Here is a 137,592-nt window from a genome sequence, read left to right on the forward strand (position 1 = left end):
TACCTAAAACAATGTGAAAACACTCATAAGCTTCCCATTATAGATATTTAGAAAAGGATAAAGGCAATCAGTTTTGAATAACATGAATATCAACATAAAATGCTGCTCTGGACTGATTTGACCAAGTGACCATTGCTGGGCCAGTTAGACATGAAAATACTGGGGACCAGTCTTGTGCACAAGGAGAGGATGCAATTAATTTCAATGTGTTGCAAGTCCAAGTGAGGAAGGTTATGTACAGAGGATCTCTAAAGTTCAAAAGGAGGACAAAATGATGACAGTCTCCACCTTGCCAGAGTAAAAAAGGAAAGTAGGACATTCAAAGGCAGAGAACTGGCTCCCACTATTAATCAGAAAAATCATCTCATACTTTAAAGATTATTGGTAACCAAGCAGGAAAAGTAGAAAGATAAAAGTCCATAGATTGTTGCACATGGATTATGAATTGTCTTTACACAGGAAAGAATTACAGTGGCGTATGCTAACTTCACCTTTTGTGAAACAAGCCCAAGTTGTAACTTTTTATATGCATCTGGTTTTAACCATGAGCTGGGACCTAATTGGTACATCGAGCCTCTAAACGTAAGAACAAGCTGCGAGCAAGTTTTACTTCCCTTCCTATGGGGAAACAAAGCAAATGAAGTACGGTTTTCCATCATCACGTGCAATATGTGTTCATTGCCAGTCAAGCTAATACAGTTCATTATCAGTTTGCAGGATAAGATGAACGTGACTAACAAGAAGAGGGGAAGATCATAGACTTACGCTGTTCCTGCGACACGTGTGCTCACATGAGTCATGTTTGGAGGGAAAAGCTTAGCAAGACCAAAATCCGAAATCTTGGGCTTGAGGTATCTATCAAGGAGGACATTACTTGCTTTAATATCTCTGTGGACAATATGGGTTGAACTTCCTCGTGAAGGTATGCGAGCCCTTTTGCAATGCCAACACAAATTTCACGTCTTGCATGCCAATTGAATTGGATGCTACTGTGGCCTCCACTAAATGTGTAGAATGACCGATCATTTACTGGGAAGACTCAGGTTAACTTAACATTTTTAACGAATAGAAGTCAACTGACCTAAAAGTGTTTGTGCAAGGCTGTTATTCTCAAGATACCCATATACCAAAATTCTCTGCTTTCCATCCATAACAGCCATATAACTTGACCAAATTGTCGTGTTCTATGTCTGCGATTACTTTATCTCATTCAAGAACTCCCACTCCCTGTCGTGACTCAGAGGACAATACCTTTATAGCAACTAAGGTACCGTCTTTAAGAGTTCCCTGTGTGTTTAAACAAAATTACGGCAAGGAATCAGCATCTCAACTCTCAATGTTGGGAATAAGTGACAGACAAATACTCCACCGAAAGATCGAATCCAAATGAGCAATCACCTTGTAAACAGATCCAAAACCTCCCTCTCCAACTTTATTGTCTGGACTAAAGCCTTCAGTTGCCACACCAACTCTTTATATGTGTACATTTTAATGTTTTGGATGGATGAAACATCTGGACATTCAAATAATTCAAATTCGGAGAGGTCAGACATGCAAATAATACGCAGGAACCAAATAAGCTGAAATGCTGACTCCATCATTCTCACGAGCCGACAATCCACCAAATTCAGAATAGACAGAGTTTTAGTTACCATACAGAAAAAATTGTCAAATAGATGTTCACTAGGAGAAACAAATCTTAGTAACCAAAGGACAGAGCAACCACTGATAACATCTCATTATTTCACTTGGACTGTCTAAAATATTAAGAGGCTTCTACACAACTCAATCAAAAGAGAGAGCTTTGAGGTACTGATGTACCGATTGTCAATTTGAAAGCTGCAAACAGAGAGTAACGCATGGAGTCATTACCTTCATCGAGTTCTACATTACTTTGATCTGGTCTTCTAGCTGGGGTAGCGTTCCTCTTTTGAAAAATGAAGAAAAGCACTTCATAACCAGATAGCTGTGGCACCAAACTTAGCGAGGTCTATCCACAACAGCAAGATGAAATTAGCCACTACAATGGAGAGAAGAAAAAACCAATCCCCAGAGAGAAATAAGCATGTTTACAACTAAACAACAATGAAGAAATTCCCAACATTATAATAATGATCACCACTGAACTTTAACTTTATCTACGTATAGGTTTTACTTACATGATTTGTTTCCTTCCATCACTTGCCCAACTAGAATAGATAGACAGCTAAAGGCAAGAAAGCTACTTTTGTGGGAATAATTTCAACCGCAGTTTCGCTAGGGAAAACCGATGCCCTACTAATTCTTTGTGGAATATACGGACGTTTGTGGATATCGAATGGTAAATTGTACCTTAGGTGAGAATCTAGATATTTAAACACCGTTTTCAACTCAAAATGCCAAACGCTTTGCACCTTTATCATAGCCCTCTTTCTCAAAAAAGGGACGAAAACAGGGCGTCTCAGCAGCAAACTGGCACTTCACCATTGAATTGCATTCACAAAATGATCTAATAATATCCAGATCATTCCAGCGGCTTTGGCAGAACTTTAGGCATTAGCTCTTCAAGTTCAAACACAAACAGAAGATGGAAAAGACTAGACGGCCAAGAAAGATCCATATATCCTGGTCCCCAAAAGCAAACGAAAAGAAAGTTCCTTGTACGTAATACACCACGCGCAAATCAAGTTCATCCGAACAAATGAGTATCATTCCCATTTTTGTTTCATTCACTCCATAGCTTATTGCCCTTATCGTTAAATTGCTTCAAGCTGGATACCAGAAATGTTCTGGGCCCGAGCGAACAAATCCCAGAGCCGGCAGCCCAGAACCCATCCAAGTTTCCGTTTTCCAATCATCACTCGTCCCCGCTCCGGACGAACCAATCGAATCACATGACACACGACCACAACACAAGCGACTGATCTTCCCCCGAAACGCACGAGAGCCCCAAACCAACTGCTTCCCCAGCAAAACAACGACGCCGCCCCAACTGGGTAAAACCAAAACCAAAACCAACCCCATCGCGCAAACGCCAACTTCCCTTTCACACGGTCGCGAATTACGTTAAAACCAAGACGGACAAGCGATGCGCAAGCGAAGAGACTCACCCGGGTCAACGCAGGAAGCAAGAACGGAGCTCGTTTCAGAGAAAAACAGAGAGAGAGAGAGAGAGAGAGAGAGCAGGCGGCGGATAGGAAGTGACGAGATCTTTGCTCCCAGCTAAAAGGACCCTTCTCGGTATTGGATGGAGCGGCAAAGTCAGTCCCACCTACGGCTTTTTGGAAGAAGAAGAAGAAAGACGGAGGAGGGGAGGAGAGGCAATCATTCAAACTCGCCTGCCATGCCTTCGAAGAGATGAGGGACTTCCCGGTTTGAAAAGTCAACCGTTTTGACACTACCGAGGCTGAGGTGAGGGCCGCGCTCGGAACTTGACCAGGACCGAACGAGAGCTCCTCGGTCTTCTTCGTTCCGGCCCCCGTTGCGGAACCCTGCTTCGACCGCGTTTTGTCTGAACGACACATCTGGCCGACTTTCCATAATAACACATAAAAAATCACCGGAAAAAGCAACTTTTGTTTTTCTATAGCATTCGCCATTGACTATTCTCGTTCTCCCAGGCAAATCAACGTTAAAATAGTAGGGATTCCAAGCAATCGGGGCAGTGAATGACGTTAAGGCTCTGTTTAAGCCATAATTTTCAAGTTAAAGTCATTCATTTTTTTTTTGTAAAGTACACGAAACTCTTGAGTGGATGAAATTTGAGAAACCAAATATAGTTTATTTTCTGCACGTTTTCTTTTATATGTGCATTTTTGTGAAGCATGAGTTATCGTTTTAATATTATAAAAGAACTTTCGAAGAAGAAGAAGTGAGACTCTTATCTTGTAAAGTCTCAAATTATGACTCTACTTGTTTTTCAAAAAATAAATAATTTAAAATATATATTCTAAAATTGATTAGTTATGTCAGTTGAAACAATGATTCGATAAATTTCTATTTTCAATGGTTTATATCTAAATATTTTTATTAATAATCAAGAAAATTGTTTTTATATTTTTTTAAGTAATTTGAGTGATCGTCGTTAAATAATTTTTTTTTATTAATTTTTTGGGGAGAATAAATGCATTGGACAGTACACCCTTGTGGATATCTAGTGGCACAGGAATCGTTGACGGAGTCAATTGTTATGTAATTCACACGTGGCGGAATGAGGGAACCAACGATCAGGAATCAAAGGCCACGTTTGACTCTCAAAGATGGCCCACACCGGATTTGTCCAGACGGTGCGGCTTGAAAACCGGGCATTAAAAAGAGCAGCATTATGTCATCTAATCCATCTGAAATCCGACTTTAGGATCTGCTTTCCCACTCGCAATCCCATATATATTATAATCAAGCAATTGGAATTAGTTTAATGATCGAACTCAAGTTGAATAATTAGGCAGTATTTGGTATCCCTCCTTTGAATTTCAGTCAAATGTTTGGCAATATTCTTGGGACTAGATATATCTATACAAAATAAATTCGAGTTAAAGAAATCGTGATTCTCACCATCGAAGCAACTAAATTTCCTCCACAAGGGTGCCAAATCCTTCGATGTCATTGTCATGGTACATCCATCTTCGAATACCTTGGAACCGTCCACCGGTGGTTTTGTCCACTTCCTTCTTGCCTCACCAACCCGACCAATCATCGATTTTGTCATTAAGCGGCACCCAAGGTTCGCGGTGTCCACCAAATCAGTCGTTGGTACCTCATCGACCAAATCGATCATGCTCACTGCATCTGTGTCGCTCCGCGGCTCCCTCGACAACTCGAGACTTGTCTTCACCGAATTCCGAATCACCTCTGATGCTATAAAACTAAGCAAGGACTACGGCCTGAGGTGGAGATGCAAAAAATGGTGACAAGGGAGACAAATTGAAGGGAGCTTGAAGGTAGCAAGTGACCACACTAGTGAGGGCTCATGGCTTGAATTGGGGGCAAAGTGAGATTAAAAAATAAAATAAAATCGGTTTTGGATTGCAAACATGCAATGACATTTTCTACAATTTAGAAACTTTTCGAAATTTATAATTTCACTTTACCTTATTATATCACAATCTTAATACGGATAACTATATGTAATCTTAATTGATACATAGACAATACATACATTTTTGAAAAATGAAATTTTAGCTATGCTTGTCTTCAATTTGTTGAGTGATTGTTGTATATTCACTTATTAAATATCATCGTAAAACTTTATCTTAGATAATCTCACTTTAGTTCTTATTATTACGGTTCAATTCCTGATTTGAAAAAGTGAAACAGGTATCATGTGATTCAATTCTCAATTCCTAGGTAAAATCCGCACCAGAACCATGAATCCGATCTGAATTAACCATAAATTCTCTTTTTCTTTTGCTAACAATAACAAAACCTGTCTCTCAAGTCTGTCACCTCTCATCTTTCGATTTTGCCCCGTATTATATTAATAACAAACCAGCACCCACCGACTCAACATTTTATATTGTTTTCTGTTCTCTATATCTAGCTTCTCACACTTTCGTTGAAATAGTCCCTTTCCTATTGGGAGTCAAGATCCGCATCTTTAGTTGAATGCTCTGAAGGGTCGTGTGGGGCAGAAATTGTTAAAATTAGGCTATTGGAGAATAATATAAGGACTATAGTTAGTATTTTTTTTTTTAACAAATATAAATTTCCAAAGTACATACCAAGCACGACGATGTCTTCATCATTTGGCTCAGGAAAGGCTTGACCAAGAAGTATGACTATTGTATCATGAACTGCAGCTCGCATCTAATAATTGTAAGCATGTCGCCAAAGAGATCCTTTCTTATTGGTACAAATTTGTTTCATTGTTATGTCCTTTATTTTGAACTTTTTATTTTTTATTTATTTTTGTTCATCTTTTTATGAATTATTGCTATTGATAAATTGAAATTTTTGTCATTGTGTTCATTTTCATTTTGCTATACTAAAAATGAAACAAAAAAAAAGAAGAAAGAAATGAAACCAGAAAAAGAAATTAGTTGATTTCTGAGTAGACCCTAGAGCCAATTGGCATGATAGGTTCATATTCCTTTAAAAGAATGTAAAAGAGGTTTCAAGTTCCAAAATTAAATGATGAACTCTAACATGATAGATTTAAGGTTGCCTGATCAATCCTAGAACTGCTTACCTGATTATCTCATGCATACTTTGCAAAGAAACTGCCCAACCGATTTCTTCATTGAATGGATTAGTTTAATTTTTTCTATTTTCAACTTGGAGTTCCTATTTTCCTTTCCAAATCATAAGAACAAACACTGCTTTTGCCAACGTATCTCAATGGACAAGGAAGTATTGAAAAAGTTAAATCGATTGTGTTGGTACCTATTCAATCATAAATATTTCAATTAAGTTAATTTACTTATAAACATTTTACATTTGTGTCAATTAAATCTATCCATATTATTTTGACCATAAATCAACAATGTTAAAATTAGTAGTCTTACATGATGCGATTAGCGTTGACGGACATTATATTAATAATTTTTATTTTTAATTTTAAATGGTGAGGTCACTAGTAAAAAATGCAAGAAAAAAAGAAAAAATTTAAAATTTAATTTTAAAAATTAGTAAAAATTATTAACATTAGCAATTTCTTTAACAAAATTGGCTGATTAGACTTAATTGACATAAGCAAAAATATTTAAGACTAAATTAATTCAATCCGAAAGATTAGCACTAAATCGGTACCAATAGAATAAATTTAGAATTTTTTTGGTACTTTTTCTCTCTATGAAAAAAATTAAAACACAAAATTAAAACAAAGAGGCCTTTTCCTGTCGATAATTGCCGCGTCGTCAATAGTCATCTCCTTATTCTTCATAAAATCATCGTTCAGCGCTTGAAACTGGAAAGCCGCCAGACTCCGAAATTTTCCCTCCCACGTTCAAACGACGGACCGATTGAATTAATCGAAAATGCGAGACATGTCGGGTTTCATACTGCCATAATCATGATGACGAGTCGTTAATTTCCATTTATCGAGAAAAAAAAGAGGACATGCGGAGGGAACCGGCCTAGTGTAGAATGTCGCGCAAAATGTAAACGGTCGTCCTTTTCGGCGGCGCTCTCGCATTCTCCCCGTCATCATCCTCCCATAAGGATGACCTCTTCCAAAGCCCGCTCTCATATTTTACCCCATCATCACCCTCCCATGAGAATTGACCTATTCCAAAGCCCTTGCTTTGACATTTTCCGGTCATCCTCCCGTGAGAATGACCTCTTCCAAAACCATTTTACTTCGACATTCAAACCCGCAGACCCGCGGCTACTCCACTCACAAAGAGACAGCACTCGATCGCCGGCCCAAGAGCATAGCATGGATGTGACGTCGCTTCACCACACGGCGTCCATGCAATCACATCAATCGAAGTTATTACGGTCGAAATTACCCTCAACTATTGCGAGGACTCGGCGACCAAGTCGTAGTGTGCGCCTCGGCTGACATGCGAGAAAGGTACAATTGTCCCAAACCATAAGCACCCAAGGTTAATAATCTTCACAACCCCAAGATCCGCGATAACATCCCGAGGTAATTACATCGATACAAAAGGAGTTGCACACAGCAAGTTACTCAGACTCACTTCGCGCCTTATTCGTACATACACACGTGGCTGGCGAAATTAACTCCTTACCTGAACATGAGTTCAGGCATTTTCACAGCTGGCTCACGAGAAGCATGAGCAGTCAAAAAGGGCTCTAGGGATGAGTAAAACCAGGGCCTTGGCGAGATCTAATGCCTTCTTGCGGCCAAAGAACTTTTCCACTATCGCCACGCAAATTCCATGGTAGTTCCAGGGCCTCTGCTTGTTATGAGGTTGCCATCCACCACCACTCTGTTTTCAGCTTCGCTTGCATCTGACAACTTATTGCACAGTGCAGGGAAAAGCTGTGGCCTTTTTCCCTGGAAAGACGCCAGGCAAGAAATCAATGAATAATCACTTCCCCCAAAGGAAAGATATTGCTTACCCATTAATATTTACCCGTTTTAATTCCCAAACCAAATGTTGTTCATAAGTATCAGAAGAAGTGCAATATCAATTCTTGGCTAAACACACCGAGAGGCATTTCCAAGGTCATGTAGCAGATTTACCAACCAAAAAAAAAGGCTGGATTTCACTTGAAAGCCACCTTGAAACGAAAGCAACATTTCATTTGGTTTGCTGCCATCTCATGCCTATTTAGGTCAAATTCTTAACTATCCTGTATGTGTCAGACATGGAATGGCCTCCTAATCAAACTTTTAACACAAGGTAATATTTGCAAGTCCAATAGAGCAATGTTTTCTCCATGTGAACAAGCTCTTTAGTCCACAGTTCTGTCTCAACAAATAATCCCAGAAATAGAAGAACATATTTATGAAGTGAATAAGTTCAACTGTCATTTTGGTTTCATATTTGGAAAACTGCAATACAAAGACAAAAAATGCAGCAATGAAACAACCTTCAACAAACCATGAGGCTCAGAACTAAAGCTGGGGACGCACATATCGCTCCATATGGTCTATTTGATTCCTTCTGCTTTTTCAGTAAATTGACTAATTTGTCACATCTTAGCAAATGCCTGAGCTCCACCAATCCTCCCTGTAATATTAATATATTGTGAGCAATTGTCAACTAATTAAAAGACACAAAACAGCTTTGGATAGCCCTACTTACAGGCAACACAATTAGATCATATGAGAGTTTAGAAGCCTCATCTGAGCATGTCTGCCCAGCTAGTTTCACTTTCTTTTGAGATGCTTTAATCTCAACTTTATCCTCAACAGAGGCTATGACAACATTTGCTTTGATCGCAGGAACATCAATGATGATAACAGCTTCCATTTCCTCTGAGCCATTGGCAATAGGCACCAGAATCTGAAAAGGACATTAAACCAAAACATCTTTACCACAAATCATTTTTTTTTCATTACAACAAAATGATCAAACAATCTGGCAAACTCTTTCTTCTTTTCTTTTCTTTTTTTTTTTCTTTTTTTTTTTTTTTTTGAAGTGAAAAGAAAGAATTACACTATTACTCTCCTCATAAAACTTGATCCTGTCTGAACTCAATCAACAAAGGAGGCAAACCTCTCAGTGGCCTATCTAATACCAGAATGTCATTTACATCGCATGAATGAAGTATCAAAATTTGCTAACCAATCTGCACAAGTTTCCTTCGCTAAAAGTACACAATGGGATAAGATTCATGCAAACAAACGGAAGCCAACTATTTACGTTTACAATTTGTGTGCACCCTCACACAGAGATCATTATAAAAAGAAAAAGTGTCAAACACCAATGAATTACCCATAGAAGATCATGGCAAAGGACTAAGACTTTTGAAAAGTCCAATCAGTTATGCACCTCTTATGCTCTGTTCATGGTTTTTCCAATTCCACATCACATTTACACATTAAATCCCCGCTCGACTTTCTCGTGGTTATACAAAACTCAAAGCGGTCAATAATTTGCATGCTAAAGTGTCACCCTATTTATCTTCTTCTTACAAGTGCACAAACTGAGATGATTATATGCATCAATGAAATGGACCTGGGATTGCATTGATCGGTCTTCAGCACACTAGAGAACTAGTGCTTTTGCCAGGATCTTCAGTTTAGAGGTTTGCTCTTTATTAGCGCATAGACTGAGAAGACAGTGCCAACCCGATAAACCTCAATGAGAATCAGTCTTAAGCCACACTGAAAGGTGAAGTTATTCGTCAAGCCAACAATAAGTCCATTTCCAAGCTAACTTGGACTAAATAAGCATCAACTCTATGAGAAATTGAGTTTGAAATTCCACTACCAGCTATTGATTCTATCTAGATGGAGCCTCATCTTTAATCTTGCTAAGTCAATGAGTTACTCGGCCAATTCTAAAGCCTAGCCTCAGTTTGATTAACAAGATTGAGTTCACTTAATCACTCCAAGCAAACATGACCACATCGGAATTAATGAAACCAAGACCGACTCATCAATCAGTGCTGCACATGTAAGAATAGGTAATTTGGAGGTTTATCTTATATAAGCCAAAAGAAATAAGCAATCAAAGAAAATATACCTCACTTGCTCCTTGCAGATCATGGACTTAACTAAGAAATTTATCTGAGGCTGAGGGCCTTTATCAAAAAGTCCAGTCCATTGGATTCAGTTCCAACATATGATATTCTTCGCCATGATTGGAGCGCATCACCCGTGTAGAGGAAAAAGAGCCAAGTAAATATTTTAGACAATTCCAAAATGATATGATAAAGCAATTATGTGACGTCATGGCAGAATAGGCGCAACACAATACATGGTGCTTGCAGTGAAATTTGCTTCCATAAAATTAAGATGGGAAAAATTATCACCTATTAAAGATTTTCACCATGTCATCAGTCCCCAAAAAAATTTATGAGCTACCTGCTCCAAATGATATTGAACCCTTCACGACACATTTTTTGCACCACCAAGAAAGCAGCCTTAACACCTTCTTGACATTATTTATATATGAAATATATCTATTAAGCTAGTTCCCTTGTTTAGATCTTTTAGCAGGAGTGCAACTGCAACAAGCTAGATAATGAAGCTTCAAAATGGTTCCTTCCACCAACATTTGTGCTTAGAATTTTCCCTTTAAACACATTTTATCTCAAATGATTCATTGAGCATCACTGGGCCAGCCACAGCCATCTTAACACCTTCTTTGGCATTGTTTGCATGGATTAACTGCTGTAACCTAATTGTTTTCTGTATTCTATACCAGACCTTTCCTATACCTATAGAGGATACTAAGATTGTTTCTTGCACTATACTTTGTTACTGAGGAATAAGAAAGATAAATATCTGCATGATGGGGGTGATTCACTCTGATGAAGGAACCAAATGGACTTAACTAAATACAGAAGTAAATTTTGCTAAACTTCTACATTAAAGATTAAGTATTAAACCGGGATGGTGCTATTGCTCATGCAAAGCCTGTTTACATTCTCTAGAGAGCACAATAGAGTAAAGGTTCCAACAAGACCACATTAGCATAAAGAAGTTCACAGAGGAGACACATACCCAGTGGCCCGCCAACTTCTTCTGCCTTCTCTTTTCCAAACAATTGCTCGACTAAGGTAACAGCATTACTCCATAGTGGTACCAGGCCCGACTGGTAAACCGTTTTGCCATCTACCTGCCCCTGGATTCGACAGCTGTAGCAAATGATGATAACTGCTCCATTAAAGATGGATGACAAGTTGCCTGTCAAAACCAGCATCCTCACATTTTAAATCTGTTTGTCATCATCATAATTATCGTGATTAACGACATATGAAAAGTGAGGGCCTACTTTCAATCCCTCTCAGCAAGCCCCATGATCCTAAAGCACTACTGCAGGCGTGCGCAGATAGCAGCATACAGCCGACCATCTGCAGCTTGTTTCTTCACCAGGTCTTCCAAAAACCTTACAGTCTCTGAGGCTAGAAGCACCAGGCATTCCTCCCTGAAGAATAGAATGTGAACCAAATATATTAACACCAATTGATCAATACTGCACACGCTGCAATATCCACAGCAGACAAAAACGCACGTGCATAAATGCTTATCAATGAGCAAGTAGTGCACAGTAAGAACAATCAATCTCACATAGACAACGAATCGATAGTCCTATGCAAGCTTCAGCTAGCTATCATCATCTATCAAAGGAATTCCTACTCTGGTTAAATACGTACAGCCTCCAAATTTCACTGAAAGTAATTAAAAGCAACGGAAGTTCACAGCGGCTTCGCACTCAGTCAACCACCAAACAGGAGTCACTAATCCGCTGGTACCGGTAAGCGACCGGTGCCTACAGGCAGCGATCGCCACGTACACTAACGCAGAGAAGCAGGAGAAAGCACAGGCGCATACGTACAGGTAGCGAGACCAGATCGAAGGCCGCGTCGGCGCAGTCGGAGATCAGAGCGTCGGCGACGATCTTCGCGCCGTGGCACACGTCGACGCGGAGCTGCTCCTCCGCCGAGGCCACGGTGACCTCGGCCCCGGCCCTCCGCAGCACGTCGATCGTCACCCACCCGCCTCGAGCGGCTCCGTCCCGCCGGGCCACCGGACCAAAAACCTAGCAAAAAGACACGCGGACAGAACGCACTCCGTAAGTACGCGCGTCCAGTGAAGCAACCGGAAGGAGAAGGAGAAGAAGAAGAGGCCGATGCATTGCCTTCATGGGAGAAGAAGCCATCGACGAAGCGAGACGGAGAAGGAGAGGCGAGTGATGGTCGTTTTCTTCTTCAGAGGAGGAGCGATTCTGGTAGTGGTAGGTAAAGTGGTAGGCGAGAGACGGGGTTTAAGGCGAAGAGAAGACGGCGCGGAGCGACGTGACGCGACGCCATTGGGTCGAATCGTAGGGCGTGCTTTTATATGCCGATTTCTCTAGGGGCGTCTGGCATGGTTTCTTCTGTGAGCTGGAGCGAGCGTACGGAGATAATGGCGGACGCTGGAGTTTCTCTGGAGTGGACATTTGTCCGGTGGTCAGTACGTGATGGGCCGGGCCGGGGTGGGCCGGGGTGTGCTGGGCTTGGTGGACCATGGGCCTGATGCAATCGAGGATACACGGGCCGGGCATGCGTGGCGTCTTGTCTGTGTGTTTTAAGCCCAGAGACATCCCAACTCCGTCACGAAAGTGGTTGGTGGGGTCCGTACGACAAACTTCCTGACCCCGAATTTCCTATTCTTCTTCCCGTAACAAAAAGAATAAAAACCCATGATAACTATGCAAGTTAATTTTTTCGTTCTAACAAAATAATAGAATGGTTTTGGAATAAATGAAGTAAAAAAGTTGCTTTTGTTCCTGAACAAGTTTAAGAAATAAGTTAATTTTTATTTTTATTCTTCTCTTGCTGACCCGTACATTGACGTTGACCGCCGGCCGCGCCCGCCGCCGCCGCTTGGGAGGCCGACGACCGCCGATCGCAGCCGTCATGGCCATAACGCCCAGAGCCGACCGCCGTCGCCAGGCCGTAAGCATTCACCCCACCGCGCCGTCGCCTTGCAGTCGCAGCTGCGGACGCCGCCGCGGCGCCTCAGCCGCCGCCGCGATCGCCGCCAATGGCTGCCCGCCTTGTGCCGTCCTCACCGCCGCATACATCCCAGCAAGCCCGACCAGCCAGTGCATTCTTGTGGAATTGCGTTGCTTGCAGGCGCGCGAGAGTGGCGGTGATAGGCGTGCGGCGCATCCAGTCGGCCGCCGGTGGTCGGCCGGCGGAAGCGTCTTGACGACGGCGAGCGGCTCCGGCGGTCTACTGGCAAAAATAAAAAAACAAATAAATATAACAAAGCTGTTTTTTACCAAACGCATTTCTATTCTTTTTCTATTTCTACGGTAAAATTTTGTGTAGTTATCAAACGGGTTTTCGTACATAGAAATTGTTCCAGAATAGAAATAGAAAAGAACTATTTAGAAAGAAATTGTTAAGTAGAAACGTTCACGCGCACCCTAAGTAGTCCAAGTGTAATAAGTATTTGCACTTACATTTGATTCTAGCCCACTAACACTTTAGTGAGGCGGCGCAACGAGCTCATTCAAACAAGTAATTGTTATATCTCAAACCGAATACCCGTATTCCTAGGGTAGTTGATACGGTTGCTCATTCCCACCCCCCGTCTTCCTAAATAGAAATTCCATGTGAAAGGGAGGCACCGATTAATCGTGTTATGAAAAATGGAAGCTAAATTCATGAAAATGGTTAGTTAACCTAAGTTTTTCTTTTCGTCTTTATTAGTCGATCTAAGTTTTTTTAATCGAAAAAATTGTCGTAGTCTTTTAAATAGATACAAAAAAACTACTTTTATTTTGTAGCAAAGCCTAAACATATTGTAGGACAAATACCAAATCCAAAAATAAAGAGGATTAACAAGACACTAGCGAGGTTAAGTACACAATTGTTCTATAGGAACAAATACATTGGGCAAAGTAATTAGTGGTTTATTACTAGATTTTATATCTTCGTTAGTGATGAGCACACTTCTGAATATTTTTCTTTGGTATTTAAGGTGTTGACAATTGGTGCTATATGCCTAGATTTAGCTTCCTCTACACAATGATTGTACATAGACAATTAGGTTGAGCAAATGCAAACTAACATATGAAAGAACAAATTTTTGTGGTTCAATGAGACATTAGAGCTCCTATGATCACCATTGAAATTGAAATACATGGATAGAGGATAGAGTATTGAATTCTGCATGTTACTAAACTCCGCAGCTTAGGTTGGGAGAAAATGGCTCATAGATCTAAACAAGATCGAGAGTTCAAACTCTTAATATAAAAACTAGATTAAAAGAAAACGGCTCACAAATTTAAATTGTGAGAGAAGAGAAAATTAACAAGGGATGGAGCCACACTTGAGAAAGTTGAAGAAGAGAGGAGGACTGTGGATTTGATTTACTAATGGCAGTCAACTAAGGTTTTTTTTTTTTTTTTTTTTTTTTTTTTTGAAGCAGTCCAGCCCTAAATTAAAAGTAAAAATATTATGAAGTTTAATCTATATATCTTAAGAAATTATAGGTTGAAAATTATTTTCATTCCAACATTCAGCATTTAGCTATGTATTATTCTTAACGGTTGCGATTGAATTCTTAAATAGGTCAAAGATTAAAACTACTGCGCCAAGCCTCGACAAAAAATTTTTCTTTTCGGACATCATAATTAGTTGCTAATGCATTCTCATCGAAGATACGGCTGTCAAATGTCAAGAAAGAAGGGCACCGGTTACATAGATTCTCGCGTAACGGCAATCTTTTCTAAGTCGAGTAACAAGCGGTAATTAGTTGGATCCGAAAGGATGCCAACGCATACTTTCAATTCCAAACAAATGCCTACCATCAATGTCAAGTGAAAGATTTAACCAAGCAAACCCAAATCCCAAGTGCGGCAAAAAAATGCATGTAATAATGTAGCAACAAGATAGCGAAAGTCTAACACTTTAGAGTGGGGATTATTAAGATAATTTAAATAATAAACTGTGCATTCATCTAACAACTTAAACATTTAACAACAATCAGTAATGGTTCCATAAAATCGCGTTTGCCCTTTTCTTTTTTTGACAATATTGCGTTGGTAGCAAGACAAAAAAATCCATTGACATAGTTAGTTTGATAGGTAGAGGCTTACTCCTGGTTGAGCGGTCATGAGTTCGAAAAAATCTGAGTTGCTCCTCAACCTTAAGAAGCCCCGTTTCATTTGCGGCATGGGTTAGACTATGCTAAGGCATAGGGATTACCTTAACTCTAGCCCACCGATTACTTTGGTGAGGTGGCACAACAAACTCACTTAAATAAGTAATAGTTATATTCCAAAATCGAATATTTTATTGTATACATAAACTCTTATGCTACCGCCCACGGGGTCACTGGCTCAAGACAAACAGAATGACACGTGAAAGTAGAGACACCATTAACATGTGTTACAAATGTTGGAAGCTATATTAGATATAGATGATTAGTCAACTTAAGTTTTTTTTTTGTCATATTAGTCAATATAATTTTGTTTATTGGAAGAAAAATTGTATTCATTACTAAAAAAGATACATAAAGAACTATACATATTTCATAACAAAGCGAATCGTAGTGAGAAAGCAAAGTCTAAAATCATTGTAGAGCAAAGCCAAATCTAGAAAGATAAGGAGGATTAACATAGCAATAGCAAGGTTAAGCATGCACTTGTTCTGCAAGAATAAATTTGTCAACTAAAATAATTGGTGGCCAAACGCTAAAAATCCCATTTTTTGTCAAAGTTTTATTCTCCATTCTCTATGGCGTTGCCAGTGACGATGCACGTTTAGATTTGGCTTCCTTTTTGCACCATGGCCATATGGAGATAATAAAACATGTTGAACAAGCACATATCTAACATTTTGGAAAAGCAAATTGTGGTAGTTCAATAATACATACATTTCTATAATAATTACAATTGAAGGAAATTTGGTAGAGGACTTGTAAATAGACAAAGCCTTTGGGCATTGAATTCACAGGAGAGCATTATTAAGCTCCTAACCTAGATTGTAAGAGAATGGCTCCCAAAATCTAAAACTAAATCAAGCTAGTTCAAACTCTTAAAATGTGAAACTAAGCTAGGAGAAGAGAAGAGAGCTTCTATGTCCAAACTAGAATAAAAGACAAAATGAGAAGAAAAAAATGCAGACAAAATCAACATGAGATGGAGGAGAGGCGAGACTAAACTCAAACCCTCCCCCCCCATGTTGGAGATTGAAGAGAGAGGAGGGACTAAAGATTTGATTTACTAATGGTGATCAACTGGGCGATTCAACCTAAGTTAAAAAAGTAATTATAAGGTTTATCTTGTATATCTCAAAAATTTTAAAGGGAGAATTATTTTCAATTTCTAAATTATCAATTCCAACATTCCAGCATTTTAGCTATGTATTAAAATGCACGACAATGGTCATGATTAAAAGAACGACTGACACGCACTTAGCAATTGCAGTCGGATTCTTAAAGAAGGTCAAAGATTGAGTTTACCATAATTATGTCTCGCGACAAAAAATAAATAATTTAAAAAAAATACATTTCTAAATTGATTGGTTGTATCGGTTAAAACAATGATTCAATAAAAAAACATTATTCTATTATCAATCATTTATATCTAAATAATTTTATTGATAATTAAAAAACCTTTTTTATATTCTTTTAAGTAATTTGAGTGATCAATTTTTTGGGGGAATAAATGCATTGGACAGTACACCGTGTGTGGATATCTAGTGGCACAGGAATCGTTGACGAGTCAATTTTATGTAATTCACACGTGGCGGAATGGGGAACCAACGATCAGGAATCAAAGGCCGCGTTTGACTCTCAAAAATGGCCCACAACGGATTTGTCCAAACGGTGCGGCTTGAAAAGCGGGCATTAAAAACAGCAGCATTGTGTCATCTAATCCATCTTAAATCGACTTTGGGACCTGCTTTCCCACTCGCAATCCCATAAATATTATAATCAAGCAATTGGAATTAGTTTAATGATCGAACTCAAGTTGAATAATTAGTCGGTATTTGGTATCACTCATTTTGAGTTTTAGTCAAATGTTTGGCAATATTCTTGGATTAGATATATTTACATAGGATCATTCGAGTCAGGAAAAGAGATAAACGCAGATTTAATAATTTTTTCCTTTTAAATAATGTAACGGTCTTCTCGAAGATGGAGTGTCATATAGACTTCTTAATCACTGTGCAAGACCTTCTCCGGCAGTTAATCATTATTGCTTTTGATCACCATCCAGTCGTTGTTGCCTCAAATAACTGCCAATCATCATTGCTGGCCGACCGATCATGTACAGACGATGAAGGATGAAAAGGACAAATCGTGATTCTCACCATCGACACTAAGATTTCCTCCACAAGTGCGCCAAATCCTTCGATGTCATTGTCGTGAGGTACATCTATCTTCAATACCTTGGCACCGTCCACCGGTGGATTTTTTGTCCACTTCCTCTTGGCCCTCATCAACCCGAAAATCATCGATTTCGTCAGTAAGTGGCACCCAAGATTCGTGGTGTCCACACCCAATCGCCACCATTCACCTCTAAATCAGTCGTCAGTACCTCATCGGCCAAATCGATCATGCTCGCTACCTCTCTGCTAGGGGTCATCAAACCGAACCGAACTGAAAAATTGATTTTTGGGTTCGGTTTTTCGTCATCGAAATTTTCGGTTCGATTCGATTTTTATCGATGGGCGGAGCAGGCAAATAAACCATTAAAATGAGAAATTTGAGTTTTACAGAAGAAAAAAATAAAAACTTAAGGTTAAAAACTAAAAACCAAAAAATCAGGCAAGGCAGAGCCAGAAATTTCGGTTCGGTTGATTCCAAGATTTTTAACGGTTTGGTCGGTTGGTTTTCAAAAAAAACCAGCAGGCAAGATCGTTGCGCCCTACTCTCTGTTGCTCAGCGACTCCTCGACAACTCGAGACTTGTCTTCACCGAATTCGAATCACCGCTGATGCTATAAAATTAAGCAAGGACTACGGCCTACGGTGGAGATGCAAAAAATGGTGACAAGGGAGACAAATTGAACGGAGCTTAAAGGTAGCAGTGACCGCAATAGTGAGGGCTCAGAGTCATGAATTGCCGGGCAAAAGTGAGAAAAAAAAAAAAATCGGATTTTGAATTACACCAAACATGCAATGACATTTTCTATAGTTTAGAAACTTTCTGAAGAATTTATAATTTCACTTTACCTTATTATATCACAATCTTAATACATACAACTAAACACAATGTTAATTGATACATAGACAGTATACCTGTACATTTTTCAAAAAATAAATAATAAATAAATAAATACATTTTCATACTTTTTTGAAGGCTATGCTTATATTCAATTTGTTGAGTGATTGTTGTATATTCGCTTATTGAATATCGCCGTAAAATTTTATCTCAGACCATCTCGCCTTGATTCTTACCATTTCCAATTCAATTCTTGATTTGAAAAAGTGAAACGGGTATCGTGTGATTTGATTCTCGATTCCCTAGGTAAAATCCACACCAAGCATCGAGAATCGATGAATCCGATCTGAATTAATTATAAATTCTCCTTTTTCTTTTGCTAACAATAACAAAGCCTGTCTCTCAAAGTCTCGTCACCTCTCGTCTTTCGATTTTGCCACGTATTAATGACAAGCCAGCACCCACTGACTCAACATTTTATATTGTTTTCTGTTCTCTATATCTAGTTTCCCACACTTTCGTTGAAATAGTCCCTTTCCCATTGGGAGTCAAGATCCGCATCTTTAGTTGAATGCTCCTAAAAGGGTCGTGTAGGGAAAATTGTTAAAAAAATTAGGCTATTGGAGAATAATATAAGGACTATAGTTAGTATTTTTTATTTTTTAACAAATATAAATTTCCAAAGTACATACCAAGCACGACGATGTCTACATCATTTTGGCTCGGGGAAAAGGAGGCTTGACTAGAAGTATGACTATTGTATCATGAACTGCAGCTCGCATCTAATAATTGTAACAATGTCGCCAAAGAGATCCTTTCTTATTGGTACAAATTTGTTTCATTGTTAATGTTACATGTTCCTGAACTTTTTATTTTTTATATTATTTTATGTGTTCATATTTTTATGAATTGTTGTTATTGATAAATTGAAATTTTGTCACTGTGTTCATTTTCATTTTTGCTATACTAAAAATGAAACCAAAAAAAAAAAAAATGAAAAATGAAAATGAAACTAGAAAAAAAGAAATTAGTTGATTTCAGGAGTAGACCCTAAAGCCGATTGTTATGATAGGTTCATATTCCCGATTTAAAAGAATGTAAAATAGGTTTCAAGTTCCAAAAATTAAATGATGAATTGACATGATAGATTTTAGGTTGCTGATCAATCCTAGAATTGCTTATTTGATTATCTCATGCATCCTTTGCAAAGAAACTGCCCATGGAATTTCTTCATTGAATGGATTCTATTTTCAACTTGGAGTTCTATTTTCCTTTCCAAATCATAAGAACAAACATTGCTTTTGCCAATGTATCTCGATGGACAAAGGAAAGTATTAAAAAGTTTTAAATCGGTGTGTTTGGTATCTATTCAATCATAAATCTTTCAATTAAGTTATTTTACTTATAAATATTTTACATTTGTGCCACTTGAATCCATCCAAATTATTTTAGCCGTAAATCAATTATGTTAACATTAGTAGTCTTACATGATGCGATTAGTGTTACCATGAGACATTATATTAATAATTTTTATTTTTTATTTTTTTTTTATTTTTTTGTTTTTTTAATTTTGAATGGTGAGGGTTACTAGTGAAAAGTGCAAGAACAAAAAAGAAAAAGAATTAAAATTTTAATTTTAAAAATTAGTAAAAATTATTCACGTTAGCAATTTCTTATCAAAATTGGTTAATTAGACTTAATTGACATAAAACGCAAATTTAAAACTAAATTAATCAAATCCGAAAAGTTAGCACTAAATTGGTCAATAGAATAAATTTAGAATTTTTGGTACTTTTTTCTCTATATGAAAATAATAAAAACACAAATTAAAACAAAGAGGCCTTTTCCTATCGGTAATTGCCGCGCCGTCAATAGTCACCTCTTTATTCTTCATAAAATCATCGTTCAGCGCTTGGAAACTGGAAAGCCGCCAGACAAGAAATTTTTCCTCCACGTTCAAACGATGGACCGATTGAATTAATCGAAAATGCGAGACAGGTCGGGTTTCCATACTGCTATAATCATGATGACGAGTCGTTAATTTCCATTTATCGAGAAAAAAAGCGCGCACGGAAAAGCAGAATAGTCGTCCTTTTCGGCGCACGAGCTCTCACCTCTCCCCGTCATCATCCTCCCATAAGGATGACCTCTTCCAAAGCCCGCTCTCATATTTTCCCCATCATCATCCTCCCATGAGAATGACCTATTCCAAAGCCCTTGCTTTGACATTTTCCGATCATCCTCCCATGAGAATGACCTCTTCCAAAACCCTTTACGTCACATTCAAACCGCAGACCCACGGCAACTCCACTCACAAAGAGACAGCACTTGATCGCCGGCCCAAGAAAGCATAGCATGGATGCGACGTCCTTCACCACACGGCGTCCATGCAATCACAATCAGTCAGTTGTTACGGTCAAGAATTACCTCCAACTATTGCGAGGACTCAGCGACCAGTCGTAGTGTACGCATCACGGCTGACGCGTAAGGGAAAGTTACAATTTGTCCAAACCATAAGCACCCAAGGTTAATAATCTTCACAACCCCAAGATCACGAGTAACATCCCGAGGTGATTACATCGATACAAGGGTTGCACACAGCAAGTTACTCAGACTCACTTCGCGCCTTATTCGTACATACACACGTGGCTGGCGAAACTAACTCATACCTGAACATGAGTTCAGGCATTTCACAACTGGCTCCACAAGGAAGCATGAAAGCAGTCAGAAAGGGCTCTAGGGATGAGTAAAACCAGGGCCTTGGCGAGATCTAATGCCTTCTTGCGGCCAAAGAACTTTTCCACTATCGCCAATGCAAATTCCATGGTAGTTCCAGGGCCTCTGCTTGTTATGAGGTTGCCATCACCACCACTCTGTTTTCAGCTTCGCTTGCATCTGACAACTTATTGCACAGTGCAGGGAAAGCTGTAGCCTTTCCCTGGAAAGACGCCAGGCAAAAGAAATCAATGAATAATCACTTCCCCCAAAGGAAAGATATCGCATACCCATTTATATTTGCCCGTTTTAATTCCCCAAACTAAATGTTGTTCATAATTATCAGAAGAAGTGCAATATCAATCCATGGCTAAACACACTGAGGCATTTCCAAGGTCACGTAGCAGATTTACCAACCAACTGGATTTCACTTGAAAGCCACCTTGAAACAAAAGCAACATTTCATTTGGTTTTGCTGCCATCTCATGCCATTTAGGTCAAATTCTTAACTATCCTGTATGTGTCAGACATGGAATGGCCTCTAATCAAACTTTTAACACAAGGTAATATTTGCAAGTCCAATAGAGCAATGTTTCTCTTCCATGTGAACAAGCTCTTTAGTCCACAGTTCTGTCTCAACAAATAATCCGAAATAGAAGAACGTATTTATGAAGTGAATAAGTTCAGCCGTCATTTTGGTTTCATATTTGAAAAACTGCAAAACAAAAGGCGAAAAATGCAGCAATGAACCAACCTTCAACAAACCATGAGGCTCCAGAACTAAAATGGGACGCACATATCGCTCCATATGGTCTATTTGATTCCTTCTGCTTTTTCAGTAAATTGACTAATTTGTCACACTTAGCAAATGCCTGAGCTCACCCAATCCTCCTGTAATATTAATATATTGTGAGCAATCATCAACTAATTAAAAGACACAAAACAGCTTTGAATAGCCCTACTTACAGGCAACACAATTAGATCATATGAGAGTTTAGAAGCCTCATCTAAGAGCATGTCTGCAACTAGTTTCACTGCGAGATGCCTCAATCTCAACTTTATCCTCAACAGAGGCTACTACAACATTGCTTTTGATCGCCGGAGAACATCAATGACGATAACAGCTTCCATTTCCTCTGAGCCATTGGCAATAGGCACCAGAATCTGAAAAGGACATTAAAACAAAACATCTTTACCACAAATCATTTTTCATGCAACAAAATGATCAACAATCTAGCTAACTCTTTCTTCTTTTCTTTTTTTTTTTTTTTTTTTGGGTAAGAAAAGAAATTACACTATTACTCTCCTAATAAAACTTGATCCTGTCTGACCTCCAATCAACAAAGGAGGCAAACCTCTCGGTGGCCTATCTAATCCTAGAATGTCATTTACATCGCATGAATGAAGTATCAAATTTGCTAACCAATCTGCACAAGTTTCCTTCGCTAAAAGTACACAATGGGATAAGATTCATGCAAACAAACAGAAAGCCAACTATTTACGTTTACAATTTGTGTGTGCACCCTCACATAGAGATCATTATAAAAAGAAAAAAAGTGTCAAACACCAATGAATTACCCATAGAAGATCATGGCAAAGGACTAAGACTTTTTAAAAGTCAATCAGTTATGCCTCTTATGCTCTGTTCATGGTTTTCCAATTCCATCATATTTACACATTAAACTCGCTCGACTTCTCATGGTTATACAAAACTCAAAGTGGTCAATAATTTGCATGCTAAAGTGTCACCATATTTATCTTCTTCTTACAAGTGCACAAACTGAGATGACTATATGTGTCAATGAAATGGACCTGGATTGCATTGATCAGTCTTCAGCACACTAGAGAACTAGCGCTTGCCAGGATCTTCAGTTTTAGAGGTTTTACTCTTTTATGAGGCATAAACTGAAGACAGTGCCAACCAGATAAACCTCAGTGAGAATCAGCCTTAAACACACTGAGAATTGAAGTCCGTCGTCAAGCCAACCATAAGTCCATTTTCAAGCTAACTTGGCCTAAATAACTCTGAGAAGTTGAGTTTGAAATTCATTACCAGCTATGCGATTCTATCTAGATGGAGCTTCATCTTTAATCTTGCCAAGTCAATGAGCTGCTCGACCAATTCTAAACCTTGCCCCAGTTTGATAAACAAAGATTGAGTTCCTTAAACACTCAAGCTCGACATGACCACATCAGAATTAATGAAACAAGACCGACTCATCAATCAGTGCAGCTTCTCTAAGAATAGGTGATTTGAGTTTGTCTTGAATAAACCAAAAGAAATAAGCAATAAAAGAAAATATAACTCACTTGCCTTGCAGATCATGGACTTAACTACAATATTTACCTGAGGCTGAGGGCCTTTGTCGAAGTCAGTCCATCAGTTCAGTTCCAACATATGATATTCATCACCATGATTGGAGCGCATCACCTGTATAGAGGAAAAAAGAGCCAAGTAGATATCTTAGACAGATCCAAAACGATGTGAAAGCAATGACTGATGTTTTTATGTGACGTCATGGCAGAATAGGCGCAAAACAATACATGATGCTTGCAGCAAAATTTACCTCCATAAAATTAAGATGGGAAAAATTATCACTATTAAAGATTTTCACCACGTGATCAGTCCCCCAAAAAATTTATGAGCTACCTGCTCCAAAAGATATTGAACCCTTCACGACATGTTTTTGCACCACCAAAAGCAGCCTTAACACCTTCTTGACATTATTTATACATTACATATCTCTAAGCTAGTTCCCTTGTTTAGATATTTTTAGCAGGAGTGCAACCGTGGCGAGCTAGATAATGAAGCTTCAAATGGTTTCTTCCACCCAGATTTGTGCTTAGGAATTTTTTCCCTCTAAACACATTTATCTCAAATGATTCATTGAGCATCATTGGGCCAGCCACAGCCATCTTAACACCTTCCTGGCATTGTTTGCATCGATTAATTGCTGTAACCTAATTATTTTCTCTGTATTCTATACCAGACCTTTCCTATACCTATAGAGGATACTAATATTGTTTCTTAATATACTTTGTTACTGAGGAATAAGAAAGATAAATATCTGCATCATGGGGGTGATTCACTCTGATGAAGGAACCAAAATGGACTTAACTACTTAGAGAAGTAAATTTTGCTAAACTTCTACATTAAAGATTAAGTATTAAAACCGGGACGCTGCTATTGCTCATGCAAAGCATGTTTACATTCTCTAGGAGAGCACAATAGAGTAAAGGTTCCGACAAGACCACATTAGCAAAAAAGAAGTTCACAGAGGAGACACATACCAGTGGCCCGCCAACTTCTTCTGCCTTCTCTTTTCCAAACAATTGCTCGACTAAGGTAACAGCATACTCCATAGTGGTACCAGGCCCGCGACTGGTAACCGTTTTGCCTTCTACCTGCACCCTGGATTCGACAGCTGTATAAAAATAGAATAACTGCTCCATGATAGCTGCCTGTCAAAACCAGCATCCTCACATTTTAAATCTGTTTGTCATCATCATAATTATCGTGATTAACGACATATGAAAAGTGAGGGCCTACTTTCAATCCCTTCAACAAGCCCCATGATCCTAGTTCAGGAAATGTGCAGCTAGCAGCATACAGCCGACCATCTGCACCTTGTTTCTTCACCAGGTCTTCCAAAACCTTACAGTCTCTGAGGCTAGAAGCACCAGGCATTCCTCCCTGAAGAATAGAATGTGAACCAAACACATTAACACCAACTGATCATTACTTCGGTACTTGCTGCAATATCCAAAGCAGACAAACCGCACACATGCATAAGTGCTTATCAATGAGCAAGTAGTGCACAGTCTTATGCAAGCTTCGGCTAGCTATCATCATCTATCAAAGGAATTCCTACTCTGATTAAATACGTACAGCCTCCAAATTTCACTGAAAGTAATTAAAGCAACAGAAGTTCACAGTGGCTTCGCACTCAGTCAACCACCAAACAGAGTCACTAATCCGCTAGTACCGGTAAGCGAACGGTGCCTACAGGCAGCGATCGCCACGTACACTAACGCAGAGAAGCAGGAGAAAGCACAGCGCATACGTACAGGAAACGAGACCAGATCGAAGGCCGCGTCGGCGCAGTCGGAGATCAGAGCGTCGGCGACGATCTTCACGCCATGGCACGCGTCGACGCGGAGCTGCTCCTCCGCCGAGGCCACGGTGACCTCGGCCCCGGCCCTCCGCAGCACGTCGATCGTCACCACCGCCTCGAGCGGCTCCGCCCCGTTGGCCACCGGGACCAAAACCTAGCAAAAAAAAACACGCGGACAGAACGCACTCCGTAAGTACGCACGTCCAATGAAGCGATCGAAGAAAAAGAAGAGGCCGATGCATTACCTTCTTGGGAGAAGAAGCCATCGACGAAGCGGAGACGGAGAAGGAGAGGCGAGTGATGGTCGTTTTCTTGTTCAGAGGAGGAGCGATTCTGGTAGCGAAAGTGGGAGGCGAGCCGGGGTTTAAAGGCGAAGAGAAGACGGTGCGGAGCGACGACGTGACGCGACGCCATTGGGTCGAATCGCAGGGCGTGCCTTTTATAGGCCGATTTCTCTAGAGGCGTCGGCATGGTTTTCTTCGTGAGCTGGAGCGAGCGTAGAGCGTAGAGATAATGGCGGACGCTGGAGTTTCTCTCTGGAGTGGACATTTGTCCGGTAGTCAGTACGTGATATAATGGGCCGGGCCGGGGGTGGGCCGGGGTTCCCTGGGCTGGGCTTGGTGGACCGTGGGCCTGATGCGATTGAGGATACACGGGCCAGGCATGCGTGGCGTCTTGTCTGTGTGTTTTAAGCCCAAGAGACATCCCGACTCCCGTCACGAAGCGGTTAAAATGAGTAGTCCAAGTGTAATAGTATTTGCACTTACATTAATTCTAGCCCACTAGCACTTTAGTGATACGGCGGCAACGGGCTCATTCAAACAAGTAATTGTTATAACTCAAACCGAATACCTATATTCCTAGGGTAGTTGATATCGCTTGCTCATTCCCACCCTGTCTTCCTAAATAGAAATTCCATGTGGAAGTGGAGGCACCATTAATACGTGTTATGAAAAATGGAAGCTAAATTCGATGAAAATGGTTAGTTAACCTAAGTTTTCTTTTCTGTCTTTATAGTCGATCTAAATTTTTTTAATTGAAAAAATTGTCGTGTTCTTGAAAAAGATACAAAAAAAAAAACTACATTTATTTTGTACCAAAGCCTAAAAATATTGTAGGACAATGCCAAATCCAAAAATAAGGAGGATTAACAAGACACTAGCAATGTTAAGTACACAATTGTTCTGCAAGAACAAATCCATTGAGCAAAGTAATTAGTGGTTTATTACTAGATTTTATATCTTTGTTAGTGATGAGCACACTTCATAATTTTTCTTTGGTATTTAAGGAGTTGACAATTGGTGCTATATGCCTAGATTTATCTTCCTCTACACAATGATTGTACGTAGACAATCTGGTTGAGCAAATGCAAAACTAACATATGAAAGAACAAATTTCTGTGGTTCAATGAGACATTAGAGCTCCTATGATCACCATTGAAATTGAAATACATGGATAGAGGATAGAGTATTGAATTCTAGAAAGCATGTTAGGCCCTGTTTGGCAACAACTCAGTCTTGCAGGATTACGATTTTTGTTACGAGAATCGGTTTGGGACCCGAGAATCGCGTTTGGTAAATTTTTGTTCTCGGGAACGATTTTGGACAAGATTTGAGAATAAAAAAAAAATTGATTATACGTCAGAGAATCGGAAAAAAGAATCAAAATGTAAAACCCTTGGTTGCCATCCGCCATCGCTCGCCGCCGTCCGCCACCACACTGCCACGCCCGCCGGTCGCCCGGTTCGCCGCCCGGTCGCCTGGTTCGCCGCCGATCGCCGGAGGCAAGCCCGGCCACCGGCGAGGCTGAGCCTCGCCCGGATCACGGCGAGTGCGCGGCGAGCCTCGCCGGTGGCCCGGGCGAGCCTCGCCATGGTGGGCTGGGCGAGCCTCGCCCGGAGTGCCGGTGAGGCTCGCAGCCACGGCGGCCAGGGCCTCGGCGGGGCTGGGCGAGCCTCGCTCGAGGTGCCCCGGCGAGGCTTGGCGCGCGAAGGCCGACCTCGCCCAGGGTCGGTGACGCTCCGGTGAGCGTCGCCGGCCCTCGTGCGGCCGTCGCCGGTCAGGCGGCCCGGCCAAATGAAGAAGAAGAAGAAGAATAGAAAAAAAAAAGAAAAAAAAAAAAAAAAAGAAAAAGGAAAAAGTAAAAAAGTAAAGAAATTATTTAAAAATCAAAAGAAATTAATTTGGAACGGAATCAATTAATACGGTACCAAACGCAATTCTATTCCATAATCAAAAATTTTAAACGATTCTACCAAACGCTTTTACTCGGGAATCGGTTCAGGAACATAATAAAAAATAATCATTTCTAGTCGAATCGGTTCAGGGAACGCAGAATCGTTGCCAAACGCGCCCTTACTAAACTCAGTAGCTTAGGTTGGGAGAAAATAGCTCATAGATCTAAAACAAGATCGGGAGAGTTCAAACTCTTAATATAAAACTTGATTAGAAGAAAATGGCTCACAAATTTAAATTGCGAGAGAAGAGAAAATTAACAAGGGATGGAGCCATGCCGAAAGTTGAAGAAGAGAGAGGGCTTTAATGATTTGATTTACTAATGGCAGTCAACCGAAGGTTTTTTTTTTTTGAAGCAGTCAACCTAGATATTGTAAGGTTTAATCTATATATCTTGAGAAACTATAGAGTTATGAAAATTATTTTCGATTTCCAGCATTCCAGCATTTCGCTATGTATTTAATGCACGACAATGTTCACAACCGCAAGAACAACGGCACACGTGCACTTAACGGTTGCGGTTGAATTCTTAAATAGGTCAAAAGACTAAGTATACTGCATCCAAGCCTCACAACAAAATTTTTCTTTTTCGGACATCATCAATTAGTTGCTAAAAATGCATTCTCATCGAAGATACGGCTGTCAAATGTCAAAGAAAGAAAGGGCACCGGTTACATAGATTCTCGCGTAACGGCAACCTTTTCTAAGTCGAGTAACAGAGCGGGTAATTAGTTGGATCCCGAAGGATGCCAATGCATACTTTTCAATTCCAAACAAATGCCTACCATCAATGTCAAGTGAAACATATAACCAAGCAAACCCAAATCCCAAGTGCGGCAAAAAATGTATGTAATAATGATAGCAACAAGATAGCAAAAAGTCTAACACTTTAGAGTGGGGATTATTGAGATAATTCAAATAATAAACTGTACATTCATCTAACAACTTAAACATTTAACAACAATCGGTAATGGTCCCATAAAATCGTGCTTGCCCTTTTCTTTTTTTTTGACAATATTACGTTGAGTAGCAAGACAAAAAAAATCCATTGACATGGTTAGTTTGATAGGGTAGGGCTTACTCCTGAGTTGTGTGGTCATGAGTTCGAAAAATCTAAGTTTCTCATCAACCTTAAGAAGCCCCGTTTCATTTGCGGCATGGGTTAGACTATGTTAAGGCATAGGATTACCTTAACTCTAGCCCACCGACACTTTGGTGAGGTGGCAATAACAAGCTCACTTAAATAAGTAATAGTTATATTCCAAATCGAATGTTTTATTGTATACATAAAACTCTTATGCTACCGCCCACGGGGTCACTGGCTCAATTCCGCCCTTCTTTCCTATCAAAATTAAGACAAACAGAATGGCACGTGAAAGTAGAGACACCATTAACATGTTTTACAACAGTTGGAAGCTATATTAGATATAAATGATTAGTCAACTTAAGTTTTTTTTTTTTTTTTTTTTCGTACTAGTCAATATAATTTTGTTTATGGAAAGAAAAATTGTATTCATTACTAAAAAGATACATAAGAATTGTACATATTTCATAACAAAGCAAATCGAAATAGAGCAAAGTCTAAAATCATTGTAGAGCAAAGCCAAATCTAGAAAAATAAGGAGGATTAAAATAGCAATAGCGAGGTTAAGCATGCACTTGTTGTTCTGCAAGAATAAATTTGTCAGTAAAATAATTGGTGGCCAAACACTAAAAATCCCATTTTTTGTCAAAGTTTTATTCTCCATCTATGGCAATGCCAATTGACGATGCATGTTTAGATTTGGCTTCCTTTACACCATGGCCATATGGAGGTAATAAAACACGTTGAACAAGCACGTATCTAACATTTGGAAGAGCAAATTGTCGTGGTTCAATAATACATCACCATTTCTATAATTACAATTGAAGCTGGAGGTAGATGAATTGTAAACAGACAAAGCATAGAGCATTGAATTCTGAGAGCATTATTAAGCTCCTAACCTAGATGGTAAGAGAATAGCTCCCAAATCTAAAACTAAATCAAGCGAGTTCAAGCTCTTAAATATAAAACTAAACTAGGAGAAGAGAGAAGAGAGCTTCTATGTCCAAACTAGAATAAAAGACAAAATGAGAAGAAAAAAATACAAACAAAATCAACATGAGATGGAGGAGAGGGTGAGACTAGCTCAAACCCTCCCCATGCTGGAGATTGAAGAAGAGAGGGAGGACTTTAAAGATTTGATTTACTAATGGCGATCAACCTAAGTCGGAAAAAGTAATTGCAAGGTTTACCTTATATATTCAAGAAATTTTAAAGATAGGAAATTATTTTCAATTTCTAGATTATCAATTCCAACATTACAGCATTTCGTTATGTATTAAATGCACGACAATGGTCATGATTAAAAGAATGACGGCACGCACTTAGCAACTGTGGTCAGATTCTTAAAGAGGTCAAAGATTGAGTTTACCATAATTACGTCTCGCGACAAAAGTTTTCTTTTCGGGACATCATCAATTAGTTGCTAAAACCGCATTTTCATCAAATAGACCGCTGTCAAATCTCCAAGAAATAAGGGCACTAGTTATATAGATTCTCACGTAACGACAGTCTTTCTAAGTCGAGTAACAAAGTGGTTGATGAAGCTGGATCCAATGCTTTCCATTTTCGAACAAGTACCTCCCATCAACGTCAAGCCAAAGATCACCACATGCATAACGAACCTAACCCAACCTAACAAGCAACCCAAATCCCAAAATCCCTGGCGCGGCGAAAATTGCACGTCACAAGACAACAGCAACGAGATAGCGAAAAGTCCAACGCTTTAAGATCGGCAGGCGGGAAAAAAAAACCCGTCTTCAAGCCTCGGTCGCAACGGAGCGCGACCCGTTCGGTCGCAATCGCATGCAGAGAAATCGACGGAAAGCAAACGAAAAGGCGGAATTCAACGCCAAACCTCGTCTCCGTGTCCGTTCAAACGCTGGAGCTCGCGACCGCAGCGACCGTCCCGCGTCGCGAACCGAAACCGACCTCCACGGAAAACGCGAACCCCCGCGTCACACCCTTATCTCGCCTTCCCTCCCACCCACCCTACCCCCCAAAAAAAGTACAAAATCTTTTCGTAATTAAATTCGGAGAGGAGGCGCCCGTCCCGCTTTGCGCCTCACGGTTTCGAGCGCCGTGTCCTGCGTGACGCGAGCAATTTGATCGAAAACGGTAAAAAAAAATGAAAAGGAAAGAAGGGAAAGTGAAACGCAAAGAGACAAGCAGAAAGAGAGAGAAAGATAGTGGGATGGGATAGTACAATCAGGGCTATCGGCATACGCATGAACCAAGCGTAGAAGGGGGAGTGTAGAGGGAAAGATGGGGAGAGAGAGAAAAATGGTAAATGCCATCTGTTGCTCGTGAGCAGGATTCGGGTTTCCCGAAGTAGTGCTGCTGCCGCTGCCGCTGCCGCTGCTGCTGCTGGTGCTGCTCTTCTCGGTTCGCGCACGTTGCGATGACGGGGGAGTAATGAGGCCGAGAGCGCACGCGAAAACCCACTCCGCCTTTCATCCTTTTTGCCCTTCTTCCTTCGGCGGCTCCTCCTCCTCTCGATCGTCTCCGCGAAAATTCGCCCTCCCCCCGCCTCCTCCGTCCCAAAACCCTAGCCCGAGATTCCGCCTCCGCCGGTCCTGCATGCGGATCGGGAGCTGCATTGCCCAGGTGAGCTCCTGCCTGCTCCGTCTAATCTGGGTTCTCGGTCCTCTCCAGCGCGGTAATGCGGTTTTCGCCGCCGGTTTCGAGCTCCGGCGCCCGTCATTTCCGCGGCGGAGACGCTGACTTCGTGGGGTTTTTCGGGGGCGGATTCGAGCGAGGATTTGGCTTTTTTGGGAGTGTCGTCGTTCTGGAGATGGCTTTACTTTGTTCTGGGAATGGGCTTTGTTTCGGTGATGACGGGTGTTTGCGTATTGCTCGTGTGGCTTCTTGCTCTCAATGACTTTGATGTTCTTGATCTTTTCTTTGCGACGATGATCGTAATTGTCGCCTCTCTCCCTCTCCCTCCCGTCCACAATTCGTTGCCGAGCCTTTGCGACCTGAGCAATTCGGCAGGACGGAATGCTGAGATTGACGATAATGGTGGCTTGTCTAAATATGAACGAGAGGCGGTGACGTGCAGACTCTCTCTCTCACTCTCTCTCATGACTATAAGACATCATGCAGACCCCAGAAAACCCAGCTGCAGAGCAATAGATGAGAGTTTTTATCCAAAGATTCCAGCTTTAGGTGAATTACCACACGAATGTGTAGCCTCGGCTGTTATCTATGAGCATCATTGCATGTTTGGGCACGTGCCTGAATGAGGACCGGAGACCCTCAATTTGATTGAACGATCCTAAATCTTGGACCTTTTAGCAGACCGTAGAGGGCCTGGTCCACCTCATTTTCCCTCTGTATTTGCTACCGGTCGCTGCAGGTTTCCGTTGGTTTAGGAAGGATAGTCCATCTCCTTTTTTTTCGTTAGTTATGCCAATTAAGGTGCACTCACCGTCATCTCCTGCATGAAATCCCATATAATGCGCTCACTACTAAGTAGTGAGCTGTGAATGGTCATGGAGATGTGGAGAAACATTCGCAGTCTAGTAATTCCGCCGGAGCTGACCCTAACATATCCACTTTACGGCTATCTCTATTTGCTTTGAGACTTGACTGTTAGCTTCTGTTTTTCAACAAACACGTGTCCCGTGTTCCATATGGAATTGCAAGGGCTGCATAAGAGACGTTTCTTTCTCTATATGCATTTGCACTTTGCTTGTTTGGATGTAAACGAACTCGCTGAGATTATGGTCTCTATTGGTTGATTAAATTGCTTAGTAATCAGATGCGGATTTTGGATCAAAGTTAGCATTCAATTATAGGAGAACTGTTCTCCATGTTATTTGATGACATGGCATGGTGATGTGATAGAGACCCGTTATTTATTCTCATGTCGCTTTTGCAGATAATTCTCCTGGCCACAATTGGCACTATGAAGTAAATCTAGCGGTTTAACTTACTTTAATAACCAACGCCGTTCCATCATTAAAATAGATTTGAACTTGTTATTCCAATGTGGTGAGATCATCTACGTGATTGCGTGTTTTTAACTTGTCTAAAAGAAAGAAAAGTCTAGGTAAATATGTTAAAATTACAACATTTATATGCGTAAACCTCATTTTTTGGCTGAGGTAGTGCATGTATTATAATGCTATGTGGTTTCTATCAATCACCACCTCACAGAACCTGTTTTCCGAGTGGTTTCTTAGCCAAACTGACTTGATTTGATAATGGATAAATCCTTAAAAGGAAGTTACACTACATCGGGAATGATTGGTCCGGTGGGACCCTATAAAAACTACAATACCACTCTTAGGTTTCCAAGGCAATAATGGGAAGTTAGATTACGCTAAGTGGTGGAGTCAATATCTCTCTATGAATGGGAATGGTTCAAATGGAAAGCATAGATATTGCATATATGGCTGTATGAGATCCCCGTTGATTTGTCTTCTTCCTTGATTTGCAAACTGATTTAACTGTATGGAGTAATTTACCCATATTCTAAGTAGTCCAGCAGCATCTTCATTCAGAAGTAACAATTCAAAGCAGCAGGTCTGTGCTTTATTTTCCATTTGCTGCGGATGTTCTTTCTAGCTCAGACTCCAGTTTCTCGTTTGCTTGAGAAATCATCACAAAGAGTAGATGACTTAGTTGTTATTGAAATAAACAACACCTCGGAAGAACAATATTCTATTAGTTAGGAAACCTTCTGCGAACATATTTATAGATATTAGCTCAATTCTATAGGTACTTCCGGCATGTGGAGACCACTGACTCCTAAGTTTTTCTCTGTTCTAAATTTGAATACTTACCTTTACATTCCCTTTCTTAACCAATTTTACCTGGGACTTGGATCAACTAGGTAAGTGGAAACATGTTCTGAGGGTATTATCCTTTTGCCAATTTAGTTGGGACAAGATTAGACTGGTTGAGTTCAGGACCATATATCTAAACTATGCCAGATGCATGCCTATGGAACCATGTTAAATGATGAATTCATGACTGCAATTTCAGATTTAAATAACATCACAATTAGAATTATTAATGGTTTCCATGGACCAAAACGAAAGTTCTGTTTCAGCATTCCCGATTCATATCCTATGCTTTAATTGTATGCAGATTATTGGTGATTGGTTAGTATGATGCTATGAAATTTGTGAGTGCTTAAGTTGGATTGGTTGTCGAAGACAACGGAAACAATTTGTTGCTGAGTTACTCGTGTTTTTACTCCCATGTTATTGTATTATCTCTGAATCTTATCTTTTAGATTCTTCTTGTTTTATATGACATTCTTTAGGGATTCCTGCTGATCTAGACTTATGGTTGTACTGTATGGAAGACAACTTTTACCAAAGCACTGTTGCTTTATGAAAGTTCTGAGAGAGGCGTTCCAGGTGAAACTTTAACCGGGGTTGCATTCTGCCTCTTCAAAATAATGATGATCCTTAATGGAGCAAGGGACTGAAGAGGCTGGGGACAAATTGTAATTTTTCCATGTTGCGGGCATTGTGCTGACTAACAACATGGAGGACCCCTGTGATGATGGTTTTGAGGGTTCAAATGATGAGCTTAGTATTTTTAGAGAGGTGCTTTTTGGAAATTACACCAGTGACAGAAAGAAAATGTCACCATCCGTTGGACCTATTGACTTTGAGTCTGAATCTTGTAAAAACATGGATCTCTCAGTCTGTTCTAATGGTGAAAGTTCTGCTCTGACCAGTCTCTCTGCTTCTAAAATTACTTCCTGCGAGAAATCTTTTGTTGTAGAAGAAGATCCCGGAAAGATTTCCAGTTTCACAGATAAGAATGACCAAGTATCTTGTGTAAAGGGGATTGAATTTCCAGCAGATCAGCTTGCTAGTCCTGTGCCTGACTTGAAGAGAGGTTTCAGTCCATCATGCTGCTCTAACAAGAATATTTGTGGCATGTCTGGTCAAGAGAAATTCATTGTGGCAGAATCTTCCAGTAAGGGGGTTGCATACAACTCCTATGTGCTAAAAGAGCTCATGCAAGTGGACAGAGAAGCTTGTGTGGGAAATACCAGTACTTCAAACTGTCGAGCTATAGGTTCATATTGTAATGGTAGTATGGAATTTGCTGTAAAGAAAGCTATTGCTTCACCTGCTTCACAGGAGAGCATCGCAAACAGAATAGTTGCAGCAAGCCCATCTGCTAATGCTGCTGACAAGTCTAGTCCCCTGCTTGCTGACGAAAGGCCAATTGCTTATGATTTTCCTCCACTTGGTGTATCCGATAGTTCTTCCATTGCCAAGGAACCTCGCCGTCTTCTCCATCTCCATGCTTTTCACTTACTTATGGCAGCGGGATGGCTTATCACCATGCATCAAAGACCTAGTAGGCGTTATACAGAGTACAAATTTCGATCACCTGCAGGGAGGTCATTCCGTGAATTCTCTAAAGCATGGATATCATGTGGACAAATGTTACTGGCCAATCGATGTGCTTTGGTGCGGGAAGATGAGAGTACAGAATGGAATGATTTCAGTTTATTCCTGTCAGATTTGACAAAGTTGTTGTTGAGTATTGAGAAAGAACTAAATCAGTCAGAATTGTCTAACTCATTGGCTCATCGCTGGAATCTCTTAGATCCCTTTGTGGCAGTAGTGTTCATTGATAAGAAAATTGGTATACTAAGAAAAGGTGAAGTAGTAAAAGTAAGACCGAGTTTGCTCACTGACATGAACAGGAAAAGAAATGCTGCTTTGGCTGTGAAGAAAAATGATATCTGTGGAGACTTCTTCTCTGCGAGCCAAATTTCAGGCTTCCTTGGCGATTCATCTCAGGCCTGTGGAAGCGAGTTGGCGGATGTTGATGGGAACTGCTTTGCCTCTGCAAAGCTATCTTGCACTGGCCGTTCCTCAGGATATGGCATACAAAGAACTGATGGGAGTCATGGGACTTTTTTGACTGGGATGTCTTTCCGTACGGGTGATAGTGGCATCACTCCTTTTATCCAAACTGCTGATGTGACCGCAAATTACTCTCAGGGGGACAAACTCTGCAACCCAGATCCCCTACCATTACCACCTCCTGGTCCTGATGGTGGCACTTCATCTGGCCATACCCTGTATTATTGTCCTGCTTATTCGGAAAGTGTAAGTGTTCCGCTTGAAGGATTTAGAACAGTGTCCCATCTGGGTGTGGATGGCAAGTCGAATTGCTTGGGCTGCAATGAAGGGGGTTCCGAGCATGACATGGAGAGACATAAGCAGGTTTTGGAAGATGTATCATTGGTGACCTGTGAAGATAAAGGAGAGTCATTTAAGGACCAAGATGCTATTAAGATGAGAATAAATCCGGCAGCCTTCCCTTGTCAATGTTCCAGGTATTTTGCTTCTTGTTTTCCAGACAGTTGCAAATCATGCGAACCTTTGTCTGATATGAATAATTTGGTTTATTCGGAAGATAAATCTAAATGTCATCCACCTTATTCACTTCACAGAGTTGAACCAGGTGTAGCCATCTTATTGAATTCTGGAGCTGTCGAGCAGTCTGGGCATGGCAAAGAAGTGGACTGTAGTGATGTTCCGGCAGATGTTAGTTTGAGAAAGAAAATGAGAAGGAAGTCAAAGAAGATATCTGAAATAAAGTCAGCAACATCAGACCAGGATGATATAATGGGTGTGACTTTGCCGACCAAGGCTGAGTCTCCAGGTATTGGTACAGACAGCCCTCACTTGGAGTTTAATGAGATTCAGGATCTTTTGGCAACAGAAGGAAGATTTAAAGGAGGTTGCAAGTCCTCATGTTTCAGCCTTCCCGGGTTCCAGAGTGAGAAGAGAAAGCTGAAATATAAGAAGATTAGCCGAGAATGTGATACTTCGAAAAATAGATCAAAGAAAAGAAAGTGTGATATTGAAGATGATGAGCTGCTTGTCTCAGCAATAATGAAAAACCAAGAAGTCAGTGGAAGTGCTTCCAAATCCATGCCTAAAACCAAGTGTCGCAGAATAAAGGCCCGGAGGATGCTGAAGAGGCAGAAGGGTGCGTGCAAGTTGCGTCCAAGGAATTTCGGGAAGGGGGGCAAACTCTCAATGGATGGGAGTTCCTTACTTGGTGCTAGAACTGTTTTGTCATGGTTGATAAATTCTGGAGTAATTTCTCATAATGATGTTATCCAATACCGTGATCTTAAAGACAATACTGTGAAGAAGGATGGTCGGGTCACTTGGAATGGCATCATTTGCCAGTGCTGTACTATGGTGCTATCAATTTCTCAATTCAAGATTCATGCGGGGTTCAAGAAGAATCGTCCATGCATGAACCTTTTTATGGAATCAGGTGAGCCATTTGTCTTGTGTGTTCTTGAGGCCTGGTCATCTGAATATAAGTTGAGGAAAAGTGGAAAGCCAAGTGTACAAGTTGACAACAATGATCCAAATGATGATTCTTGTGGAATCTGTGGTGATGGGGGTGAATTGATTTGCTGTGACAACTGTCCCTCTACTTTCCATCAAGCTTGCTTGCTGAAGGAGGTATGTCATGTGTCTGTTTCACATTTGCTTTGTTGGTTCACTTCCTTAAGTACTGCCCTTTAAAACTACGGTTAAGACATAAAAGTGGACAACCTCATAACGAATCCTCTTTTTTTGGCCAAGCAAACATCTATTGGGATCAGGAACTTTCCTTATATTAAAGTAGGTTTACAAGCAAGTTCCGGCTATAAAGGCGAGGAGTTTGAATCTAAGTTAACATGTCTCAAAATATGTAGCTTGTAGTTTATTTCTCTTCATATTCATTAGGTTGTGTATCTTGTTTCCTATGGGATGAGGAGAAGTACCAAGTCAATTGAGTCACATCATTTTCTTTTACCATTGTAGGACCTGCCTGAGGGCAAATGGTATTGTCCCAACTGCACATGTCGAATATGTGGATGCCTAGTTGATGACAAGAAGGCAAGCTCTAATGGCGCACTGAAGTGTTTGCAGTGTGAACACAAATGTAATACACATTTCTTCTCTCTTATTTATGGTCTTCATGATGTGCCTGGTTGTAAAAATATTATACATACATAGAATCCTATACTGGTTTGGGATTCAAATGTTGAGCCAAAGCCTCAATTCCTCGAGAAACGTCGAATAGCTGTTGAATGTTTGACTCTGGATGAATGAACTTTAGTATCATGTGAATTCTAAGCTGGGGTTTGTCACTGATAATTTGTTGATAAATTAATCATTGCAAACTATTGTTGTCAGATGTCTTGTTCTTTGTTTATTTGGAAACAACTGGAACATTGATGGATGATTTAAAGATTCAGTTCGATTATGAAATAAGCATATTAGCTTAGCCCGTGGAGTAAGGCTTGTCTAGCAGGACTGGTTTACATATTAAAAGAGAATAGTATCATCTTCAGGGATGGTTGTATTTTAATTTTTCAAGAAAATTCACTTAAATGCAGTTCTGTCCGTCCTTAGGAACTTGGCTGCTACATTAAATAGTATTTAGGTCAAGATAATGATAATTCTGCTGATGGTTTTATGATTTTCAAATGACTGTGTACTGTCTTTTGCATTAAGTCTGGTGCTCACACAAAATAATCTCTAGGTGATGAAGATATACATAGTTAGTGTTGTTTGGTTTGCGCATTTTCTTCATTTGTCTTTGTGAAGACTCAGATATGCTTGAATCTTTCATTTGATTATCAATCCACGCAGCAATAATTATAAATGTCTAATTTACATTTTTATTAAAAAGTTTATTGTGGACTGGTATATTTATTCAATCCATGATGCCTCTACTGGCAAATTTTAAGTATATTTTAAGCACTTCATTTGATAAGGATGATGTATGAACAGATCACGAGTCATGCATGAAGGAAAAGAATGTAGACTTGGAGATAACTGATGGGTGGTTTTGTGGTGAAGGCTGTCAAGAGGTAACAAGACCCTGTCTTCTATGTACTGTGTGTGCTCCTATGCAACTGCTCATTTTGTTTTGTTGGATCAGCATATGAAAATTTTGAGGAAAAATTACTGCAGCTCTTAAACCATGCTTGATGTTTGATTTAGCCAAATCTTGGATAGATCAACTGTTATTACTTCCAGAAAAGCAAGCACTGATACATCCGAGCCTTGCATTAGAGAAAAGTAAGTTGTCTGTGGAACTCATGGAATGTAGATAATGACTGAGGGAACTTGTAGGACCTGTAGCCTCATTGGCCACCGTCTTCCAGAACCAAGTTCAGCAATGAAATCAAACTTTACAGCCTTCTGGCTCTATGTTTCATGAACCCTCTAAACCCTCAAAGAATTGTATCTTAAGCATCGCTGTTCATTCCAGGTGTTATGCTATTGGGTATTGAATGCGATGTTTTGTCGGCATATTTTTTACCCTCGTCCTTTTCTTTTCAATGTAGCGCCTCTTTGGAACATGGCTTATCCTTCAAACATGACTTTGTTTGAACTTAAAGAGATGTGCTAACTTACCCATTTGGCTGTGTTACTAGATTTTATGAGGTTGCCTAATTTGCTGAAAAGGGTTTGGAAATGCTGCGTCTTCCAATTTCTGTTTGTTTTGACTGATACATATGTCAACTCTGTGGGTAGGTTTACTCTGGGCTTCATTCTCGTATTGGTCTCATCAACCATATTGAAGATGGGTTCACTTGGACTCTGCTTAGATGCATTCACGATGACCAGAAGGTTCCTTCTGCCCAAGGGTTTGCTCTTAAGGCAGAATGCAACTCGAAACTGGCTGTTGCTCTGACTATAATGGAGGAATGTTTTGTCTCCATGCTGGATCCAAGAACGGGAATAGATATGATACCTCATGTTCTATATAATTGGGGGTAAGTTTGCTTGTCTCGCTCTTCCTATTCTTTTACTTGCAACACTCAATTGTCTTCAACTTTCTGGCTTTACTTTGTGTGACTTCTTGTCATGCATCATTTCTTTCTTCTTCCCCTGTTTGTTTGCAACTTCAGTTTGGCATTGTCCACCCCATTGAGGTATCTCATTATTTGCTCCATACCTTTCTAATTAATTCTTATTCCTTTTCTTGGTGATATTTAGGTCAGATTTTGCACGGCTGAACTTCCGTGGCTTTTATACCATGGTCCTGGAGAAAGATGATGTGTTAATATCTGCTGCATGTGTCAGGTTTGAATACTTCATTGCAATGTCCTGAATAGTTTACCCTAGAGGATTAAGAATCCTTTGCAACATCTTGTGATGCTGCCAGATATGATTATTGAAGAGTTTATTGGTCTCAGGAATGATATTTTTAGTTGCTGAGGATTGACTATAAGCATTGGCGATTCTTCTTACATACAACTCGCTTTTGAGCAAAAATCTCTAATTTCTAACCGAGTTTGATGTTGTGGGGCGTTTTGCCTGATAATGATTGTAACCCTGTTCACCACTCGTTTTTGTGTGCTTTTGAACTGTGAAACGTGCATCATCTAAACTTACAGGAGTACTCTTGACATTTGTATCTCTATTACATTTGTCCTAAACAAGGTAGGGTTGCCTGAGGAACCTATGTTAACACAGATGGTGGAAGTCCAGAAACGGCCTTCAGGTGTACATATTCTCATCATGCCTTTGGTTTGCAGGATTCATGGAATAGCAGTTGCAGAGATGCCCCTAATTGCAACTTGTAGCAAATACAGGCGGCAGGGAATGTGTCGACGCCTTATGACTGCTATAGAGAAGGTGAGCTCTAATGTTGCTCTATGACTAGACACATACATTTCAGACTAATCAACCGAAGTGATTGCTGGTGCCATAAATGTGGCAATTGTCTAGACCTGAGGGACACTGATGGGATTGTTTTGTGCTATGAGCTAACTATTGAAACAAACTTGTTTCTTTTGGAGTACTAGGGGACTGCCCTGATGAGAACAAGAATCTCTTTCCTTAACCATCTAAAGATAAGTCCATAGACTACTCCATGTATGGGCGTTAGATTAGTTTTTTCTTCCCTTTGATGATTTAGAATTGGAGCTCTCAAGAATGATGCATGGAGCATGTACTTCCTTTATATTTTACCCTTAAAACCACATGGATATATCTTCAATCTGAGCCTATATGGATAAACTAGTCTCATTGTTCTTCACCTTTGTTAAAATACGTCTCTTCCTAATATTATCTTATTTATATACTTTCCACTGAAGACCTGATTGTACTACCGGTCACTTCTAAACATTTGCTTATTTAGGAATGCCTCTGTGTGTGCGCACGCGCGCGCGGTGTCATCCATACCATATGCAGTGGCAATGGTCGAAACATAAACTAAAGATAACTTTGCTATGGCATGGTGGTTAAATGATTATTATGTAGAAGCATCTTGAGTTTTTGGGTTTTATTAATTCGTAACAATTCATCATTGAAATGGTTAAATGTGTAATCACTCTTCCTATGTCTTCCTATGTGATTTATCCAGCTACTGGTGTCTTTTGGAGTGGAAAAACTTGTGATAGCTGCCATCCCAGATTTGGTGCAGACATGGACTGAAGGTTTTGGCTTCAAGAATGTGGAAAAGGATGAAAAGGAAGCACTTAACAAGATCAACTTGATGGTTTTTCCTGGAACAGTACTGCTAAAAAAGAGCCTATACACAAATCAGAAAGCTGAGGCACTATCAGGTGATTGTCGCGCCTCTTCAAGTTGATGTGCTGGCTTTTTTGTTACTTTTAACATCGCAGGCCAAAAGAGTTCAATGTATCTTATCGCACTTTGCTAGGAGATCAGACTTAGGAATGAATGTATCAACTGTGTCTTTTTCCAGAATGTGAGCTCACGACCAAGTCAGTACAATCTGCTGAGACCTGCTATGCAAACGACGAAGAAGCTGATGCTAGGGAAGTCAGCCCCAACGAAGGAGAGCTTTTGCAAGGAACTGAACTAACTAACGGGATAGGACAAGGAGTTTGCGATGCCACACAGAATTTTGCATTGGCAGATGAAACTTCTCACCTTCCTATAACAGCAGGAATCTCTTCCAAAGAAGAGCCTGCTGTCAACTGTGTGCATCCTTCTGAAGAAAACTGTCACAAGGATGAGCCAAAGGGCGCGGAAGAACCGTCCGAATTTTGCCAGACAGAAACCGCCGAGTCAATACAGGTATCAGAAAGCACCTGTTGTGCTAGCTTAGTTAGTCGTATGGATACCGAGGATTTGCTAGTAGTTATAGGACAAGAAACTAGCTCGTGGGACCAATTTTCGAAGCCATCCTGCGATGGCCCCCTTGTGTCCCCGGGGGAGAAGGAAAAGCAAACCAGCGGAAGGCGTTGTAATGTCGATACCATGATGGTGTATGACCAGACACAGCTCTCCTGTGGGGAAGAAGCCCGGAAAGCTTGTGAATTGTATGGGAAGTGATAAAATTATAAGCAAATGTAAATATGGTAATCTAGTTTTTTGGGTTTGGATTTGTAAGTGAATAAACACTGCTCAATCCTCAGGATGCAATACCCAATCTGGATTTTGATGTAGGGGAAATAAGCAATGTCCTTTTTTAGTTAATTCAGTCCAAAATAGAACTTTTCATGGGTATTTTCCCTTAATTAATAAGAAAATACGAGAAAACAATAAAGATCGATGTGAAATTAGATCGGATGTTGTCTATTTATCTTAATTAATGTGATCCCTAGAAGCGTGATTATATTAAAAGGAATGGTTTGAATTTAGTGAGTTATTCAGTATCAGGACCATGCTACAAATGTTGGAACATTCTCTAGCCGCGACATCATTTGGTTAAATGCATGTTCTAATACTGAATAATTTCAAATAAATGCCAAATGACTTATAAACTTTGTGGCAACTAAACTTAGTCGCCTTTATTTTTAACTAGATATGGGTATGGCAACAAATCGTGAACTTTGTCGCCTTTATTTTTAACTAGATCGATGTTAACAATTACACTCGAATACATTATTCGCATATGATCAATTCAAAGATTTTTCTAGTCCGTTTGATGGAGTTACTAAAATCACTCGCATTTCGTCAATTATGTAGAAAATAAAATTTTCGTTAGCTCTCACCAAAAATATATAAACTCCGAGCTGCTTTTATTAAATACCGGCACTTCTCTAAAGCTTGAACCCTTAATGCGATGCACTAACCACGATATAAGACCATTTAAGAAAGTCCTCCTTGTAAGCAAAAAAAAGATAAGAATATCACAGAGTTTTTTTTTTTCAATTATTTTCACGGATCCAGCCGGCCGGTGCTCTCAGAACATTCTTAAGAATATTCAAGAAAAGGAATTTCGATTCGAAAAGTATTCATGACGCAAAACGCAACACTTTTGTCGTATTTTTCTATACAAAAACGACGTCGTTTCTCATAAATTGTTTGGAGATTCCGGAGGATGATCGGCCTTTTCCCGTCCGCGCGGGAGGAATCACCGTCGTCGAAGTTAAAACGACAGCTCCGCCAATGACCGAAGCTTGTTCAGCTCTCAAGTCACTCTCCTGAGCAAAGCAATTCCTCACCAAACTCTCTCTCTCTCTCTCTCTCTCTTTCGATCTCTCTCGCCGATCTCAACGAACTCTCTCCCTCCCTCCCTCTCTCTCTCTCTCTCTCTCTCTCTCTACATGCCTTTGATCTCTCCGACCCCGCCGCCGCCGTCGCCGTCGCCGCCGCCGCCATGCCGTCGTCTCCCAAGCCCCACCACCACTACGGCCGGCCCTCCCCGCCCTCGCCTCGCCGCTCCACCATGCTCATCGTCTCCTGCTGCCTCCTCGTCGGCTTCTCCGGCTTCGTCCTCGGGTTCATCGCCATCCTCGGGCCGGGCCGGGGCTCCCGGTGCTCCGGCGCCGAGCCTCGGTTGCTCCGCGTCTCGTGGAGCGGGGAAGCGAGGGACGGCGGTGGCGGTTTGTTGGTCAGGGATGGCGGGAAGGTTCTGAGGAGGCGCAAGGTGAAGGGGTTTGTGGGGATCCAGACCGGGTTCGGATCTGTCGGCCGCCGGAGATCTGTCCGGCGGACGTGGATGCCGTCGGATCGGGAGAAATTGCAACGGTATGCCGCGTTTTCTTTTGCTGTATCTGACCGAGTGCTCGTGCTCGTGCTCGTGCTCGTCGAATTGTCTGATCTCACGGTGTGGAATTGATCTGCTGATGCTGATTTATTGCATTTAATTTTTTAAGTCTCTTGTTGTCAATGACTTGGGAATAAGAATGCAATTCCAGCTGTTTGTTATGTATGAGAATTTGCAGCGAATCGCAAGTGGCTGCTTTGGTCCATTGCCACTGTTGAATTTTGCAGTGTGCAGCTCATTGGAAGAACGCACTCATTTTTGCGAATGCTGAGTGGCATACATAGTGTTTACGCTAGAAAGCTTACTTCTTGTTAACTATGAACCCAACGAAATTACTATGTAGTATCCGCTAGAGAGATTACTTCTTATTCTTCGGCTGATGAAGATCACTTCATATTGACCATGTATCCGTTGAAGTTGTTTTTCAGGTTTCAGGGTCTAAAACTATAATGTAGCTCGCTTACCAAAAAAAAAAAAAACTATAATGTAGCTCAAATTGTGGTATTCCAGGAAATTATCATCTGGAGCATATTATTGAAAGAAGCAGAAATGTTGAAACTAATATTTCTTTGGTAGCAGTGTAAAGAAGCAAAGTTTCGAATCACTGATGGAGCTGAGGAACATAGGGAACGGTTATATGGCTATACATGAATATTTGTTATGGTTGAACATGGTAGAGATTGAGATTAGTTTGTTTAGATGACTCTTTCAGTAGTCATCAATCATCAGGAGATTAGCTCTTTTGGTTGGTGAGTATTGGCTTTGGTTGTTAGGTGTCTTTTCTTAACAGCTGTTTATATGGTTATATCATCGTTTTATCTTGCATTTTGACCTGCTAAGTTCCAACTACTGCATACAAGCAGTTCAATTAGCTAAAATCCGAGATTTTTTTCTTGTGCTCTTCATGTATAGCTATAGGAAACTCTATTGATTTTGACTTTATGGACTAAATTGCAGCTTGGAGGAAGACACTGGATTAGTTTTTAGATTTGTCATTGGTAGGACTAATGATAGGACGAAGATGATGGAATTGAAAAAGGAAGTGGCACAGTATGATGACTTCTTACTGTTGGATGTAGAAGAGGAGTACAGCAAGCTCCCCTACAAAACGTAATCACCATTCTCTCTCTCTCTCTCTCTCTCTCTCTCTCTCTCTCTCTTTTTTCCCGTCATAATCTGCTTTAAACTGCAGGTTAGCTTTCTTCAAAGCTGCCTATGCACTTTATGATGCTGAGTTCTACGTTAAAGCGGATGATGACATCTATCTCAGGCCAGGTAACTTGAATTGCGGTCTTCTATTGCATTTTCATCACACTATGGACTCGCACCAGTTGTCTTATGATCTTGCAATCACATCTCATTAACTGTTAGATCGGCTTTCCCTGCTCTTGACAAAGGAACGAAGTCATTCCCAAACTTATATTGGATGCATGAAAAAGGGCCCAGTTTTCACCGACCCGAAACTTAAATGGTTAGTTCCATGTTTTTGTTTGAATTTCTCCTTCAAGAGGACCATTATATTGTGCTTGTAGGAATGCTTTGCCTTGTATCTTCTTTCAGAGAACTCTCATATTGTCTTGGAATCCTTTGCCTCTTCATTAATTTATGTTCACTTTTAATTCCTGTCATGGCATGTAGTGAAAAAGAGCTACACATCTTGAAGTTTTTAACATATAGCAATTATATCTTTCAGAAAGTTAATATCAATGATTTTCCGCATTTTCTCTGTATTCAAATTTCTTAAGCTTCCTTTGAAGTTCGATCTATCTGGATAACTTCATCTTTGAGCTGAAACCTTCACAAGTTTTCTCTCTAGAGCGAAACTGATGGAGTGGTCATGTAGTTTGGCAGAAAATTACTCAAGAAAGTTGGGAAGTAGCTCAGGTAGAGATGTTTGAGGGTGCTTGCTTATGACCAGTAATCAGTGTCCCTTCTCATATTTTGTCTTTCTTTTTGTTTATGTGGTTGGACCATTCTCCATGTGCAGGTATGAGCCATTAGCCTATTTGCTAGGGAAAGAATACTTCTTCCATGCTTATGGTCCAATCTATGCCCTTTCAGCAGAAGTAGTTGCAAGTTTGGTGGCTCTCAGAAACAACAGGCACGTTTTCTGATCAATGTCTTCTGACTAGCTTAAATAGCCTTATAGAAATATTGGCATATGGCTATTTCATTTCTGGGGGTAATTAAGGAAGTCTCCAACTTTTTCCCAATGCTGTGAGTGCTTATCCTTTGTCACATCAGACTTCTACTGGAATTCGTGATTACGAAGATCTGATTTTAGTTGGATCAATCTAATTCGCTTAGCTACACCAAATTATGCTTTAGTTCTTATACTGCTTAATCATGCGGTTCCTAATTTAAGAAGAGAGAACAGACTAGCTAAGCAAATTGTGTTCTGCATATATGGATTCCTCATCAATAGCCAACATTCACATCCAGCAATTTGACCCATAATGGCTGCTGCACTCATGCAGTGTGGCATGTGCTTGTGTTCATTTCATCATAGGATAGATACTTGGGGTGAAAAATCGTGCTCTCGTGGTAGATTCAGCCAATGATATCTTGCTCCTTAGGTGGCCGTGACTGAGACCTTTGCTTAAAGAGCTATACATTTATTAAAATAGCGTATCTTATATAATTACATGCAAATTAAGGTGAGATGTGGAGCATTTAGACCTTATAGAAGACTCAATACAGAATTTGGTGCTATGGTCTAAAAGAATTCATATATAGCCGGACCGAGCCAGTGGCATGAGGCTTAATTTATTGTTGTGTATATTGCTTTGAACCTTCCATGTCTAATTCATTGTTGAGAAGTCGATTGAGTCTAATGTAATGCTCAAGCACTTGCGCAACTTAAACACTTTGTTTTAGGTCATCAAAAGCCTAATAATTTACATTTGCCATCGAATGCTGGACCAGTCATATCTTTTACTGATCTACGGCTTGTATCATGATGAAATCTTGCAAACCTAGACTGTTCTTTATGTGATTTAACCCGAGTTTTGAAAGAACAATGGAATCAAGTGAGCCAACACTTCTCTCAATTAGTCATTTTATCAGATGTTTATTCTGTTTGAATGACAGTGTCCGGATGTTCAGCAATGAGGACGTCACAATTGGTGCATGGATGCTTGCAATGAATGTCCACCATGAGAATAACAAAGAGCTATGTCAACCAGAGTGTACATCCTCATCCATAGCTGTGTGGGATATACCGAAGTGTTCAGGTTGGTCTCAGTACTCAAAAAAGATCTGCTTTTGATAGACAAGACTCTATAAAGACCCAATCATCATTACGCACAAAAAATTGGTAACGGCATGATCGAATTTTCCAGTGGTTTGGCACAGTTATTTGTCAAAAGTAGTTGATTTTTCTGTTTGGTGCTCATCAAAGTATCTGGTCGGTCCAGAATGACATTCTAAAGCTTCACCAAACCTAACGAAAATGTTGACCATCTTTCACTAGTGGTTGTCAATCTATTAGCCCTGAAAAATTGCTAATAGAAATCGTCACAAAATTACTTGACATGCAGGGTTATGTAGTCCAGAAAAGAAGTTACTTGAACTTCATCAAAAGGAGATCTGCTCGGACAGCCCTGCTGTGGCATCTGATGATTAGTTCTTTCTGTCAATTTGTTCTGCTCGGAAGGCCAGTTATATGGAAAAATTTTGAAGAATGAAGAATTTACTTTGCTGATGAGTTGGTGCTACTACTGAAACTATTGATTTAACAAGCGAAGGTCCTTTTCATTATTCTGTAGCGATACACCCCTTGTATTTTTTATTCTTGATACACCCATCTCACATGAGAAATCAGATGTAGGTCTTTCATAGTTTTTTTATACTCCCCTATTTTATTTTTTTTGTTAGGTCTATGTTGGAATTACTTCATCGATAATTCTTAGGAATGTAATTAGTCTCATTAATATTCACTTTTTTCAATGACCACCCTTGCATATACATCATAGACTGTTCTTCACTAGATCTATATGAGGAGGGTAGTTTCGCAGGGTTATGCTAGTCTTCTTGCAACTTCAGTAGTTTTCCACTTTTTGTGACTGAAAGAGAAGCACAAGATTGTCTCTCCCCTCATTTCCCTCATCAATAACTATAGTTCGTTCAAGAACCGAACAGGTAGATTTTTCCTTAAGAATGAACATGTATAAAATCCATGTTAGCTTACCTAATTGTGTATGACAATTATTTAATCAACTAGGATTCGATGTGTTGGGTGTCGACTTCTCCACAGGAGGAAAGACATAGGCTTCTTTCTTTTCCTTATTTTTGTGGTCATCGTGGAAGAAAGATTGGTTTAAGATTCATAAATTATCATTGCAGTCTACATTTGCTGGGCCTAGAGTTATTTTTCCAATGTCGCTGCTACAAGAGACACTGGATAAATGTGACTTTTGTGATTGCCTGAGCTTAAGTTTGTGCTTGGACCGCAAGGGGTTGGGCCTTTGGTTAACCCTGACCTGCTTGCTTGTTCCTGTAGACCATGTCAAGCAATTAGCATAACTTGATCGCCTGTGGAAGTTCTTCCTTTGGGCTTATACGGCTGCAGAAAAATCTCCCTTGGTTTTCTGTTGGCTTAACCAATGAGCGGTCCTATTCTCTTGATTCGTGTTTTATTTAGTGTGAATATGATTTCTCATCTCATTATGTATAATTTACCTTGAGCAGTTATGATATCGGAAAGCCTTGGCTTTGGATGCTCGCTGTATGCACCTATGCTCAGAACATATAGATGCCAAATAGAAAGGTCAATTGGTCATCGCCGAGTTGGCTTGAGGGTCTTTGGCTCCGACCAATATGATAGGTGGGCCGAATTCACTGCTTCGAGTTGATTGCAAATGAAATGTACGCGAACTATTGGATTTTATACTTTTAGGACATGATATCGTTACGTCATGCAATGGAACCTTGGACTCACGCCATTGATCTCGGTTCTTGCTAAAATGTACTTGCATTTTAAATGTCTCTGTGCTCTGTGTACACTGTTTTAAATGGCCACAACCCTTTTTAGATGATCCTCCATAGCTACGGCAAAGATCAGTCTGTTTTTTCAGCATTTCAAGGAGGATTGCCCAGATGAAGATGAGACTACACGATGCTGCTTGTCCTCATTGAAGGTCGAGCTCTGTCCTCCCCAGTTTTACTTACCAAAATCTGTCTCTATGTAGCATGAGACATTACGAGACCCATAGATTCATGATTCCATTTTTTCCAGAGAGAGAGAGAGAGAGATCATGGGGGTTACTGGTCTTTTGCAGTGCAAAGCTCCAAGAAAATGAAGATAAAAGGACTATATATGATGGGGTTTGCACACTGCAAAACTACAAAAAGTCACCAATATGATTGTTTATCCGACTTTATCTTTTTCTCTCTTCCCCAATGGCCATCACGTGCTCTTCCACCTCTCTTCCTCAGTCCCACCCCCGCCACCCTAAACCCCTCTCTCTGTAGAGAGAGAGAGTGAGAGATGCGAGTTCCATCAATTCTATGAAGTTTGCAGGTCCAATGATAACTGTTGCTCCTGCTCTGCTTACCTCACTCCCTGACACCTTTTTCCCCCCATTAATTTCCCCGATTCCCATTATTTTCTCCCTCTTGTTTTTTGGCCTCTACACTACCCAAAGCTTTCCACACCTTAGTTCTCTCTCTCTCTCTCGCTCGAACGCACCCCGTATTTCTACAGAGTAACGACAACGAAAGACCCATTTAAAGTGGCTGTCACCCCTGCGAAGAAGAAACACTAAAGACTGCCGAAAATTGGAGATCAACAGAAGAAAGAAAGCAATCGGAGCGTTCAAAGTTGAGGCTTTGCGAGGACGATGCCAACAACCCAAACAGGCCACGAGGAAGAGTTCCCCTCTCTGTTCTTAAATTTCTTAATTTCTATTTTTGTCCCCTGTCTGTTTCAAGAAGGTATCCGAGGCGAAGGACCGAAAATAAAATTAAAGAAAAATAAGGGGGGTCTGACAGAAGAAAAAGAAGAAGAGAGAAAAAAGAAATTAAACAGAAGTTTGTCTGCCAGCCTGGCAATTGTGTGTGCATACATGTGGTCTTGTGCCATTTATCATTAGGGAAGTGCTAGGGGAATAGGTGGGCCCCACTCAAACGAGGCTGCCCTCCAATGATAGCCTCTCATCTTTACCCTTTTTCCCCTTTTCCTTTTATGTTTTTTGTTATTTTCCTTTTTCTTTTTTTATCAATTGTCAGCAAAAAAAGAAAAAAAAAAAAGGAAGCTATCAATGAGATAGAACAGTATACACAAATAAGGTTAGGGATGTGTCATGTCATCATGCCCACCTTTTTCTTTTCAGTTTTACCATGCAAGGAGAGAGTGTGGTTTATACATAGGGCAATCTTTGATGCGCTGATGAATAATTTGCAAGACTATGATGCAAGAATGCATCAAGCTAAAATCTCGCCTTCTTTGCCGGCCACTGAAGACGAATTCCCGTCCTGTTATTGGCTTGGCCTAGCGTGCTTGCTAGAAAAATGAGAATTGTCCCTCTTTTTGTTGGCATTCTATTTTCATGATGGAGGTGAATCAACAATGAATCAAGATGGAACAATCATACTCAGATGATCGTCACTTATTTTCACAGTGAGGGGGCCTTAATCTAGGAGATCACAGGCCATACATGGTTGGTGGCGTTGAGTCTCAGCCAATATCTCAAGATAGTGTTCATTCATCTACGTTCGAACTTTTCCATACACCTTTAAGACAGAAATCATTGAAGTTTCAAAATATCATATGATTGTGGGACTTGCAGATTTTTACATGCTGTGAAAGTTTTGATTGTTTCGAGTTTAAAAATAGGGTCAAATTACATGCACCGTGAGATTCAAATAAAGTGAAGAGTAAAAGTCAGTCCGTGCACGTTTCTTGAAAAATTTATGTCTGGTCAATGAATAATACAAGGGTTTTAGATGATGCCAAAATTACATGATACTGATATAATAACGAGTAGGAATATATTAAACAGTGCCTGGAGTAAATATCATTTCCACATTTAGTGAAACAAGACCCTAATAATTAAACTTAGGTTGCAAAAGAAAAGGAAAAGAGATGGACTGAAGAAGGCCTGATCGAGTGGGCCAAAAACGCGAGGGGGTAGGGTCCAAACGACAGGTTCCTCAGAAAACGACACAACATGAAAGCCCAAAAAGGCGCCAATGTCTCAAATACAGCACTCAATCGAGTGACCCTTCGAACGGGAGCTCGGACACACCATGATCATCTTGTCTCAAATTCTGCCTTTCTTTTGCATTTATTTTATTTTATTGCTGTCCTTAGATTAGTATAATCCGTACATATGAACTTGGAAACACTCTGGGTTCTTATCAACCTTTGGGAATCCACCACATGGTGGTTCCACATTCTGTTCCTCAGGCCTCACCCTATTAGACTAATCAAAATATGACGACCCTACAGCCTACATAATTTCCCAAATACAGTGCTTTTTAGGATCGACAATTTGGCATATTTAGGTAGAGTATATGTTTAGCAAAATCAATCCACAATCGGATGATCTATTTCGATGGAAAGTGAAAAAAAAAAAAAAATTTCAAATTTGAACTTTGATTACTATAATTCAGTTGTATAATCACCTTCCCCTTAGGATTAAAAAGAGCGATGGAATATTCCTTGAAATCAATATTGTTAAGCAAGTGACGGAAGCAACCATTTCAATTGGGGGAGCATCCCGACTCTCAAAATCATAATTGCTCGGAATTATCTTCGTAAGCGACCAATACAATTGTCAAAGTGTCCCTCTTGAAATCTTACTTTTCTCGGATTTATCTTCGAGCCCAAATTTTCCGCCTATATTTCTTGGAGTTTTCCCTTATATTGATATCCCTCTCTTTCTCTCTCTTCTAGAATTTCATCTTTATCCGCAAAATAGGCCCCGGGTTTGCCAGTTCACCAAGGCCCGATCATCTTTCCGATTGCTCCCATCTCCAGGAAACAAGACAAAACAGTGTCCAAGAGCAAGTGACCACATTTCTCCCTAAAGCATGAAAACCTACTAAACAACTTTAGAAAAGGATTCCACACGGCAACAGTCTCTCTCCCCCTAAAAATCATTGCGTGCCTCTCTACACCCCCCACGTGGCCATCACGTGACCTCCTCATGACCGACGGAAAAAAGAAGAAGAAAAAAAAGCTTGCCCTAAAAATCAATTTCTCCTCCTCTTTCACCCCCAACGAAAGATGGAACTCTCCATCTTTGCTAAATTCTTGGAAGAAGGAAAGAGGGGAGAGCACATTCAGTCAAGGGGACCTGTACCAAACTGCCCTTTCGGTGAAAAAATTTCTGATCTCCAAAATCCGCAACTCCGCCAGTCTCTTCTCCGCATGAGAATTTTCACAAGAATGATAGAATAATGGGAAAATTACCAAAATTTCAATTTCCTTTCTGAGCGACCCAACTTTGTTATGCACAAAGTTAGAAGCTTTTCGAGGCCGAACAGTAATAGCAAAAGAACAAAAGTTATCAAGGAACATTGATGCGTACAGATTCTTGGAAAGTTTTAAAAAAAAAAAAAAAAAACTGCTCCTGCAAACATTTACCTTACCACTTAGGTCAAAATCCATATAATAAAAAACTAAATACCAAACACTCCCCACGACGAGGAAAATTCATGGCCCCTTCCCTTCTTGAAAAGCCCAACAAGGTTAAAAAGAAAAGAAAATATATGTTTTCTCTCTCTCTCCATTTCATGTGATGAACATGCAAGTTCTGACCCAATCGCTAATTGCGTGTTCAGAGAAATCCTTAGTTTTAATGCGCTCCGTACTCTTTAAGCACTGAGGTTTGGGATTTCGAGACATTCTAAGTTTTGAAGTCTGCCTACCTCTCCCCTCTCCTTCAAGTCTCTCACAAGTCACATGGCAGGGTCAGACCTTTGGAAATTGCAAAAAAAATTAAAGAAGGCAACGAAAAAAAAAAGAAAAAAAAAACCCAGCACAACCCTCCCTTAATCGAGATTAATTGCGCTAATTAATTCGGTTCTTGGGTTTTGGGATTTCGTAATCTGTGGGCAACAGGATTGAAAGGGGGGTTCCTGATCTGGTCTTGGAAGGACATGAATCGAAATCGATTGGGTGCAGAAATAGTGGCGGGGACAGACTTTGTTGCAATCTTCCTTGACCTAGAGTGGGCAAAATTTAAAGTACGTTTAAATTCGTGGTTAAAGCCAAAGCGATTCCTTAAACATTCGACTGGACAAAAGGCCAAAAAAAGGGGGAGTGATCAAAGTTGGCAGACTTTAAGGACGTACGTTTTGTATTTTCGTCAAAAAGGTCCATACATCTCCTTGTTTCATGAGGCTTTGAAAAAGAGTGATCAAATTTGACAGCAATCTGGAGCAGAGGGATTGGAATCGAGGGGCGCATTTTGTTATTTCCTGAAAACCCTTTTTTTTTTTTTTGCATCATATTGAAAAAGAAATGACTCAAAGACTAATTTGTTATTCGCCTTGACAGCATAATATAAGGTAGTATCATTTTAAGGTCGTTATAATAAATCAATTAGATTGCAGTATTTAAATAGCAATACTTGAAATCAAATCTTGAAAGTGGATCGGGTCATTTTATTTGCATTTCATGGAGCGAATCAATCAAGATTTTCTATAATGCAATACCATGCCATTCGCAATATCTACGTGTCGATGTAACTAAGCACAAAGACGTTATGGCCAGTTCTAGTCAAGTGCAAAGGCGTTGTAATATGCAAAATATACGGTAAGATGTCAAGCGGTGCAAAAGTTCAATTTTTTTTCTTGCCGCTGTATCGGGAGAGAGCCGTTACTTTGGCTAGGCCATATAGAGGGGCTATTGACTTATTGGCAAGTAGCCATGATTTGGTCTAAAAAGAGAAACGAAATTAACTATCAAAACCGTGAGTTTGACAAAGAGGCCCACGGGCATCAAATAACGCCAAAACTAACGCGATCCATCAAGACATCCCTTAATTAATTCCCCAATCTTTGCTCCTTATCAAAGACTAAACACCAATAATTGGTTTGTAGACCTTGCATTTTTTGGACATATTCCACTCGGTCCGTTTTTCAGACAAGTATCAATTAGGTTTCTTGAGAGTATCCTATTCGAAAATTGATTTGGGATCTGATTTCGCATCATGTGATGAATTAGTGCGTAATTAAGAATCTTAAACTTTTCGAATAGCGCAAATGATTTCAAGTAATTATAGCAAAGATCCAGGACTAAATCGATAAAATCGAATAGTTTAATACTGAATTAGCATTCGTATAATAACTTTATGACTGATTAGGTAATTTCCCATCAATTTTATGACGTAAATATGACGGTCTTAAAGTCCTGCCAAATTTGTTGATATCGTTAGTGGCTTCCATTGTCGAGTTCCTAAATTTTCAACCTGAACAGAGTAAAGGGCACGGGGCGGTACAATCGAACATCCGATCCCTCTTGTCTAGTAATGTCTTCAGCACATGATTTTCCCTTTTGAACGCTAATTAGGGTTTCTTGCTTAGTTAGTGGAACAATGACGGGGTCAACTCTCGGCGGAATGATTAGGCTTCCCGAAGATAGAAACTTAAGGCGGAATTTGAAAACTAGGCACCCGTGAGTATCCTTCCTTGTTACGCACAGATTTTAATCATGCAATCGATTACAGCTCAATAATGGAGTGGAGGGTCAGGCCCAAAGTCTATGTGGGAGTGACTTTCCAGATGGTGCTTGTCTTCTATCCGTCAACTTCCATTATATCCTCATTATTTCCCCCCCTCCCCCTCCAAAGATTCTAGCACAAGTCTCTTAGATCATCACACACTCAATGGGGTCCGATCGAAGAAGAAAATGGGGGGCATGTTCCTGTTGATTTCTGCAGTCCTTTTTGCCCACCGAAAGACAATAATTTAGTTGTACGGTATCTTAACATATAATTTGTAGAGAGATTTCACCTGATGTATAACGTCGTTGTAAGGTATAAAGTCTACATGCGGATGATGAAATTAAACCACATGGAATGATTATTTGAGTAGTGGGGTGATATCTTAGGTACTTATCGATCCAAAAGCGGAAGAATTAGATAAGGAAAGACCGTATGTATATGATGTTATTGTATATTCCGTATATAAATGATGTATTTCTTTTTTTTTTCTTTTGTTTTTGGAGTACTTTGGCTTGGTTGGGCATAAGAACAAAAGGTAAGTAGATGGAAATTTCAATGATAGGAAGTGATGGCACACGTAATCCTGGAAATTGATTGCCAAAAAAAAAATCCTGGAAACTAAGAATTCAAGACTAGGTGCTAACGCTGGAGGAATGGCTTGAGGTCAACAGAGACTGGTTCAATGATCCGAATATCTTATTGGATGATTCCATATGTGAAATACACGCAAGAAATATGTATTGTGGACAAAAAGGATCTCTATAGAATTTGGCCTAATCAAGAGGCATCGACTATATAATGATTTCAAAATTGATGCAATCCCAATGGTTGCCAAAAAAAAAATGAATATAGTGGCCAACCTAACCCACCTAGTAAATGTGTCTAATTCCCAAGTGGGATGCTCTTATAATATGATTAGAGACAAGATTAGATTTGTTTATACTAGGGATTGGTTAGACTACAAAGCATTAAGCCCCACATTGTCCCGTGTAGTTGGTTGACGAGTTCCACTTCCACACTCCTTATCTTATTGCTCCTAAAGTGGGCAAGTCTTGATTGGGTAAAATCTTCACTCCTGTGCCCCATTCCCAACACTAAAATCAAGGGTAATTTGAGATTTTTCTTTCGCACCAATGAGGCATCCTTGGGGTGCTCTCGCAATTTCTACGGCTAGTCGGGAGTTTCCGGATCTCTACTTGTTCTCAACTCCTCGAAATATTTTGTCAACGAAAGATTCCATGGAATTGAAATACAGGTGTTTACCTAATATTTTATGTGCATCCCTTCTAGAGAGATTCGAGAATGGCATATCGGGTTCGAAGCATTTGACGAAGTATAAGCACTAATTAACTCTAACTAAGCATATTCAATTGGGCAAATCACTAATGTCTATCAAGTCGATAGCTAATGGCATCGCACACATACACTAATAGTGGAAATATCCACCTCATCACAAGAGGACATGGCGATACCAGTATATTTGCCAAAGATCAAATTATTAAATTTTAAGTATTTACAGAGCGGACCGTCAACATAAATAAATGAATAAATTCATAAGAAATGTATAAATAATCTACATCTCGAGCCGGCTAGGAATCCCTTCTACATTGATTTATGCTTCAAGTGGAACTAAGCTATATGTTTGGATTAATCTTGTTTCTTTTAATATATATGGCCGGGGGCTTGAATTAAATTAGATTTGTTGAGACAATGGTTTGTCAAGTCAATGGCTAATGACATTGCATGTATAGATTAATAGTGGGAATACACACCTCACCATAGGAGGATACAATGAAACCGGTGTATTTGCCAATGATCAGATTATCAAATTTTTAAGTAGATATAGCGTGGACCGTCAATATTAATAAATGAACAAATCCATAAGAAATGTATAAATAATCTACATCTCAAGCCTGCCAAGAATCCCTTCTACATCTCAAGCATGATAAGAGACATGTCGCGTTCAAATAACCGGCTGAAAAAGAGAATATAGTGAGATTATTGAGGCTAATCATTAATGTCCATGTCTATTAGGAATTTGTTGATTAAGAGGAAAGGTATGAAACAGGTGCATATCAATTGTCCACTTGTCATGATGAACCCATTTGTTGACTCTACTTTGTGGGATCGCAACACGTGTTCATTCAATCATAAGTTTCGTCGCACTCGACGTAAATCTCACCTCCTTTTCCAACCCCTCAGCCGCCTCATGCCTGGCCGTGGCTCCTCCCCCTCTCGTCCCCGTCACCGTCGTTGCCACCGTCATGTCGGGGCCCGGCCACTATTGCCTGTGATGCCACACCGCAACCCGTTAGGTCACGGCAATCCGACGTGGGGTGAGTCATTATCTAAGGAGTGGGTGTAGAGAGAGAAGAGAGAGAAGTGGACAAATTTCCAGGATGGGTTAGGGCATTTGATTTGGTGCAAGTTAGCAAAAAAAAGAGTGTCCACGTGTTGTCATCTCATCCTTGGAAATAACATATATGACTAGCGTGTATGATAATAGATCTGCATTCGCATGAAATTTTTCGATTGATTTCGTATAATAGAATTTAGTTGTCACCTCGTGCATTGCAATCTTAAACCCTAGTGATGATTGGCTAGTTGATTGATACATTGATCATCGAGGAAAATGAATCAATGGTTGCGGATGCTAAATTTACCATCACTTTGGATAGCACTAAATCACAAATACTCAACTATACATTGAGCAACATGAAAACAAATGGATAATAAATTAAGTGTAAGATTTTTGTTCATAATACGATACATCTTAAACCAATATTCTCGCATTGAATCGCTAAGTTCAAACACCCTATAAGAGAGCTCTATTTACTTAGGGATACAATCAAATTTGATTATGCTTTTGTCTTTTTTTCTTTCCTTTTCTTTTTATAAGGAGGTATCGTTGTGCAACCTACATTAATTACTCTCTTTTTTTTTTTATACAAGTCATGAACAGGACGAATCTTTCCAAATTGGTGTCTATTGCTTCTATCTTGCTCTGAAGCCAAATAATAATAATAAAAAAAGGTCCAAATCGTGACTCGTGAGCTTTGGCCGGGTTCAAGCTATACTGCTGGACAGCATATGCTTTAATTGTGTTATCTTCATGCCATCATGTAAACAAAGTCTAGTCCAAAGGCCAATTATCAAGTTTACTCAAAAGGAAAAATTATTCCGGCCCTTTTTTATATAATAATTACCCAGTTTTATAAACTTTCGATATTAAATTACCGTTGAAAAGTAGAGGTCCTCCTTTCTTTTATACCCACCGAAAAATAGTAGGAAAAATCATGTGTCCGAAATGTTATACAAAGAATCGATTCTTTGCTTTGCCCATCGACCTGTGACCGGCAAGCCACGGATGGACTCGTGACCCCAAGCCTTTTTGGCTAATTTATTGCGCATCGGGATCAACCGGGAGAGCCCGTCCAACCCATTATTTATTATCGATTTATTGGGGGAAAAAAGGGAAAAAAAAAGGGAAAATAAAAAGCGGTTGGGAAAATTGCCGCCGGCGTATTTAAGCTCTTTGCCCCCGGAAAAAGAAAAAGGAAAAAGAGCGCATCAACGATTGACTCGTCCTAAGCCTCTGTTCACATTCACATTTTTGCTTTTATTTCCCCCCCCCCCAAAAAATGTTTTTCTCGTAAAATCTTGATAAAGAATTCCAACTTGATTTCCAAAATGGATGGTGATGAGGCCTTCGGGCATGCGGGGGTTGGCAAAACACACGATGGATGGAATCTTGGGACTCTCTAAGTATTGCGGTAGACTATTCAAAAAAAGACTATTGCTCTGCCAGATAATGATTGGAAATATTCCCTATCGTCATCTGGGAAGTTGTATATCTCGTAACATACGAGACCACGCAATGTCACAAAGCTCTAATTGATTAGTCAATCGATTGGAAGCCACATATTATGTCAAGATCTAGAATTGGAGGTTTGGATTCTATCTGTTGAGGTTAAATAAGTCACTGCCCCAAGAAATTATTGCATAGATTGACTTTTACATATAGATCTACGTTATCAAAATCACTGATCATGTAGTTTTCGTTGTAGGCCCTACATGTTGGTGATATATAATTATGTTAATTTACATTATAGATTGAGTCTTAGTAATTCTTCTTCCATTGCCTGGCTCATCATTCTCTTGTTGACTGACCCTACTGGGCTCTTAATCCTCTCCTTGATGGAGTCATTCATTTTCCTCTTTTTAAGTGTGTCGGAACATGATGCACGATATGAGCTGTTCATAAAAATTGACGAGCTTGGGTTTCAGATCATGACCAATCCATAATTGAAGCAATAAGAAGACATCGAAGACGCAAACTCAATCACACTGATTTCGAAAACACGAGGTTTGTGGGCATAGTAAAGTGGACAATGGACATGGACTTGATCTAACGCGGGGCCGATCAGATCCGGCCTAATAATAAATCCGCGGAGTAGGTTCGTCATCGACGACGGGATCCGAAGCATATTCTGGGGAATCTTCGACGGCGCGCCGTTAAATCTCGCCGTCGACTGCTGAGCTGGACGCCACCCGGGCACGCCTGGGGTTTTCTGAATGGACCAGCTGGCACGGCCACTCCCCCCCCTCTCTCTCCTCTGCACATGCCGAAAGGACAGCGACCTCCTCCTCTGCCGCTTCCGCCCCCCGGCTCCCTCCGTATTTACGATCCTGCCATCTCCTCGGGGGGCACTTGCCAAGCAAGTTTTGACATTTTCGTCTCGGTTTGTCCCTTCCTTTTTGCTTTAAACGAGGGAAGGTGGACGGGCCCTCTTCGTCGATCCTTCTCACCTAGTCTCGAGGCATTGCCAGTGAAAACGGGGCCGCGGGAGGGGTAGTTTCGTCAAAGCGGCGGCGGGGGCGGACGTCGTTGGATTTCCGTGTTGGATTCTCTGGCCTGGGTAAGGGACAAAGGGAGGAGGGTTCGGGAAATACCTCTCTTTTTTGTCCTCCGAGGAAATTTGATTTGATTAAAAAATAAATAAATCCTGACGACTTAAATACGTGCAGTATACGATCAACATATATATATATATATATATATGCAGTAATAGAATTTGTACTTTTAAAAACATCAAAACCTTGCTTATATGAGGCACTTTTATGCCCCCAAAAAAAAAGAAAAAAATTATCAACCTTTTTCACCAAAACTTGTTATATCACTTTACATATGTCAATATCTAAACTTTTTGAAACGTGTTTGGCATTCTGATATCAAATTCTGATATCAAGGAAAGGTTGAAATGAGAGCCGCGTGATTTGACAGATTTAAGAAAGAGTTAGAATTCGCCCTGTGGTTACACAACTCAGGAAAAAAAAAAGTGGTTGGCCTGAAAATAAGCATAACTTTTCTTACTTAAGGTGTTTGATGAATTTGAGTCCTGATCATCTACGTTCATGGTCACTTTTAATACTTGAATCTTATAAAAAGAAAGTTTCATTATTTCATTTTTCAATAAATTCAAATAAATCGGGATAGAACTTGGCTAGGAAGGAAGCTTTTTTCTTTTCCCTCCCTTCAATCCAATCCCAAGCCGGGTGCTCTATAAAAAAAAAAAAAAAACACCCGCCTCTCCCCAAACGCTCTTCGGCCGCAAAACATAGGATCAAAAAAAAAAAAGAAAGATCAATATTACCTCGATTAGACTATTGGGAAAATCTCGCCGGAATTATCCAAGAAAAAGGCGGAAAGGAAGTCTTTCAGTCTTCATCGACGGCCCGATTGCAGGAGCAATTTCAGTGCTGATTATTAAAAAGAGCAGCAGTGACCCGGAATCGGCAACGGGCGGGCGAGTGCGCGCCACGCTCCCGACCCGCGAGTGGTCGGAATGGCCATAAAGAGGAAGGAAAAAAGATAATCGAGTAAAAAAATTTCGCGATTTTTTTAATTTCATTTTCGTTTCTCGTTTTGCATTTTTGCCGAACGAGAAAAAATACAGAAAAATACAGAAAAACCGGAGAGGTAGAGAGAGAAAATGAGAGAAAGAGGGTGGAGAAGAAGAGTAGAGAGAGAGAGAGAGAGGGGGGGGGAAGGATGAAACTTGTCTCGTGAAGCGGCAGGTGGAAGTGAGAGAAAGTAGAGAGAGAGAGAGGGGGGGAGGAGGCGAAAATCGAAGGTGAAAATATAAAAACCTCCCCTCGCATTACTGTCTCTCTTCTCTCCTCTCCTCCTTCTCTCTCTTCTTCTTTCTCTCTCTCTAGCGCTCTCTCTCTATGTCTCTCTGCGAAGCGAGCTAGCGAGAGAGCACTCCCGCATTCATTCTTTGCTTCCCCCTTTCGTATCACGAGATCCCCATCTCTTCTTCCTTTTGCCTCCCCTGCCCATCACTCCCTCTCCCTCTCTCTCTAACTCCCCATGTCTTCTCCAAAGTTCGCGTCTTTGCGTCGCTCTCGCTCTTCTTCCTCCCGCATCGTCCGGCGTTCCCACTGTCGTCCCATTCACAGACATTGTTGACGAGGGCGAGAGAGGGGTAGGGAGAGAAAGAGGAGGTAGAGAGAGAGAGAGAGAAGGGTGGGGGTGGGGGTGCTGAGGAGGAGGAAGAGAACCCACGACTCGGAATACCCCCCTGCGAATACACGCGCGCGCGCTCGGAGGCGGCGACCGGAATTTGAGAACAGGGGAGGAGCCGCATTCCGGAATGTCGCACCCCGGGAAGGCGGAGCTAGGGTTCGACGCCCTCTCGGATCGGTTCCGCGAGTCGCTGAGCTGCGAGCTCGACAAGCCTGATTTCCGCGAGCTCGATCTGGGCTCGCCCGTTTCGCCTCTGCGGACCCGGCAGAGCGGCGTCGCCACCGCCACCACGACCACCACGAGCAGTAGCTCCAGCTCGTCCGGATCTGTTTCGGGGCGGAATGCTCAGAACGTGCTGGCCCGGAGGCCCGATTCGGGCGCGAACCAGCACCACTCCGGCGAGCTCTCCGGGTCCAGCGACAACAGCCCGACGGCCGGATCCGGCAAGGCGGCCCGGAATTTTTATTCGGGTTCGGCGAGATCCGACTCGGCCAGCACCCACCACACGCACTATTCGGGGCAGTCCTCGGTCAATTCGCCGCCTCTCAACGTCCTGCCCACGGGCAACATCTGCCCGTCGGGCAGGATCCTCAAGACGGGCATGGCGGTGAGCCGGGGCTCCAGGTCCGACGTGTTGGGGTCCGGCACGGGGAATTACGGGCACGGGAGCATAATGCGGGGCGGCGGCATGGGGCCCGCGAAGGGTATGGGCGTGGCTGTGGGGGGAGGAGGGGGAGAGGCGGCTGTTGTGACCCCGAGAGTTGTCGCCGGCGGTGGAGAGTCCGGGAGGAGGGCAATGGGGGGATCGGATCCGGAGGAACTGAAGAGGGCAGGGAATGAGCAGTATAGGAGAGGGAATTTCCCGGAGGCTTTGATGTTGTATGATCGGGCCATCATGCTCTCGCCATCCAATGCGGCTTACCGGAGCAACCGGGCTGCGGCCCTGACAGGTCTCGGGCGGTTGGCTGATGCAGTGAGGGAGTGTGAGGTGGCTGTAAAATTGGATCCAAAGTATTGGAGAGCACACCAGCGATTGGCATCCCTGTTTATTAGGTAAGATTTCGATGTCATTTGAATACGAATGGTTGATAAGCAGGCTTCGCCGTTGATTTCCCATTGTTGGAAATTTGTTAACTTGTCACCTTAGGCTACTTCAGTGTCTTAAGAATGTTAAGAGTACATCGTTTCTTCTGGGTGTCAGATCTATTAGTTACAAGTTTTGATCTTGCACACACACGCTCCTTATGCCAATGTCATTTCTTTTGCTTCTATTGCTTTGGGCCGCAATGTACTCGTATTAGCTATGATCCATTGGGATTGACTTTCGTTGGTCTCCAAGTTCATCTTTAATGCTTTTTCGGGTGGTTTCTTATGTCCATTGGGAGTTTTTCTGCTCATGTTTGATATTCCTTGGAGTGATTAGTGAAGCTAGATAAGTTTCACAATTATATTATTTGATTTGCAGCACATAGTTGATCTGAGCTTGTTTTCTCTTTTGTTTGTGAACTTTGATTGATCTGTTCAAGTTAAGGCATTAGTATGCCAAGAAAAAGGCATCGGCATCGGCATCTGTAAAGCTGGTCTCATTTTTTTGTCCTTCTACTGCATTGCCTTCCATAGCAAATTTAGGTTAAGTGGGTGTGCAGAAAATTATCTAATTCAATCGTTTTGCAGATTAGGGCAGGTTGAAAATGCTAGGAGACATATGTACATTGCAGGGTTGCAACCAGATTCAAATGAGCAGCAAAAGTTACAGGCCGTAGAAAAGCACCTCAGTAGATGTGCTGATGCGCGCAGGATTCGCGAGTGGAAAACAGTCCTAAGAGAAAGTGATGCTGCTATAGCTGCTGGAGCTGATTTTTCTAGTCAGGTAATTAGGTTCTGATTATTTCTATGGCGTACTTTTCTAAGCTCGTGCTGTTTAGACCAACAAATCTAAGCAAGTTTGAATTGAATATACAGCTCTTTATGTGTAGAGTGGAAGCACTTTTGAAGCTTCACCAACTCGAAGAAGCCGAATTGAGGTTAAATAGTATACCCAAATTAGAACCGCTCAGTGACTCATGCTCACGTGCTAAGTTCTTTGGGATGCTCTCTGAAGCCTATCTACTTTTCGTGCGAGCTCAAATTGAGATGGCGCTGGGAAGGTGAGTTCAGATACTATCTAAATGGAGGCTAAAAATAGACATTGGTCGAAGAGAGTGACATTTAGATGATGGATGTCTTGCAGGTTTGACAATGCAGTCTCCACTGCTGAGAAAGCTGGGCAAATTGATGCCCAAAATTTTGAAGTTTCAGTGCTGCTGAAAAATGTCCGGTTGATCGCGAGAGCTCGGGCGCGTGGAAATGATCTCTTCAAATCCGAAAGGTTCACTGAAGCTTGCATGGCATATGGAGATGGGCTTAGGCTTGATCCTGCAAACTCTGTTTTGTACTGTAATAGAGCTGCTTGCTGGTTTAAACTTGGTCAGTGGGAGCAATCACTTGAGGACTGCAATCAAGCTCTACGAATACAACCCAACTATATGAAAGCTCTTCTCCGAAGGGCTGCCTCTAACAGCAAGGTACTGTAATGTTCTCTCCATCTTGCAATAGTTTTGCATTTTCACTTTCATACAATTCTAGTGGGAGCTGAATTATGTCGGCTAATGTTGTATTTTGTTTACTCACAGCTAGAAAGGTGGGAAGATGCAGTGAGAGACTATGAGGTCCTCAGAAGGGAACTTCCAGATGACAATGAGGTTGCAGAATCTCTTTTCCATGCTCAAGTTGCATTGAAGAAATCTCTTGGAGAAGAGGTGACCAATATGAAGTTTGGCGGTGAAGTTGAAGAAGTATTGGGTCTTGAGCAGTTCAAGGCTGCCATATCCTTACCAGGTCCTTGAATTTTCTGAATTGTTATGCTTTGTCTTCATCCGTGGTTCCAGAATTAATTCTGACGATAAGCAATCTTATAATTGCAGGAGTTTCTGTGGTGCACTTCAAAACGGCCTCGGATTCTCAATGCAAACAGATGTCATCATTTCTGGATACTCTTTGCAGCCGCTATCCATCCATTAGTTTTCTTAAGGTACGGCCTGCTCATGCCACTGCTTCATACTGAATTTCACTCTAACCTTTGCCCCAGCTGTTGTTATCTGTGTTTATATAAGGGGAAAAAAATGAACCTCTCATGTGAAACCTTTTCCTCCATTGAAGGTGGATGTTGAAGAATGTCCAGCAATTGCTAGCGCTGAGAATGTCCGGATTGTACCTACATTCAAGATCTACAAAAGCGGATGTCGAGTGAAAGAAATCGTGTGCCCAAGTCGTGACATGCTGGAACACTCGGTGAGGCATTATAGCTTTTAGCGCAAATAGGGAGCACTGTGTTTTCCGCTTCCCTGCCATTTTTGCAATATCGGTCTGCTCCTGCAGAAACCACTGTCCTCGAGCTCTTCCCTCCACCCTGCCAATATATCCTCCCGCCCTGTAAGGACATGCAGATACCTGTGACATAAATATTCCATTCAATGTAATAACCTTTCACTAGCAGCCACGGGAGAGGCCAGAGAGAGATAGCTTTTAGTTTTGCTTTTGCAGTTTTCATTTGATTCTTTGATTCCTCCATTGCTCTCTGGTCCCTTGTTCTGCCTCTTTCTCCCCCTCTTTTTTTCTTTCCTTTTCTTTTTCCTCTTTTGTTTTTTGGAGGGGGCGTCCCTTTCTTTCACATTGATGTAGTAGGCCAGCCTGGTTTTTGTATCTCATTATGATAGAATTTGAGCAATGTCATGTACAATCATTGAATCCTACAAGCACATATATGTTAGAAAAGAGGGGAGGAGGGAGGGAAGGCTAAAGATTGGTGGCTGGCTGGCTATAATTGGTAGGGGACTGCTTTGTACAATGTATATATGTGATGATATATACACATGAAATATTGGTGGAGGCTTTAAGGGAGAAAGAAATTGGAGATCTGGTGGCTACTCTCAATTAGGTTGGTGAAAGGAGGATCGACGAACCATGATGTCTTGAGGAATATCATTGTTTCTTTTTTGTCAATCACTTGATCAATAAAAGTTCCCCATTTTTTTTCCCTTTGATTTGACTCTTCTTTGCATTAAATACGAAGTTTAGCTATCTAACGCACAGCTTCTGGGGTCTGATCTTGCATTTTTTTCACCTCAGCATTGTTGGTTGAGTAAGAGGGTGGAGAGATAGATGTGTGTGTTTTATTGCATTATGTTTTGTTGGATCTTATGGACAGACGAGATATTGCTGATCTCCTCAGAGGGTAGTATGGTAAATTGAGGAGAGAATAAGACAGACTGACCTGGTCTTGGGAGTCTCGGTATGGAGTGCAGGAAAAAGTACGTGTCATTAAGGCAAGGCTGGTTTTCTTATTATGGGGTGGTGGACTCAGGACTGGGTGGTTGATAAAATTCATTGCTCTTTCTTTGTCCACTTTGTCCTCTTTTGCTTTTGTTTATTGCATATCAGAGAGAGAGAGACAGACAGAGAGAGAAGGTGGGGTGGGCAGAGGAATCCATCCATCACTATTTTGTTTTTAATCATATCTACTTTAGAAGTTGTAGTAGTCCTGAAGGTTTCACTTGCACGTTGAATTTTTCTTTTTCTTCTTGTGGGGTTGAAGTTGTATGCGTGCATGGGTTTTGTTTATAAAAGCGAGGATGTCATTTTTACCTTTGAGGTGGGGGCATGGTGTGGGAGTCCCCTCTCGAGAGGGGGTTACTCCATTCACATGTGAATCATTTATGTTGGCCGTCTTCCGAGCAGCCCCCACACCCAACCGAAAAAGAAGAAAAACTCAATTTAAAAATTAATATGGTCTAGAAGATGGAGAAGGTAGATGGCTGGTCGGCGCTAATTTAGCCGGCGGTCTTATCTAACGCTGACGGCGATGGCCACAATTTATTTTCAGCCTCAATCGTCCTTTGATGGTTACGTGTGTGCCTTCTCTCTGTTGCATTATAGCGGTTGTCCTCTTCGTTCATATATATTATAGGGAAAAGGTGAGGATCAAAATGGGGCAAGTGAGGGAGAAAGTGGTTTTGATTGGGTACAAGACAAAAAGCATATAATGGTGATGAGATAATCATTGGTTGGTTGTTGAGTCCTTAACCTACCCATCACTTCAGAAAATAGCGTTAGCTCTTTTCATCTGAGGATGTGCCCTAAAGGAGAGGAGGTTCTTAAATGATTACGACGTTGTTTAGTCGGATGCGATTTACATGGGTCGCTATCGATGGAATCGTGTGTGCTATGAAATTGGGACGATTAAAAGAGACGGTTTGGCCTTGGTTGTATATTGATTTGTCTCATGATGATGATGATGGTGGTGATGATGATGTTCGGTGGTTGTCTTGAGATAATGAGATATTCAAACGAAATTTGGTTGGTGGAAGAGGCTTTTGATATTTCCGTGTCTTTGCACCATCCATTTATTGTGCAGCTGCTTATCTTGGACGTGACTTCTCCATATATGCATGTGAAGTGAGGGGGGAGGTGTCGATCCAAGCCTTGATTTTGACGAAATGCCCTACCACGAAGCTTTTGCCTGGCTAATTTCTCTTTTGACAATACTAGTACTCACCACCTCTCTATCCAGTTTTGACATTTAGTAGGGGTCTACCAGCAAAGGAGGCTGTTTATGTTCACAATAAAATCACACTTGTCACCGAACCCGATTGGAAAATAGTTCAACAAATGTTAGCCTTGTCCATAAATGTTGATATGTCAAATGAAGGTGGTAGGTTGATCATTATCTTAAAGCATGGTAATTGACTAATTAACCCGTGAACTACTTGCACCATCCTGCGTTTCGATGAGGCCAAGGTTGTTGAAATCGTCGCTTGCAATGACTTGCACAGGCAAGCAAAGGGAGAAAGAGAAGATAGTAGGGGGTCTACCAGCAAAGGAGGTTGTTTATGTTCACAATAAAATCACACTTTTCACCGAACCCTATTGGAAAATAATTCTTTTCACAAATGTTAGCCTCGTCCATAAATGTTGATACGTCAAATGAAGGTGGTCATAGGTCAACAGGTTAATCTTTTATTTCAGCATGGTAATTGACTAATTAACCCCGTGAACTCCTTGCACCGTCCTGCGTTTCGGTGACGCCAAGGTTGTTGAAATCGTCACTTGCGAAGACTTGCACAAGCAAGCAAAGGGAGAAAGAGAAGATAGTAGGGGGTCTACCAGCGAGGGAGGTTGCTTATGTTCACAATAAAATCACACTTTTCACCGAACCCCATTGGAAAATAATTCTTTTAACAAATCTTAGCCTCGCCCATAAATGTTGATATGTCAAATGAAGGTGGTCATAGGGTCAACAGGTTAGCCTTTTATTTCGGCATGGCGATTGACTAATCAACCTTGTGAACTCCTTGCACCGTCCTGGGTTTTGGTGACGCCAAGGTTGTTGAATTTGTCGCTTGCAAAGACTAGCTCAAGCAATCAAAGCGAGAAAGAGAAAATAGAGCGCCCGAAAATGAAAATAGAAAAAGGTAAGAGAGAAAGGCGGTTTCATATGGACCAACCATCGACGAAATGGATGGATAATGGTCAGAAGACGACTGGGTAGAAGTGCCACGGAACTGAAGCGCGTGGGGTAGATAGAGAGACGAGAGATGAGATTGAGGACAAAAGATACGTGCAAGTGTCAGTGAGTACGGCGATGTCCCTGAAAAGATGGTCGGCCTGAAACTGAAACAGCAAATTTAACCGTTGCGGATTCGCAGGGTCTGACGATCGTCCCTTTCTCTCCTTCCTTTCCTTTCATTCATTCACAACGTACGAGAGCGAGGAAAGAAAAGAGACCATACAACGGTGGCGCGCGTGCATCTTTTATCTCATTCCCGACTTGGGTTCATCAACTCATTCAAGCTTTGATAAGATCTCCAGACCAACATGAAAGAAGCATCCGTCTAATCTAAAAATAGGTCATTCATGAAGGCACAAGTATGGACGTGTGGAAATGCATCAGAAAAACAGCCTAATAAATAATATACAACAGACAATTTTGGCAGCAACCATCTTGAAATCCCCTATCATCCTCTTAAAAGATAGAATTCTATCCTAATTTGGGAATAGCTAATCATAATTATTTCCGTATTGATATCTAAGTCATTTGGCACATACTGATTTGCCAACCGTGGTTAAATGCAATGCCAGGTCCTATCCAAACAAAAATGTCGAACCAACAGTCCGGGAACTAAACCTAACAAGAGGCATGGTGATAGAATTCAATAGCCAAAAAGTACACAAACATCTATATACCAATATTCACAGGTCTTGCATTTAATTTAGCATTTCCAAATAGAAATGACACTTCCATAATAAGTCAAGCGAACAGATTATCTCCATTTGCACTGATTGGAGACGAGAAAGACACATAACACTTCAACAAAAGACATTCACAGTACAAAGCTTCCAATAATGAGGAAAAGAAAAAATCGAACAATCACTTCAGGGAGCCCTGAGAGTATAAGACTTTGATCTTTCAACCATCAGTTCTTCCATGTTCCAGTGTTGGATAAACAGGGACCACCTTACACGACTTATAGGCAATGTTTACTTGAAAGAAGGCAAAATTTAATGCAGTCATGCACCACTAGCATACAATCTGGTCCATTCCTTCGCTGCAGTTTCCAAATAAAAGAGAGCAGAGGATAGAAAGGCATCAGAAAATACAAACTCTTGACACTATCAACCAACAGTCTCAATGGTACATTATATACCCAGATCAATATCACCAGTAATGTCATAAGACAACAAATACATCAAGAATACCTGTTTCCACAGCTTCAACCTCATTTGTCTTCCAGTGTTTGGCAATGTTCTCTGAAAGTGGATCATCAGGGTTTGGAGCACTCAAGAGAGCTTGGATACTACCAGAAACGTTACCCCAATAAGCAAGAACGTTGTTACACATAACAGTCTATTCAAACTGAACAAGTAGCCAAATAATGCCCTCTCCATGAGAAGGTAAATGTAAAAAGCCAATTGAACCTCCAGTGTAGAAAGCTAGGCTGAAGGAGAACTTCTGAATGTTCTGAACAATCATCAGACATTTTCCAACCATATTTCAGATGGAAATCACAATTACCTCAAAAGCACCGTCCGAATTTGAAGTGCAGGGCTCCATTTGTCTTTCAAAATGTCAAGGCAAATTCTCCCAAGCTTTTCAATTAACGAAAAAACTCAATAAGAAGGATAGAACAAGATGACCCTAGAAAAGAAGGACAAAAAGAAAAGTTTTTTTTTTTTTTTTTTAACAACAAAGAAAAGTTACCTTATCGATATTAGGATGGTATATCTTGGTGAGAAACCGAACCTGTTAAAGGACAATCTCAAAAACTGAGGACCGCAGCCAAAGGGGGTAAAAATAAACAGGCTACAGAATATGGAGACAGACAAAAAGATTTTCAAGAAAGCGGGGTCCATGGACCAATGAAATTATGCGCCACAGAAAGGAACTTCTGCGTGACAATTAAGACATATGTCAACACAGCTATCCATCAGGGGAGAGTTATTAGATTGCTAGCAATGCATTAACAAAAGGCTTGACTGTATTAAACAATTGAACCTAGCAATTCCCAGTTTTTATTTTCTTTTTACTGTCTGTGTGCATAGGAATGGGGGATCAGATCAGGTTATCAATCATTGCTGTTGATCACAACACAGAACTTTTGTTAAATAATTTCAGCATTTTGCAGAATGCTGAAAGCCCAAAGCTGGTAGGGACTAGCTTTGGGCTTTCAGACCATTTGTTGAGCTGAGCTGGCTTCACACTGGTAGAATATGAAAATGTTCATTTGTTGAGTAGACACTGGTAGAATATGAAAATGTTCATTGCAAGAATTCACAAACCATGCCATTGCCCAAACAGGTTATGTACACATACTAAAACCAGAAAGCAAGCTAATCATTGCGTATCATATGCTTGGAACAGTTATAATTATGGAATAATCCAATACTAGAGGACCAAAGCTACAACAACCCCCACCCCCCCCCCCCCGCCCTCTCCTACCTCCCCTCTTCCTCCAATGCAAATAGCTTAGATCTTTTTACTAGGATAGACAAGCAAGACTTTATTTCTTTGATTTTTAGTAATCAAGTAAACGTAAAATGCTTTAATGAAATGAAAATGTGCTGGCAGAAACGTAAATGGTAACTGAGACTTCATTTCTTTTATTTGTACAGCAAACAATTTGTTGCCATTACATTACAACTATCGTGTTTCGACCTGTGGTAATTTTGTTTGACGTAATTTGCTTTTTTCTAATTCACATCAATTTAAGTATGATTGATTCAAGAGTCATTTTATTTTTTATTTTTGGTAATACAGTTATTTATTATATCAATTCCAATTTTGATTCCAGAAAAAGGTTCTTAGCAAAGTTCATTGTAGGAGATGCCCTTTCAACACCATTTACGACAATTTGCAAAACCAAAATTAACTTCCCAAGCAATAAGGGAGCTTTAACTTTGACCCTCATTACTAATTGAGGGTCAGGGTAAAATTGATTATACTAGAGCTTGACGGCCCCATAACAGAAATTTGATATGGTCAATTTGGGTAATTAGAAGAACTATAGGAGAACAAATAAAAAGCCAATGGCGTCATGACAGCTGAACATAATAAATAACAACCATTGTCACTAGAAACAATAGAACCTTCCTAATGGAAGATACCAACCAGTAGAGTAACTCGCTCAATGTAAGGTGGAATCCACAATCATACCCAACTTGCTCATTCTAAGATATGAATCCACATGTCAAGGTACAAGTCTCATATCTCACTAGGAGTACCATGGCCTCTTTTCTGCTGAAAAATGGTAGCAATGGCAGGTACTTTGTTTCCTTCATCATTTTGATCGACACGAGACAACTATCAAAGGAAAATAAGTTATCACTGGTGTTTCACCTTTACAGAGCAATTCTCGGCATTTCTGCAATGCCATACCTCTGGCCCATGATCCCATGGAAAAGTTGCTTTAAATTCCCACACTCTGGCCCGTGACTTGCTTTATATTCCCACACTCTAATTTGAAGGAACCATCAACCAAATCCAAGGCTGATTAAGCCCAAATTAAAGGACCAAAGGGATATTTACCTTGGGCGCTGCCATTGGGTATTCTTCTGGTAAAAACAACTCCAACTTGAAAACTCCTCCTGCCAAAAAGATTACAAACAGATGAATGCATCGAGATATGGAAGAGAAATAATAGAGATAGGAATGCAGTGTACACTCATATGCCCCCGAAAGGGTAACGCATGAATTCACTCGACCATAATCTATGCAGCCTATATCCACAGTTGAGGACAAGGAGTTGTTACCATATCTCACCCCACAGGAGTACATACCACATTACTTAGAATGCCTAAGGGGAAATATAACTGATCAGTTGCTTAAAGACCTTAAAAATGTCACTCTCAGTCAAAAACGAAAACTTTTCCTAGATGTTCCACCATCAAAAGAGTAATGCCTGTAACTTAATAAACTATCAGCTGTATGCATAAGGACAGTATCAGCCATTTTAGGCATAAGAAAACATCAAGAGCCATAGCTTACAGCTAGCTCACCACTTCACCACCATCCAAACTCAAACACACGAATCTCCAGCATATGTAGGGGTGTGCAAAATACCCGGGAACCGCCCGGAACCGGACCGGAACCGCCCGAAACCGGCGGTTCTTGAGGGAACCGGTGGGTACCAGTCCGGTTCCCGGTTCCATGGGCGGATCCACCCGCCCGCCCACCCGGACCAAACTGGAACCTTTTTAATATTAAAAAAAAAAAAGTACTAAAAGAAACCCTAGATCTCACTCACTCTCTTCGTTTTCGGCTCCTAATCCTATCACCATTTTGCTGCGTTTACTTCTCCCACCGTCCGCATTTCCACGTACTTAAATTTGGTTTTTCTTTTTTTGGCTTGCTTTGATGTCACGTAGTCGTTCTATGTTGAAAACCAAAATTGTTTCGCGTCAAGATCAGTTCCATGGATCCACCGGGTGGATCCCAGTTCCAATTTTTCGGAACCGGTTCTTAGCGGGTGGTTCCCGGTTCTAGGTCGCGAACCGCCCGCCCGGACCATGCATACCCCTAAGCATATGTGCTCAAATTAAAGCAAGAGCATGGACACGGCAGCTGAACCTTAAAAGAAATTGAGGCCATGCCTTACATGCACATTTGTGCACTCATCATTCCGCCACACAAATTACTTAGTAGTCAGTACCTTCGTAAGGTGACTGAGTAGGACCAAGAATCATCACATTGAAATATCGCATGTTGTCTTCCGAAGGCGAGGCACTGATCCCGGGAGCTGTAAAGTAGATCGGAGAGAATTTCAATAAGATGCCCTCTCATTCCAAGTACCAGGTGAAGAGAGAGACTACTATAACACCAATCAAAGCAACAAGAGACAACCGTCTTCCTTCCAGTCCTCTAGATTTTGTCATTCCAAAGAAGACAATAAACCCTAATCATGTTTATGTACAGCCACTAAATCGAACCGATTGCTGAACATTTACGATCCATAACAAAGCTAGAGCCACACAGTAAAAGTTCACCTGGTTCGCTTAGGAGCCGCTGCGTTTCCTGCGAAGCAACGAAAAGATCCAGAATAAGCAACCGTCGAAACGCAACAAGTTCGCATAGATTCACGTCGACACGCATCCCGACTCGTTCACAAAAAGCAGATTACATCCGTAAAACACTTTTCTCTCCAGCCTTTTCTCACCAACCACGTTTTCTCGAGCAAACAGGCGTTCGACAAGCAACGCTAAGCAGCAAACGAAGCCAATTGAGAAAAAAAAAAAAAGAAGCTAACTCTTCATCTAAAGAGACGAAGCGGCAGTACAGGAAGGGACTAAGTGAAAACCCTAATGTCGAGCTACGGAGGCGCCGGGGAAAACCCTCGGAGCCGCGGATCATCCGGAATCGATCATCAAACGAACACGCAAAAGCATAAAGCCAAACGAATGCTTCGACCGAGACCAAAGGAAGCTCGAAAAAGACGCGATGCCAAGGCAAGGGCTCAACGTCTCGTGCATCCGCCGGAAAGTTCGATGCAGAGAGACGAGAGCGAACGCCGATCGGGGAGGGAATCGAGAGGGGGATCGAAGACAGACCTTGATGATTCGCCGAGGGAGGTTGCTGTTCGCCATTGCTACCTAGCTCAAGCTAGAGAGAGAAAGTAGAGAGAGAGAGAAAGGTGCCTCTTCGGAGGAGGAGGAGAAGGAGAAACAGGAGTGAAAGAGAAAGCGAGGGCTTTGCTTGGTTCGATGGGAAATTTCTAATCGAGCTGCTGCGCCAATTTGCAAATCCCCGTCCCTTCTTTTTGACTTCTGCCTTCCCGTCCGACTTTTTATATGCTGACGTGGATTCTTTTACTTTTTTTTTTTAATTTTATTTTAAGGATTTCATTTCAGGTGGGGGCTCACGCGCTCGTTTACCGCGGATTCGCCACGTCATCACTTCGTGGGAAATCCTCGAACTCCGAAGATGAAATTTCCCATTCGCGGATTAAAATCGAAATTGAATAAAGATGGTTAAGAAGTTCGCTACGATGCGTGGGCCCATAATATATTATTTATCTGATGGATTTACATTTGAAAAAATAAAAATAACAGACGTTAAATTACTATATACATAATTATGTATTGTAGCACTCTCGAGCAATATAAGAATCTTATATGCTTGTCGATAAAGGATCGAATAAAACTATCTATTTCAATAAGACGAAATCATAAATGGAATCTCACTTTTTAAATTTCAAGATCTCAAATATCAGTGATGATTAAAATATGAGCAAATGAGTTTCAATTGCTCATTAAAAGTCTGGAGTATTTACATGTTATGATATTTATAAACAAATTACGGTAAAAGCAACATTTTACAAGCAAGGCTTGTCTCATAAAATCCCTCGGACTTTGTATATCCAGAGAAGAAAAAAATAAAACAAAATCTCAAATTCAATTGATATATTATCATTTTCTAAATTAAGGCTAAGAAAAGAAGTTATTTCTTGACATTGTTTCAGGTACATTGAGACTTAGAATTTGACAGTCGATAATTGTTAAATTACATAGAAAGGCATGATTTCTAAATATGATCATATACACGCGCGCACATAGACATATATACATATAGGCAGGTAGGATATACGCAACAGTCTAATCCTGTTTGTCCAACAAAAAGTGCAGGTAAATGCAATGAGCGTTTGAGCGGTTTCCCTCGCGTCGTCCCAACGCAAGCATCTCCCAAAAAATAAAAAAAGAGGCCCACCCAACTCCACTTCGTCATCCCATTCTCATGTCTTCACTCTTTGGAAAAAGCAATGGGGACCTTGTCGCCCAAGTATTCATTACAAGAAATAAGAATCCGGCCAACACAAAAAAAGTATTGAACTAGGATTCGGTAGAGGTTGTCCTGTACCCGAATGAAGAAAATTCATTACTTCTAATGCGCTGTCTTTTTCAATTTGCGACCTTTTCTATGTTGTGCATAATCCATGCCTTACGTATCGAAGTGTTTTTCAATATGTATGTTTGACGAGGCACATTGTTGACAAGACCTGTCATGAGGCGGCAAGCATTTGACAGGCATAAAATAAGGCTGTGAATGCGAACTCTACAGAACCGGCGCGAGCTCCACTTGGATGCTCGTAGGATGAAGAACCAGAAACGAAAGGCGTTAACACCAAGTGAAGCAGTATACACAAGAATGTGAAGACCTGCTAGATGGTTTGGCTTGTCCGCTAGGTCACTTGCGATGCAGCCATCTCTCACATGGGGCCCAATCATGTCAGTCAAGCCGGCCGAGTATGGCCAACAGACCAAAAACCATGTTACGCCTGAGTTGGGTCTTCTAAAGATGGAAGTCCATTACAAAGAGTCGCCAGCAAAAATGTTACCCAAATAACTCATCATCGATATTCATGGAATATGAAAAATTGCATACCAACCAGGGACGAAGGCTCCATCAACGTCACATAAAAATCAGAAACTAGTGCTAATACATCTCTGTTAGTTCCCTGCAAGAAATGCCCCACATCTTGCCCCAGAAAGCCTGTCCGAAGTGCTAAGTTGCAATGGCTGCTTGGCTAAGCATAAGGCCCAGATCTCTCTCTCTCTCTCTCTCTCTCTCCACACATCTACAGGGTTAGTAAGAAGGGGTTAACAGATATTACTGTCCAGCCTTGTTCCGAGAAAACAAAAATCAAGAGCCATGCCGAAGACATCCTTCTCTTCTCCTGCCACTAGGATCAATTCCTTATTCTTTTAAGAATCTTGTACATGCCAAAGACATTCTTCTCATGCCACTTGTAAGGGATGAAAAAGGACCTGTACTTGGCAGGTGAGAGCTCTCTGTCTAGATAAGGCAATGCGGCTATGACCTGAAATAATCACAACATCAGCATTTCTTAGAGGAAGTGGTGCACGGACCCAACTTACATGAATGAAAACTGCCGTTATACCTCCCATGTGGACATATCACTCCCACGTGTAGGGTAAGGTCGGTTAAGCTGCAACTCCACGAGGAAAGTGCAAGCATCAAGATCCTGGAGCTGTAACATATGCGGACATTATTTCAGAGGGGAGGAGGAAAAGTGAGCACTGACAGTGACAAGAGTACAAAGAATTGATCAACAAAGAGAAGTGTCATTACATATTGCTGATCGGACGCCTTGTTTTTATTGTTGAAGTAGGGAGGTGCGGCTGCAGTCCCCCCAAGGGTTGAATTGAATGGGATTGGTAGCAGACCCTTAAACCCATCATCAATCCACCTCACCTCACTGATGAAAGGAGGGACGAAAAAAGAAGATGGGAAGCGGTGCCATTCACTACCAACACACAACACAGAGCCTGCAATGATGACAATGAAACATACAACATGAACCGTGCTTCCAGAAAACTAGAAGCAAGATAGCACTGCAGGTTATTGTTGAAAAAATGTCCACTGTCATGGAGGAATGACTTGGGTGACTGAAATGAGGTTGGCCAGAAAGTCTGAATAAATAACAGGAAGCATAACCTTTCGAAAGGTTTGTGCTAGGGGCATTAGATTGGGAATAAGGAGTTAAGAAACTACCATCAAACAACTACCCAAAAGTCAGGCATTTTGCTAGATAACATGTGTCAAATTTTGTCAGCTAGTTCATCATAAAAAAAGGCAATAAAATGGACGACTGTGCCTCACCCATCCCTGCATCTTCGTGGTGTTCCAGGAGCTTGTAGATTTCTACAGGAGCAGAGTAACCATGAATCAAGGAGAATGTTCTAGCATGGGAGGCACATAATATGAGGCCAAGAACAGCAGGCCTGATGTGTTTAGCAACCTGAAGGCAGATGGAGAACAGTTGCTCAATAATCAACTATAGAAACTTTTATGCATAAAATTACTATTTTCAAAGAAGCTCACCAAAACCAGAAGAGAATCATCACGTGGATTGTACTTGTCTCGGAAAAGATCAGGAAAGCTATCAATAACAGCAGATGCAGCAACACAGACAAGTGGGTATATAGGGTAGAGAAATCTGACAAGAAATTAAAATGGTTCTTCATCATTAACCAGCAAGATAAATATTGACAGGCACATACTGAAGTAGATCATTTATGACAGTTGAATCTACATTGCAGGACATAGAATAAACACCCACAGAGGGTCAAGGTGATAATAGGCCATGATATTTGCACAATGAATTAGAACGACAGACAAGAACCAGCTAGCCCATGAACTATTCCAAAAATTGAGCACAGGACTATATCACCAGCCTACCAGTACATCAAATTCTCTATTTATATATCTGAAAGAAATAGAACCATACTCTCTTCACCAATTGGCCAATCAGATAACTTGTACAGCTCCAGTTCTGAAAATTACTACATGCGCCAATTGAGTGGGCATAATATAACATTAAACGAAATCAAGTTTCAAGCCCTTACATGGCTTTAGAATGAAGAATTTTCACTTTCACTGACACCATTCTAGCTGCCACCAAAAAAATTATTTGATGCCACATCATAGAATAAATGCTCAACCACTTTGAAAGTTTCATTCATCAACTTCACATTCAAACTCAGAGAGGAGAGCAAGTCTTAGCGTCACAGTGAGGTTGCTTTGTGACAAAAAAGTGATTGGTCCAGATAACAAAAGCAACTAAACTAATACAGGGGAGTCTGTATAATGAAATCCTCCTCCCACATCTTGTGAGCCCGAAGCCATATCCATTGCAGTGCCCTCTCTAATGCAATCAAGGATATTGACTGACAGCAGTTTTCTTAAGGAAGAGTAGAAATCACACTACATCTTTGTTTTGTTCAACCCTATACGTTTTTCAAATTTCTTCACCAAGCGTGTCAGAACAGAGGGGCCTGCACCTGTATTCCAAATCCAAGTGAAGGAGAAAAAAAGGAAAAGATGACTAGATAGCAGGAAAAGAAGACTAGATAGCAGTCACAAATCTCACTGTGCACATTCATTCGCATAAAACATTCAAATCACACATAGAAAGAAACAAAAGAAGAAGTAAAACACGAAAAGAACAAATATATGTGTAGTACAAACCAAACCTTTCTTCCTTGTGGGGCGGCCAAGTCATGAACCCAAGCCAAATATATAAAGGTGAGACAACAACCAGCAGCTCTGGAGCATATTTTTTCCTCACAATAGGAAAGATTGCGAGGAAAAGTAATGCAAGAACAAAGCAAAAGTTGAAATTGTTGAATCCATTCCTCAGATAGAATAGAAGCCCTTCAGTTCCATATAAATGACTCTCACCACCTCCCAGGACATTATACAGCAACAGATTCAACACAGAAGACACCCATCTGCCGTAGTAGCAGTAATCAACGTACAGCGAGAGTGCCTGGGTATTAATCGATCATTTATGTCACAATCAGCAAGGACATGAAAAATGGAACACAGGATAGTAGAAACTCAGCTTGAAACTAAAGTTGATGACTCATCCATGGGGATAATTCTTCTATATTCCATCGAACTTAATTATTAACTCAGAATATACTTTAGGAAAAATAGAAAGGAAACACTCACGAGGAGAACCAAAGAAGTGATTGCTCCAGTAAGAAATGCCTGTTTGAATCTTCTGGTCAAAGAGTAGATTGTCACTGGCAAAAAGGCCAAGAATGAGAATGGCCAGCCAAGAATCACCCCTGCAGCAGCAACTCCAACAGCAAAAGCAGGCTTGTCGAGAAGAAGTAGCCCAGAGGAGAGGGACATGGCATACATGGCAAATGAACTTGGCAAGAAACCTGCAAAACACATCCAAATTCTTGAAAAAATAAAATTTAGGGGAGCAATGGTGGCATTTCTTAGTTCATGTATGACAGGAATGACATTATGATGATAGGCTAATAGAATGCAATGTACCACATAAAGAGAACTGCAGATGGATGTGGCCGCCAGATAAACTAAATTAGAGACAAGTCCAAGATACAAGAAAGAATAGGAAAAGGTCCACTAACTTGTGCTTGCAAAGAAACAACCACTGGTTAAGCAGAGCATTGCAAGAGCATAAGATGCAAGGCGCTTCCCATATTTTCTGGACAGAGCTACCACCAAAACTGCATCGGCAATGACAGAAAGAAGTCCAAGAAAGAACCGCACAGCATAGAAGACTCTAACCTAGACATTGGAGGAGGCACAAGTGAAATTATTATGGCAAAAATGGATCCAACAGAAAGCACAATATATCTTAATCATCCGACAAGTATCAGCAATGATCTCACTTTTTCTTCACCAAACAACAGCGATGCTGGTCGGCCAACAAATTCGTGGAAGATTAAGTACAAATATGACCGGAGTGCGAATTGAGAACTGCAATGAGAAAGTAATAGGAGATTGACCAATAAGTATAGCAAATGATTCAAATTATTGAAGACGTAGAAATTAGGTCAAGCACCATAGTGATCCAGCAAAGAAAGAGCGTAAGAAAGGGCGCTTCACTAAAAGCAAGAGAAAAGGTTTGCCCAAGTATATGGTCAATCAAATTTAGATGAGGTGGGAATTGCCAAAAGAACAAAACAATCATACTAAAGTAGAATCTATCCACCAAAAAAAAAGGAAAAAAGGAACAATGTCTCTGTTGCAAATGCACAAGTGGAGCTCAATGTTTGACACGTCACTCTTGCTGCTCCTCAGCTCATCTTACTCCAACCTAGGCCGAAAAAACAGGTAACTCTTGCTGTTCCTCGGCTATTATACTCCATTCTAGGTTGCCAAATTGTTTCTTCCAGCATAAATGCAGTACAAAACTCAAATCAAAATTGCCAGAGATGAAGTCATTAATTTCCTACACTTCATACTTGACTGAAGCTAACTTGAACACATCCAACCACGTCCGTCAATTCACACGTGACTCACAATCGACAAGCTCTGTGCTTTTTCATTCTTAACACACCAATCACCAGCAAATCCTGAACAGCAGACGCAGCACAAATCATACTGCTATAAACAATCCCAATACATCCATGCCAAGGCTGGAAAACCAGTTCACACAAGCATGAAGCAGGCCAAAGAAATAGGTTTTTCTATCAGCTCGCACTTCCATTCAACCGGAGCCAACTTAAACACCATCTCGCCGCAACACTCACGAAAACAGCAACTACGTGTACACGACAATCGCACTAACAAAAGCACGACACAAATCCGATCACTCCACATTTCACGTCAAGCTAGCACGAGCACAAGTTCGGCTCGAGCTCCGATTCGGCTAACCTGTACTCCCAAGTCTGGAAGCCGGACTTGTAGAGGAGAAAGTGGAGGGGCTCCCAGTAGTTGAACACCTCGTCGCAGTCGTGGATGATGTTGGAGGTGGCGCTCATGTAGCGGAGGAGGCCTAGGGTGAACAGCGGCGTGAGCCACATCAGGCCCTTGTCGCCGGCGCCCTCCGCCCCCGCTTGGCCGGCCGACGATCCCCTCGCCGGCTTGTCCGATTTGGAGTAAGGGGACGGCGGCGAGGCCGAGGGATCGGAGGGCTGCGGGCGCCGCTGCCGCGTCGAGAGAGCCATTGCTTCGGCCTGAAGTCTTCTCCGGTTGTCCGCCGCGACGGAAATGGGAAGCGAAGCTCAAATGGGCGGAGAAAATAAAAGAAAAAAAAGGGTAAAAAGGAGAAAAGGAGAAAAGGAGAAAAGTAAAAGGAGAGCTGCGACTGCATGATCACGTGCGTACCACGTGATCCAAATGAGCTGGATTCGTACGGCCTTTATTATTTTTAATTTTATCCTCCTCCCTTAAAAGTTGATGGTATTTGAGTAATGACAAGGATTATTGTTATTTACTAAAGCGAAAAGCAGAAAAGGTACAAAAGATTCTAAAGAAATGCGCAAAAGGTAAAGTTCTAATCGTATAATCATTCTTAAAATTAGTGGTTGATAGATGTGTAATTAAGTAAAGTGGAACTTGACACTATACTTGTTGAGCTCAATCTCTAGAGCTATAACTCTACTCGATTAATCCGACATGAGATTTTATCACAGTAGTTCATTCATTCTATATCTAATTCGTAGATAAGAGGGTTTTCCAACCTCTACATCTATCGAAATAATGAATTAGGACAAACTTATAAAGTTATAATCGAACTAATCCTTATATTTTTCACATATTTTGAGGCAATTTTCATTGGCCGACGGTTTGGTGAGACTCTGCGAATTGATTGAGCACCTAAGCTTTGGAGAAGAGATACCCATTCTTGTTACAACTAGTTTTTTGATATAGTAGATGAGATCGCATTACTCCATCTACCAACATTTATGCTGAAAATGCTCTAGCACTTGAAAAATTGCAGCATCTTTGGAATTTTCCGGAAACCGAACTTTGGTTGGTCTTCTTGGATTGAAGACAACCTATACTCGAGACGTATGTAGCACGAATACTTTCCGGAAGCCTTCATATCTAGCACGAATACTCTCCGGAAGCCTTCATGTCGTGTCCGATATTTCGACACGTGTTCGACACGCTCCGACACATCTTGACAAGCGGTCAAAGAATGTCGAAAAACCCGACACGTGATCAACTCTCTCTGATACATTCCGACATGCGAGTCCAGAATTCCGACACGTGATTTCGACATGCACGATATCAATTTTAAAAATTTCTAATACTTGTAGAGTCAAAATATAAATATACACAAAAGAAGTAATAAAAGAAGTAATAAAAATGCTATAAATATACACACATGAGGTCAATTTTTTTTTTTCAGTTTTATTTTTTTTTAGAATTGTTTTAGTTTTTTAAAAAGTCTTTTACTATGAAAGAAGTAATAAAAAATGCTATATATGATAAATAAATAAATTTAAAAATATCATTTCAGCATTTTTCTTTGAACAATGTTTCTTTCCTCTAAGTTTTATGTATTATTGTAACAAATTAAAATAATGAATGATATTATTTAATATTTTTTGTGTAAATTAATTCTAGGCTATTTTTAATATTATATATAAAAATATATTTAATATATAATGTGTCGGGACGTGTTGAAATCAACGTGTCGTGTCGTGTCACGTGTCCGTGCTACATAGCTCGAGACCATCACACAATCATATCGGAATTATCAGACTGGATGATGGATGACATTTGCCACCCTTATCAAGCTAGTTCCAAATGCTACAAATCAGAAACACGCGAGTCCATTTCGAGTCATATTCAGATGAAAACAGGAGATCCAGCTTCTCATTTCCTCAGCCTTTCCCAATGTGGCTTTTTCAAACAAAGCGTGGAACTCAGAAGCAGGCGACTGTGTTATTCTCTCGAAGCCCAAAAGGGCCAAGACCAAGTCTTGTACAGTCCATTCTTAAATAAGCAAGAAAGGTGACCTGCTAAAAAGGTCCACCGGCACAATCTGATTGCAGAGCTCACCCAGAAATTCCACCCGAAGGTGGATAATTATACAGCATTAGCTTCGGGTGTGTGTAGCTTAGAATTTTCTGGGGATATTGCTTTTGAAATGAAACGGACGAGGAAAAAAAGGCAGATCGCCCCATGTGTTTAGCCGGTGTTCTGCAGGCCAGCGGCAATACCCTTCATGGTCAAGATGAGGGTATCCTCCAGACCGGGGGCGTAGTCACTCGTCGGGTTCAACTTCACGAGCTCATTGGCCGGGTTGCTCGACTCCATGATCTCTTTAGAGATGTGAGGCCGCAACTCCACATTGTAGGTTGGGTCTCGGATCCGTTTGAGTGTGTATGCTTGGCAAACGTTTAGAGTTGTGATGTATGAATCACGGAGGCGCAATCTCTGCTTCAGGTAGGGGTCCCCTTCCAGAAGATCCTTGTGACCAGCAACCTAAAATAGATACACCGCATGCGATTAGACAAGGAATGATCACACGAAAAGTAAATCGTGGTACAATCACTGTATCCACCCCGCCAACTTGAAGCCTATTGGGGACGCTGTGACCCAGCCTTATAGAAGTAAGGCAAAGCCTACTGGGGACTCTGCAAGCTACCCTTATGGAAGTAATGCACATTGTTCTAATGGCAAAACAATGCTGGACCAGTATCCTTCGATTAACTAAATTCCTTAACACTTACAAAAGATTGCTAATAAGAGGATCCAACAAACTTAATGCAGTAGAAAATCAGAAAACTTCATATCAATTAAACTAAGGATTTCTGGACATATGAAGCAAGATTGAAATACTGTGAGAGGCAGGGTCGTGATCCTCAAAATTATTTGTAGAAACCCACTCAATTTGTAGAAACCCACTCAATTTTCCTTCTTTCCTTTGCTTATTTTTTTCCTAAACAAAAAGAACCTGAGGGAAACTGGAGGAGAGAAAGAACCAATAATCTCCAGGACAAAAGTGTGAAAAGGGAGGAAAAGGAAATCCTTCAGAGAGCTGTACCTGGAGAAGAAGTTTCTTTGTTTCTTCATAATCAGACCTCAAGCGCTCCCCGAACGACCAAAGATCATCAGAGACAAGGAGTTTGTCATACAAGGCGGCTATTCCAGGATTACCCTTGGCAAACACCATTTCAACCAAGTCAATGGTGACTCTAAAGAAAGGCCACGAGTTGTACATCTCCTGCAGCATATGCAGATTCCGAATGTCCTTCTCAATAACATGCTTGAAGGCGGCCCCAAAACCAAGCCACACTGGAAGGTGAAACCTTGTTTGAGTCCATGCAAAAATCCAAGGGATTGCACGAAGTGACTCAATGCCTCCGCTGGGCTTTCGCTTTGCTGGACGGCTCCCAATGTTCATACGACCGTATTCCATCTCTGGGGTGGCCTAAACCATAAAATGAAAAGCAATTCATTACTAGTGTTATAATTAAAAAGAGTAATGGAGTCAAATCAAGACGAGAATTCCATACAAGGCGAAAGTACTCGACAAAACGAGGCTCTTTGAAAACAATTGAGCGGTACTCTTCTGTAGCCACAACAGCCATCTCATCCATCAGCGCACGCCATTCAGGTTTCGGGGCATTTGGTGGGTGCATCCCATGCTCTAGGGTAGCAGCGGTAAAACGTTGCAGAGTTCTAAAGCACAAATGCTCCTCTCCAAATGATTGCTCAATAACCTCACCCTGAACGGTAACACGAAGTGACCCGTGAATAGTGTCTGGTGGCTGAGACAATATGGCAAGATGGGTGGGACCACCTCCTCTCCCGACCGTGCCACCACGACCATGGAACATAGTAAGCTTCACGCCAAACTGTTTAGCAACTTTTATAAGCTCTTCCTGAGCCTTATATAGCTGCCATGCCGCAGAAAAGCGTCCAGCATCCTTGCCAGAATCTGAATAGCCAATCATAACTTCCTGCTTGCCATTGATCCGATTTCTGTACCAATCAATTGAGAAAAGTCGTGCCACAGCAGCAGGAGCAGTATCAAGATCTGCGAGCTTCTCAAACAGTGGAACAACTCTCAGGGGTTGCTTCACATGGCACTCGCGTTGTAAGAGCTCTACTGCCAGCACATCAGATGGAGCAGTGGCCATCGAGATGATATAGGCCCCAAAGCTATCAGCAGGGAGCTCTGCTATGACATGGAATGTGTTTAGCACATCCGCGATTTCATCAGTTTGAGGAAGATCAGGACCAAAGAGTGGGCGCTTGCCGCTGAGCTCAGACAAGAGCCATTCCTGTCGGCGCTCTTCAGACCACTCCCTGTAGGACCCAATTTCCAAGTGCCTTGTTATCGCATCTAATACATCAGTGTGTCTGTCGGATTCTTGTCTAATATCAAGTTTGACAAGTGCAAAGCCAAAAGTGGAAACTTGTCTCAAGAAATCAAGAAGGGTTCCATCAGCTATTGGCCGATCACCACATGAGCAGAGTGATCTGTAGCAAAGTTCCAGAGGTTCCAAGAGCTACAAGAGGAGGTTGCAAAACTGATCAGTAACGGTAGCTGTCCTAGATAGCCAGTTGAATTGTAACATGCTGCATGCAATTAGAATTAAGAGCAGGCAAGAAGACGTAGGTATATAATGACCATCTAAACAACCTGCTCAGCATTGGTGAAAGCTGCCTCTTCGGGGATGTCGGAGATACCACTGGCTAATAATTGACGAGAACGTTCACGTGTCTGATACAGCTTATCCCTCAAATCACCAAGTATCACACGGTAGGGTTCATTTGGTGGTACTTGTTTCCAAAACTCTACACCAAGACACAGAAGGATGATACATTAAATCAGCCAAGAAACTGAAGAAAGATGAAATGCAATTAAAGGAAGCAGAAACATGAATCACTAGCAGGGAATTAAAGTAGCTTTGCTGTAAATATGTGAGGACCATTTTCATCAAGTTTTTGGTGGGGACAATATACGGTCGTGAATTTAAGGTCTGCAATATAATTCAAGATAATACTACGAACCATCAAAGTACCGGCCTTCAGGAGGTCACTCAAAAATGTGCAGGACGGTAATACGGAAGTACTTAAAAATGACTGTTATGTTCTTGTCTCATGCAGTAAGGGGGAAAAACAGTCACACGAGCCAGATTTGATAGCAAACATTAAACAGGAGAGTTGTCAAATATGATTCAAGAGACCCTATCATGGAATCCAGAAACTATTACCTATATAGTGTTTTGCATCTCTTTTTGAGGATGAATGGAGTTCATCCGCACGAACACGTAACTCATCACTGCAACGCCACATAGACAGCTGCACAGAAAGGATGATAATTCAGAGATCTGGCAGTATGCACCTTAAGTCAATGGGGGCATCATTATTAAGGATATGTAACATCCAAACAAAAAGCAGATGTGGATCCCATCTAGCACCTCAAACATAAGATCTTCAATTTGGGAATAGTACAAGTTGGCAGCCATCATTCTAGCTAATAAGCAAACGTCTCTCGTGACCTCAGGGGTTACTCTTGGATTACCTGAAATACACAATTAATCCCTTCAGAAACAGAGAGAGAGAGAGAGAGAGTAGCAAAAGTTATCTAGAAACTAAAATTGAGAACTTCCTAAACCAGCAAGGTGCATATTCCTATATAGAAAATCATACCATCACGATCGCCACCCATCCAGGAAGAAAATTGAATAAGAGGTGCATTATAAGGAACACGCTCATTGATTCCTATGTTCTTCAAAGCAGTGTCAACCCGGCGTAAGAACTTGGGAACACCCTTCCATATGGTTTCATGGAAATAGCTCATTCCAGCTCTCATCTCATCTTGTGGAGTCGGAGGGGTCCTTCGGATTTCATCTGTACGGAAGGCAGCTTGTATCTGTGCAGGGTAAAGAAAATTCAGAACGCAGTGGATAGTAGCACAATGGTGATAGTTCAAGAAATGCATTTAGGTTCTCAATTTATCAACTTTAGCAGAATTTCAACAAATAAGATCCACTTCAATTTAAAGTTGAAACAATAAATTACTCAAAGTCCACAGAACATGATGTACATGAAGAACTACCAGTGAAACTTTCGCTAGAGTACAAGAACGAGCATCGTTGCATATTGTATACACGAGTATCTAGATCCAGAAACAATGAGAGCAAACTTCATGATTTTGAAAGGGATAAGAACAGCCCACAAAAGCAAGTTCTTTTCATCCAACCCCATATGCACAGGCACAAGTAAATTCAAGATCCAACAATCCCCATACCTATCACTGTTGATATGGGTTACTTTATTTTTGGCATATAACTAACAACTCATATCAGTGGTGGAGGAAAGGGCATCTGTAAACAAGTTATACAGCTTTTGTAGCTAGGATATCCAAATAGGAAACAAGAAAACAATATAGAAAAAGAGAATAACAATGGGGCGAGGGAGATAATTGATGACAATAAACTTCCTTTGCTTCATTCTACTCTATTTGGTTCATTCTACTCTATTTGGGCAGCGTTTCAATGTTCATAAAAAAGACATACTATAAAGCAAGAACTTGATTGCTAACATTCCGAAACTACATTCCACTGAAGATTTGGATGCATGAGGAACTGGTAAATCCCCAAGAAGATACCACATCCCAACTTACTTCTTCCCTTTAATTTAAATTAGCCACCACTAGGACACTTCTCAACATTCAATTCAGCAAAGGCAAAATAGTTCTATTAAGTGATTATTTACTAAATACTCAAATGAATAGAGAGTGAAAGGAAGGATGATAACAAGGTCAATGGAAACAGAAATAAGAGACTTGAAATCAAGAAAATATCAGCAACGCGAAATTCTAGAGGAAGGGAGAAAAGCTATTAAATACCTCTCTCTGAAGTGCTTCATCAAGCTCCTGCTTGTCATCAGGAGTGATGTCTTTAGCGTAGAGTTGGGCCAAACAATCTCGGATCCTGGGCAGAATAGCCATAGGAAACAATCAAATGACAGGATCCTCTCGAATGATATCAAAGTATCACTTGATGGAGTTAAAATTTCAGACCCAGACAGAAAAATTGGTTTTGCAATAGGATTATAAAACAATCAGTATTGCCAAATAAAATATCAACAGATGATAGAAGTCCTAGAGAGCAGACCTTCCATGCTTCTGAAGCAAAGATCTCCGTACTGACTGCGTAGGGTGAGCAGTGAAGACAAGATCCACCGTTTGATTCTTAAGAGCATCAAACACTTCTTCAGGAGACTTCTTCAGCTGCACCACAAGCCTCTTGAGCGTCTCTTCGATGTCAGACTCAGTTGTTGCATTGTTCTCATCAGCAAAATCCCCCTTCTTCAACTTGTTACGCCGGCGGTAAGCAATCTGAACCTCCTCAGCCAAGTTCGCCAAGTTAAGCATGTTGGAGAAGGATTTGGCAATAACAATGGAATCCCCAGGATCCAAACTGGTCAAAACATTGCCCAGCTCCTCCAGCTTTTGAGGATCATGTTTGCCTTCATACTCAGCAGAAAGCTCATAGCACTCTTGTACCTAAATTACATCACACTCATATTACAAAAAGGCTCTCCTTCGCAGATTCTATAGAATACGCAAGATTACTGTTAACAAAAAGCAAATGCGAGATTGAGAAGAACCATAAACGATGAGGAACACAACTCTCACCAAGGAAAAGCGAACACATTTTCCACTCAAATCACGTCAATATTCACTGGATGCTAAACTAGGTGATGGAATTTTGCTAAATTCGCAAAATTTCATCACATTCAAACACTCACCGAGGAAAAAGGGACACATTTAACACTCAAATCAGGTCAATATTGACTGGATGCAAAACTAGGAGATGGAAATTTGCTAAATTCGCAAACTTTTCAGACATTCACAGCCAGATTACGACAACAAACGTGTTCCATTGCATATCAGCAGAACGAAGAGTCGAAATTCCGTACCGTCTCCTTGAGATCCTCGCCGTGCAAGTCCTGGAGGATATCGAGGAACCGATCCAGCAGCAGGGCGTCGTACTCCACCAACTTGTCGTCCTCGCTCACCTTCGCCGGGACCAGGAGCCTGAGCTGCGCATCGATGGACGCCAGCTTCTCCAGATTCCGATTCGCCATCCCTCGAATCCGAGGCCCGTCACTACGATCGCCAAGAAAAACCAGAAAAAAAATTAAAAAAAAATCTCACTTCATAAAAAATCAAAACCCGCCGCGGGCCCTAACTTCTCATCACAGCCATAGAAATCAGATCAACCGAAATCCACAGCAATCGGATCCGACCCGGTCGGTCGATAGCGACACCAACCACAGTGACGACAGTGCGGAGAAAAAAAAGATGCTACTTTTTGGGGAAGCATGTACGGATGGTAATGTACCTGACGTAAAGCGGCCGAGAACGAGAAATTGGAGAGCAGAGACGAAGAAGATCAACGGAGGAAAAAGGAGAGAGAGAGAGAGAGAGGTGCGAGATGCAGAGCAGGGCGGAGGGGCGGGTATTTATAGACAGACGGGGCCCCGGGATCAGAAAAAGGGCTCGTCAAAACTCAGAAAGTAGACTCAGAAAGTCTCTCTCTTTCTCTCTCTAAGATTTGCATGTGAACTTGTCGTCATTCTCTCTCTCTCTTCGGCGTAACTTATGATCCCTGTCCGCCCACGAACATGCAACTCTCTCTCTCTCTCTAAGATTTCTGGATACGGGGAATATGCCCCCCTGCCTCGCGGCTTCGGCGATCCGGCCGACGTGGGATTTTAACCTCGGGATCGAACCTTCCAATCCAATCCCGGATGGTAATAAGTAAAAACGTACTAAATCCGACGTCGTTGCCGCCGCTTCGTTTTGTCCGAAGAGGAAATAAGACCTCTCTCGCGCGGATTCGTTTCGATTGAAATTCCGCTCTTTATTCCTGGAAATTCAATTTAATGCCGACTAAATTAAGCATGTTATATGTGATTTCTTTTATGTGGATGCAATGCTAGATTTCGACCGAAAACAATAATAATTCTAGATCTGGGAAATGATCCGGTTCGCAAGTAGAGGCTGAGCAATAATGTCATGGGAGAGTGTATGGTGGCCCCGTTATATAACTAATAAAACTAAAAGCTGCCTTTGGTTGGGATCTGAGAGATAATATATTTTTTGGGTTGTTTTGTTTGAACACCACCAACTTCAAAAAGAAGAAGTTATTAATGGGTTTTTTTTTTTTTTTTTTTGTTGGAGGGCATGGAGGAAAAGGAAAAGGCAAGGTAGAATTTAGAATTTGTTGAATTTATAATGCATGGTTTCTTTATTGAAGGATTGTGGCAAAACTTTGAAAATGAGGACTAGCTATTGATATTTGCCCCACCCTTAGCAAAAAGGCCTATGCATTCGAGCTGTTGGATGTCACATGAAGTCCACATGATCAAACGGAATGTATGTGTTAGAATTATATGTGATGGGTATAATTAATACTTTTCCTTTTTCTTAAAGTGGGCAGAATCCTATAAAGTTCAATGCCAAGAAAAGTAACTCTTCTATTGACAAGATTTTTTTTTTTAGTTGGAGGAGTCTAATGATGGAATTGAACTTACTCTACATTAATACCACATCTCAATTATATGTTGGCATGGGACGAATCTAATGATGGAACTGGAATTAAACTAAATTAAAAGCATGCCTTCTTTGTTAGTGGGAGTCTACAAACCTCTAGTTGGAGGTCTATCTAGGGAAGGACATAACTTTTAGGAGGAACCATATTAAAAGCTAAGAGACACGTAAAATGTTGAAGTGCAACTTTCATATTACTAATGAACTTGAAAATTTAAAGAATAAAGTTTGAGTGCTATTATATTCTTCTGTCTCACTTTATACAAGCAGTAGAAAGACAAAGCAAATCTTTAAATTGTTCATGAAGGCCTTGATTGGCATTTTTAAAGGAGGGAGATGGGATGGAGGTAGGAGCTTCTTTGCTTATATGAGACCGAAAACTCTAGTTGGAAGACTATCTAGGGAGGACATGGCTTTGAAAGTAAGAGGGACCATACAAAATGCCAAGAGATAAGATACCTTCTTTGTTAATAAGAGACTGAGAAGTCTAGTTGGAAGACTATCTACAGAAGGGCATGGCTTCAAAAGTAGGAGGGACCGTACGAAATGCCAAGAGGTAATGATGTCTTCTTTGTTAATGAAAGACTAAAAACTCTAGTTGGAAGACTATCTAGGGAAGGACATGCTTTGAAAGTAGGAGGAACCATACGAAATGCCAAGAGGCAATAATGTCCTCTTTGTTAACGAGAGACTAAAAACTCTAGTTTGAAACTATCTAGGGAAGGGCATGGCTTTGAAAGTGGGAGGAACCATATGGAATGCCTAGAGGTAATGATGTCTTCCTTGTTAATGAGAGACCAAAAACTCTAGTTGTGGAGGACTATTTAGGGAGGGGTATGTACAATGTCTGAGTGCAAGTTCCATACTACTAATGAGCTTGGAAAGTAAGGACTAAAGTTCGAGTCCCATTGTATCCTTCTTTCTCAAATATATAGGCATTAAAAAGTATGAGTGAATCTCTAACTATATATATTTTATTAAGAGTGGCCTTTATTGGCATTCTTGAGGGTGGGAGTGAGGGAGGAAGATGATGAATAAACCTTCAAAACTATACTAGCGAATACCTCCATATCAAAAAATTAATAATCTTACGAATTCAATCAAAGGCCAGCCATTCATGTAAGGGCTAGTGAATATGTAAGAAATTACTTCATCATGACCCGAGCTTAAGTGATTTTGTCAAATAAAAATATGCTCCATAAACGTCACGCCTTTAAGACGTGATATCCCAACAACTTTTAACATTATTAAGTAAACTAAAATTGGATTATAGATTGCCGTACTTATCAAGCAATACATCAAATTACAAGTGGACAATCAAATAAGTAATTCCATCTTGAGACCCAAAGGAATAGGACATGGACTACATCCAACCCGCAATAACAATTCATCGCGTCATTCAGTGCACACAATATTCAAAATAAATTTAAATAAACCCAACATTTCTTTAATCCTTTTAAGTCCGGTAGCCAATATGGTTGATCCTTCTATGTCTGGGAAGATTTCCAAAGTGGGTGAAGAAAAAAAGAAGGTGAGGAAAATATTTCTGTAAGTGTCCGCCTTAGAAGCGTGCTATTTAGTTTAATAGATAGAAAGTTCAATACTCCAAAAGAAAAATGATATTAAACGAAAATGGCTGAATTATATGCGCGTGCTTGAAAAAGATGCAATGCATATTCCAAAGGATGGAGTCATGCGGCACGTCCCCCAGCCGGCAATATTAGGGCATTCGCAATTTATGACGTCATAGGGTCTCGTTTTCCTATTTTGCGTGTAGTAATATATATATTAATTGTCAACGAGTTAGGAGCGCTAAAACCAATAAATATGATATTAAATTAAGTGACGTGAGGAGTGAGATAATATTGGTCTGATAAGTAATGCTGATAGCCGGCAGCCATAGTTAAAAAGGAGATTGATATGTTGACGGGCTGCCGTATAAGAGGAAAAGGCACATATCATCAAGTTCAAATTGTTACTCCTCGTCAACTACGACATACAATTCGACCCGATTCGTCTTATCATTAAAATAATTCAACTTTATTACAATCATTCTTAATTCAACGGAAACATGTCGACCTCTTGCGTTAGTTTTGAATTCATTATGTCATATACCAAGTTGAAATTACTCTCAATAAATTTCTGTCTTTGTGTCGTGTCTCGTCGAGGCTTGCCATATTAATCCTTAGTCACTACTTATATTAAAGATAATATAAGGGGTCATGCCGTATATCATTCAAATTTTGCTATTCAATTTCTTTATCATTATATTAGTATGTACCATTAGATTAGTGGACAGCTAAGTATCTAAGGTCATAGCCACACGTTAATGAAGACATTTGGTTGATCCGTCAACAAGTTATGCAAGCCAGACTATAATTTTTTTTTTTTTTTGGTCAAGAGCAGTAGGACTAGAAATTCCACAAATCTAAAATTTCAAACTTATGAGATGAGTTAATTAAAAAACAAATATTAAGGAGGAAGAAGGAATATAAGTTCAATTTCAATGGCAAGTCTTGACCCTTATCAATTTATGTATGAAGGCAAGAATTTAGGACTAGAGTAAATCTTAAAATTGTTTTGTATGAGGATTCTCGTGGGCCTCATCATCCCATAAACGTTAAGCACCTGGAGAGTATTCCCTCTTCCTGAGGAAGAAAAAGATATATAGGGAAATTGGGCATTGGGAAGAACAAGGTGTGTGGATATTGGTACATTAATATAAGTATTCCCTCATTGCGTTAGCGGACAAGTACAAATAGCCCATATTAGTTGGAAATCACCCTGTCTTAGTGAGGTTACCCTATAACTAGATGCCAAAGATCCAAAGCAAGCCCATGGTTACGGGGTAACTTGTTAAGGAGAAATGTTAAGGAGAAATAAAGACTATAAGTTGAGTTTTGCTAGTAGGTCTTGACCCTTACCAATTTCTTGTCAAGGAAAGAATCCCTATCTCTTGTACGTCAATATTGACCCCAAAAATAGATAGGAAAATATAAGCAAAATCGAGAAGTTTTCTACGTATATAACCTCAATTTTTCAGAAATGTCATCATAATAAGGTTTTATTTACACGGAATTAGAATATTCATAAAGCAAGAAGCTTTATAGGGTTTTACCATTTGTTTTTCACTAAATAAGAGAGATTTTTTATTTTAAAGTTCTCGAATAATATTGAACAAATTAAGAAATTAAGGATAATATTACATATCGATTCAATATTCGAGGGTTATTTACGCCATCATATATGAAAATAATGTCCTTTCAAAGACCTCCCGCTTTATTGGAATCCGATCAATAAAGTCAAGAACGGATGGGTGGGTCCAGCATCGCCGCCGTGAATGTCGCACGCTTCAATTATGACAACACGATGGGACCACTCCCGAGGTTTTGACTAACCATTAAAATCGATTTCCAAGAGGCACAAGTCATGCGGCTTCGATGTCGGGCGTCACTTTTGGACTTCGAGATCCGTGATTATTGTCAAGACGTGTTTAGCGGGATTCCATGCTTGGAATAAATTGTGAATTTCTGCGTATATTGCTGCTTTTTGATTGGCCATTCAAGATTGGAAAAGCCAAAAGATTGGATGCCGCGAATCAGCAGCCAATCGGGAACGGAGGGTTGCCACATAAATCGTCAAATTCACCAATTTGGAGGAGACATTTTCTCATTTTGCCCACTGAGACAAATTTGGAGGTTCACGTAGGTCAACCAAGATGGGTGGCTATTGCAAGGGCCAGCCCTTTGGTCCATTCACGGAACATTATTTCAAAGTCAATTAGGCATATTCCGCCCCTTTGAGAAAGCATATTATGTGTATGCCGCATAGCTGAACATAAAAAAATATAGCTGAAAAGAAGAATGTGAAATTTACATGTGTTTTGATTAAGTGTTTATGCTTATATTTATAGATTTTATTATATGATTATCTAGAAAAGTACAAAAAAATCTTAAATCTGTGACATTTGTATTAATTCAGTTTTAAAAATTTCAATTAAAACATTTTTATATCGGTATTAATTTAGTCCATCCAACCAATTTTGATTGGTTGATGCTCACGTGGACGTTAGCTGTTCGGCCAATGCTGATGTTGCAATTTTTAATATATATATATATATATATATATATTTGGAATTTTTTATTAATTTTTTCCTTTTTTTTTCTCTTCTTCCTCTTTGGATTCCTTGCAGTGGCCGGTGAGTCTCATTGAGGGCCCTCGCTGGGGGGGTGAGGCTGGGGCACCTAGTGGCCAGCGAATTATCGGAGGCTTGTTGACCACTATTAGAGAAGAAGGCCAAGATGAAGAAAAAGAAAAAGAAAAGAAAAAGAAAAAGAAAAAGAAAAGAAAAAAGAAAAAATTAATAAAAAATTTAAATATTGTCAAGTCAGCATTTGTTGGCTAGCTGGCGTTCGCGTCAGTGTCGGTTGGCCAAATTTGATTGGATGGACTGAATTAGTAAAAATGTGAAAATATTTAGAATTATTGGTTTAATTAAAAAATTACAACTGAATTGGTACCAATATCATATGTTTAAGACTTTTTTGATACTTTTCTTGACGAATATCTAGATAACATATTGGATATGCGCAATCAAAAGAAAATATGGAGTATCCCTTAGATACTAGCACTATTATGAAAAATATGGAAAATTAATGGAAATATCTTTAACATCTTTGGGAATTGCCTTAAATATCTGTGACATTTTTCTCATACTCAATGTGACATGAAAAAATCAACTTGAATTCGGATTAAAAAAATCCGAAAAACATCTATGTGGATCGCTGTAATGTTCAATGTACTCGAGAGAGAACCGGATGACGTTGTTGCCTACGTTGTTGTGGGTTGTTATGGTTGTTGGTGCAGGCTACGTGGCAAAATGTGGCAAAAGGCTACCATTGTGGAGGAGGTTGTCGTTACAACGAAGGCAGCTGTCGCGGCAAGAGGCTATTGTGGTGTAGGATGAGGCTATCATGGTTGCCGTGTAGACTATGCGGCAACAAAATTGACTAATGTGGCATCAAAGGAGACAAACGATGTTGAGAATTGATGTCGATAGAGGGGTATTAATAGTTATTGAAAAAGATAATGGCACAAGATAAGAAGTGTGCTATGAGCGTACAATGGGCATCGCGTGCAATCTCCGAATTATCTAGCCATGATATCATGCTAGAAAATCTTCAAAAGATTAAGCTAATAGATGGAGATGGTTTACTCATATGTAAAGAGTAAGTAAACCTCATTGTCAAGTCATATGTGATATTTCAACACCTCTCTCACGGGCAAATCGAATTAGGTGTGGTAAGTGGAAATTTGACTAACGGTGTTGGATGCACATGCGAAACCTGACTTTGGTGAATTGAATTAGAAAAGTACCACATCGGAAAATAAATATAGTGTAAATTAGTTAATATATCATAATAATTCTATAACTCATTAACCTAAGTTTTTTAGTTAAAATTGGTGTAATTGGATATGTTGGTGGATTGAAACTTGAGCTTCCTCTTTGTGACCTCATTAAGTGAATGTATCAAGTTTCTACTGAGCAAATGTTACCAAAAGCTTTTTAGTTTAGATGGGTCCAATTGGATATGTTGAGGGCTCGGACTTGAACTTTGTTTTGGTGATTTCGCCACGTGTTAGTTATGATAGAAAAGTTTCATATTAAATGATTAGTGGCTCAAGTTTTTGAGTGAAGAAGATGAGTCTAACTACATATGTTAACGAATTTGAATTTAAGCTCTCTCTTAGTGAGCTTCTTAGGTGAAAGTATTAGGATTTCGCTGGGCAACCCCAATAGCTGACATGTGTGATCAATCCATCAAATGGGTCACGCAATCAACAACTTTATGTTTAAATTTCAATAAACCTCAACTATTCTGGCTTGCCTTTTCACGTATCACTCTCTCGTGGAGTCGTGGTGCATTCGCTGCACACCAGAAAACCTTCTCCTGGGATCAACGTATGTACCATTATTCCTTAGTTCATTTTTGTGTTGAAAACAAGAAGGAAATATGCAATTACTCAAGTGTCATCCAAGATTGCCGAGAAAATACCTCCATCCTCGGTGCACAGAGAATATATACATGAGGGGGGCAATGCATCATATCCATAGATATGAACCCTAAAGTTTAGGCAAGAGTTTAAAAGATGATTAGGATCTCACGTTCAAGAATCCATGAAAGTAGGCATGTTCAATCCCTCCCGCTCGTATATGATTTGTCGAGGTCCCGCAAGTTCTTTAGTCCCCTGTCGACGAAAAGGTAGGCTTAATTTGGCGTACAAATGCTGATTCAGGATACCGCCCGATCAACTCGACAAAGCTTGTTGATCCGAAGAAGCAAGATATATGCAAAGTGGAGCTTTCACTCAATAAACACCTTTAGAAGAGGAGGCGAGAAGGCGGAATGAAAGTGGATGACGAAAATATGGAATTCTTTTAGAACCGTAGGCATAGCCATTCAAAGCTCTTCCATTGCATCATTGTCTAATGACGTTGCGAATATTCTGCGTGCACGCCGACTATCAAATTTAGAAATGTTTATGTCTTCTCCGGATGTTGCATTCGATAGCCCGCATGCTAGTTTCCGGATTTTGAGCCAATTAGCTGAAGCACATACAATCATGTGCCAATAATCTTTACCCTAAGCATGCGCTTGAACTGGTCAGACATCAAATGCCGTTGAAAGGAGACTCCACATGATGCAATTTGTCTGCATAAGCATCAGAATTGTGTCGATTTGATTGTACAAATGAATTGGCATGTCGTGGTGCATTCCGTCAATGATTTGGTTTATACAATGAATTGGGTGTCGGGGCACGCCTGCCAACTGAAGTTGACCGGTTCATCACTTGATTTTTAAAGGGAAAAAGGAGGACAAGAGAGCAAGTGTCGTTGAATCCAACATTCATGCTGCTATACCCATTTAAGTATACGGATGTATTGACACCTAGAAATACCTCTATGAATACGTGCCGGTCACAAGGGACCCAAAGCTGTAAAGTCACCATCATGACCATATATGAACCATAATCTATATTGACTCAGCTCATAAATAGTCATACGAGAAAAGTTAATTAAGGACTTTGAGAAATCTTAAACTGAATTTCGACAGACAAACAAAAACCTTGATGAAGTAGTGGGTTGCCACGTGTTGAAGCCAAAGATCACCCATGAAGATACAACATTGACGGCGGAAATAGGCGGGAATAGGTAAAAGGGCGCCAAACTCAAAGAAGGGGTGATTAATACTTGCTGGACAAGTTGCAATAGTGTTATTGAACAAGTGTGGATAAAGCAGTTCAACATGAAATGTGGAGGGACTCATGAGAGGAAGTAACCGACTATTGATAGTTACCAAGTTGACCTATAAATACTACAAGTCATCCAACAAACAGCCCCCGAATAGCATACAAAACTATTTTATATTGCCTTTATCCTTGCTTAGCTTTAGTGTAGTTGTAATTTAAGATTCATGTCTTAAACTCAATTCCATCGAGTGTCTATATTTCAGGAAATGCTGTCGATTAGATTCCAGTGCTAACCCATAGTACAGTGTCGTCGATTAGATTTTGGCATTGTTTCCTCATCCTTATCTAGAGACGATATTTATTAGATGTTACCTCTATCTAGCGTTATTGATTAGATTTTATGGATGCATCTAGGAACAATATATACTAGGTATTGTTATCACTGTCCAGTTTCGTTGATTAGATTTCGACGTTGTGTCCTTATATTTGTCTCGGATCATTGTCTATTAGGCATTGTCCTCACTGTCCAATGTCGTTGATTTGATTTCGATGTTGTATCCTTGAACTTAGTAGAAAGTACTGATTTGTTAAGCATCTTGTTCATATCCAGCGTTGCCGAAATGCCTTTGATATTGTATAGACTACTTTAATTCTAATGGACTTTCATCATTATATATATATATGTGAGTCTAGACAATGTCATTGATTAGGTGTTGATATTAATTATCATTAATATTAAGGGTGCATTAGACCTGTGACTTCTTTAATTTCGAGATTATAAGGTGTATAATCTTGATCGTATTTGACCATTTCTATCCAAAGCTAATACAGAACTTGAGTCTCCTTCAATAAAAATCAAAATATAATATTTAGTGAAAGATATTTCGCTGTGGATAAAAAAAAACCGATCAAACAAGATGAATCGGCATTGTTGTGGTACGTCTGTGCCGCGCATCCACCGAAGCCCAGAGGCTTGTAGCTTAGGTTTTCAAAGGCAAAGGGACGACTAAAGACTGAGCATAATTGCATATAGATTAATACTGTTAAGTGGGATCTTTCACAGATGGCCTGTTTTCAGGCAGTGATGGTTTGACTTTGGACAGCGAATGCTAAGATACTGAATTATTGGGACGGTGGCTTATTCAATAGTCGACACAGCACCTGTCAGCAAGAGCCACGGGATAAACAACCACTTTCAGTATCTCTAATGACTTCAGCTGGCCATAATGTCAAAATCATAAACAATGTGGCTCTCTTTCTTTAATCAAACCCAAGGTTATTTGGTGGTTTCTTTAGTCTAAAATGCAGTTGCCTAGTCCTGTCCTCTCTGTTGAGTTTGCCGTCGAGTAGATCTAGCATCATTCCATGTTCGGCAGCAAGGTTGGTTATGCGTCTCCATTCTCGTGTCGCATTTGGAATTCGGATAATGTTAGCTCATATAATTTGGTTTTCTTGGATCTTGAGAATGGTCATGATGTGTTTAAGCTTGTGTTTTGTTTCTTGAAGATAATGCTGGGTCCATCAGAAATTTTGAAAGTGATGGGCAATCTTCATTGTCTGAGCTTGTGAAATGTGATCGATCAACCATCACAAACTAGAAGTTCTCCGCGATCACTACATATTCAACTCATATACAAGAAATCATTTCAGTTCATTCAAGAAGTTCCTCAAGGCTTAAAACTTGATGACTATGCTCCAAAGGTACAAATCTTCATCTGGAACTTCAAGAGCAAAGGTCACTAGACCACTTCCTTGTCTATATTCAAATGGCACTTCCCGGGACTCGACCAATATCCTCTTAGGCTGAGCCAATGAATAGGCTCCAAACATGCCGCATCCTCGAACTCTCATGGAAATAGTCATAGGTTCGTCGAGTTCGTACTTCAAATCACTGATTGCTCCTCCAGAGTTAAACATCTCAAGGAGACCTATAGGAGCGAATTTTGCTCCATTCGACAAGCTTTTAACTGGAACGACAGTGAAAACCTCGTATTCTCGAGGATTCAGCACAATTGAATAGGATGAATTCTTCGGAAGGTAAACCACCTCTCCTAATGTGATCATTAAAGGAAACAGAAAGAACGTCATCGACCCCATTAAGTGCAAACTTCCATAAACTGCATCAAACGATGTGTAAAATCAAAGCATTATTTACCTCCACGATGCGAGTACACCATAGTATCGCCGGTCCATCCGACATCAGCAACTCTTGGCAGATAGTCCACATCTTTTGCAGTAATAGACCCAGTGAGGGTCTCTACATGTTCGTCGTGGATAAGTGGCTTTTTTGTGACTCGACACCAACCAGCTCCTTGACAGTTGAATACACCAATCACTCCAGAGAAGCTATTCAAGTTCCATATCTTCAAAAGGCTGCAATGAGAAAATTTTGGGAACGCAGTGCTAAATTAAGCAGCCAGGGATTACAAACAAAGAACTTTGGGACCAGATGGCCGAAGTATTCATATATTTTCACCTTTTCTTATCTCTAACAGGGTCAGAAAACAAGCAATCCCTTGTTGGCCTCCCTGGTAACTTTGCCCTTAGGATAGAACCGTCGGGTAGTGAGAGTTTCTTGAGTAGATTGAAGTCATGACATTCAGGCTTGTCACTGCATTCTCAACTACAAGCAAATCAGGAATGAGAAAGATGGACCAGAGAGACGAGAAATCCTGACCAGTATTTTTACCTAACATAAATGGCACATCCACCGACTGCACGTGCTGCTCCGTGATATTCGGCCATTGGATGTTGGCTCTAAGATTTTTACGAATTCTCTCAAATTAGATATAATGGAATGCCTACACTTACATTGTTCTTTAGTCTTTAGAAAAGGCAAAAACTTACATGGAACATATCCCAGTCTGGCTGCATGAATTCCCCAACAAAAGTGGAGTTATATGCAACTGATGCGACGTGAATTGTGTGTGATGCAGGATCTCTTGGGAAAAAATCATCTGATGCTCTCATTATAGCTGTTTTCTTCTCACTGCACAGTCATTTAGATGTCACACAGTTCAGGTGCTTAAAAATTCGTGAGTCTTGCCGTTTGCTCATCATGATCCAATGTAAGAAATTCTAGATGTAGAGATGACCTGTATAAACCGTCTGTGTTATGGCTCATACAAGAAATGATGTCATTGTCTGAGAAATTACGGGCAATAGACGTTTCAAGTGCTTCGTGATACTTTCTAGCAAGATTCACTCGTCCACCATAGCCTTTCCCGAGAGTCTCAAGGATGGTCTGAGCATCTACTTTGACTCCATCAACACCAGTTGATGCGAGATATGAGTGAAGATCATTGTAGAAGTCATAAGCCTTCTCTGGCTTCACCAGGCCAACTCCGTTCATCATAATGCTTTCAAGCACATTACAAACACCAAATGCTTCAACACCGGGAGATGACATAGGATACACCAAATTGGCTTCATAGCTTTCCATCGCAGGGGAATTTGGTTTTACACCACCCCAGTACCCTGTTATAGCATGCCACACATAGACATACCTGCAAAAAAGTTTAATAGAATGATAATGGCAAAACCTTGACGGAGAGGCACTCTGTAACACCTGTACAACATATGTAGTAGCAGATCATACTTTAGACCATATTGCTCTTTTATTTCAGCAATGATGCGCTGGAGTCCACAGCCCAGTTCTTTCTCCACATGCCCTTCCTTGGGATGCTTTCGAAACTTGTGGTTCTCTTTAATGTCTACCAATCTGTTTGCGAAGCTGTGAGACAAGGTAACAGAGATAAAGTAAGTTGATGAAAAGAAACTCTGCTCATCCCTGGAAAACTGCAAAAAGCCTCTCACTTGGCAGTGTCCTCGGCTTTTGATTCAATGCCTGTGGGATCCATCGCAACTGATTGCCATCCATCATCAATTATAAGGAATTTTGGAGCAATCCCACCTTTCTTGAAGCTGCGAGAATTTTATGTTAATCAGTGTCTGAGAATTTTAGATCTGTGCTATTACATTTCGGTGTCAAGGAAGAGATGGAACCTCTCTAATCCTAGCTTCAGGCCTTCTTCTGTGACGTTGGTGTAGAAGGCATCCCATGTGCACCAGCCAAACCAATTTATCATATCTGGTATCTGAGCCACAAAGAGTAAACGGAAGTCGTCCAAGGGATGAAGATTCCTGATATGTCTCACAAAACCTATCATTGCTCTAAGATGCTATTATGGAGGAAATGCTACCTTTTTCCTCTCAAGATGACAGAACGTCTTCTGATATTTTTCAACGGCCCTGTACATTACATTTAAGTGGATGCTTAGATGATTTATCAAGGCGAGCCTTTCTAAATGAGCCACTAGGAACAAAAATAGTTGAAGATGGCAACACCGACTAAATTAATATATATACATATGTAGCACATTAATTCATAATTTGGTACTTCTGGTTATCAAGAATGCTTAGCAGCTATTTTAAGAACATGAACTTACTTCACTGCAAAAGTAACAACGTCAAAAGGGTTTGATCCTGATGCTGTGAATACTAAGTGATTTCCATCAAATGTATCAACGGCAGGATCACCTGTGGTAAACCAGCAGTTACCCAAGTGCAACAGAGCTTAAAGGTTTGTAAAATGATCTGGCGAAGACTGATGCTTTTCACTGCGTACCACTTTCCAAGCAGATGACCATCTCGTTCTGTTCGTTCCCTTGAAGAACAGCTCTGAAATCCCCTTCAAGGAGTGGTAGGAAGACTATGTACATTTCTTGTTTGTCTGTTCCATCGCTTCCTGTTCTTGCATTGTCCAAGCACAAGCTGTTGCAGACTTCGACCAACAGAAATTGGGTCTCGAAGGGAATTTCGCAGCCACAGACACCCATCCACTGCGTCATCCACCACATCTTGAAGCGGTAAAGACTCATGAAACGTAAACCCCTGCAAATCAGAAAATTTAACCATTTGAGTAACCAGTTACACAGAACCACAAGCACTTGCACAGGACGAAGAACGGAACCAGATTGTCACATACTAAATTAGCAACCAAACCATTTGCTACATACAGGAGTCAAGAGATGCTTTTGCAGCATTGAAACCAAAATAGTGACATTAAAATCTAAATCTCAGTAAAGAGGAATTTGCACCTAGATGGACCAATGCTGATTTTCAGCTTGCTTGAGGCAAATCTTTTGCTTTGAGTGCTCCAAAGTTGGAGAAAACCACTCATTCAGCAGCTGATGGCACTAAGCAATAAGTAGTTACTGAATTCTAGCCAAGGAAGGTCTTCAAAGTTGTCCCCTTGTTTCTAATAAATCACTCATTTTCTGTACCATGAAAGTGTAAGCTCTACCGTGCGGAATCTTCTTTCCATCAAACAATTCATCCAACCCAAGTAAACTTATTGGCTGCTTGAAGTCTATATATAAATCAAGCACGTATACCAACAAAGAGAAACCTGAAAAGAGCTAACTTTGCCACTGCCTATCTGGGTTCATTCCGTTGTTGTACAGTCTAATTTTCAACTGCTATTGCCATGATGAGATTACTAGCAACAACGTGGACTACTAGTCTATATTCCAATATAGTAGCCAAGAATATCGCATATGCTGAATTACTGCCGAGCTCACAAAAACCACACATATTCATGGAAATATTTGAAATTGGAGAGGAAAATCATCCATTAAAGAAGTAACAACAAAAGGAGATTGCATACATACAGAAGCTTTCCAACAGGGAAGACCCTGAGGCTGCCCTTGTGATCAGATTTGACCCCAATGAAAGCCCCATCACACAGAACATCATCGTTAGAGACCACGGGAGTCAACGAAACATTGTCGTGCACGTCGGATAACACGCATTGGCCCGACACCATCAGCTTCCCATTTGTCAAGCTCACTGTCCCTGCCCCCATAGTCATCTTTGCTCTTGTGGCTTTTGTCAATCTCACTGTTCCTGACCTCATCAGCTTCCCATTTGTCAAGCTCACTGTTCCTGCCCCAATAGTCATCTTTGCTCTTGTGGCTTTTATTCCTTAGAATTGGAAATGAATCTGAGACTTCTTCAGCAAATAAAAAGATCTTCAGTGGGCGACTGAACTTGTTCTAGCGAGCAGTGAGTACACTAGAATAAGATGTTATTGGCTCGAGTGGTTACTACAGAGCCAACGGAGCCAGGGCATGATTGAATACATGTCGTGTTCAGAGTAATCTGGAAACTGTGTGATCAGCAAGCCAAAACAATTGTTGGTGCGATTATCAAAGAGAAAGATAGAGGAACAAATAAGGGCCATTCATCAAGAACCAGACATATTCCTGTGTCACGGTCGTGTGGTGGCCTATGTTCACATGAATTCAGGCATATGATTCCAATGCCTTAACTTCACCAAATGTGTCTTGTCTGTGAAATGGACTAGGATGGCCCATTATGGTCCATTATATAATAGCATCTTTGCCATGGTTTCCAACAAGACATATCAACTCTACAAAAACTACATATCCAATTAAAGATTATGTGCCATATTCAATCTTTCGGTGTCTACTAAAGTTCATTGCTTTGTCATGTTTGAGTTCCACTCCATCAAATGCTTTTGGGGTAAGAGGATCGTCTCAATTGAATCAAAAGGATGTAGATGACAAAACTTGATTTAAAATGACATTGTGCAAGTGATTTGACTCGATGTGCTGAATCTAGAAAAGCTTATCTTGGAGAGCAAGTACTTCAATCGTAATTGAGGAGAAGTTGACGGAGGACTGACCGATCTGGTAAAGCGCTAACCAAAACATTTCCTAACAGCTTTCCTTTTTATCAGATCTTGAGCAGGAACAAGACTTTATCCATGAAATGCACTCACTGAAACACCAAGAGAAATAAAATGGAGGCAAATAGAAGGTGCATGTAATATTACACATAAAAAGACCCAAAAAACTTCCACTCATTGCTTGTTTGGGCCCAAAGGAGCCGGATTGTTTTGATGACCTGTAATTGTCCTTCCAAATGAGACTCCAAGAATTAATTTTGGATGAAATAATAGGATTTTTGGGATATAACTTCACTAATATGATGCCGTATTATCATTAGTATTCTATAATGCGCTCGACATGTTGCATCATTATGAGAAACTAACGAGCACAGTATTAAGACGAAAGCTTGATCATTCTCTCTTATTGGCGATACCCCCACTATACAAGTTGCTCCGAAAATAGATTAGAGAAAGAGCAACAAAAGAACACAAAACTCTCAGGTAAAAGTAAGACTCCAAGCTCATCGCTGGGGCTCTTTGATGTAGCCCACCGAGAAGTCTCCTGGTTGTAGAAATAACCTAAGAACCTGCAGTCCCTGTTGCACTTGGCTCCGCAATTTCCCTCCGTCACAGGCCCGTCACCCTTTGTGTATTTGCTCAGGAAATGGTCCACCCCAACAAGCTTGTAGTAGCTGAAGTCGCCGGGCTGACAGCTTGTGACCTTGGGCAGCACGCGGCTATTGCTCCAGCCCAAGTGCCCGTGGGCTGACTGGCATGCGACACACTGGCTGTCTGCGCAGAGCCCGAAGTTCCTGCATTCTCTCGACAATTGGCACTCTGTCAACGGTCTACATTCTAGGATTGATCGGTTGTTGGTTCAATCCGGTTCCGAGGTGGAACCAGGAATCAGATTAGGAGGACCAGTTCCCAAATTCTAGGATTGGGAACCAGACCGACCGGTCTTGGAATCGGGAACTGGACTGACCAACCGACCGGTCCGTTCTGGTGGAACTAGTAAAATTACTATTTTGGGCAAAAAATAAAATGAATGGGAGAAATTTGGAGGAATTAGAATTTTTTCTTAAGAAATTTAAAGCTATATATATAATTAACCGATCTAGTTCGGTCGATCCGGTTCCCACCTTGGAACCGGGAATAGAACCGACCGGCCACCGGTTCCAAAAGCAGGAACTAGGAACCAGACCGCCCTCTTTGGGAGCTGTCCAAAACCAGCCAGTCCGGTCCGGTCTGGGTGGTTCCTGGTTCAGGCGGTTCCGATGCATATCCCTACTGCATTCCTACAAAAGGGAGAGAAGGTGACCTCCCATGTTCGACAGTCCACCTTGTCGTAGTAAGTGTAGGCCCGAAGGTTGCTGTCGATCTCGAGCTTGAGTATGATCGATATGGAATTATATTTGGCGACCCAACACGAGACTGCTGCCTGCACTGCTCGTTTTGTCTGCCACTAAATATTTTAAGACGATGTCATAAGCATAGCCCTCGTCGGTGTCTGGCCCGCTGTCGAGAGTCACTTGGGCTAGCGACCCGTCGTCACTAGGGGAGTTCTTGCTTGTGTAGTAGAGGGACAATTGCTCGGGCTCAATCACTAGGCTGTAAGGCCCGTTGGATATGGGCCCCCTCCATGAGAGTCATTTCTATGTTAAACTAAGCAAGGTTGTCGTTCTCTTGTTAATTCATGAAAGTTCATATTTGAGATGATTTGTCCAACTTTCATGTACCTCAAAATTGATTTGTCTCTGTAGTTGGTCACATCATTTGTTGTATTAATTTCATAGATGAACTTGATATATCTAAAATGCTCTTCTCCCTACTTACTGATGATGACACATGAGTATCTCGGTCATTCTTTACAAGGTAATTAATATTCTTTTTTGCATGTGAATTGTGAATAAATAGGTTGTTTCTAAACAATATTGCATGTGTGGCGCATGTTTTAGAAAGATTACGTAGGGGAGAAGGGGAGACACAAAACAAACACGAAACACGAAACTTGACCCGATTGAGAGAATCACCCGTGTTTCTCTACTTATTACCAAAACCAAATGAGGCCCGAACTGCAACTCCCCAAAAAATTCGGTTTGGGTTGGTTAATTTTGACACCCCTATGTATTAAATGCAGCGAAGAAATATCTTGTGAAGTTCTACTACTTTATTTGCCTCATCAGTGAAGAATCTGAGAGTTCCACTTGAACCAATTGGGAAATCTATTACGCGGATGAGAGAATTACGCGCTGATTGATTTGATGATTCAATTGGAGTTCATTAGTAATATGAGAGTTGCACTCGAACCCGTACGAATGTCTCCTGGAGTTCTACCGATGTACTTGAAAATTAAGGAATAAGTTCACCGGGAGTCCTAAAACTTGTCACGAAAAAGCATTTGAGTCCTAAAACTTGCAAAAAGTGTAAATAAGTCATAAAACTTGTCAAAATGTTTCATTTGAGTTCTAAAATTGACGTTGTTAGCCTTTTCCGTTAAAAATGTTGACGTGGCATCTAAAATTAATTTTTATTTCCCACATGGCTTTTTTTAATGATATTTTATTCATTTTTAAAAAATAAATAGATTTAAAAACTAAAAAAATTAGATTTATTGATTTTATCTTATTTTCAACAAAAAAAGAAAAAAAAAATTGATTTAAAAAAGAAAACAGTTTAAAAAAAAGAAAAAAATGGCAATATTGCCGGAGGGGCCGACGACGGTCGCCGGTCGCCGCCCCAGGGTGAGGGTGGCCGGCTCTCGCTCGGCCCCAAGCAAGGGTGCCCAAATCTGGGCACGCCGGCTCTCACCGGGGGCTGGTGGCCGTTGCTCGGCCTGGGTGAGGTGTCGCTGGCGCTTGCGGGGGCCGGTGACCGTCGCCCGGCTTGAGCAACGCCTCGTCGGCCCTCGCTCGGGGCCAGCGGCAATTGCTCGGCACTGGCGAGGTGTCACCGGCCCTTACGGGGCCGGTGGCTGTTGCTTGGCATGGGCGATGCCTCGTCGGCCCTCACTCGGGGCCGGCGATGGGCACCCTCACCCAAGCTTGGCGAGGGTCGCTAGCCTCGCCTTGGGCCGGCGAGGCTGCCTTTTTTTTTTTTTATAACTATTTTCTTTTTTAAATAATTTTTTTTTCTTTTTTTTTTGTTGAAAATGAGATAAAATCAATAAATCTATTTTTTTAGTTTTTAAATCTATTTTTATAATAATAATAAATCATTAAAAAAGCCACGTGAAAAGTAAAAATTAATTTTAAATGTCACGTCAACATTTTTAACGGAAAATGCTAACGTCGTTGATTTTAGGACTCAAATGAAACATTTTGACAAGTTTTAAGACTTATTTGCACTTTTTGCAAGTTTTAGGACTCAAATGCATTATCGTGACAAGTTTTAGGACTTCTGGTACACTTATCCCAAAAATTAAAGACAAAAGTTGAGTCCCATCATATTCTTCTTCCCCATATTATGCAAGCATTAACAAATAAAGCAAAATCTCCAAATTAGTTACACAAAGGCCTTGATGGGAAATTTTTGAAGGAGGGAGGGAGGGAGGAATAAGCTTTCAAAACAAAAGCTAAATATTTGTTTTTGTCGGGAGGTTTGATGGTATGTTGGGCTTAAACCATCTTTGTTTCCTAAATTCAGTCAAAGGCTAGTCATTCGTGGAATTAACCTAATTGAACTGATCCTAGCATTCATTGCATATATACCTCTGTTGAGGCAATTTCATCATTTTATCAGACAGATGATGAATTACATTCTTCAGTCGCATTGCGCTAGTTCAATATGCTACAACCAGAAACACTATAGAATAAGGAAATCAATCACCAGTAGCTAATCATACAAAACTAGTGTTGTACAGTCCACACGTGAAAACAGCAACAGAGGCAACCCACTGAAAAGTCAAATGCAACAATTTGATTGCAAATGGCTCACCTAGAAGTTCCAACTTAAGTCGTATAACCACGCAGCATCAGTTTCAGGTGTGTATAAACTGGAAAGAAACTTTTGAAATAAAGGGGACGAGGAAAGAAAATGAGATTGTCCCGCGTCTTTAGCCTGCGTTCTGCATGCCAGCAGCGATACCCTTTATGGTCTAGATTAAGGTATCCTCCAGATCGGCACTATAGCTGCTCGACTCCATGACTTCGGAAGCTTGAAGTGCCTTCTCAACCTCAAAAATTAACATCTGAAAAATGCGCGGAACAATACTTGGAGGTTTCTGGATGAGGCTTCTCGATCCATTTGAGTGTGTATGCCTGGGATACTTTTAGGGTTGTGATGTATGAATCTCGGAGGCGCAGTCTCAGCTTTAGGTAGGGGGCCCCTTCCAGAAGATCCTTGTGACCAGCAACCTAAGATAAAGACCACATATGCATTTAAATAAGAAATGTCACCAGAAAGGTAACAAGCGATACCTACAGCAGAATCATTTTATTGATGAATTACGTAACATTTGCAACACATCAGTAAAAAAGAGGATCTTACAAACTTAATGCTGCAGACATTTAGAAAATTGAATATTAAACTAAACTGATGGATTGCTGGATCTACGAATATAGATTGAAGTCGTGCGAGAGGCAAGGTCATGCTCCTCAAAGTTAATCTTCGTCCTATCTTTTGCCCAATCATTTTCTAAATGAAAAGAGCTCGAGGGGCATGGAAGGAGAGTGACCGATAATATCCAGAACAAATTGCGGAAGGGGACGAAAGTGATATCCTGCAGAGAGGTTTACTTGGAGAATATGTTTCTTTATTTCTTCATAGTTAGACCTCGATCGCTCCCCGAATGACCAAAGATCTTCAGAAACAAGGAACTTGTCATACAAGGCGGCTATTCCAGGATCACCCTTGGCAAAGGTCATTTCAACCAAGTCAATGGTCACTCTAAAGAAATGCCACTCGTTGTACATCTCCTGCAACATATGCAGATTCCGGACATCCTTCTCAATAACATGCTTGAATGTGGTGCCAAAACCAAGCCACATTGGAAGGTGAAACCTTGTTTGTGTCCATGCAATTATCCAAGGGATTGCATGAACTGACTCAATGCCTCCACCGAGGTTTTGCTTTGATGGATGGATCCCAATGTTCAGACCATCGTATTTCATCTTTGGTGTGGCCTAAACCCTAAAACAAAAAACAATTCATTCTTTGCATTATATTTAGGAGTAATGGAGTCCAAATCAACACACAAATTTCTTACAAGACGAAAAAATTCGACAAAATGAGGCTCTCTGAAAACAATTGAGTGATACTCATCAGTAGCCAGAGTGGCCATTTCATCCATAAGAGTGCGCCATTCAGCATAATTGCATATAGATTAATACTGTTAAGTGAGATCTTTCACAGCTCGCCTGTTTTCCGGCAGTGATGGTTTGACTTTGGAGAGCGAAAATGCTAAGATACTGAATTATTGGGACGGTGGCTTATTCAATAGTCGACACAGCACCTGTCAGCAAGAGCCACAGGATAAACAACCACTTTCAGTATCTCTAATGACTTCAGCTGGCCATAATGTCAAAATCATAAACAATGTGGCTCTGTTTCTTTAATCAAACCCAACGTTATTTGGTGGTTTCTTTAATCTAAAATGCAGTTGCCTAGTCCTGTTCTCTCTGTTGAGTTTGCCGTCGAGTAGATCTAGCATCATTCCATGTTCGGCAGCAAAGGTTGGTTATGCGTCTCCATTCTCGTGTTGCATTTGAAATTCGGATAATGTTAGCTCATTTAATTTGGTTTTCTTGGATCTTGAGAATGGTCATGCTGTGTTTAAGCTTGTGTTTTTGCTTCTTGAAGATAATGCTGGGTCAATCAGAAATTTTGAAAGTGAAGGGCCATCTTGATTGTCTGAGCTTGTGAAATGTGATCGATCCACCATCACAAACTAGAAGTTCTCCGCGATCACTACATATTCAACTCATATACAAGAAATCATTTCAGTTCATTCAAGAAGTTCCTCAAGGCTTAAAACTTGATGACTATGCTCCAATGGTACAAATCTTCATCTGGAACTTCAAGAGCAAAGGTCACTAGACCACTTCCTTGTCTATATTCAAATGGCACTTCCTGGGACTCGACCAATACCCTCTTAGGCTGAGCCAATGAATAGGCTCCAAACATGCCGCATCCTCGAACTCTCATGGAAATAGTCATAGGTTCGTCGAGTTCATACTTCAAATCACTGATTGCTCCTCCAGAGTTAAACATCTCAAGGAGACCTATAGGAGCGAATTTTGCTCCATTCGACAAGCTTTTAACTGGAACGACAGTGAAAACCTCGTATTCTCGAGGATTCAGCACAATTGAATAGGATGAATTCTTCAGAAGGTAAACCACCTCTCCTAATGTGATCATTAAAGGAAACAGAAAGAACGTCATCGACCACATTAAGTGCAAATTTCCATAAACTGCATCAAACGATGCGTAAAATCAAAGCATTATTTACCTCCACGATGCGAGTACGCTATAGTATCGCCGCTCCATCCGTCATCAGCAACTCTTGGCAGATAGTCCACATCTTTTGCAGTAATAGACCCAGTGAGAGTCTCTACGTGTTCTTCGTGGATAAGTGGCTTTTTTGTGACTCGACACCAACCAGCTCCTTGACAGTTGAATACACCAATCACTCCAGAGAAGCTATTCAAGTTCCATATCTTCAAAAGGCTGCAATGAGAAAATTTTGGGAACGCAGTGCTAAATTAAGCAGCCAGGGATTACAAACAAAGAACTTTGGGACCAGATGGCCGAAGTATTCATATATTTTCACCTTTTCTTATCTCTAGCAGGGTCAGAAAACAAGCAATCCCTTGTTGGCCTCCCTGGTAACTTTGCCCTTAGGATAGAACCGTCGGGTAGTGAGAGTTTCTTGAGTAGATTGAAGTCATGACATTCAGGCTTGTCACTGCATTCTCAACTTCAAGCACATCAGGAATGAGAAAGATGGACCAGAGAGACGAGAAATCCTGACCAGTATTTTTACCTAACATAAATGGCACATCCACTGACTGCACGTGCTGCTCCGTGATATTCGGCCATTGGATGTTGGCTCTAAGATTTTTACGAATTCTCTCAAATTAGATATAGTGGAATGCCTACCCTTACATTGTTCTTTAGTCTTTAGAAAAGGCAAAAACTTACATGGAACATATCCCAGTCTGGCTGCATGAATTCCCCGACAAAAGTGGAGTTATATGCAACTGATGCGACGTGAATTGTGTGTGATGCAGGATCTCTTGGGAAAAAATCATCTGATGCTCTCATTATAGCTGTTTTCTTCTCACTGCACAGTCATTTAGATGTCACACAGTTCAGGTGCTTAAAAATTCGTGAGTCTTGCCTTTTGCTCATCATGATCCAATGTAAGAAATTCTAGATGTAGAGATGACCTGTATAAACCGTCTGTGTTATGGCTCATACAAGAAATGATGTCATTGTCTGAGAAATTACGAGCAATAGACGCTTCAAGTGCTTCATGATACTTTCTAGCAAGATTCACTCGTCCGCCATAGCCTTTCCCGAGAGTCTCAAGGATGGTCTGAGCATCTACTTTGACTCCATCAACACCAGTTGATGCGAGATATGAGTGAAGATCATTGTAGAAGTCATAAGCCTTCTCTGGCTTCACCAGGCCAACTCCGTTCATCATAATGCTTTCAAGCACATTACAAACACCATTTACTTCAACACCGGCAGATGACATAGGATACACCAAATTGGCTTCGTAGCTTTCCATCGCAGGGGAATTTGGTTTTACACCACCCCAGTACCCTGTTATAGCATGCCACACATAGACATACCTGCAAAAAAGTTTAATAGAATGAAAATGGAAAAACCTTGACGGAGAGGCACTCTGCAACACCTGTACAACATATGTAGTAGCAGATCATACTTTAGACCATATTGCTCTTTTATTTCAGCAATGATGCGCTGGAGTCCACAGCCCAGTTCTTTCTCCACATGCCCTTCCTTGGGATGCTTTCGAAACTTGTGGTTCTCTTTAATGTCTACCAATCTGTCTGCAAAGCTGTGAGACAAGGTAACAGAGATAAAGTAAGTTGATGAAAAGAAACTCTGCTTATCCCTGGAAAACTGCAAAAAGCCTCTCACTTGGCAGTGTCCTCAGCTTTTGATTCAATGCCTGTGGGATCCATCGCAACTGATTGCCATCCATCATCAATTATAAGGAATTTTGGAGCAATCCCACCTTTCTTGAAGCTGCGAGAATTTTACGTTAATCAGTGTCTGAGAATTTTAGATCTGTGCTATTACATTTCGGTGTCAAGGAAGAGATGGAACCTCTCTAATCCTAGCTTCAGGCCTTCTTCTGTGACGTCGGTGTAGAAGGCATCCCATGTGCACCAGCCAAACCAATTTATCATATCTGGTATCTGAGCCACAAAGAGTAAACGGAAGTCCAAGGGATGAAGATTCCTGATATGTCTCGGAAAACCTATCATTGCTCTAAGATGCTATTATGGAGGAAACGCTACCTTTTTCCTCTCGAGATGACAGAACGTCTTCTGATATTTTTCAACGGTCCTGTGCATTACATTTAAGTGGATGCTTAGAGGATTTATCAAGGCGAGCCTTTCTAAATGAGCCGCTAGGAACCAAAATAGTCGGAGATGGCAGCACCGACTAAATTAATATATATGGCACATTAGTTCATAATTTAGTACTTCTGGTTATCAAGAATGCTTAGCAGCTATTTTAAGAACATGAACTTACTTCACTGCAAAAGTAACAACGTCAAAAGGGTTTGATCCTGATGCTGCAAATACTAAGTGACTTCCATCGAATGTATCAATGGCAGGATCACCTGCGGTAAAACAGCAGTTACCCAAGTGCAACAGAGCTTAAAGGTTTGTAAAATGATCCGGCAAAGACTGATGCTTTTCACTGCATACCACTTTCCAAACAGATGACCATCTCGTTCTGTTCGTTCCCTTGAAGAACAGCTCTGAAATCCCCCTCAAGGAGCGGTAGGAAGACTATGTACATTTCTTGTTTGTCTATTCCATCGCTTCCTGTTCTTGCATTGTCCAAGCACAAGCTGTTGCGGACTTCGACCAACAGAAATTGGGTCTCGAAGGGAATTTCGCAGCCACAGACACCCATCCACTGCGTCATCCACCACATCTTGAAGCGGTAAAGACTCATGAAACGTAAACCCCTGCAAATCAGAAAATTTAACCATTTGAGTAATCAGTTACACAGAACCACAAGCACTTGCACAGGACGAAGAATGGAACCAGATTGTCACATACTAAATTAGCAACCAAACCACTTGCTACATACAAGAGTGAAGAGATGCTTTTGCAGAATTGAAACCAAAATAGTGACATTAAAATCTAAATCTCAGTAAAGAGGAATTTGCACCTAGATGGACCAATGCTGATTTTCAGCTTGCTTGAGGCAAATCTTTTGCTTTAAGTGCTTCAAACTTGGAGAAAACCACTCATTCAGCAGCTGATGGCACTAAGCCATAAGTAATTACTGAATTCTAGCCAAGGAAGGCCTTCAAAGTTGTCCACTTGTTTCTAATAAATCACTCATTTTTTGTACCATGAAAGTGTAAGCTCTACCATGCGGAATCTTCTTTCCATCAAACAATTCATCCAACCCAAGTAAACTAATTGGCTGCTTGAAGTCCATTTATAAATCAAGCACGTATACCAACGAAGAGAAACCTGAAAAGAGCTAACTTTGCCACTGCCTACCTGGGTTCATTCCATTGTTGTACAGTCTAATTTTCAAATGCTATTGGTAAGATGAGATTACTAGCAACAGCGTGGACTACTAGTCTATATTTCAATATAGTAGCCAAGAATATCGCATACGCTGAATTACTGCCGAGCTCACAAAAACCACACATTTTCATGGAAATATTTGAAATTGGGGAGGAAATGACACCCATTAAAGAAGTAACAATAGAAGGAGATTGCATACATACAGAAGCTTTCCAACAGGGAAGACCCTGAGGCTGCCCTTGTGATCAGATTTGACCCCAATGAAAGCCCCATCACACAGAACATCATCGTTAGAGACCACAGGAGTCAACGTAACATTGTCGTGCACGTCGGATAACACGCATTGTCCCGACACCATCAGCTTCCCATTTGTCAAGCTCACTGTTCTTGCCCCAGTAGTCATCTTTGCTCTTGTGGCTTTTGTTCCTTAGAATTGGAAATGAAACTGAGACTTCTTCAGCAATTAAGATCTTCAGTGGGCAAATGAACTTGTTCTAGCGAGCAGTGAGTACACTAGAATAAGATGTTTTTGGCTCAAGTGGTTACTTCAGAGCCAACGGAGCCAGGGCATGATTGAATACTTGTCGTTTTCAGAGGAATCTGGAAACTGTGTGATCAGCAAGCCAAAACAATTATTGGTGCAATTATCAAAGAGAAAGATAGAGGAACAAATAAGGGCCGTTCATCAAGAACCAGACATATTCCTGTGTCACGGTCGTGTGGTGGCCTATGTTCACATGATTTCAGGCATATGATTCTAATGCCTAAACTTCACCAAATGTGACTTTGTCGGTGGAATGGACTAGGATGGCCCATTATGGTCCATTATATAATGGCATCTTTGCCATGGTGGCCAACAAGACATATCGACTCTACACAAGAGTACATATCCAATTAAAGATTATGTGGCATATTCAATCTTTCGGTGTCCACTAAAGTTCATTGCTTTGTCATGTTTGAGTTCCACTCCATCAAATGCTTTCGGGGTAAGAGGATCGCCTCAATTGAATCAAAAGGATGTAGATGACAAAACCTGATTTAAAATGACATTGTGCAGGTGATTGGACTTGATATGCCGAATCTAGAAAAGCTTATCTTGGAGAGCAAGTTCTTCAATCTTAATCGAGGAGAACTTGAACGGAGGACTGACCGATCCGGTAAAGCGCTAACCAAAACATTCCCTAACAGCTTTCTTTTTATCAGATCTTGAGCAGGAACAAGACTTTATCCATGAAATGCATCTCACTGAAACACCAAGAGAAATAAAATGGAGGCAAATAGAAGGTGCATGTAATATTACACATAAAAAAGACCCAAAAAACTTCCACTCGTTGGTTGTTTGGGCCCAAAGGAGCCGGATTGTTTTGATGACCTGTAATTGTCCTTCCAATTGAGACTCCAAGAATTAATTTCGGATGAAATAAAAGGATTTTTGGGATATAACTTCGCCAATATGATACCGTATTATCATTACTATTCTATAATGCGCTCGACATGTTGCATCATAGTGAGAAACCAACGAGCACAGTAATCAGACGAAGCTTGATCATTCTCTCTTATTGGCGATCCCGCCACTATACAAGTTGCTCTGAAAATAGAAAAGAGAAAGAGCAAGAAAAGAAGAACACAAAACTCTTAGGTAAAAGTAAGACTCCAAGCTCATTGCTTGGGCACTTTGATGTAGCCCACCGAGAAGTCTCCTGGTGGTAGAAATGACCTAAGAACTTGCAGTCCCTGTTGCACTTGGCTCCGCAATTTCCCTCCTTCACAGGCCCATCACCCTCTGTGTACTTGCTCAGGGAATGGTCCACCCCAACAAGCTTGTAGTAGTTGAAGTTACCGGGCCGACAGCTTGTGACCTTTGACGACACGTAGCTCTTGCTCCGGCCCAAGTGCCCATGGGCTGACTGGCATGCGACGCATTGGCTGTCTGCGCGGAGCCAGTTCCTGCATTGGCTCGACAATTGGCACTTTGTGTCCCGGTCTGCATTCTAGGACTGATCGGTTCCCGGTCCAATCCGGTTCCGAGGTGGAATTGGGAATCGGACTGACCAACCGATCGGTCTGGTCTTGTAGAACCGATAAATTTACTATTTTTGGCCAAAAATAAAATGAATGGGAGAAATTCGGAGGAAATTAAGATTTTTTCTTAAGAAATTTAAAGCTATATATATAATTAACCGGTCCAGTTCACTTGGTCTGGTTCCCACCTTGGAACTGGAAATTGAACCAACCAGCCACTGGTTCCAAAAGTGGGAATTGGGAACCAAACCGCCCTCTTTGGGAACCGCCCAAAACCGGCTGGTCTGGTCCGGTCCGGGCTGTTCTCAATTCAGGCGGTTCTCAATGCACACCCCTACTACATTCCTACAGTATGGAGAGAAGGTGACCTCCCATGTCTGGCAGTCCACCTTGTTGTAGTAAGTGTAGGTCCGAAGGTTGCTGTTGATCTCGAGTCTGAGTATGGTTGATATGGAATTATATTTGGCAACCCAACATGAGATCGCTGCTTGCACTGCTTGTTTTGTTTGCCATTGAGTATTTTAAGACGATGTCATAGGCATAGCCCTCGTCAGTGTCCAGCCCGCTGTCAAGGGTAACTTGGCCTAGCGACTCGTCGGCGAGGTACATGCATTGCACGACGTGTAGTAGAGGAGTGGCTTGAGGAGTTATTGCTTGTGTAGTAGATGGACAATTGCTTGGGCTCAATCGACAGGCTATAAGGCCCGTTGGAGATGGGCCCCCTCCATGAGAGTCACTTCTACATTAAACTAAGCAAGGTTGTTGTTCTCTTGTTAATTTATGAAAGTTCATATTTTAGATGATTTGTCCAACTTTCATGTACCTTTGAACTGATTCGTCTTTGTAGTTGGTCGCATCATTGGTTGTATTAATTTCATAGATAAACTTGATCTATCTAAAATGCTCTTCTCCCTACTTACTGATGATGACACATAAGTATCTCGGTCATTATTTACAAGGTAATTAATATTCTTTTTTGAAAGTAAATTGTGAATAAATAGGTTGTTTCTAAACAATATTGCATATGTGGCGCATGTCTTAGAAAGATTACGCGGGGGAGAAGGGGAGACACAAAACAAACACAAAACACGAAACTTGACCCGATCGAGAGAATCACCCGTGTTTCTCTACTTATTTCCCAAACCAAATGAGGCCCAAACCAAAACTTCCCAAAAATTTCGGTTTGGGTAGGTTAATTTTGACACCCCTATGTATTAAATGCAAAGAAGAAATATCTTGTGAAGTTCTACTACTTTATTTGCCTCATCAGTGAAGAATCTGAGAGTTCCACTTAAACCAATTAGGAAATCTATTACGCAGATGAGAGGATTACACGCCGATTGATTTGATGATTCAATTGGTGTTCATTAGTAATATGAGGGTTGCACTCGAACCTAGGGGTGTGCAACCAGACCGGGTTTACCTGGTTCTCGGTCTGGCCCATCCGAAAAATAGGGTCGGGAACCGGTTCCGGTTGAAACTAGTCCAGGAACTGGTTCCCAAACCTCAGACCCTGTTTGAACCGATCCGGGAATCGTTTCCAAGGGATTACCCACCCGGAACCGGATCGACTGGATCAGTTTGGGAATCGGTTGGAGAACCGGTTTGTAAGCCACCCCCAAAGACCAAAACGCAAAAGCAAAACCCTAATTTCTACTTTCTATCTTTATCGGCTTCCTCTCGCGACACCCGCAGACGGTAGCTCGCGACCTCTGCCCGTTTGCCGATCTTGGTTCCACTCACCCACCGTCGCCCCCCAAAATTGCGACGCCGCCTCTATCAACTCGGTTCCTGGCTGCTCGCCAGCCTTGCTCCGAGCTCCTCTCGAAATCGCGAATCCGACACCGCCTCTGCCACTCTCGTCACACCCCTCGCGCTTGCACCACCGTCGCCATTCTGCCGGTTATCTGAAGCTTCGCTCCATTGGTTCTACCCGTGAAGCCGCTGACCCCCGCCGAGCTCGCACTTGAGTGCCGACGCCGCCTCCTTTCGATCTCGCCGTTCCACCTGCTACTGTTGCCTCGCCGACGCCCCTGACCCGCAGATCTCACGTCCGTAAGCCCACCTTGTTGCATCTTCGAGCACCCATAGTAGCCATCCGTCGATTCTCTTCTCATTGCACGTTGTTTCCCGAGCTCCCCTACTGCCGATCTACTATCGCTTGAACGACGCCCCCTTGCTCTGCTCACGATCTGGCCTAGCCGCCTCGCTGACGCCTGCTGAAGCCGCGTCGATCCTTGCCGCCCTCACCAGCCACGATACCAGCAGCTCGTCGAAGCCGTTGTTGTGTTGATCCGCGTCAACCTAACGTCGCCGCGTCCCACCGAGCCCCCTGCTGCAACGCCTTGCCTACGCTGCCCTCCCCTGTGAAGCCGCTGCTGCCCCTGCTGCTGGGTCCTACTCTGCTCGATGCCAGACAAATCTGCTCCGACGCCCAACTAATATACTCCGAGCCTACTCCCGAGCGATGCCCCTGCCGCCAACAGCCCAGCTCTGCCACTATCCCTATCCTCATCGCGCAACGACCCTGACGCTACTTCTGGTTTGCTCGTTGCTGGTCAGTGATGTTTGGTAATTAGAAATTATTAGCTTTGTTGATTAGTTATGATGTTTGGTAATTAGAAATTATTAGCTTCATTGATTAGTTATACGAATGAGCAATAGTAGTCGCTCTCTCATTCTTAAATATTTTACTTTTCTGGTTTCACCAATGGATTACGGTTTTAAAATGGTTGCATTGCCTTTCACGATTTTGTATTGATTATGAAACTGTTATGGTGTGTAAATCATTTACCTTTCAAGTTTCATCGATAAATATTTTCGTTTGGCAAGTCATACAAAAGATAATTAGATATATCAGTACCTACTTCAACACAAACAACCGACGGTTAGCTAGTGGTGCCGGAATGATATCTCCATATACACGTTTTGCCTCATCGGAGAAGTACTCAATAAAACTTGCCCCATAGCCAATCTGTCTCATTTGTCATACAAAGTTACATTAGCATCCAATATGCTGATGGTAGAGTTTATTGCTTAATCTTACATATGAGTGTTGTAAAGCAATTTTTATGCAAAACTGGTTCTAATATAAACAAGGTTAACCCTGTTCCCGGATCGGAAAAACATGGTGGGTTGGGAACATGGTCCAATGCAAAGAGGGTCAAGAACATGGTCCAAAAAAGAGAACCGGTTATAACAGGGTTGGGTACAGGGTCCAGGTCTAGACCCTACCCACCTTAGACCCGATCACCCCTACTCGAACCCGTACGAATGTCTCCTGGAGTTCTACCGATTTACTTAAAAATTAAAGACAAAAGTTTGAGTCCCATCATATTCTTCTTCCCCATATTATATAAGTGTTAACGAATAAAACAAAATCTCTTGATGGACAATTTTTGAAGGAGGGAGGGAGGAATAAGCCTTCAAAACAAAAGCTAAATATTTGTTTTTGTCGGGAGGTTCGATGGTATGCCGAGCTTAAACTATCTTTGTTTCCTAAATTCGGTCAAAGGCTAGTCATTCATGGAATTAACCTAATTAAGCTGATCCTAGCATTCATCGCATATGTACCTCTGTCGAGGCAATTTCATCATTTTATCAGACAGATGATGAATTACATTCTTCAATCTCATTGTGCTAGTTCAAAATGCTACAACCAGAAATACTATAGAATAAGGAAATCGATCACCACTAGCTAGTTATACAAAACTAGTGCTGTACAGTCCACACGTGGAAACAACAATAGAGGCAACCCGCTAAAAAGGTCAAACGCGACAATCTAACTGCAAATAGCTCACCTAGAAGTTCCAACTTAAGTTGTATAACCACGTAGCATCGGTTTCAGGTGTGTATAAACTGGAAAGAAACTTTTGAAATAAAAGGGACGAGGAAAGAAAAGGAGATCATCCTACATCTTTAGCCTGCGTTCTGCATGCCAGCAGCGATACCCTTCATGGTCTAGATTAAGGTATCCTCCAGACCGGCACTATAGCCGCTCGACTCCATGACCTCGGAAGCTTGAAGTGCCCTCTCAATCTTAGGAATTAACATCTGAAAAATGCGTGGAACGATACCTTGGAGGTTTCTAGATGAGGCTTCTCGATCCGTTTGAGTGTGTATGCCTAGCATACTTTTAGGGTTGTGATGTATGAATCTTGGAGGCGTAGTCTCAGCTTTAGGTAGGGGGCCCCTTCCAGAAGATCCTTGTGACCAGCAACCTAAGATAAATACCACATATGCATTTAAACAAGAAATGTCACCAGAAAGGTAACCAGCGATACCTACAACATAATCCTTTTATTAATGAATTACGTAACATTTGCAACACATCAATAAAAAAAGAGGATCTTACAAACTTAATGTAGCAAACATTTAGAAAATTGAATATTAAACTAAATTGATAGATTGCTGGACCTACGAACATAGATTGAAGTCCTGCGAGAGGTAGGGTCATGCTCCTCAAAGTTAATTTTCGTCTTATCTTTTGCCCAATCATTTTCTAAATGAAAAGAGCTCGAGGGGCATGGAAGGAGAGTGATCGATAATATCCGGAACAAATTGCGGAATGGGACGAAAGTGATATCCTGTAGAGAGGTTTACCTGGAGAATATGTTTCTTTGTTTCTTCACAGTTAGACCTCAATCACTCCTAGAATGACCAAAGATCTTTAGAAACAAGGAACTTGTCATATAAGGCGGCTATTCCAAGATCACCCTTGGCAAAGGCCATTTCAACCAAGTCAATGGTCACTCTAAAGAAAGTCACTCACCGTACATTGCCCGCAGCATATGCAGATTCCGGACATCCTTCTCAATAACATGCTTGAATGCAGCGCCAAAATCAAGCCACACCGGAAGGTGAAACCTTGTTTGTGTCCATGCAATTATCCAAGGGATTGCACAAACTGACTCAATGCCTCCACCGAGGTTTTGCTTTGACGGATGGATCCCAATGTTCAGACCACGGTATTCCATCTCTAGTGTGGCCTAAACCCTTAAAAAAAACAATTCATTATTTGCATCATATTTAGAAGGAATAATGGAGTCCAAATCAACACATGAATTTCATACAAGCCGAAAATATTCGACAAAATGAGGCTCTCTGAAAACAATTGAGCGATACTCATCAGTAGCTAGAGTGTCCATTTCATCCATAAGAGTGCGCCATTCAGGTTTCGGGGCAATTGGTGGGTGCATTCCATGCTATAGGGTGGCAGCGGTAAAACATTGCAGAGTTCTAAAACTCAAATTATTCTTTGCAAATGATTGCTCAATAACCTCACCCTAAACGGTAACACGAAGTGACCCGTGGATAATATCTGGTGGCTGAGACAGTATGGTAGGATGAGTGGGACCACCTCCTCTCCCAAACACGCCACCATGGCCATGGAACATAGTACGCTTCACTCCAAACTATTTAGCAAATTTATAAGCTCTTCTTGAGCTTTGTAATGTTGCCACGTTGCAAAGAAACGTCCAGCATCCTTGCCAGAATCTGAATAGCCGATCATAACTTCCTATTTACTAGTGGTTCGATTTCTGTACGAATCAATTAAGAAAAGCCATGCCACAACAGCAGGAGCCCATCAAGATCAACGAGCTTCTCAAACAACGGAACAACTCTCAGTGGTTGCTTCACATGGCACTCATGTTGTAAGAGCTCCATTGCCAGCACCTTTGTTGAAATATAATACTCGGAAACGACAAGATCTTACAATTTACAACATTGGATGAAGAAGTGGCCATTGAGATAATATAGGCCCAAAAGCTATCAGTGGGGAGCTCTGCTATGACATGGAACGTGTTTAACACATCAGAAATTCTGTCAGTTTGAGGAAAATCAGGACCAAACAATGGGCGCTTGCCGCTGAGCTCAGGCAAGAGCCACTCCTGGTGGCGCTCTTCAGACCACTCTCCGTAAGACCCAATTCCCCCTTGCCTTGTGGTCGCATCTAAGGCATCAGTATGTCTGTCGGAGTTTAGCCTAATGTCAAGTTTGACAAGTGAGAAGCCAAAAGTGGAAACTTGTCTCAAGAAATCAAGAAGCGTTCCATCAGCTATTGGTTGTCCCCACATGAGCATAGTGATCTGTAGCAAAGTTCTAGAGGTTCCAAGAAATCCATGAAGAGGTTGCAAACCAGATCAATAACAGTAGCCTGCCATAGATAGCCAGTTGGATTACAACATACTGCATGCAACAAAGTAAGAGAATGCAAGAAGACTTGGGTAGATAAATGATAATTTGAACAACCTGCTCAATATCGGTGAATGTTGCCCCTTCAGATATGTCGGAGATACCATGCATTAATAACTGATGAGAACGTTCGCGTGTTTGACACAACTTATCCCTCAAATCACCAAGTATCACACGGTAGGGGTTCGTTTGTTGGTATTTGAAAGCTTTATTAGATGGGCTTAAGGCCCGTCTGCCCAAGTTGGGCCCAAAAAGCTCGGCCCATGGGAATAGGGCCCGTGGAAGGAGAGAGGTATAAAAGGGAGGAGAGAGAGAGAAAAACATACCGTTGTTTTTAGAAAAAGAAAAGACGTATGTTCTCTCCACGCTCTCTCTCTCCCAAAAGAAAAGACAGTAAGCACAAAGGCCACTGTGTTCTTCCCTTCAAGCGTCATCGGATCGAACAAATGACAAATTTCTCTTCCTCGATCTTCGGCAATTGGTGTTTAATTTGTGGCTAACAAGGTACGCTCGAATCCGTGGTGTGCTTTACGATCGGTGATACGTGTTTTCCCGGGCTTCGTCTTCCGCATTGATTTAGGGGTTCGATTTAGTGTTGAATCCTGTTTTCGGGGATCAGTAATTCCCAACATTGGTATCAGAGCCCTAGTTCACGTTTTTCCCGATCAATTTGATGTTTTTTGCTTGATTTTTCGCGAAAACCTTCGGCCGTACGGATCGGGGCGAAAATCCCGACACCCGAGCACTGTACGTCCTTTTTTCTGAGTTTCCGTAAGTTGGAATCAAATTCTGAAGGCACTGGATGAAAGGCGACGTCGAGACGAGTCCGGCGACATGCCGTGCGTCGCGGACGACGCCTGCACGTGCCCCACACACGCGGCCACAAGCCGCTGCGCGTGGGCGCCACGCGCCCAAGCGCTGGCTATGGCCAGCGCGTGCGCCACACGCGCCAGTGACGAACCGGCATGTGTGCGCCGGCGACCGGCGAAACGGCACGCGCCGGTCGGCGAAACGGCGCGTGCTGACGTCACCCGATGACGTCATCGTGACGTCACCCAACGGTCGATAACCGTCGGGATGACGTCATTGATGACGTTAGCGCGATGACGGTTGGCAGGCGGTCACCGGCCGGCGACCCGACCCGGACGGCGACCGACCCGACCCCGACCCCCGGGCGGGACCCGCAGCGTGCGGCACGTGTCGGCCGACGCGTCTACGTGACGTCGCCCGTGCACGCGAGCAGCACGTGCGGGCGGTTCACGTGAACCGGCCCGACCGGCCCGGCCGTCCGACGACCGGTCCGACGACTTGGCCGTTGACCCGTTGACCGTTGACCGACCGTTGACTTTGACCGTTGACCCGAAAAAAAAAAAAAAAAAAAAAAAAGGAATTTGTTTCTTTTTTTCAATTATGTCTGTGTGGGTTGTAGGTAGTCCATTTTTATTCTGCATTTGTTGCATTAATTATGGAAATTTATGTATCTTCCATTTTGTTTATTATGGATTATAAGTGGTCTATTTTAGTTCTGCATTTGTTGCAGGAACTATGATGCGTTATGCACGGATACCTGCAATCCCAAGAATGAACGAAGGTAGAGCTAGACTGAAAAGGCTAATGAAAGAGTTAGCTGATTATCGGTGGCTTGATGGTGATTTAGTATCACACATGGTCAAGGTCAATCGATGATACGGAAATCATCCGGAATGGTTATCTTATGCCGGACTTTGAGAAGGTGCCGGCTTTGATGAACACTCTTCCACCTGAATGGCAAGCAGTGTTAGATCGGCTATGGGAGGTCAACGTGGTCCCCGGTTACGGGGGCTAGTGGAAGCTTTTGTAAGAGAATACTATAGGATTGAGTTGGCCAAAACTTCAACCCTTAGATTGAGCGCCACATGACGCAGAGTGAATGCGCCTTGGTGGCGACATGAGAGCTCTCCAAAAGTTTTTCCATGGTTGGCAAATGTGCCTTCAAATTTCTCAGATATTATGGCTGATAGATTAGAAGGGACATTCCCTATTTATTTCTTTGATTAATTATGTAATGTTTACTACCTGATTGTTGTTGATGTAGCAATCGATATGTTAGTTGTATCATGTAAAAGCATTGTTATTTTATTCGATGTTAAGATTTTATTTGCTTTCTGCTATTGCTGGTTGCTGTGGGTAATTAGCTGTGGGTAGTAATAGAAGTTTTTGTAACTTCATAGAATTTATTTGCATAAGACAATTATATTAATAATAATTTTGAGTTAGGATTTTGGAGGATGATTGGAAACATAGTGACATTTTGATTCTCGAGGCCTTATTTGAAATTATTCATTAATATAATGGGTCTATGCAAATAGGGATGCATAAATGATAGGCATTAATTATTCGTGCATGTATGTCGATGTGTTCGAACGATGGTTCAGCAACTAAGAATGTAATTGCCGATATGAACGGCTACAATTGTGAAATATTGAATATGAAGATTCAATATGTGCTGGAAAAGCAAGAAGCACTAGAAGCTCTTGACCATGTTATGGAAGATCTTGAGAATGCTGTGCGCCACCTTGAGCTGGTAGAGGACCGCTTAACGGCATGTGAGCTGAGAATAGATATTTGCAATGCTGGTTCTAGCTCATAAAGGGTTTTGAGCTCTAAGCGCAAGCATATTGATTCGTTCAATATGTGGGAATGCAAAGGATCAAATCCTTATTGCAAGAGATCAAAAGTTAACCAACACAAGAGAGGAAAACGTCCTCAAGTGAAGAAAATGTCAACGGTGAAATGTTACAACTGTGACAAGAAGGGTCACTATGCTCGCGACTGCCGTGAGCCAAAGAAGGTAAACACCTCTTGTACATTTGAGAACTTTGATTATGTGTCAAGTTCTGAATTATTGGCTGAATCCAATCCTTTGTGGACTGTAGATTCAGGAGCAACAGACGATGTAGCGAAGGATAAGGGATCCTTCGTGGAATTCCGACGAATACCAACTGGAACTGAGTGGATCTATGTGGAAAACAACTCCAGAGCTGAGGTTAATAGGGATTGGCACCTGCCAACTGAACATGTGTGGTGGACGCAACTTGTTCCTACATGATGTTCTAAATGCTCACGGAGATTCGTCGAAATTTAAGTGTCTGTTTGCTGTTGGTTAAGCTTGGTTTTAATATGAACTTCCATAATAGAGCTATAGATTTGTATTTAGATACAAACTACTATAATTGTGGTCACTTTCTAGATGGTTTTATTGTACTAAATGTTGACTGTGGTGATGTCAATATATGTTATTCCTTTGTTTCACGTTTCCTACTTCATATGATAATGATGTGAATGTGTGGCATGCTTGACTTGGTCATATTGGCCAACAACATATAAATAGACTAGCCAAAGAGGGCTTGTTGGGCAATATTGAATAAGTCGATTTGTCCATATATAAGCATTGCCTAGAAGGGAAAACGACAAGGAAACCATTTGGAAAAGGTAAAAGAGCCGACGTTCCTCTACATTTAATCCATTATGACGTTTGTGGTTCAATGAATGTGAGAGGAAGGCATGTGATTGTTTACTTCATCACTTTTAATAGATGATTATACTCGATTCGGATGTGTCTATTTGATTTCTCATAAATCTGAAGCATTATGTTGTTTCAAAAGGTTTATGAACTTGGTAGAAAATCAATTAGACAAGAAAATAAAAGTATTGAGATCCGATCGAGGTCGAGAATATTTATCGATGAGTTCAGAAAATAATGTGATGAAAAGGAATAGAAATATAGTTGTCTATTCCATATACTCCTCAACAAAATGGTGTTGCGAGAGAGAAGAAACAGAACCCTACCGGAAATGGTTAGGTCCATGATGGTGTATGCTAACTTACATATCACTTCTTGGAGTGATGCGTTGTTAACTTTGCCTAAATACTTAACCGGTGCCTTCCAAATCAGTTAGTTCCACTCCATATGAGTTATGGATAGGTAGAAACCGGACTTAAGTTTAGTTAAGCCATGGGGTTATGTTGCCTATACTCATATGTCCTCTCACAAGTTTGGGAAATTGAGTCCCAGATAAAAGTAGAGTATTTTAATGAGATACTCCGAACACTCGAAATGGTATGTGTTCATAGGTGAGCAGGAAAGTGGGAGAATAACTGAATTTTGAATCACGAGATGTCACATTCTTAGTGGATGAATTTCCTAAGAAGGGTGAAATAAGGGAAGATTACTTCATATTTGAAACCTTGGATCAAGATAATGATATTAATGGAGTTCATCCAAGTGGGAGCAATATGAGATGTGATGAATTGAATTCAACTCATTCTCAATTGCAACCACCTCGATGTGACGACATCATCATTACCTAATCCAAGTGGGAGCATAATGGGGAATGATGTGCTAAGTGTACAATCTCCCATACGGTGAACAAGTCGTCAAAGTATTCCCCGTCGACGTTTTGATATTGAAGGGGAAACTTTTATGGTTGCTCCACAAGATGAGGATGAGCCAAGAAATATTAATGAGGCTCTGAATTGCCCTAGTAAGGAAAAATGGATTAATGCAATGGAAGAGGAAATGGAGTCAATGAAATCAAACCAAGTCTTATCCGCCAAAAGGACGCAGAGCTATTGGGAACAAATGGGTTCTCAAAATAAAGCGAAAGGCTGATGGCTCAATTGAAAGGCATAAGGCTCGCCTTGTGGCGAAATAATCAACGGAAGGAATTGATTATGAAGATACGTTTCCTCTGTAGTGAGATTTACCTCAATTCGCATTATTCCTGGCTAGTCTGGATCTTGAATTACATCAAATGGATGTAAAGACTGCTTTCCTCAATGGAGAATTAGAGGAAGAGATATATATGGAACAACCTTGGTTTCATAGTGAAAGGCCAAGAAGAAAAGTATGTCGACTTTTGAGGTCGATATATGGTCTTAAGTAGTCATCAAGACAATGGTATATACCAAGACAAAATTGATGAAGGTATATATCAAAAGATTTTTGTGAATATCATTATATGTTGATGATATACTAATTCTTTGAAATCGATTTCAAGAGATCGCAAGAAACTTATATAAACAAAGAAGAAAACCCATAGACACTCCTATTGCAAAATGTGAAGGATTGAGCCAAGCTAGAATGCAATGAAAGGAATATGTTTTGCAGTTGGAATGGTGAAAAGATACCAATCCAATCCATGTCAAGCACATTGGAAAGCCATTAAAAGAATACTATGGTATCTAAAGGAACTGCTGATTATATGCTGAGTTATTAAGGAAAGGATCTGCGACTCAAAGGCTATTTTGATACTGATTGGGAAGGAGATTTAGATGAAAGAAAATCTAGCTCTCTCTCTCCAAAAGAAAAGACAGTAAGCACAAAGGCCACTTTGTGTTCTTCCCTTCAAGCGTCATCGGATCAAACAAATGACAAATTTCTCTTCCTCGATCTTCGGCAATTGGTGTTTAACTGTGGCTAACAAGGTACGCTCGACCAGTGTGCTTTACGATCGGTGATACGTGTTTTCCCGGGCTTCGTCTTCCGCATTGATTTAGGGTTCGATTTAGTGTTGAATCCACGGCAAGGCATTTTGTTTCCAGAACTTTATACCAAGACAAAAGAAGGACGTTTAATCAAATCGGGCAAGAAACTGAAGAAAGGTAGAATGCAATGAAAGGAAGCAGACTCTCGAAACCCTGGCAAGGCATTAGAGGTGCTCTGTTGCGACTAGGTGAGAACTGTTTTCATCATGATTTGGTGGGGACAAAAGTACATACTCGTAAATAAAGTTTTAGTATAATTCAAGAAGTAGTTAGAACCATCAAAGTACCTACCCTTCATGAAGTCAGTCAAAAATATGTACAGTTGTAACATTGAAGTACTTCAACATGACTTATGTTCTTGTTTCATACGGCGAGGGGGGAAAACATTCATGAGAACTAGTTCCAATGATTATCAAACATTAAACAGGAGAACTATAAATTGCGATTCAAAGAAACCCTATTGTGAAATCCAGAAAGTATTACCTATATAATGTTTTGCATCTCTCCTTGAGGATCTCTAGATTTCATCCGCGTGAACATGTAACTCATCACTGCAATGCCATATAAAAAGCTGCACATAAAAGATGATAATTCAAAGATCTCTTTGGTAGTATGCATCTTAAGTTGATAAATGTATAATTATCAATGATATGCGACATCCAACGAAAATTAGATGTGGATCCCTTGTAGCACCTCAAACATTAGATCTTCAATTTGGGAAAGGTACAAGTTGGCAGCCATAATTGTAGCAAATAAGCAAACGTCTCTAGTGACTTCAGGGGTTACTCTTGGATTACCTGCAATATATACACAACAAATCCACTTTTAGAGAGAGAGAGAGAGAGAGAGAGAGAGAGAGAGAGAGAGAGAGAGAGAGAGAGAGAGAGAGAGAGAGAGAGAGAGAGAGAGAGAGAGAGAGAGAGAGAGAGAGAGAGAGAGTAGCAAAAGTTATCTGGAAACTAAAATTGGTAACTTCTTAAACCAGCATAAGTGCATTTCTCTATGTAGAAAGTCATACCGTCGCGATCACCACCCATCCAAGAAGAAAATTGAATTAGAGGTGCATTAAAAGGAGCAGGCTCATTGATTCCTATGTTTTTCAAAGCTGTGTCAACCTAGTGCAAGAACTTGGGAACACCTTCCAGATGGTCTCATGGAAATAGCTCATTCTAGCTCTCATTTCATCTTGTAAAGTTGGAGGGCTCTTTCAAATCTCATATGTATGGAAAATAGCTTGTATCTGTGCATGATAAATAAAATTCCGAACGCAGAGGAAAAAACACAATGGATGGTTTAAGAAATGCATTTAAACTCTCAACTTTAGTGGTCTTTCAATAGATAAGATCCACTTCATATGAAGTTGAAACAAGAAATTACTCGAAGTCCACAAAACATGGCGTCAATGGAGAACTGTCAGTGAAACTTTTGCTAGTGTACAAGAACAAGCATTATTGAATATTGCATACTTGAGCATCTAAAATAATCCAGAAACAATGAGAGCAAACTTCATGATTCTGAAAGGGGAGCAAACAACCCGCAAAAGCCATTCCTTTTCATCCAATCCCATATGCACAGGCATAAGTAAATTCATGATCCAACGATCCCCATATCTACTATCGTTGATATGGGTAATATTATTTTTGGTAAGTAACCAACAAATCATATCAATGGTGCACATCATCTGTAGCTAGGATAATCAAATAGGAAATCATAAAAAATATATAGAATAACAGAATTCACTGTGGGTGAGGGAGATGTATGATGACAGTAAACTTGCTTTTCTTCATTTTACTCTCTATTTGGGTGGAGTTTCAATGTTCATAAAAATGATAAGCGCTAAAGAAAGATTTTGGTTGACATTCAAGAACTACATTCCACCAGATTTGGATGCATGCGGAATTGGTAATATGACATCATGCCATACCTATATATATCGTGGTCTAGAAGTGGTGCGTGTACAAAATACAAATTAAGCAAGCCATGAATACCATTCATGACTAGAGTGTCGCCTTCAATTTAAGCAAACTAATTTAAAGAAGTGATGCAGGCTCCCTTGTGGCTATGACCTTGGCTACAGATGTGGTGGCTCGATGATTTTCTAATATGACATCACCAAGAAATTAATTTATCACTGGCTGCTCTTCTTCACATTCATGGACCATATATTCATCCAATTAGTATCGCATAGGAAAGTGAGATTGGCCATTGCCATTCCAAGTGAGGAAACTATGATAGACAATGGAAATCAAACCTAATAATAGTTATCCACAAATTTGATTGATCAAACCAAACATAAAATTAATTGCATCAAACTCTAAAGTAAATCTTGCAACTTGTGGCCGTACAAGGTTCCACCATTTTTGTCTAGCCATGGGGACAAATTAAAGATGAACCCATCATTTAATTTGGTTAACTATGATCACATCCATATTGCCTTTTACCCCAAAATCTCTTAAAAATTCACTTACAAAGTCACATCAAGGTCATCTGCGATCAAACATAACAAAATCATCAAATCAAAGATTATGTTGAGTAGGAATTAAATTAAGCCAAAGTAGTCATGGCATATGTGAATATTCTAAAAAACAAGCAAAACTTAGTGGTAATAACATCTACGACTTGATCAAAATGGAGCTGAATGGTTCCCTAAAGTCCACAACTATATAGCTTTACACCTCTTAGTAGGGACAAGGCACCTAAGATGTTGTCATTATTGGGGTTGTGCGATCTTGACCCCTTTCTTCCTCAGACATTAACACCCGACACCTTTCTTCCTCTGACATTGATGCTTGAAACATCACCAAAAGATTGTGTGGAGTATGAATCAATTTCCAAAAACAAGTAGAACTCAGTAGTAAGAGCATTTACAACCTGATCAAAATGGAGTTGAATAGTTCCCTAGAGTCCATAACTAATCGGCTTTATACTCCTCAGTAGGGACGAGGCAACTAGGATGTTGTCATTGTTGGGGTTGTGCGATCTTGACCATTTTCTTCCTCAACTATTAACGCCCGACACCTTTCTTTATCTAACATTGATGCCTGAAACGTTGCCAAAAGATTGTGTTGAGTATGAATCAAATCCTTAAACAAGCTAAAGTAGTCATGGCATATGCGAGATCATCTGAATATTCCCAAAAATAAGCAGAACTTAGTGGTAAGGACATTTACAACCTGATAAAAATGGAGCTGAATGGTTTCCTAAAATCAATAACTTTACACCCTAGGGATGGAGGCACCTAAGATATTGTCATTGTTTGTGTGATCTTGACCCATTTCTTCCTCAAACATTAACGCTCAACGCCTTTCTTTTTTGACAATGATGCATGAAACGTCACCAAAGTCTTGAAATCATTAAGAACTTGCATTTTGGAATAAGAAACAATGTTCAAATGTTACGCATCGAGCGACTCCAAAAGCGCTACCCATATCTAGAACTATTAAATTACCATTATTTTCATTTTGATGTTGTCATTCACTTGCTCAATTTGATCACGAATTGTTTTATAATTGCATAAATTCTTATAACAACTAATTCAATTCTTTAGCATTATATTGAAGCAAAAGTTAACAATGTTGTTGACACCTAAATTTTGGCGGCCCGTTTAATTCGTTCTTAATTCAACAAGCCCAAAGTTATTCACCTGCTATGAAATTTTGCCTTTCTTCACGTGCGCCTGCAGCTCTTTCCGGTGCTGGTATCGTGTCCGTGAAGGGCGCCCCAACATCAATTAATTTGAAACTTATGAAATTAATCTATGGAAAAATAGATGACCAATATAACCAAATCAATTGTAACACTAGCTTATTGGGAAAAACTTATAAACTTAGCGGACAAACACATAAAATTACCTCCATAAATCTCATCATGAGAGGTTTTATAATTGCATAAATTCTTATATAGTTTGTTAACATTTTAATTATTGCATGTTCTCTTTTTCTTCAATTTGTTCTCGTATCATTTCATAGATTACATCATCCAATCAAATAAAAAAGAAAAACAAAAATTGCCCATATTATTAAAGTCAACTAATTTATTCATTGCTTTTCTTGGATAAATTTTGCGCATCCCCTATTAGGAAAATAGATTTAAAATCATCTGCAAACATTTTTCTAAATAAAGCATGGCATTGAAATTCCTCCAACAATTGTTGTCTTTAGCATTATATTGAAGCAAAAGTTAACAATGTTACTTATTAAACTTGCCCAATCTGCTCAACCTCCGAGCGTACTTGGTCAATCTTGGCCTTAATTTCAACCCAACCCGCTGCAAAACAAGATTTCAATAAAATAATGAAATATAACATAAATCAGCTCAATTAATTAAGTGAATTCATTTGCATTAAACATCGATATTCTAGAATTATTTAGTTATATAAGTCATGAATAGCTAAACAAGTGAGTTGTGCAACATAGGATTAGGAAAGACCGTGGACGCGCGGAAAATTGTTACTTTTCATGAATTTCACTCATCTAAGAGCTCAACGCATTTAACAAAATCAGGAAATCATATACAAACGAATTAAGTCGAATTATCTTGAAAGTTCCTCATCTATTTTAAGTGTATATCGTTGGGATGCCTCTACCATGTTCTTTGTTTCACTGTGCATCACACGAGATCAAAAATTTGAAATAGAAATTATACTTTAATCAACTTGGAACATTGTTATCACTCACATCTTTAGCCTCTTTATTATCCTCATGTAGTGATGATTGTTGATGAATTCGACTAGGTTGGCGAAGTCGTTGGGACATTATTATCCCAGAAGTTCCACATTCAAAAAATAACATATCGATTAGTTTCTCATTATTCCAAAACAACCCTCAATGAATAAATCCTGAGATATCAACATAAGATATCAAGTCTTGAATCTAAATGTCATCCAATGAATAAAGAACAACCTTAAATGAATAAACAACATAAAACATAAATGACTTGTTGGTGATTAGTGAAGCAGAATAATCTAGTGAATGAGAATCAAAACCCAGGGAAGACAAAAAGTAATGATAATTTAGATAATTAAATGACATAATAGCAAAAAAAGAGTAAATGCAAGCATTTCGACATTATTTAAATGAATAACTCACGTAGTGATAAGTCAAGTAGAATGACCCTTGATGAATAAATCACTATTAAAATGTCACTCAATAAATAAAGAGTAATCCTAAATGTAGAAAGACTTGGTAAATGAAGATCAAAGCCTATGGAAGACAAAAAGCCATGACGATTTGGATAATTAAAGAACAAAACAACCTAAAAAAATAAATGCAAGCATTTCCATATAACTGCAATGAATAATTCACGTAATGATCAGTAAAGTAGAATGATCCTCAATGAATATATCACATTATATCAATAGAAGACATAAACCCGTGAATCGGAATGCCAATTAATGAATAAAGAGCATTGAATAATAGCAGAAAACATAAATGATTTGTTGGTGATCAATGAAACAAAACAACCATAGTGAATGTGAATCAAAGTCTAGGAAGACAAAAAGCAATGTCAATTCAAATAATTAAATGACAAAACAACCTAAACAAAGTAAAATACAAGCATTTCGACATTACTTCAATAAATAATTCATGTAGTGATTAGTGAAGTAGATAGACTTTCAATGAATAAATCCCCTAATATCAACAGAAGACATAAAGCCGTGAATCAGTACAACACTCAATGAATATAAAGTAACCCTAAGTGTATAAACAAAATAAAATATAAGGATTTGTTGGTGATCAGTAAAGCAGAACGACTCTCAATGAATATATCACAAAATATCAATAAAAGACATAAAGCTAGGAATCGAAATGTTATTCTATAAATAAAGAGCAACTCTAAATGAATAAATAACACAAACATAAAAGGCCCGTTGATAATCAGTGAAGTAAAATGAACCCGTTGAATGAAAATTAAAGTTTAGGGAAGACAACTCATATAATGATTAGTGAAGTAGAATGGTTATCAATAAATAAATCCCAAAATATCAACGAAAGACTAAAGTTGTGAATCAAAATGTCACTTTAATGAGTTAAATGAATAAACAACAGAAAATATAAATAACTCGTTGATGATTAGTGAAGTAGAATGATCCTAGTGAATGCAAATCAAAGCTTAGGGAAGACAAAAAGTAATGATGATTAAAATAATTAAAGGATAGAATAACCTGAAAAAAAGTTAATACAAGTATTTCGACATTATTTTAATAATTTATGTAGTGATCAATGAATTAGAACAATCCTTATTGAATAAATCCTCTAATATCAACAGAAGACATAGAGTCATGAATCGGATCATCACTTAATGAACTAAATGAGTAAATAACAAAAAACATAAAAAAAAAACTTGTTGGTGATTAGTGAAGCACAACAAAATGCGAATCAAAGCCTAAGGAAGACAAAATGACTATTTAGATAATTAAATGATATAATAACAAAAAAAAAAAAAGTAAATGTAAGCATTTCGATATTACTTCAATGAATAATTCAAGTAGTGATCAATGAAGCAAATGACTCTCGATAAATAAATCATCCAATATCAACAAAAGACATAAAGCCATAAATCGAAATGTTATTGAATGAATTAAATGGATAAACAACAAAAAGCATAAAGGATTTGTTGATAATCAATGAAGTAGAATATGAATCAAAATCTGAAATAGACAAAAAAACAATGATGATTTAGATAATTAAATGATAGAATAGTCCAAAAAAAGTAGATGTAAGCATTTTGACATTATTTCAATGAATAGCTCACGTAATGATCAATGAAGCAGAACGACCCTCAATGGATAAATCACCTAATATCAGTAGAAGACATAAAATCATAAATCAGAATGTCACTTGATGAGCTAAATGAATAAACAATAGAAAACATAAATGACTCATTGGTGATCAGTGAAGTAGAACGAATATAGTGAATGGGAATCAAAGCCTAAGGAAGACAAAGAGCAATAACGATTTGGATAATTAAAGGAAAAAATAGCGCCAAAAAGTAAATGTAAGTATTTCAACATTACTTCAATGAAAAACATTAGTGAAGCAAAACACAGCTCTTAATGAATAAATCTCAAAATATCAACAGAAAATATGAGGTCATGAATTGAAACGTTACTCGATAAATAAAGAGTAATCCAAAATCAATAACAATCAGTGAATCGGAGCAAGCCTAAACATATAAACAACAAAAAACATAAAAGATTTATTGATGATTAGTGAAGCAAAATAGACCCTCAATAAATAAATCCCCTTCTATCAACAAAACACATAAAGTTGTGAATAAGACCATCACTTAATGAATTAAATGAATAAATAACGAAAAACACAAATTGTGCAATGCCTCTCCTACTCTAGATCTAACTTTAGGTTGAGGATTATTGCCGGGTATTAGAGGGGAATCATGTAATGACGTTGGATTTACTCGGCAACAAATCATTAATGAAGATGCCAAAAATTATCCAGTGATTTTCAATTACAGCAGAGATTAGGATTGATTAATAATTTGAGATTTTTTTTTTCATGTTTTTATATTTTCTTATCCTTTTACTACTCAGAAGAGGAGGAGGAGGAGGAGGAGGGAGAGAGAGAGAGAGAGAGGCGTCAAGAAGAGATGCGGTGAAGGGAGAAAGAGATAGGACTCTCGTTGGTGATCAATGAATTAGAATGATTCTAATGAATGAGAGTTGGAGCCTAAAGAAGATAAAATGCAATAAGGATTTAGATAATTAAAGGACAGATCAGCCCAAAAAAGTAAATGTAAACATTTCGATATTATTACGTTGAATAACTCACGTAGTGATCAATGAAGTAGAACAACCCTTAATGAAGAAATTTCTCAATATCAATAGAAGACATAAAGTCATAAATCGGAACGTCATTCGATGAATTAAATGAATAAACAACAAAAAATATAAAGAACTCGTTTGTGATAAGTGAAGTAGAATGACTTTGGTGAATGAGAATCAAAGCTTAGTGAAGATAAAAAACAATGACGATTTAGATAATTAAAAGACAAAACAACCCAAAAAAGTAAATACAAATATTTTAAAATTACTTTAATGAATAACTTATGTAGTAATCAGAAATAGAATGACCGTTGATGAATAAATCCCAAAATATCAATAAAAGGCATAAAGTCATGAATCGGAGCGTCACTTGATGAATAAAGAGCAACCCAAAATCAACAACAACTAGTAAATTGAAGCACCCTAAACGAATAAATAACATAAAGTATAAAAGACTTGTTGGTGATTAGTGAAGTAGAAAAGACCCTCAATGAATAAATCAACAGAAGATATAAAGCCTTAGCACAACCCTCAAGAAATAAATTAGGATAAGACTATCAATGAATGAGAATAGCCCAATCCTACTTAGTACGGACCATAATGAATTCATTTAATCTTTGCAATTTAAAAATAAATGACATGTGTGTGTGTGTGTGTGTGTGTGTGTGTGTGTGTGTGTGTGAAGATTTGTCTACTTTCTACGAATTTAAGGTGAAAACTTACTAAACAATAAATTCTATAGAAGGTTAAATATGTTTCAACATTTCTTTAAATATAGTTATGCTGAGTTCGATACGATGACACGATTGTTCATTGCATTACAATATATTTGGCATTTTGTTGAGTTGGTCATATGGGTGAGTTAGACAAACCGATTGAATTGAAACCGCTTGGACCGATTTATTTATTTATTTTAAATGTCTTATGCATGCCTTCTATCCCTTTCGCCCCAGACATTCAAGCTTACTCTCATTTTTCAATTTTTCCCTTTCTCTAGTTATTTTTCCCCTTTCATAGAGTTCGAGGCATTCTTTCCTTTGAACTCAATTAGGTAAATTGGATTGCTTATGAATCGGATAGGCCTGGTCCTCGGTTCTACAAAACGGTTCCTTTGGTTTGATCCCAGTTATGGGGTGCGAGCGGATTGGATGAGGAACCTGTCACCCCTAGTTGGTCATTGATGGATAGTTATATCCATTTTTTTTTTATATATGTTTTGACTCATTATTCGCTTTGTGTACTCTGCTCAAAAAAGAAAAAGAAAAGAAGTAGACCTATCCATCATGTGGATTGTTCCAACTGTGTCATGAGGATCAAGTGCAACCACAAATGGAGTTCCTGCGATTAACATGATCTGACTTAAATGCATATGATTCATCATAGGAAAATTCCCACTTCGACAGTGATCCATGAATGAAATAAACTTGCAGCAATTAAGTTTTATATGATTCACATGATCAAAAATCGCTATTTTGCCACGTCCACGTAAATCTCATTCTGCCTAAGCTGGAGCAAATAGAGTAATGGAACTATAGAAGATAATCCTTCACAGCATTTGATACGTACGACTTTGAAAAGAATGATGAAAATGCGAGATGTTACAAATTGAAATAGTGATATGGAGTGCAGTCGGGTCATTACTCATTAGTGAATGCAACAAACAACCAAAGGCCCCGGAGAGGGAGGATATGCTCTTTGATACTTTCGGCGACTCACCGACGAAAAGATGTATGTGTCACGATCTTGATATTGGACCCTTCATTACATGTAATGTAAGGTCGCTTCGCTGCAAACCTTACTATTATTATTACTATTTGCGTAGCATCTCATGATGAGAAACCGTAAAGGCACACATAAGTAACGGCAAAAAGCTTCGTCGTTCTCGCTTATTGGCGATACAACAGCAACACAAGTTGCTCCCACAACAGAAAAAAAGAGCGCGAGCTCTGATCAAACGAGTGCATAGACTTAAAAGGTCATTGCTTGGGCACTTTGATGTAGCCCACGTGCGTGGAATTATCGACCTTGGTCAGCGTCTTAAGCTCGTAAGCGATCCAGCACCGGGAAGTCTCTCGGTTGTAGAAATAGCCCAGGCACTTGCAGTCCTTGCTGCACTTGCCCCCGCAGTCCCCCTCCTTCATCGGCCCTTCCCCCTTCGTGTACTTGCTCAGGAAATGGTCCACCCCGGCGATCTTGTAATAGCTGAAGTCGCTGGGCCGACAGCTCGTGACCCTTGGCGGCGCGCAGCTCTTGCTCCAGCCCAAGAGCCCGCGGGGCGATGGGCACGCCACGCATTGGCTGTCCTCGCAGAGCCCAAAGTTCCCGCACCGGGCCGGCCACTGGCATTCGGTGTCCCAGTCCCCGTCCCGGGAGAAGAGAGTGAAGGTAATCTCCCAGGCCCGGTAGAACACATGGTCGTTGTAAGTGTAGGCCCGGAGGTTGCCGTCAATCCCGAGCCTAAGCATGGTCAGTGTGGAATTGTATTTGGGCCGGCCCACCGTAACCGGGATATACGGGTAACTCGTTGTGTTGGCCACCCCAAGTTTTAAAGTGATTTCGTAGGCGTGGCCCTCGTCGTTCTCCGGCTGGCTGTCGAGGGTTACTTCTGTCAAGGAGTTGTCGGCGAGGGTTATGTGTGGCGTGAGTGCGAAGTAGAGGAGCGGCTTTGGGGAGTTCTTGCTAGTGTAGTAGAGGGCCAATTCCTTGGGCTCGATCACCAGGCTGTACGGCCCGTCGGAGTTGTCCTCCACGGAGGCCCGGCTCACAAGCTTGCTCACCCCCGACTCGCAGGGACTGGCCCACTAGGAGAGTGTCCGTGGGGGAGTCGAAGCTTTGCCACACGAAATTGCCCTTGGAGTCGTAGAGGACCATGTTGCCATTGGGGAGTAATTCGAAACCGACAACGCCTTTATTCGCAGTGCGCGATTGCCACGCGACCCGGCCATCGGCCTCAGCCAGGATGAGGTTGCCGTTGGCCCTGAGTGCGAAGGTCGCGTTCTCACGGACCGGGTTGCCACGATTGGCCTCCCAGACCCAGCGGAAGAGCGACTCAGACCGCCTAGTGGCCATTCTCAGCGACAGTGTGAAGGCATTGGGGGTGGTATTGTAGAAGCAAAGCTGGAAAGGGGATTTAACGATGGTGGTGGTCCGGTAATCGCCGCCGTACTCGACGCCGTAAGGCCTAAACTCGCCTTGGTTGATGAACTTGAATTGAGCGGAGGGAGGGACAACAGCTTGAGCTAGGAATGAAAGCGAAAGCAAGAGAAGAGAGCGGAGTAGAGACAGTGATGAAGACATGTTTTGAGTTATTGTTCTAGGATCTTTGGCATGCGATGGGCAATGGTGGGAGTTCTCTACTTATAGCAGAGCTTGGGGGATGAAGTGATGAGAGAGCCTGTAGCCTCTTTTATTGACCCA

The 137,592-nt window shown here is 40.7% G+C and overlaps 10 protein-coding genes and 3 pseudogenes across 13 annotated transcripts; 3 read left to right on the forward strand and 10 right to left on the reverse strand.

Annotated features, from left to right (window-relative positions):
- Positions 1-1,200: 1,200 nt before the first annotated feature.
- On the reverse strand, positions 1,201-3,503 carry LOC120294330. Its single transcript, XM_039314377.1, has 4 exons — positions 3,318-3,503; positions 1,873-1,966; positions 1,399-1,513; positions 1,201-1,287 (listed from the first exon to the last, which is right to left on the reverse strand). The coding sequence occupies exons 1-4, from the start codon at positions 3,501-3,503 to the stop codon at positions 1,263-1,265; spliced, it is 420 nt and encodes a 139-aa protein (XP_039170311.1). The 3' UTR covers positions 1,201-1,262.
- Positions 3,504-7,801: 4,298 nt separating this feature from the next.
- LOC120294331 lies at positions 7,802-13,154 on the reverse strand (annotated as a pseudogene).
- An 8,683-nt stretch (positions 13,155-21,837) lies between these two features.
- LOC120286199 lies at positions 21,838-25,531 on the reverse strand (annotated as a pseudogene).
- Positions 25,532-30,551: 5,020 nt separating this feature from the next.
- Positions 30,552-41,834, forward strand: LOC104448529 (increased DNA methylation 1). Its single transcript, XM_010062385.3, has 10 exons — positions 30,552-30,978; positions 33,647-35,695; positions 35,813-36,845; positions 37,191-37,311; positions 38,166-38,245; positions 38,916-39,157; positions 39,381-39,467; positions 39,923-40,022; positions 40,753-40,954; positions 41,098-41,834. The coding sequence occupies exons 2-10, from the start codon at positions 33,873-33,875 to the stop codon at positions 41,688-41,690; spliced, it is 4,281 nt and encodes a 1,426-aa protein (XP_010060687.2). The 5' UTR covers positions 30,552-30,978; positions 33,647-33,872; the 3' UTR covers positions 41,691-41,834.
- Positions 41,835-42,749: 915 nt separating this feature from the next.
- Positions 42,750-47,316, forward strand: LOC104448530 (probable beta-1,3-galactosyltransferase 14). The gene is made up of 7 exons (XM_010062387.3): positions 42,750-43,331; positions 44,308-44,460; positions 44,543-44,625; positions 44,722-44,821; positions 45,338-45,451; positions 46,441-46,583; positions 46,890-47,316. Exons 1-7 carry the CDS (start codon positions 42,961-42,963, stop codon positions 46,973-46,975), a joined length of 1,050 nt encoding a protein of 349 aa, XP_010060689.2. The 5' UTR covers positions 42,750-42,960; the 3' UTR covers positions 46,976-47,316.
- A 12,873-nt stretch (positions 47,317-60,189) lies between these two features.
- LOC104451534 (TPR repeat-containing thioredoxin TTL1) lies at positions 60,190-64,632 on the forward strand. Its single transcript, XM_018875874.2, has 7 exons — positions 60,190-61,605; positions 62,227-62,422; positions 62,515-62,699; positions 62,783-63,116; positions 63,225-63,429; positions 63,516-63,622; positions 63,751-64,632. The coding sequence occupies exons 1-7, from the start codon at positions 60,680-60,682 to the stop codon at positions 63,901-63,903; spliced, it is 2,106 nt and encodes a 701-aa protein (XP_018731419.2). The 5' UTR covers positions 60,190-60,679; the 3' UTR covers positions 63,904-64,632.
- A 3,194-nt stretch (positions 64,633-67,826) lies between these two features.
- LOC104448533 (ubiquitin-conjugating enzyme E2 36) lies at positions 67,827-72,885 on the reverse strand. The gene is made up of 8 exons (XM_010062390.3): positions 72,691-72,885; positions 72,130-72,157; positions 71,796-71,882; positions 70,673-70,731; positions 68,849-68,890; positions 68,663-68,736; positions 68,347-68,444; positions 67,827-68,195 (listed from the first exon to the last, which is right to left on the reverse strand). The coding sequence occupies exons 1-8, from the start codon at positions 72,724-72,726 to the stop codon at positions 68,158-68,160; spliced, it is 462 nt and encodes a 153-aa protein (XP_010060692.1). The 5' UTR covers positions 72,727-72,885; the 3' UTR covers positions 67,827-68,157.
- Positions 72,886-74,468: 1,583 nt separating this feature from the next.
- On the reverse strand, positions 74,469-79,673 carry LOC104448532 (dol-P-Man:Man(6)GlcNAc(2)-PP-Dol alpha-1,2-mannosyltransferase). The gene is made up of 10 exons (XM_010062389.3): positions 79,298-79,673; positions 78,310-78,397; positions 78,046-78,205; positions 77,615-77,832; positions 77,134-77,429; positions 75,983-76,097; positions 75,761-75,899; positions 75,230-75,426; positions 75,039-75,128; positions 74,469-74,957 (listed from the first exon to the last, which is right to left on the reverse strand). The coding sequence occupies exons 1-10, from the start codon at positions 79,588-79,590 to the stop codon at positions 74,826-74,828; spliced, it is 1,728 nt and encodes a 575-aa protein (XP_010060691.2). The 5' UTR covers positions 79,591-79,673; the 3' UTR covers positions 74,469-74,825.
- Positions 79,674-81,222: 1,549 nt separating this feature from the next.
- Positions 81,223-87,868, reverse strand: LOC104448531 (phosphoenolpyruvate carboxylase, housekeeping isozyme). The gene is made up of 11 exons (XM_010062388.3): positions 87,745-87,868; positions 87,320-87,509; positions 86,512-86,903; positions 86,244-86,328; positions 85,043-85,265; positions 84,811-84,914; positions 84,604-84,691; positions 84,030-84,184; positions 82,897-83,895; positions 82,425-82,811; positions 81,223-81,862 (listed from the first exon to the last, which is right to left on the reverse strand). Exons 2-11 carry the CDS (start codon positions 87,485-87,487, stop codon positions 81,566-81,568), a joined length of 2,898 nt encoding a protein of 965 aa, XP_010060690.1. The 5' UTR covers positions 87,488-87,509; positions 87,745-87,868; the 3' UTR covers positions 81,223-81,565.
- Positions 87,869-97,734: 9,866 nt separating this feature from the next.
- On the reverse strand, positions 97,735-102,397 carry LOC104432168 (probable galactinol--sucrose galactosyltransferase 1). 3 transcript variants are annotated; one of them, XM_039315573.1, is made up of 13 exons: positions 101,879-102,397; positions 100,834-101,099; positions 100,655-100,745; positions 100,409-100,457; positions 100,212-100,303; positions 100,023-100,130; positions 99,805-99,939; positions 99,302-99,712; positions 99,054-99,195; positions 98,896-98,963; positions 98,683-98,817; positions 98,362-98,579; positions 97,735-98,257 (listed from the first exon to the last, which is right to left on the reverse strand). In XM_039315573.1, the coding sequence occupies exons 1-13, from the start codon at positions 102,166-102,168 to the stop codon at positions 97,881-97,883; spliced, it is 2,382 nt and encodes a 793-aa protein (XP_039171507.1). In that variant the 5' UTR covers positions 102,169-102,397; the 3' UTR covers positions 97,735-97,880. The 3 variants fall into 3 exon arrangements, with proteins under 3 accessions (XP_039171507.1, XP_039171508.1, XP_039171509.1); XM_039315574.1 differs by having other exon boundaries at positions 101,875-102,013; XM_039315575.1 differs by lacking the exon at positions 101,879-102,397 and adding an exon at positions 101,306-101,845.
- Positions 102,398-106,954: 4,557 nt separating this feature from the next.
- On the reverse strand, positions 106,955-127,629 carry LOC104451535 (annotated as a pseudogene).
- Positions 108,722-113,260, reverse strand: LOC104448535 (probable galactinol--sucrose galactosyltransferase 1). Of its 2 annotated transcripts, none has more exons than XM_010062391.3 (13): positions 112,856-113,260; positions 111,810-112,075; positions 111,631-111,721; positions 111,393-111,441; positions 111,199-111,290; positions 111,010-111,117; positions 110,792-110,926; positions 110,289-110,699; positions 110,041-110,182; positions 109,883-109,950; positions 109,670-109,804; positions 109,349-109,566; positions 108,722-109,244 (listed from the first exon to the last, which is right to left on the reverse strand). In XM_010062391.3, exons 1-13 carry the CDS (start codon positions 113,053-113,055, stop codon positions 108,868-108,870), a joined length of 2,292 nt encoding a protein of 763 aa, XP_010060693.2. In that variant the 5' UTR covers positions 113,056-113,260; the 3' UTR covers positions 108,722-108,867. The 2 variants fall into 2 exon arrangements, with proteins under 2 accessions (XP_010060693.2, XP_018732242.2); XM_018876697.2 differs by having other exon boundaries at positions 112,852-112,990.
- An 8,307-nt stretch (positions 127,630-135,936) lies between the features above and the next one.
- Positions 135,937-137,539, reverse strand: LOC104448536 (epidermis-specific secreted glycoprotein EP1). The gene is given in 2 exon segments (XM_039316117.1): positions 135,937-136,950; positions 136,952-137,539. Coding segments are annotated over 2 exon segments (1,320 nt in total). The 5' UTR covers positions 137,473-137,539; the 3' UTR covers positions 135,937-136,151.
- Positions 137,540-137,592: the final 53 nt, after the last annotated feature.

The sequence above is a fragment of the Eucalyptus grandis genome, chromosome 6, assembly GCF_016545825.1.
Source record: "Eucalyptus grandis isolate ANBG69807.140 chromosome 6, ASM1654582v1, whole genome shotgun sequence".
Lineage (NCBI taxonomy): Eukaryota > Viridiplantae > Streptophyta > Magnoliopsida > Myrtales > Myrtaceae > Eucalyptus > Eucalyptus grandis.

Bases quoted from the DNA above. Each gene is read 5' to 3' on its own strand.
- LOC104448531 (XM_010062388.3), bottom strand. From the start codon at position 87,487: ATGGCGAATCGGAATCTGGAGAAGCTGGCGTCCATCGATGCGCAGCTC. The intron at 84,915-85,042 runs GTATGATTTTCT...TGTGTATTTCAG, and splicing joins GATGGGTGGCGATCGTGATG to GTAATCCAAGAGTAACCCCT. The intron at 83,896-84,029 runs GTTGTTTAGATG...CTCCTCTTGTAG, and splicing joins CTTTCACCAATGCTGAGCAG to CTCTTGGAACCTCTGGAACT.
- LOC104432168 (XM_039315573.1), bottom strand. From the start codon at position 102,168: ATGACTATTGGGGCAGGAACAGTGAGCTTGACAAATGGGAAGCTGATG. The intron at 99,940-100,022 runs GTGAGAGGCTTT...CTTGTCTCACAG, and splicing joins AAAGCCGAGGACACTGCCAA to CTTCGCAAACAGATTGGTAG. The intron at 98,580-98,682 runs GTGAAAATATAT...TTCTCATTGCAG, and splicing joins CCTGTTAGAGATAAGAAAAG to CCTTTTGAAGATATGGAACT.
- LOC104448533 (XM_010062390.3), bottom strand. From the start codon at position 72,726: ATGGCGAACAGCAACCTCCCTCGGCGAATCATCAAG. The intron at 72,158-72,690 runs GTCTGTCTTCGA...GTTGCTTCGCAG, and splicing joins TCCCTCGGCGAATCATCAAG to GAAACGCAGCGGCTCCTAAG. The intron at 68,445-68,662 runs GTAATTGTGATT...CGTTTCTGGTAG, and splicing joins ATTCGGACGGTGCTTTTGAG to TATCCAAGCTCTCTTGAGTG.
- LOC120294330 (XM_039314377.1), bottom strand. From the start codon at position 3,503: ATGTGTCGTTCAGACAAAACGCGGTCGAAGCAGGGTTCCGCAACGGGG. The intron at 1,967-3,317 runs GCGAGTTTGAAT...TTGGTGCCACAG, and splicing joins TCTCTTCGAAGGCATGGCAG to CTATCTGGTTATGAAGTGCT. The intron at 1,514-1,872 runs GTAATGACTCCA...TTGAATGTCCAG, and splicing joins TAATGTAGAACTCGATGAAG to ATGTTTCATCCATCCAAAAC.
- LOC104448530 (XM_010062387.3), top strand. From the start codon at position 42,961: ATGCCGTCGTCTCCCAAGCCCCACCACCACTACGGCCGGCCCTCCCCG. The intron at 44,626-44,721 runs GTAACTTGAATT...ATTAACTGTTAG, and splicing joins TGACATCTATCTCAGGCCAG to ATCGGCTTTCCCTGCTCTTG. The intron at 45,452-46,440 runs GCACGTTTTCTG...TTTGAATGACAG, and splicing joins GTGGCTCTCAGAAACAACAG to TGTCCGGATGTTCAGCAATG.
- LOC104451534 (XM_018875874.2), top strand. From the start codon at position 60,680: ATGTCGCACCCCGGGAAGGCGGAGCTAGGGTTCGACGCCCTCTCGGAT. The intron at 62,700-62,782 runs GTGAGTTCAGAT...GATGTCTTGCAG, and splicing joins ATTGAGATGGCGCTGGGAAG to GTTTGACAATGCAGTCTCCA. The intron at 63,623-63,750 runs GTACGGCCTGCT...CCTCCATTGAAG, and splicing joins CATCCATTAGTTTTCTTAAG to GTGGATGTTGAAGAATGTCC.
- LOC104448535 (XM_010062391.3), bottom strand. From the start codon at position 113,055: ATGACTACTGGGGCAAGAACAGTGAGCTTGACAAATGGGAAGCTGATG. The intron at 112,076-112,855 runs GTATGTATGCAA...TCTGATTTGCAG, and splicing joins TTCCCTGTTGGAAAGCTTCT to GGGTTTACGTTTCATGAGTC. The intron at 111,442-111,630 runs GTAAGTTCATGT...TGTAATGCACAG, and splicing joins GTTGTTACTTTTGCAGTGAA to GACCGTTGAAAAATATCAGA.
- LOC104448532 (XM_010062389.3), bottom strand. From the start codon at position 79,590: ATGGCTCTCTCGACGCGGCAGCGGCGCCCGCAGCCCTCCGATCCCTCG. The intron at 76,098-77,133 runs GTTTGGTTTGTA...ATTTCTTGTCAG, and splicing joins CCGCCCCACAAGGAAGAAAG to ATTTCTCTACCCTATATACC. The intron at 75,900-75,982 runs GTGAGCTTCTTT...ATCTGCCTTCAG, and splicing joins ATGATTCTCTTCTGGTTTTG to GTTGCTAAACACATCAGGCC.
- LOC104448529 (XM_010062385.3), top strand. From the start codon at position 33,873: ATGGAGGACCCCTGTGATGATGGTTTTGAGGGTTCAAATGATGAGCTT. The intron at 36,846-37,190 runs GTATGTCATGTG...TTACCATTGTAG, and splicing joins AAGCTTGCTTGCTGAAGGAG to GACCTGCCTGAGGGCAAATG. The intron at 40,023-40,752 runs GTGAGCTCTAAT...TGATTTATCCAG, and splicing joins TTATGACTGCTATAGAGAAG to CTACTGGTGTCTTTTGGAGT.